A 144179-nucleotide genomic window follows, 5' to 3' on the forward strand; every position below is an offset into this window, starting at 1 on the left:
CTTTATGCCTTGGTTTTTTCTTTACACCATCCCGTACCCTCAGGAAGGAAGTGAGAAGATTCCCGCTGGGCTGTGCTCATTTGGCCATGTTTCCCCCCAGGCTGGTGGGCTTGAGTGAAAGCAATGGTCAAACGTAACATGCTCTTAGCGTATATGCCATTTAGACTCGCAAATCTTTGTATAACAGTCCGGACGTCAGCCGAGTGCTGAGGATCTACATTATAAGTGGAAACTAGCCTGTATATGTTAATCGCAAGCCATTCTTTTTACTGGTGATGTTATCTGCAGTCAGATTCCACCGTATTATATTTTTTCTCTCCCCACTGCGATTTCTGTTGCAGTTTGGGCAGTTTTTTACAAACATGGTATGATGTAGGCTCATGCCTGGCCACCAGTACCGTGATTGTAATTCTTCCAGAGAATCTTTCAGTTTGAGGTGTCCAAGACCCTCACCCATATGTGCGTCTGCGATTAACAAGTGTCTCCTGTCCATGTTTGGAATCACTCTATCCCCCACTCCAGGGATTCGAGCAAAAGGGACGGAGTTTGCATCGATTATGTATGTATAATTGAGTGGATAGTTGATCGGTAACGCTGAGCAGTCGCCTTTTGATGACGTTTTCACCGCCAGCAATGTTTCACCGTCAATGTATTTTAATGTACGCTTTTTTCGAACTACGGGAGCCGATTTAGTGGCTGCCGCTGCGGCTGTTTCAGCCAATGAATTCCCTACAACGTGAACGCCATCACGCTGATGACTCAGTGAGTGAGTCACGTGAGTCTTTGGTAGTTCTTTTTGTAAAAGAGCTATTTGTTCCCAGAGCAGTTTCTGCTTTATTGGTGCATCTGTGTCATCTTTGTAACCGTTTTGAATCCATGTCTGCAAATCGCTGTTATATGATTTGACGCAGTAATATGAATCTGACACTATAAGTGTCGGGAATTCGCGATCCGCATTATCTAGCGCCATTTTCAAAGCTATTATTTCAGTTTGTTGTTCTGAATTAGTTTCTACTGAGTGTGATTTTGTTAATAGAGGTTTTAATTTACCTCCGCGCCACACTTCTTTTGTAATCTCACATGTGGGGTTGTATGCTTGTTCTCCCCAAACGGAGGGTTGAGCATGTCCGTCTGTATAGATTACACAGGCGTAATGTCGTAGAGGCAGAATGTCGATTGGCAGAGGATACGTCTCTTCATATTCTATATTTTCCATTTCTTCTAGTTCTGGATCAAAGTAGTAATATACTTTGTCCGTTGTGATTGAATTCACCCATTGTATCCATTCCGGATTTAATGTTGTTGTTGGTAAATTACACGGCGTTGTTAGTGCCTCAAAGGCTGATTCTGCTGTTCTGACTGTGATATGTCTACCGTCAGCTATGTCTTTTTCTCTAGCTATTGCGGTTTGAACAGCACGAATGATTTTTTCTGTATCACTGAATTTCTGTTCAGCTTCTGTGTACAAGTGTGATTTGAATGCAATTGGTACCTTTTCTCCCTCATTAGAGGTCAGGTATGTGAATCCGCATCTCCCTGGGATGACTCGAATCACAAGATTGCGTGTGTTATCACGTGTTTCTAATTTTGTTTTAATTAGCATGTCTGTTTGTAAGGATCTCAAAATTTCTGTGTGTGTTTGAGTCCAACTGGATCTTTTAAAGTCTGGTTTAATTAGATCATAAAGGGGTTTGACCCTTTCTGCGTAATTTGCAATGTATGTTCTTCCGAAATTTAGGAAGCCTAGAATTGACTGTAGGTTTTTTAGTGTTTTAGGAGCTTGGATTACGGCACATTTCTCTAGGAAATTGTCAGCCAGGCTTTTGCCTTCACTTGATAACTCATATCCTAAGAATAGGACCGTCAGATGGGCAAATCTGGACTTTTTAAAGTTGAATTTGTAACCCTCTGCAGCGAACCCAAGTATTATGGTGTTCACTCTTTTCAAGTGAGTCTCCAAGTCATCATCTGTTAAGTAAATGTCATCGACATAAGATAATGCTTCATCATCATATAGTTGTAGTAATTCTGTTACTCTCGCTGAGAATACCCCTGGGCTGTTCTTGTACCCCTGGGCTAACCGACAGAATTGCTTTTGAGTGCCATTTACTGAGAATGCAGTTAAATATCTGCTCTCTGGTGCTATATTTTGACAAAAGAATCCATTGGAGATGTCCAAGGTAGTTTTGTATTTTTTGCGCACTATGTTATTCATTAGTGCAGCACTGTGTGAGTTTTGCACTGCAAAAGTTTTGCAACATGTGTTAAGGTGTCGGTAATCCAAAACTAGACGATATGAATTGTCTGGTTTGGAGACCGGAAACAAAGGATTGTTCATTTGTGAGGTGCAAGTTTCAATCACCCCCTGGTATTCTAGCTGATCTAGTATTTCATTTACCTGTTTTTTAGCTTCTTGCTTAATTGGGTACTGCCTTTGTGCAGTAGGTTGTGATTTTAACTGGATTTTGTGAGGAGGAGAATCCTCATCCCATCCTACATGATTTTTATATAAAGCAGGTGCTAGAGCCACTGCCCACTTTCTAGCAAGTGTATATTTTTTATGAATCGGGATTTGATTCGAGAAGGCAGGCATAATTATTTCTTCGCCATGAGGGCACTCCCTGACAAACTCTGGTGGCCAGTCTTTTTCAGCTAGAAGGATATCATAGCCCTTGGAGAGATTATCCCAAAATAGTCCCCTTATTTTCCTAGTCTTATCACCCTCTATATGCAATGTTATCTCGTATATCTTGTGGGGTTTGCTAACTCTGGTGTCTGCAGTTTCCACTTGAAGATATTCATTCGTGTCCACTGTCTCCAGATGATTCATAAGGACTTTGCGAGCTATGCTCACCTCTGCTGCGCTGTCTAGCATTGTCTGAGCCCACTCTCCGTTTTTCAGTTGTGTCCTCAGTATTCTCGGCATTGTTAACTACCTTGATACTGGCTACCTTCTTTTTTGGAAATTGTAATTTCTTTTTTAGCTGAGCAGGTTCCTTGTCTTTGGACTTGGCGTGCTCTTCTCTTTGTTCTGATCGTCCTCTTCTTTCCGATTTCTGCGAGGAATTCTGAAAAGATTGAGAGGGACGTGTATCAATGTCTTGATATCTATCAGGTTTTTTAATATTATCCCTATTTCTAAGGTTATATCTATTCCCAGAGGGGTCACTCTGCGGTGACCTCTGTCTTCGGTTTGGAGATTTTTCTCTTCGCCTAGGAGACCTTCCTCTGGACTGGAATTTCTTTTCTTTAGGATTGGATTGTTTATTTCCATCCCAGTTCTTTTTTGGTGAATTGTTATTAAAAAATATTTTTTCTGGACTTTCAGTCAGTTGCGGTTTTACTGGTATTCCACCTAAACTATCTCTACCTAGTTCTTCATAGGATTTTTCTATGATTCTGGCAATTTCAGCTGGTTGGTCTGCTATATCTGTCTCTTTTAACCTCTGGCGGATCGCCACGTTTGCTGCTTCACCTTTTATGTTGGCTAATAATATAGCCGAGACCTGCTTGAAGTCTTTCAGTAATTTCATACCAAGAGTTAAAGCAGGTTCTGGACCGTATTCATCTTGAATTTGTTTTAGCACATCTGGTATCACCGAAATGGATGGAACACCGTGCGTTTTTGTGTAGATGGAAGCAAAGACTGTACCCCAAGTGTCACAGTCCTCTATGTGTGGTGCGATTCCCATTGGGAGACATATAGTCAGAATCCTGTGTTTTTCCAGCGAGGTGGTGTCAGGAAACACCGCCTCTATTTGGGTGATTTTCTGTGCCAACCAGAATGGTATCTGTTCCCGTTTAGCCGGAACTTTACCTAGGCAGGATTGGATGTTCTGTGGTGTGATTTTATTTGTGTTCCCCTGGTGAGGGGTCAGCTGTGGAAGTTTAATCGCTGGCTGAATTGTTGAAGTCCGCATTACATACTGGACTAATTGTCTATGAATTTTTAGTAATTGTTTTAGCTGTATTAACAGCTCTCCTGTAGACATCCCTTCGATGTCTGGGTGTGGTGTGTATCCGGCTAAGACCGGCCACGTTGCTCCTGGTCTACCTAAAGGACCGAGCCTGGTGATGTGATTATTATGTTTTAGGGCGCCATCAAATAAGAGCAAATGCTCTTGGAATTTGAGTGGTACTTCCACCTCCTCGAAAGGAGTGTACTCATTAGGAGGTTCCTCTATTTTGTAATAGTGGAAGTACTTTGTTACAGCATTTGCTGCTGGAAAATGTATCCATGAATAGTATACCTCTGTCTGCCGATATTCGTGTGCCTCAATTACGAATATGACTGTGCCACCTCTAGGTGTCAGTCCATTTTCTATAAGTTTTAGAGTTATAGATCTCCTTTTGATGACCGGAATGAGTATTATATCCGCGTCTGCTGCTTGCATGGTAGCATCAGAATCTGCGAGTTCAGTTGCTAATCTAACTGCCTCTCTTTCATCATCACTCTCTGCCATTTTACCGACAGGAAGCTTATTTTATTTGTTTGCAGATCAGGTTTCTTATGGAAACAAAGATTAGATGCACAATATTTTGGAACTGTTTATCCTTCAACGTTGACTATACCAAGAACCATACATAGGAGTTCCCTCCTGCGAGGTTTTGGAGGATATTACCTTTCACCCACTCCAGACGTCTTTGGAGTATTTGGGAAAAGGGGTCTGAGTGAGAAAGCACGACTGAGTTACTCTAAATGTCTTACGTTAGTTTTATCGCCCTTTCCAAACGCGTTGGGCGCCATGTAGTGTAGCTCCTATCTTCCCAATAGGCTCTGCGCATTGGAATAATACCTACAGCAGTAAAGGCCTAGGCCAGACGTTAACTAGGTCTACTACTGTCGATACTAGACTTAAGTTTTGGGTTTGCCAGCGTAGCTCAGAGTTCGCTAGAAACTTTCTCGAATGTTCAAGGAGGAATTAACTTCCCTGATTAGACAAGAAGGGATTTAGTTTCTGACAACCATAGAACATGACAACTTTGCTCTCCCCTAATCAAGAGTCAATCTCGAGAGTCGTGTGAGCACAAGGCAATTATTTTACTCAGTCAGTACGTGCATTCTTAGTCTCATCAGATTGTAGAGAAAAGGAAGAGACGGGCGTGTTCAATAAAAAGGTGTTATTTATTGATCAGTCTCTTTTCTCGTACAAGAGAAATGGATCGATATTATTGCAATACTTATAGTTAAGTAAAGTGCATACATTAAAAGCAATAGTATAAAATAATACTGTAAAAACATTGATATGGTTTCTGAGCCATATGATGTTTAAAATGATTAAAATATATTTACATACACATATACATTTGACTAAACGTACTCAACTGGTGTTTCTAAATACGCCTACCCCGTGTACCTGACCTAAGTCTAATGCGTGGGCGGGAATAGAAAGTTACAGTTTAAGTTAAGTTTGTTTTTGCCAAGTGAATAACTAAAGAATTCTCTGTGAGGGGTTATTCAGTTCTGTACCTGGAATTTAGGATGAATGAGGAATGGTATCTCTTTCTCTGCTCTCGATATTCCAGGTCGCCTGCGAGGGCTGCCCGGAAGCGCCGGTGCTGGGTCTCTCGGCTTGAGATAGCAGCGCGTCTCTCAGCGCGTCAGGAAGGCGGGGCTGCTGCCAGCGGGGTCTGCTCTGCTTCTGGGCTTCGGCAAGTATGGCTGCTCCGTCTCGTCACCACGCGTGTGTTTGCATAGGGCAAGATCGGCAATATTTATACCTTAAAGGTGCCGAGATTGACGTAAGGATGGACATAGATACGTCAATTAAGATGTCATACGACTTGCTCGTTAGCACATTCTTTACTAAAGTTCTCTGTGAAATCAAAACAATGGCCGCACGGATTTTCCAGGTTGTCATAGGTTTGATTTGTTATGAGAACGTTGTATGCCTTATCAGGGGCTGGAGGAATGTCACTTGTCTAATTAGATCTCAAGCGTTATGACCTAATCAGATAACACGTTCCTGTGCCGTAGTGTGACTGCGTCAGATAACGGTATCTGCATCATGGGGGCTGTTCTTGCCTCATGGGCTGACTGTTAGTTAACTTGATAGTTAGTTTAACCAGAATAGGGTCAGGAATAGGGAGATCGATTCAGAACCTATAGGAATACATGACAATGTCTGGCCAAAGTCGGAGTTTGGCAGCCATAGAGTCTTCACTGACGGCAGCACTGTCCATCCTGCAGCGTCAGCCCCCCCTCCTTCAGACCCATCCACATCACCCTCTCCCATACCTGTCCAACGTACAAGCAGACGCCACAGGTCAGACACCACAACAGACACACCCAGCACACCCACAAGGCAGTCGAAACGCAAATCTCCACGCACCCAATCTCAAGGGGATGTAGGCACACCCACAGGGAGAGGGGACAGATGTCACACACGCATCCACAGACACACGACACCTCACTCACCGCCCTCTATCTCCACCCCCATTGTGTCCCCGGGTTCAGGTAGTAGTTTGTCAGAACTGGCAACAGTGTGCAGCGCAGAATATTTGTCATCCTTTTGTGCTGCACCGGCCACTGTGGAGGAATCCACCCCAACTGCACCTACTACACCTGCCCTTCCCTCTCCTGTCCCTGCGGTGCCGGACAATTACCCCGATGATGCCCCCATGTGCCCACAGACATCTGAACTCCATGTGCAGGCAAGTTTGGGTGTGACAACATCCACAAAGCCACCACTGTTGAGGACATTTATTTAGACAGGCCATTGGCCTTTTGTGAGCCTGGACTCATTACTTTCGTATTTTTGATTGTTGCGCTGAATAAAGCTTTTCATTTTTCATTCAAAACTTTTGCTTTTCAGGAAATTACTTTAGCTGCTGTGTGCCTGCGAGTTGGTGTAATGTTCATTTTTGGGTATTGTAACATATGTCTATTTCCTGATAGTAATGAGGTGGACCATGGTATGTTTGTGCTATCCCAATGTTGCAGCTAAATATCTAGATTGGTGTGTGTGCAGTTTGCATGCAGACATTGTCCCAAAGAGTGTCCCTTCCTCAGTGACACATGTGATCTTCACTACGGACAGTTACACAATTGTTGTGATGACGTTTGTGTTGCTTCCCTATAGATTTGTAGCTTCCCTTCGTCAATGGCCATGCCTGCTCACAAATCAATTCAGATAATTGGTCAGTGCCATCCATGCTACTCACTGTGCTTGGGGTTGTAGTATGTAATAATGCCTTCAGGGAGACCATCATACTTTATCACACTATGCATGACAATGTTATCAGCCTTGGCGTTATGATTCAGATTGTAAATTTTTTACATTTGGACACACAAAATAGATGTTGGTTCTTTGTATCTAGGGGATTACTACCCTGTTACATCCATGAGGGAGTACATGTTGCACCACCTGGACATTGACATCATGTCCGGGATGTACATGACACTTTATTAGTCCATTTGTGCTTCATTTCTTTGGTGGTCTGTTACATGACTACACACTATTGAGTCATGATGGAGGGGTGTGTGCCAGCGAACTAGACGGGTGGATATACATGTGGGATCTGACAATACACCCACATGTGGTGTGTCACCCAGTGTGTGACAGGATACCATTCTCCGTGGAGTAGGTCACTGCTGTGTGTGATGTGTTGATATGCAACAATCATGAGTGTTCCCAGTTAGGGATGTACACATTCAGGCATGTACTTGCTGTATGATGTTGGACATGCACACCCCTATGACTAAGCACTGCTGGGAGTCCTCTGCACCCACACCCTATACTGTTGGGCACTGCTGGGCACTGCTGTGAGTCCTCTGCACCCACCCCCTATACTGTTGGGCACTGCTGGGCACTTCTAGGAGTCCTTTGCACCCACCCCCTATACTGTTGGGCAGTGCTGGGCACTGTTGGGCACTGCTGGGGGTCTCTTCCACCCACCACTCAAATGTGACGCACCGTACCCCGACATTTCAGACGTGTGTGCGGCACATGTTGAAAATGGCGATGTATATGCACATAAGCGGCGTTCATTTGTGTTCACTGTACCCCTGGTTGTATGCAGAACGGATATCGCGAAACACTGACTGTGTTATCCTGCCAGCAGAGACCCATGCACACACATACACGACAGCCATTTTAGGCTCCATGGCCTCTCTGCCCGTTTGTTAAACCCCCGGCACCCCTCCCTGCGCGCACTGCTCATGCACCGGCCATAAGACCCTCTCCCTCTGCGTGACCCTGCTCTAGAAGTAACACTCCTGCTTGACCCACACCCCCCCCATTTCCTCCCAAGAACACCCTTCCCCTCTGCTGACGAGCCCCCCCCCAGCTGCACTTGGCCTTTCGACCCGGTCCCAAGTCCTAAGACCAAGCCTCGTGGATGTACACCCCCCTTTTTCCCTGCCCAGCATAACAAAACCGTGATACGCCAGCCGAAGTGCCCGATCTTATCGCCTGCCTAACCTTTGATCTGATCATCCCCTCCTGCCCTCGTGTCCTGTAGGAATGTCCGGCTGAGAGATCACAATCCCTTGTTACATTCAGGAGGGGAGGATGACATCTGAGCGACTGGTATGGGAATAGGCCTGAAGCTGGGATTCCAAGCATGCTTTTTCCTACTTCAAAGCGTCTTTATTGCAATAAGGAATGTTTGTGCATCATAAACATGTGTATAAAAGACGAAGCCTCAGAGAAACTTGTTAGAGCACCTCCTGAAGACACTATGCGAGTGTCTGAAATGACAGGCTCTCCTCATGAGAAATAAAACTCTGTTCTTGTTTTCCTGCTCCCAGCGCCCGTCTCTTTATTTGGTAATTGTTCAAGATGGGAACTAAGAGGCGTCTTGCGCCAGCAGCCCGGGCATCAGGTGCGTTATGGGCTGACTTTTCCACAATTGGCGTCCCAACGCGGGGTCCATCAGCGACATAGGGTCCGGTAAGAGAGGTCCAGACGATGGGGTGAACATCTAAACGATTGGAGTATACCTGCCTTGAGAGGGCCCTCGTCCGGCTGCCAATTGAATGAACTTCACCGATTCCGAACGGACCTCTCTCAAGTGACCTACTGTCCTGACTGGAATCCCACAGGAATGCTGCGGTAAAAACATGGAGAAAGAGAACGATTGGGCGCTGGAAAGGGGAAGGCGAAGAATTGCCCACACGGTCCGGTCCGGGTAAGGTTAAGTAGGACATCTTTACGTCCGATTGGTAGGATGGCTTTATCCATCTGATTGATTGATTGATTGTACTTGAAGTATTGGTTCTCTTTGAGACATTTTCTATTTGCAAACAGCGATGAATAGGAACGTTCCTCTCTCTTTGCAAATAGTTAAGGATAGGTAATGCAGACGTTTGTCCCCCAGTGTAATCCGTCATGCCTATCTTTCTCCCCACTGATTGTTTTTTATCGATTTTTATCGATTATTGCTCTTTGAGATATTCCCTGTCTACAAACAGGGAAGAATAGAAATATGCTGCCCCCTTTGCAGATAGTGAAGGATAGGTAATGCAGATTTTTGTCCCCGTTGTAATCCGTCAAGCCTGTTTTTCTCCCCACTGATTGATTGATTGTCTGGACATTTATTGTCCAAGGAATAGTTCTTTTGAGGTATTCTCTGTTTGCAAATAACGTAGAAAAGAAATATTCTGTCTAAATCTGTGCAAGTAGTGAAGGGTAGGTAAGGCGGACCTTTGTCCCCCGTTGTAATCTCTCGGGCCTATCTACTCCCCACTGATTGGTAAACTAGTTCCACCCGGACCATTTATTAGAGGTAGGTCATCTGGCTCGACCAGAGGGCACCCCTAATAAAAAGGACATATGCAACAATAACAAAGTAATCACCGTATCCTGTTAACAGAAACTTTAGCATGAAACACGCTAGAAAAAAAAAAGGGAAGAAAGAAATAAGAAAGCAAAATCAGTAGGCCACTGATGAGTTTTTGATTTCGCTACAAATAGGAAAACGTTAGAATTAGCTCACGATAAAACACATGATTTCGCTAGAAATAAGAAACGTTAGAAATAAGCCCGTAATAAGAAACATGAAAATGGTGAGAGAAGCCAAGCTTGACATCACGGCCGCCACGAGGCAACCAGGCTTCGCCACCCCTCACTGCTCCAAACATGTCTGCCCCACCGCCTGCCACGCCCTAACAACGGTAACATGAGATAGATACAAATCAGCAGATACCTACCCCCTTTCTGGAAACTCCCGAAGTGCAACAGGTTCGCGGCTACGCCCATCCGGAAGACAAGAGCTTCGACACGTGTAGGGCGGGTCCTGCTGCCAGCCGTCGGCCGGAGGTCGTTGCGTAAGATAGGCCAGAAGAAGAGCCGAGGCCGACGGGATCCGGGCGTCCCCTCTTCTTTCTTCAATAATGGCTGCGACAACACGGGGGTATGTCTTGCTCATGCCACCGACCCCCCCCCCTCGCATCTCATGGTCCAGCCACGGCTTGGTAGAAGCTCCCCGTTTGGCCCTGAAGCGGCGCCTTGCAGGCCACCAGGGGGGGGGGATGTCTTGCCTATGCCTCCGACCCCCCCCCCCCCTCTCATCGCCTGGTCCGGCCATCATGAATATTAGCGCCGAGAAAAACGGCGTGGGGTGCGCTGGGAGGGAGAGGCGGCGCGAACGAGCCTCTCCCACCTCCCCAGGTGGAGGCCCCCAGTGGCACCCCCAACGCTCCACTCACCCGACAAGGGTTCGCCCACTCGTAAAATGGCGATCCACCCTACAGGAGCGGGCCCGGCGTGAAGGGATGGCCCGGTTGCTTGTTGATTAAGAAGTGAGTCCCACCATCATAAGTGTTCTCCTCGACTTTGAAGATTCTATAAGAGCCACGGGGGCCCCCGACCCCCGCGGACACCCTCGATGGGGAATGACTGCCATGATTGCCCACGGAACGATGAAAATGTAGCCGCGAGACGTCGGCGCTCCCATGCTGACGCCAGCCTCAGTTTGAATGACTAAAATACTGCAGGCTACAGTTCGGATCAGTTCCGGTGAAAACCCAGTATGACCCGGTAGAAAAATTGTTGCCTCCCTCCCCCTTTTGACTGATGGTTCATACTGCCGATCCTGCCTGTTGCCCTTTAACAGAACTCTTGGACTGCCGAAAGAGGCTCTGGGCCAACCACGAGTTGGTGGAGATTTTGACTATGCCTGGATCTGCCTGGCTGCACCCAAAATGGCACCGGTACAAATGAAGCTTTCAACTCCTTGTTGTACCCCGATTGCTCAGCCTTGGTGTCATGAGATATGTATGCAGTTTTTTAAACACATGGATTGATATAGGATGTGTACTGATTACATGCTCGGACAATGAATTGATATGGGATGGGTACTGATTATGTGTTCAGGACAATGAATTGACATGAGATGGGTACTGATTGAACATTCGGACAATGAATTGTTGTTAAGGTTTGGCGCATCATGATTATTGAAAGTTCGAATTTCAACACTTATGATACTCGCTCACACTGAAGTTTCGATATGATTTTATTGCACTTGCTGCACTTTTTATTATGAAATCAACGACCACCGACTCCATTAAGTTTTCCACTACTAAGTATCCCCACATGTACAGTTCCAGCCTGCTCCGTGGCCGGCCCACGAGGTTGTAGGCCCATATTTGTACACCGACATTTTTATTAAAGATTTTTGGAGAAAAAAAAAGAGTAAACGTAGTTGTCACGCGTAAATTGGTAAGTTTCGAATAAATGACCACTATTTCCGATATAACTAAAATACAGGTGAGATGGCTCAGCTCGATTAGTTAAGGGTTAAAAAGTATAGTACTCAGAAATATTGCAAATATGAACGGTCCAGGTTTTTGTTGTATGTGTTTTGCATTTTTGTACAGCCTAAAGCAACCGCTAAAAGATCCTGGTATTTAGCCTATACTTTATATGCTACCTGTATCAGGAAGGTTGTTTTAAAATGCCCCTAAGTCGCCCCGAAGGAGTGCCACCTGACCCCCCTAGTACGAACGACAACGACTCCGTACCACTGTAGGTTATCCCTTTTCCTCAAAGGAGAGCACGAGCTCGCCTCCCCCCACTTTGCACTGACTGCCCTTTGTTCTGACCACTCCCCTGCACACGATCCGTAATACCACACTTGGGCGACCTATGCTATCCACAGGCTTCCGATAATTATCTCTCCCACACTAAGCGGTCCACCTGGGCTTAAATGCCGAGTTGGCAGGGACTGCATTCCGTGGAGATAGGCCGAGTATGTAGTAAGTAAAAGCCTTTTCGGGTTTATGCGTGCTAATGTGTTTTTAAATGCTGCCCCCGCCCACCCCCCCCTTTTCTTTTTCCCTCTTTCTGCAGGTCACATCGGAACGTCGATTAAAAGTACGAAAAAAAAAAAAATGATGATCTAGCGGAGAAGAGATGGGAAAAAGGGGTTTGATTATGGTGCCTACAATGACTATTTCTCTCCCTGAACTTAGCGCTTGGGGGGACAGCCTGAAGCGGAAACTACAAAATATGACTTCGCTTGGCACCCCGAATAGTACAACCAAAAATGACGTGCACTAATGAATAAGCATCCTACAGTTAACTAAATAGGGACAGTTTAAGGAATATTTTGAGGTGAGGTTTACATTTAAATCTACTACATCCTTTTCGCACCCTCATAGACATGAAACTCAAAGCTACCCCATTGTTCTCCCAACTGACACCCACTGTTGCCTCAGCCTGGAAACACATTAGGCCGATCAGGTTAGTTCCTGACCAATTGCCAAAGGCGTAAGTGTGTACAACCAAAGCCACCAGTAAAGGCAGCCGACGATAAAAGAGAAGAAAAAGGTAAAAAGAGCTTAGGATGCTAAGGATGCACAGCATACAGGAAGAGATCATTATGGCCAATAACTGTTCTATGCTTTGTCTTGGATTTTTGTATATAACACATGTACTGTCTCCCTCACCTGAGTATGTGTGTACGTAATGTATGGATCTACGTCATCCCTCTGCCTGTGTTTCCGTATGACTTAACCCCTGCTGTTCTGTGTTGTGTGCGCACTGAATGGCCCATTATTGTACATGTTTCTCTCTCTCTCTCTCTCTCTCTCTCTCTCTCTCTCTCTCTCCATGTCATACGTGTACCAAATGGTTCGTTTAGAGTGCGGGCGACTCTCTCTCCCTCTCTGAGGGTCCCCCTGTTCCCTCCTCCCTTGTGTGGTAACGTTGTGCCCCACCGGCACACACCTAATTGGGTCTCTTCGAACACAAAGGTGTTCGGCAAAATTGACAGGAACTAAAACGATTGTAACTTGCCATATTACTACCTCTCCTTTTTGCAAAACGATGGAACCCGAGTTGGTAATGAAAGAAAGGACAGGTAAGACGACTGATGTCCCCTAATCTGGACTTTTTATAGGGGGATTATAACGTCAATGGTCTTCTGTTTTTCAGTTCGTTAGAAGTGCAATTCCCAATGCCCAGATTTCCTCACTCCTCTGCACTTACGTGCGGATGTCCAAAGCGTCCTCACTTCTCCCGATTGACCCCAGCTCCCTGTCCAAAGCGTCCTCGCTTCTCCCGATTGACCCCAGCTCCATATCAGCTATCCCCGAAGCGTAATTGATGACTTTGATTAACGGTCACTCCCCAAGAAAAGCATGTTTAACATCTGCCCCCTCTCATGATGATAACGCCTCTGCTTGCAAGAGTTAGCCGACCCCGAAGGGAAATGTAAGATTGTCAGTACTTGGGTTAAAAAGAAAAAGGGGCGAGTCTCTACCTAAGGACTCAATTTCGAGTTTGATATAATACACTGTTGATAGGAGTCCGACTTCTCTCCACGTACGTCACGAATGAACGCCAAATAGGCTTACGAATTCAGTGGGAATGCCCTCCTACATACTCCATAAGTGATGACTTCTGACTGTGATCGATGAACATATCCCCCACCTACTTAGGATTGGGGACAGAATTGAGATGTATAAATGTCTTCTCCTGCCAGTTTTTCTAAAACTTGTTTTGTACTCATTCAAAGATACAATCACCGGAGGAGAGGAGCTGGACGTGACGCACAGCCTGGCCACAGATCATGAAGCACGTGTGACCTCGACCAAAGGTGGAGTCGCAGAGCAACGAGACGCGGGACGAGGCACCACTCTCAAACTCGGCAGATGAAGGAATGAAGGGCTGCCTTGAAGCCCTCAATCAATCAATCAATCAAAGACATTTATAGAGCGCACTACTTACCCGGAGGGTCTCAAGGCGCTTGGGGGAGGGGGGGTGCTGCTACTACTCGAACAGCCAGGTCTTGAGCTTCTTCCTGAAGGAGAGGTGGTCTTGGGTCAGGCGCAGGTCGGACGGAAGGGAGTTCCAGGTCTTGGCGGCCAGGTAGGAGAAGGACCTTCCTCCTGTTGTCGCTCTCCGGATGCGGCGGACGGCGGCGAGGGCATGGTTGGTCGATCGAAGGTGGCGTTTGGGAGCGTAGAAGTTGAGGCGGTTGTTGAGGTAGCTCGGGCCTTGGTCGTGTAGGGCTTTGTGTGCGTGGGTGAGGAGACGGAAGGTGATTCTCTTGTTGACGGGGAGCCAGTGCAAGTCTCTTAGATGTCCGGAGATGTGGCTGCGACGGGGGATGTCGAGGATGAGTCTGGCTGAGGCGTTCTGGATCCGCTGGAGTCTCTTCTGGAGCTTGGCGGTGGTTCCGGCGTAGAGGGCGTTGCCGTAGTCCAGTCGGCTGGTAACGAGGGCCTGGGTGACCGTCTTCCTGGTCTCAGTGGGGATCCACCGGAAGATCTTCCGTAGCATGCGCAGGATGTGAAAACAGGATGCGGAGACGGCGTTGACTTGTCTGGTCATGGAGAGGGAGGAGTCCAGGATGAAGCCCAGGTTGCGTGCGTGGTCCGTCGGTTTGGGTGCGGTGCCCAGGGCGGGGGGCCACCAGGAGTCGTCCCAGGCGGAGGGCGAGGAGCCCAGGATGAGGACTTCCGTCTTGTCTGAGTTCAGTTTCAGGCGGCTGGTTGTCATCCACTCGGCTACGTCTTTCATCCCTTCGCTCTGGCGGTGGCGGGGTCGTTGGTGAGGGAGAGAATCAGCTGTGTGTCGTCAGCGTAGGAGATGATGTTGAGGTTGTGTTGGCGTGCGATGGCCGCGAGGGGGCTCATGTAGACGTTGAAGAGGGTGGGGCTCAGCGAGGATCCTTGAGGGACGCCGCAGATGACTCCGGTGGCCTCTGACTTGTACGGTGGTAGGCGGACTCTCTGTGTTCTTCCGTCGAGGAAGGAGATGATCCATTCCAGTGCCTTCTCATGGATTCCGACGTTGCTGGTGCGGTGGCAGACAGTGTCGAATGCCGCGAAGAGGTCTAGGAGGATGAGGGCTGCTGTTTCTCCGTTGTCCATCAGGGTTCGGATGTCATCGGTGGCAGCGATGAGGGCGGTCTCGGTGCTGTGGTTGGCTCGGAAGCCAGACTGTGAGGGGTCGAGGGATCCGTTCGTCTCGAGGAAGGCAGCCAGCTGTTTGTTGACGTTCTTCTCGATGACTTTGGCTGGAAACGGGAGGAGCGAGATGGGGCGGTAATTCTTGAGTTCGGTGGGGTCCGCTGTAGGTTTCTTGAGTAGGGCGCTGAGTTCGGCGTGCTTCCAGCTCTCCGGGAAGGTGGCGGTGCTGAAGGAGGTGTAGATGATGTCCCGCAGGTGGGGTGCGATGACAGTGTCGGCCTTGTTGAAGACGTGGTGAGGGCAGGGGTCTGTCGGAGATCCGGAGTGGATGGAGTTCATCGTGCGGATGGTGTCTTCGGTGCTGATCGGGGTCCAGGCGCGGAGGGTGGTGGTGGGGGGCGGTGGTTCGGTCGTGGCGTGCGTCGGTTGAGTGCTGAAGCTGTTGTGTATGTCCGCGATCTTGTTGTGGAAGTAGGAGGCGAGGGAGTTGCAGAGGTCTTGCGAAGGGGTGATGTCGTTGTTTCCGGCGTTGGGGGTGGAGAGCTCTTTCACGATGTTGAAGAGTTCCTTGCAGTTGTGTGCCTTGTTGTCCAGCCGGTCCTTGAATGCAGTTTTCTTGGTGGCGCGGATCAGTTGGTGGTGCTTCCGGGTGGCAAGCTTGAGGGTGGTCATGTTGTCCGGGGTTGGTTCCCTTCTCCAAGCTTTCGCTAGGGCTCGGCAGTTCTTCTTGGAGCTCATGAGTTCATCGGTGAACCATGGGGCCTTCTTGCTGCCGGGTCTGTTGGGCGGGGTCCTCAGTGGGGCGAGTTCGTCCGCGCAGTTGCTGATCCACTTCGTGAGGTTGTCGGCGGCCTGGCTGGGGTTCGCTGAGCTGGCGGGAGGGTGCTGGCTCAGGGAAGCGGCGAGCTGGTCGGCTGTGATCTTGTTCCAGCTTCTTCGAGCAACCTGTTGCTGGTGGTGGTGGATCGTCGTTCTTTTGAAGGTGAAGTGGACGCAGCTATGGTCCGTCCAGTGGAGTCCGGTGGTGTGGCTGAAGGTGATGTCTTTGCTGGATGAGAAGACGGCGTCGAGTGTGTGTCCGGCGAGGTGGGTGGGGGTGGACACCAGCTGCTTGAGACCGAGGATGGCGAGGTTGTCGAGCAGGGTGATGGTGTTGCGGTCGTTGTTGTTCTCCAGGTGGAAGTTGATGTCCCCCAGGAGGATGTAGTCGGCGGAGGGGAGGGCATGCGGGCTGATGAAGTCGGCGATGTCTTCGCTGAATTGTGTGCGTGGTCCCGGGGGTCGGTAGATCAGGGTGCCTCTGAGGGTGGTTTTGGGGTCCGTGTGGATCTGGAAGTGCAGGTGTTCGGCGGTTGTCAGGGTGTCGTCGGTGTTGGTCTTGATGCGGATGGTGTCCCTGTAGATGATGGCGAGGCCTCCTCCAGTCTGGTTGTCGCGGTCTCTTCGGGTGATCTTGTAGCCCTCTGGGATGGCGATGGCGATGTCGGGCGCTGAAGAGTCGTTCATCCAGGTTTCCGTGAGGAAGGCGACGTCAGGGGCTGTGGTGTCGAGGAGGTTCCAGAGTTCGATGCCGTGTCTGTGGACGGAGCGGGTGTTGAGGAGGATGCACTTCAGGTGGTTGCTGCTGGTGTCCGGCTTGGTGGGTGTTGGTGCGGGCCAGGTCCGGATGCAGGTGAACTTGCAGGCGTGGCAGCTGAAGGGTCCGTGGGTTCGTCTCGGGGTGGCTCGGTAGCATCCCGGGATTCGGTCGGTGTTGAGTGCGTTGAGGGTGGCGGCGTCGTAGGTCTGGCGGGTGGGCTGGTGTCTGCAGGACCCAGGGGTCCTGGCACTGGGCGCGGTCCAGGCGCGGACGGGCGCAGACGGGCTTACCTTTGGCGCACCTTCGGCGCTCATTCGGTGCTCCCGCTGCGCGCGTCCGCTGCGCGGTCGCTCTGGGGGCGTCATAAGAAGGCCTCGATTTGCTGACCCACTCGTGCCTGAAGTCCCCGTCCCTTTTGAGCCCGACTGATGGGCCTGCCTGCTCGTCATCCTTTGCTCCTTTGGTCCCTTGGTGTGTTCAAAGATCTGATCCCACTCCGCCCTCTCTTCCCTCGATTATTCAACAACATCACCCTTTTCGCTTAACTTTTGACTCAGAAAAGAAGAGCAGCATTTAGATAGAATAAGGTTTTGCCACGGAAGAAGAAAGACACGCAGGTGCCCAGCATGAGGCACCCCTAAGAAGATCAGTTAGGAAACAGGACTGTGATCTAACCGCAGAGGACTGATCGCACCCTGCAACGCGTAAGGATGAATCCGAGCTGGACCTATAGCTCCACCGCCGGTGCTCAACAGCGCTACGGTGATATGCGCTAGCGTGTGACGCACCATACCCCGACATTTCAGATATGTGTGCGGCACTTATCACTATTGCAATGGTGATATGCGCTAGCGTCTGACGCACCGTACCCTGACATTTCAGACGTGTGTGCGGCACGTATCACTGTTGCAATGGTGATATGCGCTAGCGTGTGGCGCACCGTACCCCGACGTTAATGGCGTATGTGCGGCACGTATCACTATAGCAATGGTGATATGCGCTAGCGTGTGGTGCACTATACCCCCCCACGTTAATGGCGAATGTGCGGCACGTATCACTATAGCAATGGTGATATGTGCTAGCGTGTGGCGCACCGTACAGGTATACTTCCGTTGTTGCGGTAGGTTGTACTCACCGTCTGCGCCGTCGTCGGTTTCTATATACGAGGTCGTAGGCGTACAGGGCTGGGATGACACGCTCGAAGGGGTTGATGTCGTGTATGTCGCGTACCGGGGTGCAGTTTGGGCCGGACTCTGGTTTAACGGCAGTTTACAGCTCTCGTAGCAAAAGGGCCGTACGGAGTGTCTTCAACTCGGATCGTACTTCCTGGTCCGGAAATAGCTGCCTATTTACGTACGGACGTGGCGTACAGCATCACCCGGAGACAATCCGTATGTACTTTCTAGTTGTACGGTGTTTGGTACGAGTCGTATGGAGTGGCGCTTTGGGTTGGGATCGTACTTGCTCGTACGTACGGGGACGTTGTAGGTGTACAATTCGTTCGGGAAAACCGCTCCGTACAGCTAAACGGAGCGATTTTTCCGGAATCGGAATCGACCCCTTGGTGTCTGGAAGAGGACTATAAGAAGGAAAGTTTCAGTCTCCCAAAACATTGTCATCTGCCAAGCAGCCAGATGGGCTATGTGAGAAGGGGAACCTCTGCAAGAATTCAGCCTGTAACCTGGGGGCCAAGGCCTGCTAGTCTTTTTGCTGGGAGGGGGAACACCAGGGAAACCAAGACCACATACCCTGGAGCCTGCAGTACCAGTGCCTGACTTTTTGCCAAGACTAGTGTGTTCTGTGAGGAAGAGGAAAGCATTGGAGGGAGCGAAGTCCAGTGGGGAGCCCAACCGTGAGGACTCCATTCGCGATTTATGAGGGCATAGATTGGGCCGTAGCCCATGTGCAGGATTTTTTTCATTGACCCCTATATGCCAGGAGAGCCCACCATAGACTGTGCCAAGTAGATTGCTGTGCGGAGGGCTCCAATCCAACTCTGCCTCGTTGCGGTGACCCCATATGCCAGAGGGGGCTATAGGTTAAGAAGTTGTGTGACCAGTGTGCTAGGACTCATGATTGCGACATATTGCAACATATTGCGACTCCGTATATGCCAGGTGTGAGCGATTGCACATTAAGGGGTCCATTAGGATGTCGGGCGGATTGCCTCCGCCAGGGTGGCGGTGGCCACCGCCACCCTGGCGGAGGCAATCCGCCCGACAAGCACTCTCGTTTTCCCCTCTGCCAGATTAGGATGGCGGAGGGGACAGCGGCGGACGGAAAGACTGTCCGCTGCTTTACCGCCGCGGTCGCCTTGCGACCGCGGCGGTAATAGATTAATATGGTCACCGCCAGCCATATTACGATGGCACAAAGTAGAGGCCTTTCCGCGGTGGCAATGCTGCCACGGAAAGGCAGGCGGAGATTGCTGCGGGGGCCCCCTGCAGGGCCCCCAGGTTGTCACTAAGCATGGGCGTAAAATCCGTCCTGCTCGCGGATTTTCGGCAAATTCGCAATCCGCGAACTCTCGCGAACTTGCCGAAAATTCGTAAAATCCGTGCGAAGCGGATTTTTTGCTTGGTCGCACTTGCCAACTAGAATACTATACAATTTCGCGGGAGTAAACACTTGCGAACATGTAGATGCGGCGGGCAGCGACAATCTCGCAATTGCGAGATTGCAAAATTTGCAATTTCGCACAAGAAATCCACCAGCAGGCAGCATAAACCTTGAAAATTATGATTTTTATCAGAATAACTCCTCAGGTTGACATCTGCCTGCACTTTTTCTTTGCAAGGAGTCCATTTTGGGGGTGGGGGGGTGGGAGGAAGGAAGTGTCCCACAGTCTCCAACTCCAACAAGGATTACTTTTTGTGGATGCTGCTGGATATTTGGATTTTTGCAAAACTGAAAGCACTCAGCAGGTGCAAAAGTTCAATCTTATCATTAGTAACCATTCCCTGTAGTGCTTCCTGAGGGGCCCCTTCAGAGTTCATTTGCCTACTTGCAACTATTCTATGACCCTGCTCTGACCCTCACAGCAGGCTCAGAGAATAGCTACAAGTATACAACAAAGGTCCTGTTAAAAAAATTACACTGCAACAGAAATCAATTACAGACAAAACTGAAAGCACTCAGCGGGTGCAAAAGTTCAATCTTATCATTAGTGACCATTCCCTGTAGTGCTTCCTGAGGGGCCCCCTCAGAGTTCAGTTGCCTACTTGCAACTATTCTATGACCCTGCTCCGACCCTCACAGCAGGCTCAGAGAATAGCTACAAGTAGGCCACAAAGGTCCTGTGAAAAAAAATTGCACTGCAACAGAAAGCAAATTACAGATAAGGAAGCAGGTGCCAGCCAGACTGGAAGTTTAAATTCAGTGACACATTAATCAACCCCAAATTAATTCATGTCAGTTGAAGCAGGGCAGGTGTGCTTGCTTTTTTTCACCCCCATAATCTACAGTGATAAACCAATCAGAGAGTGGCAGTGATGTACCAGAGGGTGGCATGGGTGTACTAGAGGGTGGCAGTGGTGAAACAGAGGGTGCTGTGAACCTGTGATGATGAACCAGACGTAGAAACAACATAGTCGCGGCCATTGCGAGCCGACAAGTAAGTTCGCAATTGCGAACTGGTACACAACCCTCGCGAACTGGCAGAAATCCTTGCGAACACAAAAAAAACCAAAAAATCCGCAAATTCGCGGATTTTGCGGATTGCGAATCCGTAAATACGCAAGTTCGCGGATTGCCAATTCGCAAAATCCGCCCATGCTTAGTTGTCACCACTGTCGAGGGGCACATGGGGGGTACCTATGGTACCCCCCCCACATGTACATATGCAAAGCGGCAGGCACCGCGCGGTGCCTGCCGCTTTGCATCTTGAAATGCGTCAGCATCATGTTTTGCATTGTGGCGGGCGGTGCAGAGAGCACCGCCCGCCACAATGTAAAACATATAGGATGTGCCCGCCACTGTGGCGGGCACATCCTAATACCCACAACGGGACCCCCGCCCTTATGGCAGGCGGTCCCGATCTCCGTTAGGGTGGCGGGCGGATAAAGTCCGCCCGCCATCCTAATGGACCCCTAAGAGTCTACGTTGCGTCTGGAATGAACCACAGCAACTCCATGTGCCAGGAGGGGCTGCCGGGACCAAACCATCAAAGACTTTGGGCTGTTGCCTGGGACGGGAGTGACGATGAGAGCAGAGGATGACGTGTGCTCGCAGGAGTTTAGTTGGGAGTCGAAGGACTGAATTCCCCTATCTGGCGAGAACTTGACTTACCGCGTTGCTGTGAGATGGAAGTTGCTCAGAATGATAGGGATAGTGGCCTCGGAGAGAGAATACCATGGGATCTAACCTGACTGACCCATGTGGACCAGGAGGACACGGCAAAGAATGATGTGTCCTCGCAGGACTGCAGTCGGAAGCCAAGGGACTGAATTCTTCCCTCTGCAGAGAACTTGACTTACTGCTTCACTTCGAGATGGAAGTTGCTGTGAATGATGGGGAGAGTGGCAGCCCCACTCTGTAGAGTGAGCCTGCGCCCGCCTGACGCTATAGCGTGTACCCTGAGCAATTTCACTTCTCCGAGCAGGATCTGATCTTGCGAGTGCCTGCACTGAGGGCACCCTGTGTAACACTGAATTCTTCCATGCTGCAGGAGCAGGTAAGACTTCAACGGGGGCAGTGGATTCACTTCTGCCGCTGCAAAATAGGCTTGTTAGACAGAAATCCTGAAGAATCAAAAGCGTTCTCTTAAATACAGCCTAATACTTTGCGTTCCCTGATTTGGACATGAGTGATTGAGGATTAACCCTGAACATGTTAAACAGAGTAGGATGGGACAGGGATTTGCCTGACTACTACTAGAGCCCAGATCTCAAGAGAGAGAGTATGATATTGCATCTGAATGTTGCATCTCTTTTCATGTGGGAATTAGAAATAAAATACAACTTTTTCTTATGAAGCAAGTATTGGCTGGACACTGATTTATTGTTCGTACTCTTAGCACTTTGAATTATGAGTCATGTCCACTGACTCGAGGGAGCCTTGACTGCTCAACCACTGCTTTCACTGAGTGTCAAGTGCAGAACGGGTACGGCCCAGTTGAGTTGCATCCATAGTAGGTCGGGCTCAGGGATACTCAGGAGTAAAAGGCCTCAACGACCATGGTTGGGTCAAGTAGCCCCCGGGTGCCCTGTGGGCCCCTGAAAGGAGTTTTGTAAGGCAGACAGCTTTTTTCAAAATATAATGGCTCCTTGAAGCAGATATTAAGTTGCTAATTTCTCCTAATTTTCAAACACAGCATACATGTTGCATTGTATTGCACAGTTGCAAGCTGTGAAATGCTTTAAACTTTGTCTAGACATAGTATATTGTACTAGGGCAGCCCTCCTAATCTAAATCTAGCCTGTGATGTTTGAAGAACTCTTGTCTAAACAAGAGAAGGGGATGAAGAAAGCAAGTGGGACTGAAATTTCATTACACACCTCTGTGGGGTGCTAGCTGTTCTTTTTAAAGTTCTATGTCCATTCAACATTGTTTTTTATTTTTATTTTTTTTGCAAAAAGTGCTTTTGTGGTTGTGGCAGGAGCAATTTTGACACAAAAAGAAGTGCTACATTAAGACATTCATGCCATGACAAGGTGACATACTGGTCAGCATTTCTATTTATTTCTGAAAGCCATATTTTTTCAAAGCAATATTGCTACTGGTACTGGTAATATCGAATTTTTAAGATTGAGATGTAATTATATCGAGTTTCAAATATCAATAGTGCAAAATATCGATGTTAATAAAATCGATTTAGTGTGTTGTTAAAAATATCGTCGTGATAAATATCGTTTGCTAAAATATCGTCATGAAAATATATTGTTTCAGTCTTTTTTTTATTATGTTACATGTTTGTAAATGTTATATTAATAGTTAATTAATGTTCAAAAAGTTTAGAGTTATGATTTTTTTTTTAGGAGCGGGATGTTGGGTTTACAGGGGATGAGGGTGGAGAGTGTTTTAAATTTTTGTTTACAAAAATATCAAAAAATGTAAAATAAATGAAAATTTTTTTTAGGAGCGAGGTGGTGGAGGATAAGGGTGGGGAGTGTTTCAAAAACTTTAAAAAAAAATATAGTAACCTTTTTAAAATTTAAAAAGAATTATAATATGTTTTTTAGGAGCGGGATGTTGGGCTTATAGGGGATAATGGTAGGAAGTGTTTTAAAAAGTTTTTTTTTTACAAATTTAAAAACTTTAAAATAATTCATAAATATTCTTTTAGGAGCGGGATGTGGGGCTTATACGGGATAAGGGTGGGAAGTGTTTTAGACAACTATTAACTTAAATTGTATACATTTTATAATATCTGATTAAAAAAATATTTTTGGCAGTGTTATGTTGGGTTTATAGGGGGTAAGGGTGGGAAGTGTTTTAAAAATAAAAAACAAGTTTCCATTTTTTTTAAATTTACAAATAATTGATAATTTTTTTATGAGTGGGGAGTGTTAAAATGTTATTTTTTTACAAATTAAATTTCTTTAAAATAATTTATAAATATATTTTAGGAGCAAGATGTTGGGTTTATAGGGGATAAGGGTGGGAGTGTTTTAGAAAATTATTAATTTATATTGTATACATTTTAGTGGGAGAGGTGTGGCGCCGCGGCCAGGGCGACTGACGCTGGAATCTGGGGATCAGGGTTCGATCCCCGGCTCCGGCGGCAGGTTAGCCCAGCACCATGTGACTCTGGGCAATAGCTTGCTTAATCTTCCCGACGGCCCCCAGCGCCTAGAGACCCTAACGGGTGATTGTGCGCTATACAAATGTGGATTATTATTTTATAATATTTAATTTCAAAAAATATTTGCGGAAATGGGATGTTGTGTTTATAGTGGATAAAGTTGAGTACTTTATTTTAAAGTAAAATTAATAAATTAAAAAATTATAATTAAATATTTGGGTAATTTTTATTTTTTAATAATGGTAGTAAATTAGTTTGTTTATAGTAGATAATGTATCTTAATTTTGTCATACAATGTAAAAGAATTTTTATTAATTCGTACAATTTCATAACATTTTATATTTATGTGTGTAATATATTGTGAAATATGTTTAAAATTTCAATAAAATAAAAAAGTATGTATGTTTATATATTTTGTAACATTTTGTTACAGTATTTAACATTTTATTTTTAAGATTAATTTGTATTTATTAATATTATTTTTTAGATCAATACTATCTATTTTCATTATCTAATGTATTTTTAAGTGGGAATAGTAAATTATTAATGTTTAGATTCCACCACCTTCCGGGATTTATTATAGTTTGGAAGGGGAATAGTACATTTAATATGTTTAATATGTTTAGTGTCAAGCACCTTCCCAGAGTTAATATAGATTGGAGTGGCAACAGTAAAATATATATGTTTAGTGTCCAGCACCGTCCCTGACTAAATATAAATTGAAGTGGGAATAGTAAATTATATATGTTTAGTGTCCAGCTACTTCCCTGACTTAATATATGTTGGAGTGGGAATAGTATATCAAATATGTTTAGTGTCCAGCACCTTTCCAGAGTTAACATAGTTTGGAGTGGGAATAGTAAATTAAATATATTTAGCGTCCAGCACCTTCCCAGAGTTAATATAGTTTGGAGTGGAAATAGAAAAATTATAAATATTTAGTGTCCAGCACCATCCCTTACTTAATATAAATTAGAGTGGGAATAGTAAATTAAAATCTTTAGGGGCCGAATCCGATCTGGGTCGGAAAGTACACCGACCAAGCCGGATCCGGGGTGTTTTCTGACTGATTCGGACTCCTGCAGTTCGAACGAGCGAGTACGATGGGGCCATATGCTGTCGGACTCTGTTTGGTCGAACTCCCATAAAAGTCAATGGGAACCGGTCATACGACAAGTACATGGGCTCCCACTGACTGAATGGGTACGTTGCGGACCAGTGCGCCCCCCTCAGTCGGTACGCTTCGATGCCATCCGCACCATACATGCCTTTGTCTCCCCCTGTGTCTGAGTCGTAAGGCTGCGGGTAACAAGGAGTCCGACGCCGAGCCCCGAAGTCCAACTCCGGGAGCTATTGTGAGCCAGACGCTCCGACTAGATCCGGCTGTCCGAATCGAGCATCATATTAGCTCGGTCGTGAAACGTCTCCATTGCGTGCCATTGTTTGCTTGTGACCAAGTCGTAAGGAGCAGTTCGGACCGGGAAATGATTCGGACAGAGATTTCTTGTTTGTTCGCATCGTACTTCGACGTCCGGACCTGTCTATGACTCAGACGGAAATTCAGCCTCTGAATCGGATCCACTAATGCTGAACCCGATTCAGTGCCCTTCCGACCGAGATCGGAATCGGCCCCTTAGTGTCGAGTACCTTCCCAGAGTTAATATAGTTTGGAGTGGGAATAGTAAATTAAATATGTTTAGTGGCCAGGACCTTTGCATCCCAGAGTTAATATACGTTGAAGTGGGAATAGTAAATTATATATGTTTAGTGTTAAACACCTTCCCTGACCTGATATATGTTGGAGTGGGAATAGTAAATTATATATGTTTAGTGTCCAGCACCTTCCCTGACTTAATATATGTTGGAGTGGGAATAATAAATTAAATATGTTTAGTGTCCAGCACCTTCCCAGAGTTAATATAGTTTGGAGTGGGAATAGTAAATTGAATATGTTTAGTGTCCAGCACCTTCCCAGAGGTAATATAGCTTGGAGTTGGAATAGTAAATTATATATGTTTAGTATCCAGCACCTTCTCTGACTTAATGTAAATTGGAGTGGGAATAGTAAATTATATATGTTTAGTGTCCAGCACCTACCCTGACTTAATATATGTTGGAGTGGAAATACTAAATTAAAAATGTTTAGTGTCCAGCACCTTCCCTGACTTAATATATGTTGGAGTGGGAATAGTAAATTATATATGTTTAGTGCCCAGCGCCTTCCCAGAGTTAATATATGTTGGAGTGGGAATATTATAATATGTATAATGTTTGAAATAGTAAATAATTTTGTGTATTTAATAACGTTTATGATATTATTTTGAAATGTCATGAAAATATGTGGTAAATGATTTATTTTGCATGCTGTGTGTATTAAATAACAGTTTTATATTTTTGGTGTAAGTTTTGTATTATTAAAAATAATTGTAATATGCCGATATATTTTTTTAATTATATTGTCTATATTTTTGTTATCGATATTTTGGACACTTTGGGGCCTGTTAGGATGACCGGCGGACTTTGTCCGCCTGCCATCCTGTCGGACAACCGGACCGCCCGCCATAAGGGCGGGGGTCCCGTCCTTGGAATTAGGATGCACCCGCCACAGTGGCGGGTGCATTCTGCATTTTTAACATTGCGGCGGGCGGTGCTGAAAGCTAAGTTAAGCTAAGTTAAGGAAAAACAAGTTTTTAAGTAATTTGCAAAATGCGAAGAGGTGATAACCTACTACCCAACTGTATGGGCCAATTTCAAATGACACAATCAAATCAAATCTTATGGCGGGCTGTTCCCTTGCGACACCCCAGCCCTTTGGCTCAATGTTGAATCTTCTCAACTCTCTGGGGGTCCTTATAGTGCATGTAACAAGCGTTAAAAACGCCTCCCCCCTTTCTAATTAAAAACTGACAACAAAGACTCTTTCTAACGTTAGTCAACTAGCAGTCTTTCGTAAAATGAGTAGCCTGATAAGTTATGTAAATGACAAAACCAAAGAACGCCAAGAAAGTACAATAATGCATAATAGCAGTGGTAAACTACTAGTGCATTGCAATCAGCCGCATAAACGGCTTTGGCCTTAGCAAGCTTCCATTCACTAAAGCTGCATGGAAATAAACAAAACGTTTCAACAATATGCAGAGTAAAAATTAATATACTTTCTATGAAACGTAAAAGGCCCTTGACCCAGACTGGATACCGGCTCTCTATGACAGTCCTGTTTCAGTTCTCCTTATTCTCCATGCGGAGTGAATATCTGATGTTACAGTAGAATTCCTCCAAGTCTGTTCTGTAGCAGGATGCAAGCACATCTCTAAAGCATTGTATATTGTATTTTAAAAACAGAGCAGGAAGGATGCATCTTCAAATTTTCAACGAGTTGTCAGATAGCTGCATAACATGGGGGACTGTTTCAGTGCCACCTAGGGAGCACCAACGATTGTCTGGTGTGTTATCAGTAACCTTAGACCATCATTTAGTAAGGGACAGTAACTGCAGGGTTCCTGATCTCAACTTGAGAAAGAAGACTCTTTTCAGAGCTGGAAATATAAAAAATGAGTCTCTGGTTTTAGTTTCAGACAGCTTAACAAGAGGTTGCTTTTTTGGCCTCTCCTTCCTTCTAGTTTAGGCCCAAAGATGCCTTTTTATCATTTGTAGTGCAGCCTTGATCATCTGTCCAGGATTATTCCACAGGTCTTCACACCAAATAATCGTGAGAGTATCCTCTATGTGCCTGAACCCTGGTAAGGTTTTATATTTCTGGCTTCTGCTCTATAGGATCCCACAGAGTCTTCTTGAATACAACAAGGGCTGGATTGGTCCAGACTCGGACCCCATATTGAACAGGGCAGAGAGTTATACAAACTTTCATTTTACCCATTCCCAGCTCTGAACTTAATGCTGTCATTGGGGTTCCTGGGTTAAGCAATGCATACTTTGTATAAAGATATTAGCAGTTTTGTCAGGCACCATTTTTATTACGCTAAATTTCTGTGCCACACATACTTGCTGCAAGAGCTTGCATTTTATAGGCAATTGTAGCTGGCTTAATTAATCGGTTGCCACATTTGCTTGAAAACCTTAGTGGTGCGCCAGCCTACTCAGGGTTATTTTGCTCTTTAATAGTTGTTCGGCCCAATTTGAGGATATTTTCCCTATTAAGAATGTTGTAACGTCTGATGACCAATGGGCTGGAGAAGGTCTGCTTTAGCATCCTTTGCCTCATAATTCCAGTAGCCCTGCTGCCTATAGGGCAGCCTGGCAGTGTCCAAAGGGGTGGCCAGGCAGGTCAGTATGTGGGCATTTTATTGGCTGCTTGCTGGCCTGTTTTGTGGTCTGGTGGACTGGTGGACTGTGTTTACTGTTGATTTCTGCGTAGTTAGCCTGTAATCAGTCACCCACAAAACTTTGACTTGTTAAACACTATTTAATAATATTTCCCCACCATAAAAATGATTTGCAGTGCGAACTGGGGGCGTTTGTGGTTGTCGATGATGCAGAGTACCAAGTTCTAGAGATGTTTGTCAGGAGGAGGTTCTTCCCTCTGAAAATTTTGACAAGGGGGTCACGGCATCCAAAAGTTTGAAGACCTCTGCCCTAGTGGCATAGGGAAGGGGTGGCGGCGTACCCAGGGTGGCGGCCTCCACCCCTCACCCTCCTACCATGGCTGTTACCCCCCTCCCCGCTCTTCCATTCATCCGCCGCAGACGGCATAATGCCTAGCTAGGCTACTGTCACTTCCATGGGTTGCTACAGTTCCCATTGCTGCTGCTGGCATGGTTGTGTTTGATTGTTGAGAGCCCACCCTAACGGGGTTGTACCTAAAACCTCTGGGTCCTGTGGTCTCCGATGTCATCGATGTCTGTACCAGGGCTGGTCTCAGTCTAATCTCTAGTTTGTTCCCATCCAAGTGATCAGCTCCTTCCCCTTGATTGGGGTCTGTCTGAGGTACTGGACAGACTATATTGAGTGTGAGGCTTTTCTGCGGCTCCTTTTGGGATCATGATTTCATTGCCGCTGACCGCTTGTTCTTCCACCCATTGTGACTGCGGTCTCAGGTGGGTGCAAGAGAATCCAACCTGTTGGCACTCTACTGATATGTGCATGAATTATGCACTATTTGTTGCACAAAAGGCCTGAATAAAAATTAATATTAATGAATGCAAGTGTGGTGTGCCTTCCTGAGACCTCGGCAGATTGTATTATAAACCGACTGTTGCTATTATCCGCCTGAAACTCTGACAAATTAATTCCTTTTGGATTTTCCAACGTTTGCGTTACAGTAATCAGTCTAGCTTTTCCACCTGCAATTAAGTATGTTCCCCATTTCAGTTCTCCGAAGTTGGCCTTTTTTAACTTTTTCTATAAGTGTTAATTTTGAGCCTCAGTTCGAAATGGGAGAGCAAGTACAAGACTCTTTTTGGGCTGCTTTACGTCTGATTACGTTTATGTTTCATGGCTTTTTCCATTGCAGCCATTCTACGATGGATGTTGGCTCTGAATGTGGAAAATTCTCTTAGCACCTGCATTTGGTCATCACATTTTATGGACTGTGGTGTTAATGTTCATGCTATAATGTCTAAAGTTCTGCACATCGCTTTCTTTATATTAGTTGAGCAGGTGGTGTTTCATATTCTTTAGATAATCTCCTTTTGGTTTCTTGATCTTCAATAAGATTTTGTCCAACAGAGTTCCTTACTAGACAGGCTACTTGATGCATGCAAATTGATGAAACATTGGTGTCCTTATGAGACTTCATATCTTTGAAGTCATCATCATCATCATCGAGAGGTAAAACCTCCGACGAGGGTATCCTCAGTTGAGGTCTCTTGTTCAGGGTCATTGATGTGCCAGGTATGTCTGGTTGTCCATTTATTGAGTGCACTGGACTACTCGTCAGAATACATCAGTCCCTAGATGAATCTAAAATATTTGCTGGTTTTTGATGAATTTCAGCAGATTTAATGTCACAATTACTACTATACTATATACTATATACTATATATACTCTCCACACCAATCACCTCTGGTCGACTCAAGTCAGCTCCTCCACCTCCAGTGCTTGCCGTGCCCTTTACCCTTCAGGGGGATACCCAAGCTTCAGTATCCCCCCTGGCGCACCAGCATGCAGGTGCAGTGTTGGCCCTTTAACCCTGTGAACGCCGGCACCTTCCACCTGAGACTCAGTCTGTCGATGCAAGGGAGCCCAGGCAAGTCCTCGGACGTGCATGGGGGAAGGGGCCATGAGGACTGGGAGGGACTGGAGAATCTGGGTGGGCCAAATGGACAGCAGAGGATGCCAATGACATGTGCCTCAAAACCACGTCCTCCTACTCTTTGCTCACTGTGACCTGCCCCACACGCCGTCTATAGCAGCCAACTGCTCTCTCTCAAATGTGGAATACTCCCTTAAAGTAGACCAAAGCAAAGCAGTGCTTTGTGCTGCTTTGCATTACTTTGAGGCAGCTTTCAACCATGCAACAAGTTTTGCGCTGGAAAGTAAATCCCCCAAAATATTTTGTGTAGGTTTGCATCACTTTTGGACGCAAACCTAGGAAAAAGTTTTGTATATCTGGGCCAGAATGTTATTGTTATTGTTATCTGGGGTTTATATAGCGCCAAATCACCGTCAGGTCTCTAGGCGCTCATGACATAAGCAGTAGCGACAGCTGAGTGAGTAAAGAAAGTACAGATATAGGAACATTCCTTCAGATGGAACAGAAAGCTTCCCTAAACAGCAGTGTTTTCAGTGACCTCCTAAAGTGGAGAAGATTTGTTTCTTTGCGGAGGGCTTCCGGTAGTTTGTTCCACATCTGTGGGATTTGGACAGAGAAAGATCTCCCTCCCTTGGTTGCCATTTTGAAGCGTGGGCAAGACAGCAATTGAGAGTTGGAAGACCTCTGCGCTCGTTTAGGGTTATAGACCTCACGCCGTTCTTTTATATAGGCAGGCGCTTGCCCATAGACTGCCTTATGGGCGATGCATAGACTTTTGAAATCCACCCTTTGCTTTATGGGGAGCCAATGTAGGTTGCACAATAATGGGGAGGCATGGGTCTGTCTAGGTAATCTAAAGATTAGCCTTGCTGCATCATTCAAAATAACCTGCAGGCGGTTAATTAAGGTTTTTGGCAGGCCTAGGTAGAGGGCATTCCCATAGTCAATCCTTGAGATTATTGTCGCCGAGACGATGGTCTGGAGCATGTTTAGGGAAAGTAGGGGAACTAACTTGCGTAGCTGCCTGATCAGATTAGTGCACATCCCAACAACAGAGGATATCTGGCTAGCCATTGTCAGCTCATGGTCGATCTTAATACCAAGGCTTTTTACATTGGGGCATGGTTTCGGGGTGGGGCCAAGCTCTTGGGGCCAAAACAAATCACTCCAGGGCGAGGCCGCAGTTGAAACCACTAGAACCTCCGTTTTTTCGGGGTTTATTTTCAGCAAATTTGCTGTCATCCAGCTAACCGTATATCTGAGGATATTCTGAGCCTGGGTCTGTGCAGATGCCGTGTTGTCAATACTCAGTAACAACTGAGTATCATCGGCTTAGTTAAAAATTTTGCAGCCCATGCTAGCCAGGGAGTCTATCAGTGGTTGTAGATAAAGATTGAATAAGAGTGGTGACAATGCATAGCCCTGCGGGACTCCGCACTCAAGAACACCCACTTCAGATATACAATCCCCTAATTGAATCCTCTGGGTCCTCCCCAACAGGAAGGATTTTAGCCATTGGAATGCTAGATCCTTTATCCCAAAAGCGGCCAGTCTGTCCAAAAGCAGGGCATGACTGACAGTATCAAACGCCGCTGAAAGATCTAAGAGTATCAGGGCGCTTGGTTTCTTACTGTCAGCCATGCCTCTAAGCTCACCCAGCACCGAGAGCATTACTAACTCGGTGCTGTGATGTGCGCGGAACCCCGCTTGACGCTCCTGGAGTAGGTGGTGTGACTCCAGGAAGGAAGACAGGGACTTTAGCACATGTTGTTCCAGGATCTTGGACAAAAAAGGCAGCTGGGATATTGGCCTATAGTTTTTCAAGATAGCCGGGTCTGCCCCTGGCTTTTTTATCAGGGGCTTGACACGTGCCTCTTTAAAACTAGCTGGTAAAAGGCCGGTGTCTAACGAGTTGTTTAAGAGGGAGATGATGTGATCCTCTAGAACAGGAAGCGCCAGACAGAAAATTCCGGGAGGGCATGGGTCTGCGGGGGAGCCTGATTTAATTCTATTTATGAGCTGTCCAAGGATTGTAGAGTCCATACCTGGAAACCTAGAGATGGTGAATTTCGGGGGGGCTTGGGAGACCTGTGGTGCAAGGGGACCATTAGAACTGTCCATCTTAATATCAGACAGGATAGTTGCCACTTTGTCAGTGAAGTAACGTTGGAAGGTGTTACAGTCTATCGTTATTTCCGCCTTTTCATCTTTCTTACTCAATTCTTTTAGAATTCTGAAAGTTTCTTTCTGTACATTAACTGCATTGTCTAGACGGGTTTCGTAATATTTTCCTTTTGCTGACACATTAAGTTTTTTATATAGATTCAAGGAGATTTTGTACTGTTCTCAGTCTATACAGTCTTTTGTTTTCCTCCAGCATCTCTCAAGATGGCGAAGCTTTCTTTTGTGATCCCTTAGAGATGGGGTAAACCAAGGAGCCCCTTTTTCAGTACCATTTATTTTCTGTACCCTTTCAGGTGCTATCTGGTCAATAGCCTGTCTAAGATTTGCCGCTATAGTAATGTAGTCCTGGTCTAAATCACCATGAGGGACCATTGATTGTATATATTTAAGAAGGACGTCAGTTAAGGCTTTTGAATCAACTTTTTTCCATTGACGCACCTTTTTTGTTTTAACAGGTGGTTTGGCTAGGACACTATCTAAAGGAATATCACACAGGAGTAGGTAATGGTCGGACCAAATACAGGGTACGATATTAGTAAGGATCACCTCTGGAACAGAGGTCCAGAATAAATCGAGGGTATGACCCTTGAAGTGCGTTGGAGCTTACATGAGCTGTTCTAAGCCTAACGAGGTCATAGAGGACTTCAACTGGCGGGTTAACAAGTCTCTGCATGCACTGTCCCAGTGGACATTAAAGTCTCCTGTCAACAAGACTTTTTTATATCGAGTACAGATATCTGAAATGATGGGGGCAAATGGTTCATTAAACACTGGAGTGCATTGTGGTGGGCAATAGACAGTTAGGATAATAAGACATGTATTGTTCAAGGTGATCTTTACTCCAAGTATATCTGCTGAATCTACTGTTTCAGCTAATAATTTGATGCATTGGTCATATGCTGTCCAACATAAATACAATGCATTGGGTTCTGGTTTCTTGTGTGTGTCTGCTTCCACTAGGTATTTATTTTTTACTCAATCCTGGTCTGACTTTCTCAATAGAATGAGTTTTGCATTACAATGTTTGGGTTTTTGTGCTAATCTGCCCTCAGTAATACCCTTTTAGTGAAACTGCAGAGAAAAGAAAGTGTACCTTTCAAGAGCAAAACGCATTTTGCACTGGATAGTAAGTTGCAGCTGCTGCTTTATATTGTGTTAGCACTGGAGCAAAGCCATAGAATATCTAGGTGTGGAATCCTGATGTGTTGCTGTTGGATTCCATTCTGGAACGTACTGAGGTTTGGGTTGTGTAAGTTTCAACTGAGTTGTTTTTTTTGGGTAGTTTTGTACAGCATGTGAATGCGTAAAGGCGTCATCGCCCAGCGTCTAGGGCACTGGGGGGTGATGGGTGACATCGATAAAAATTACAGAAGGAGGCCTACCCTCTGTCTTACAATACCCAGAGGTCAGATACCAAAGAAACGATGACGCTCAGCGTAAAGAGAGTCAATCTCTTTTTACCTGTGAAGTGCCAAGTTTTAAGATATTTCCTAAAACTCAGAAAATTAAATGGGCTTCTAAGCAGTTTGGGAAGGCTGTTACACAGAAGAGCTGAGTTGTGAATAAAACTCCTGCCTCCCCATTACATTCTTCTAATATTCTGGACATTGACTGTCCTAGAATTGATCGCATGTAATGTTCTTCTAGGCCTATACCTGGAAAGGTTGTTCTTCAAGTAGGATGGGCATTTCCCATACAGGATTTTGTGTGACAGCCACAAAGCTTTGAAAATGATTCTCTCGTTCATGGAGAGCCAAGGCAGCTCTTGTAGCATCTCATGATACTGGCTTGAAATTGGGGATCTTGTTCAAGAGGCAAGCTGACGCATTCTGTAGGTATTAGAGTTTCCTCAGAGAGCGCTGATGAATACCTAGATATAAAACATTACAGTAGTCCAGACTATATAACACTAAGGAGGTGACCACTGATTTTTAAAGTTCTAATGGTATGGAAGAATCTTCTTGGTTGTAAGCAGTAAAAAAACGCATGCGCTTGTCAGTTTATTAATTTGAGCATAGAAAGATAGACTAGGGTAGAAGGTTATTCCCAGGTTCCTGAACAAAGGAACAGGACTGGGACAGGAAGCCAATGTCTGAGCCACCAAGATAGATCCCAGAAAGCTGCATAGTTCCCAAAGAGGAGAACCTCAGTTTTAGTTGATTTAAGCATGAGGTAGTTGTTGCCCGTCCATGTTCTATGGCTCCCATGCAGCTATTAAAGCGATGAGCGCTTTCCTCAACATTTTTCGAGACAGCCACCACAATTTGTGTTCCATCGGCATAAGCCGCTGGGGCGAAACCAAAAGAGCGAATCAGTTTTATCAGGGGAGCAATGTAAATGTTGAACAGCTTGGGGCTTAACGAGAAACCATGGGGAACCCCACAAGGCAGTGAAAAGGCCATGGAATTGAAATCCCCCAGAACGACTGTCTGTTCTCTCTTCAAAAGAAATGAGTACAGCAGTTTGAGAGCAGAGCCTCACACACCGATTTCTTCCAGTCGATCCAACAGGACCTCGCGGTTTACTGTGTCAAAGGCTGCTGATAGATCTAGCAGGATCATTGTCACCTTCCCTCCGTTGTCAAGTCCTCTTCCCAATTCCTCTGCAGCAACAACCAGAGCAGATTTTGTCCTATGGTTTGGCCTGCACCCGAATTGTGCGGAGTCTAGGATTTCGGTCTCCTCTAAAAATTTGGAGAGAGTAGTGTTCAGATGTTTTTCGAAGATCTTGGCAGCAAAGGGTAGCCTAGATATAGGTTGGTGGTTCTTTACCTCCTTTGTATGGAGCGATTCTGAGTTGGAAACTGAAGGCCTACTAATGGTGCGTAAATTGTCGTAAATTTACCTCCACTTTCATTTTAAAAAAGTCTGCTAATTGATCGGGGTTTGGATTGGGGATTATATTACTATTTGTTCAAGAACTGGAGAGAAACTGAACTATCTTAAACAGTTCTGTAGTGCAGTTCTTAGCTGACTCAATCTTTTTCGGGAAGTATTTAGTTTTCTCTTAAATAATCCTCTGTTTATAACCTCAAAAATATTCATTATATCTTGTCTTTTCTTCGCTCATATAATTTTTCCTCCATACTTTCTCCTGTCTTCTACTTTTTTGTTTTTGTTCCTTAAACTGAGGGGAGAACTAGGGGGAAAAGATCTGTTTCTGTGATTTTTCATAGATTTGACCAGGGCTAGCTTGGTAACAGCGGTCCTTAGCCAGTCGGACTATGCTTCGGCTGTTAGTTTAGAAACATTCATGGATAGAGGGCTGGATCTATCTAACATATCAGTCGGTCTGTTTTATTAGTTTTGTTCCAGGCCTTAACTTTTTTATGTTATGCACCACTATTCAGAACGTTAGTGGCGGATCAGACTCTAAGCTAAACATGACAGCTTTGTGGTCAGATCAAGTGATAGGTAGGATCTCATCGACTTTTAGGTCTGATCTGTTTGAAAAAATACCGTCAAGGGTATGACCTGCTCTATGAGTAGTGGAAATAACCTGCTAAGAGAGATTACAACCATGTAAAATGTCTATCAGTTGTTCGGTGTCCTTGTTACTTCTATTTTCTAAATTAAAATTACATAAAATAGTAAAATTAGAATAATGCATGCAGGATCCCAGAATTACTCCTAAACCTTCTAAAAGCACGATTTGGGTGCAGGTTGTCTTTAAATTTGCAGGTAAATAGCTTAGTTTCACAATTATTTATTAAAGTGGGTTCGCCTATAGCTTCAATGTGGTCACAATAGACTACTACTAGGCTGCCCCCTCGCTTACCTGATTTATCAAGCCAAGTGTTAGCAAACCCTGCAGGTAAAGTGTCAACCAGGTCTGGCTTGGAAGTTTCATCCACCCAAGTCTCAGTTAGGAATGTTATATCTGGGGTGTGCATGTCCAAATGGTTGAAAAACTCAAACTTATGTTTAATAAGCGAACGTGGTTTTACCAGTGTGCAATTTAGGGCTTAATTTGAGCCGGTGGTTTCTGGTGCTCAGCACGGGCACTTAATCATCAACACCGGCACATTTCATGAGCACCAGCTAATGACACACTCATTTATGGTAGGTACATGGAGATTAAGTGATTTGACCAAAATCAAAGGATGTTGAGCCAACCCAGAGACTCAAACCTGGATCCACAGAGCCAAAGTCAGCAGCTCTGGCCATTGCACCACATCCTCTAACCACTTTCATGGTTAGCAGTTGGTTCTGTTTTAGGCAGCGTTAACAGGAGAAATGGGCTCTGGTGCAAGCTGCCTCCTGACGAGAGTCTCAGCACTTATTTGTTTTTTACAAATTAATCACTGTTGCAATTCAAATTAGGAGCTGCTCTCCCCCACTTCCTCCGCAAGTCGAGGGACTGAGGAACCCACCATCTTACCTACCAAACACTTTTTTCTACCTGTTTCCCGCAATTACACTGCTGCAACACAATTGATCCCAAGCCTGACTTAAGTTAACGGCATTACAATGCGGAAGCTTACCCCTGTTTATCTGCACCAGCATCTCGCTGGAGAACGTTTGGGAGACGGTTAGATAAGGGGCCCTGGCAAGATCTTGGCGCAGACGGGCTAGCCTTTAGGCACGCCAGTTGTGCACCCGCTGCGTGCATCCACATTGCCGAGCTCATTAAGGGGCAGCCTGGGACAAAGACTAGAATATCAACCTTGCCATCCCGCTACCTCCAGCTCTGAACACGGCCCGCAAGGTACAATACAACGTTCAGCTTTCTCTGTGCGCCCGGTGTGCACCGTGTAAAATATCAGCAAATTAAAAATATTTCAAGTGGAATTAAAATATTCAAAGAGAGATTCACCCAAGCAAGCAATTCGATCAGTGCAAATGACTTGGATTGTGGATGGGGTGTATGGAACTCCTGGCCATGGTAAGCTATGTGTACCCTGTCCTGAGGGCACAATGTTTTCAGTGGTTGTATGTTCCACACTGTTTCACAATGGTTTCACAGTGCTTCAGTGGGGACAAGGATGGGATGAGTGTAAATTCACCTCTACTTGTCATGAGGCCTGTATTGACATCGCCCTGGAACAGGTTTCAACTGGACTAGATTAACAGCAACTGGTGCCTTGCCCACCCTGAAAACTCCTGGTGATGATAGTCATTCACCCTGAATGGACAGATAACAGTTCCATTTGAAACATGTGAAAGTTTATTTTCATTTAGTTTGGGGTAAAAGGCTGGAAATAACACTGGCAAAAATATCCTTTTACTTTGCACTTGCCGAGCATATGGCTGAGTCTAAACTGAAGTGGCATCTTGGTCAAAAAATGATGGACTGGGATATGGTTCGAACAATTACCAGTGGCTAACATTAATTTAAGCTCTCCACCCATCACTTTTTAAAATATTTCTTATTCTCCTATTAAAGACATGTCAAATGCCACTTTGAATGCAGCCTGCCAAAGTCACTCTTCCTGAGACTAACATAGCTCCTGGATCCTTTCTGTTCTAAAATGTCTTTTCTTTTGATGAACTTGTGGAGATAACAGCAATTTATAAGACTTTCTCAGGTCAATGAACCCAAGACACAGACCTCCAACAACTCCCCTCTCTTTTGTAAGGGAAGGTGCCCAGTCTATCAGGAGCCATAGTCAGATTTTAAAATACCATTTGCGCTCAGTACCTCTGTTTTACATTTCATTTTGCCTGGTTTTGTGGTTCCTTCTCACGAGTGGCTGGGGATGGTGGGTATCTTTGTAGTGCTCAGGGCTGCAATTCATAGCCTCTCTACAATCATAGGAAACTTTTCTTAAAATAACACTTTTCTCCATTTGTTTTAACTTCAAATTAAAGTTTAGGTTCCTATTGCGTACATTCTGTTTTGGAAACGTATTATACCTTTTCTAGACATTTACTAAATTAGAAAAGGAACCGACCTTGGCTCAAACAGAAGGAAATGAAAACCAAACAGTAAAGTTGTGCTAACATCCAGTTTCATAGAAAAAGGGATACGCTTTTGCTGACACACACATTAAAGAAGAAATGGGTGTCGGGCTGCTCAGAGAAGGGCTGCAGATCAAGAAGCTCTGACAATCAACAATTTCTGATTCTGTAGGTAATGTATGTTTCTTACCCATTTACCTTACAAAGTACTGAATTTATAGTGTTACTAATTAGCTAACAGGACGCTACTATGCAATCTATTTGTGATAATTGTCTTTCAGAATATCACTTTGTATCTTATAATAATGGTAGTGAACGATGTATTTATTTGTTCAGCTTTCAAGTCAAAAGTTCACATCTTGATGGGTGAAGTGAGCATTTAATATATAAATTAATCTATAACTATTAGCAGCAGCATGCTGCATACTATAACAAGTTATTACTACAGTTCTTTGAGACTAATATGATAAATTCCCACATTACAAAAATAAGTATATGCTTGCAGTACAAATCATGAGAAAAATATGTATATGGTTCCAGTGAAAATCCTATCTAGGCAGTGCACACTGGCCTCAGCACCAAGGAGTGAAACTGTGCCTCACGAAATGCAGACTGTTTGTGTGCCAGTGCAGTCAATGATGCCAGAGCAGGCCAGTCTTTGTACATATGGTGCTGTGCTTTCTCTTTCACGTGACAGAGCAACACATTTGGACCATGTACTGTGTTACATAAATCTTAGTAAATCTATGCCCAAGTGTGTCTAGTGTTCAGTCTCAATGTTGTGACCAATGTTTTTTCTTAGGTAGTGGCAATTTACTGGGCAAGTGTGCAAATAGCAGAAAAACATAATTTTGTACTCGGCCGTTGGCTAAACAGAAGAAATTCCGAACTGGTCAGTTGGTGGCCATGCAAATAGTAGAAAAACGTCACCATTTACCCAGCCACTGGTTAAATAGTAGATATTTTGCACTGTCCGGTTAGCAGCCATACAAATAGTATGAAAACTTAAATATTTACCTGGCTGCTTACTAAATAGTAGATATTTTGCGCTGTCTGGCTGGCAGCCTTGCAAATAGCAGAAACATGTCACTATTTACCTGTCCACTGGATCAAAAGTAGAGATTATGTACTGTTTGTCTGGCAGCCATGCCAATAGTAGAAAAACTTCACTCTTTGCCCGGTTGCAGTCTAAATAGTAGAAATTTGGTACTTTTTGGCCGGTAGTTTTTAGAGCACTCCCCGCCTGCCTCCCCACCCCAAGACTGTCAACATCAATTCCTTATGGGATCCTTTCCCTTTTGCTAATTAGTTACCATCCCAACTCGGGGGTCGTTAGCTCATCAGTGGTTTGCAACAACAATTGCAGTCTCTAAAAATCAATACATTCCTTTCCAAATTGGAAAGGAGAATGAGAAAACCCCTTTCATGAACCTTCTCTTTGCAATTCAGAAACAATCGCAAAAGTCTTTTTACAAGTGTAAAGACATTTGCAACTCATAAAAAAGGTTTTGTAGATAATGTCAAGTACTTTTGTGCTCACAAACCTTGTGATTTTGCAACATGGGATGCTTAGTGCTAAAACTGGCTTAGATGCAGGCACTAACTTATAGATCGAAATGTCCCAGATGTTTGAATGTTATTTTGACAGACCTAGCACACAATGCCACTTTATTACACCATGGGCCAAAACATAGCTACTTGGGAGGCCCTTTTTGGAGCAGTCTCATGCCCTACAAATGGTCCAACTCTTTTACATTTACCTGCAGATGTGACTAATGATGAAGATGCTTTGAACCTTTGCAAGACCAGTTAAAGCAGTTTACTATTTCAAAGCTTTATATTTGCTCTTAATCCCTAAACTGTGGGAATGTACAAGGGCCAGATATGGAATTACTAAACGGCAATATTTTATAAGAACACCTCTTTTTCTGCATCAAATGTTTAGGGTGATTTGATCAAAATAGAAACAATTGCACAGGGCCCTTTATGAAGTGACCAACACAATATAATTGAGAGATTTCATTCCAATTTCATGACATGAAGTTGAAAAACTATGAGCCTCATTTATTTCTAAGTACAGATTTAACTCGGCCAGCATAGCAGAGGACAATATCTCCAACATCCTGAGGAACCTCCGTCCACCAAATTTAGAGTTGTGTGCTGTCCATGTGAGCAACTCTTTACATTGACCGGAACTGCTGCCAATGTGGTTCAAGTAAATGTACGGAACATTAGAAAGAAAGGACAGTCAGACAGGAGAGCTGACTGGCCAACTGAAAAAAAAATGTTTTTCAAAAGCAAACTCACAATGCAGGAGTTTGTTCCCAGAAAAACAAAAAGCGAATCGTTTTTGCTCCTGATACTCTGGACCATTGTGAGTTGAGCTTCCTTTTACCCTTTGTTGTGGTACCACTCTTCGCTGAGCTCTTGTCCTGTTGGCTCTGGTAGCCAGACCATCTCCTATTTAGGTCAAGCTTCAGCTCACACGCGCTGTCTGCAAGACCTGTTGCAATCAATAAACTGACTTTATTCCCGCCTCTAGTCAACCCGTTGGTTGATTTATGCGTCGCTCTTCTTTCCTGCTTCCTAAGTTGCTCCGGCAGCCGGTACTTCATTTCCATTAAAGGCTCAGGAGCACCGGCCAAGTACAGGCTAATTACGCATGCATTCTTCATCTGTCATTTTGAAGAACTCTTTTGTGTAAATGTTCCTTTGCGCACCATCACTGTTTGTATTTTTTTAGGCTGCTTGTGTCTTCTGTAAAGAGGCTGCTTGTATCTTTGTCTTTGGTGCAGAGCCCGGTGTATTTTATTCTACTAAGCATAATACTAGTGACTTCCTTTCTAAAGAAAAAAACATAGCTATAACAGAAGTGTTGCGTAATAAGATCATGAATACTTGCTTAATTACTGTGCACAAATGTTTCAACATGCGCTACAAAAATGCATTCAGTAGCGCAAGTGGGTTTCCAGTCTTGTGGAAGCGCGATTTAGTAATGTTTAGTAAAAAAAATTGTGGTAATGGTAGCCTAAATCCTGTATTTCCAGCCACGGTTTATTTTCATTCGGCGACTGTGTCTTATGTAGCATTACATAAGACACAGCAGTGAAAATTATCAATGGCCTCACTTACAGGCAGAACTTTCCATGCATGTCAGTGCTATTGATATTTTTGTTTTATACACATAAACCCCTGCTTTTCTCTGTGAACATTATCTCTAGTAATGTGCCTGTACTAGCGGTAATGCTGCTGAACGAAAACGCTGCTTGCTTGCATATTGCCGGTCGGCATTTGCACTTTTAAAATTTGCACTTTCAAAAGTTGACTTTTAAAATATTGCTTTACTGTTATTATCAATATCGTTATTTGTCCCTGCTTTGTGTGAAGTCGTCCGCATTGCCTGCATTATAATTGTCATCATCACTCACCACTTTGGTGAGCCTCGCGCACTGTTTCCCCCGACCGCCATCTTGGGTGTGGGTATCAGGGGCTTGACACGCTCCCAAGACTCCATCGTCTCGTAACGTGCTAGTGTTGCTGGGTCATTCACCATTCTCGATTTAAGGGCCTGAATGCAGGTGCGTAGCGCTTGCGCGCAGCGTGGGCACCAATGGCGCGCCGGAGGTGCGCCAGAGGTAGGCCCGTCTACGCCCGTCCACGCCAGGACCGGCCAGGACGGGCAGGGGTCTATTAAACCTGCTCCTATGCCAGCTGCCTTTGTTCCCTCTGGAATTGCCATCGTTTATACTGGTGAGGAATTGATATCATATCGTAACACTACATCCGCATATTGTACTGTTTGCATTCTGCCAGCTCACAATTTTAATTGTACTCATTGCGGTTTCTCTATGGGTCGGATGACTAAATGTAAATCAATGAAACCCCCGTGGAATTACGGAAAATCTAAGATCATTAAATTGCCCCATACTTGTGCTAAACTCCAGTTTTGGAGCATAAACTGCAGATCTTTCCCAAAGCATAAAAACAACATTTATGACTTTCTAATGGACGAAAAACCTGACGCATTGTTCCTAACTGAGACCTGGCTCCATGAGACATTGCCATGGCTATTCCTAATGACTATGTTATGGTCAGAAAGGATAGAGATACCGGTAAAGGAGGTGGCATCGCAATTGTTTTTAAATCTAAGTACAGTTGTAAGTTTGAAGCCTCTTCTCTGCCAGGCTGTGAAGCTGCACATTTTAAATTAGCAATTAGTCCTCAGTTCACTCTATCGGGACTCCTGATTTATCGCCCTCCTGGGAATCCTAATGCATGGATGTCGTCCTTTTCAGAAACTATTGCCCCTCTACTCTTGAGGGCTGCCAATTTTACCATCCTCGGTGAATTAAATCTCCATCTTGAGGACTCGCAATGCCCTGCCAGTAAACTTTTTTTATCTGATTTAGAAGCTTTGAATATTTCATTATGTAACTCAGGACCAACTCACTCTGCAGGGCACTTATTGGACCCTGTTCTTTCCAATCTTCCTTATGAGTGTTTATTGAGTGCTCGTCCCTTGGATTGGTCTGACCATTATGCTGTATGTTTCTCTTTGTCCCATACGAAGATTATGGCTAGTAGTAGTGGGGGAAAGGTGGAATATATACGCAGGTGGAGCAAACTTGATATTACCAATTTCAATTTGCATTTGTTGGACACTCAACCGGACCCCAATGTACCGGTGTCTGTCCTGAATACTGCAGTTTTTAAATGGCTGAGTATCACTGTTGAGGAACTTCTCCCCCTAACACCAAAGGGTTCTTCGTCCCATCGCCCACCTGCGCCCTGGTTTTCGGACAACTTAAAGCATATTAGGTCCAACTGCAAAGCCCTTGAGAGAAAGTGGAGACGTTCGTACTCCGTCTCTCAAAAACAGCCTATAAGGAAGCTTTAAGAGACTATCACAAACAATGCAAAATGGCAAGAGCGACTTATGTCGCTAACACTGTTACGAAAGCTCAGAATTGCCCTCGTACTCTTTTTTCAGTAGTGAGAAAACTAACAGGAGCAGATTCAATCCCGGCCCCCCCTACCCTGGACGAGGCTCAATGCAATTCCATTGCAAAATTTTCTATAGCGAAGGTGGAACGCATTTACGACTCACTGAGTCCTTCCACTCTCAATATTGAGCCTTCGCCGGGGCCAGCTTTAGTTCTAGCCAATTTGCCCTCCTTGATAACCAAAATCACTAACTGGACACCATTTGATGATGCCTCCTTTGCTTCCTGTTTGAACAGCATCAAATCTGGCTCTCCACGCGATCCGGTACCGGCCAAAATCTAAAAACAATTGGACCTGAGCTCTCGCCATGTCCTAATGAAGCTTCTCAACTCTTCTCTGTCTGAGTCCCATGTCCCACAGTATTGGAAACACGCGATGGTCATTCCCTTATTGAAAAAGGTCGGAGCTGACGTGACAAATTTATCTAATTTTAGACCTATTTCATTGCTCCCCGTCCTTTCTAAGATCCTGGAAAGGCATATTAATACTCAACTAACTCACCTTGTTGAGAGTCTGGGATTTTTACATCCATCCCAGTCAGGTTTAAGGGGGCATCATTCTACCGAAACCACACTCCTAGGAGTTACAGAGAGTTTGCGACACGGTATCGACCGCAGAGAAACATCGGCACTCATCTTACTTGATTTGAGTGCGGCGTTCGATACCGTGTCTCATTCCATCCTTCTTGAGACTCTTCGGTCCCTGGGAGTGGAGGGCCCTACTTTGACCTGGATAGCTTCCTTCTTAAGTGACTTTTCAGGTCTTCTCTGCCAAAGCCTCCTCTACAGTTTGTCCATCAGCGTACGGCGTTCCCCAGGGGTCTATGCTTAGCCCATTGCTATTTAACATCTACGTTAGTCCCCTGGCCACTATTGTGGAGGAAGCCGGTCTCACGTTATACTCTTACGCTGATGACACTCAGATTATTTTTTCTCTTTCCAACAAGGAGTGCAATAAAATCTCAACGCTGAAATCAGGTCTGACCCATGTGTCCCAATGGATGAAAAGTAATTTTCTTAAATTGAACGGGGACAAAACCGAGGTGGTGATACTGGGTAAGGACAAAGACCTGTGGGGCCCCCACCATTGGCCTACGGACATGGGACCAACCCCTCATCCCGTTACCCAAGTTCGGAACCTTGGATTCCTCATAGACGAAAATCATACTATGAGGCAACAGGCAGCCAAGGTGGCGTCCATTTGTTTTGCCACCTTGAGATGGCTTCAGAAAATGTTGTGGATGCTGCCTTTTTCCACACAGAGAACTGTAGTGCAGGCATTGGTTGTGTCCCGCCTGGACTACGGCAACGTTCTCTATCTTGGAGCAGATTCCGCAACGATAAATAGGCTCCAAGTGGTCCAGAACGCGGCTGCTCGGCTACTTTGTAATGTTCCGCGAAGAACATCTGCTTCCTTTGCTCTTCAAGACCTTCATTGGCTCAGGATCTCGAATCAAATTAAATTTAAAGCCCTTTGCCATGTTTTCAGGATTAAACTAGGCTCAGCTCCGAAATACCTTCAGGGCTTAATACAGTCATATAAGCCAACCCTTAATTTGAGATCCTCCGGAAGTAGTGACTTTGTGGTCCCCAGGTTCAGGCTAGTGAAAATGGGTGGTCGTTCCTTTTCTCATTTGGGCCCAAAAATTTGGAACGTCCTTCCCGTGTCCCTAAAGACGGAGACCTCTCTTCTTCGTTTCCGTAAGGGACTCAAAACTTGGGTCTTTCAGCAGTAAGTAGAAGGTTTTTGTCCAAAAAGTCCAGCCTGCTAGTCCTTTTCTTCTTGAGTCTGTCCCTTGGCGCCGGGAAACCCACTGCGGGTAGCTGTGCGCCTTACAAGTTTAATAAAATAAATAAATAGTGCAGTTAATGTTCAGAGTTTGCCTGCACTGAGATTGCACCACCTCTGTCTTGAGGCTCCCTTTCCTGATTCAAGATGGCAACGGAAAATTAGTGGCAAAACGTTGTTTGCACCAGGGTGCCACCGCAAGTACCAGGAAAGCAGAAGGTATAGGAGGGGCAGGCGCGAGAGATAGCTTGCTGTGCCTGGTAAGCAGTGGGGCATGCGAGATGTGGGACATGCACTTCTCCATCCAGAGACTGAGACCCGCAGTGGGGAGGGGGCGCCACCTACTTGGTGAGTGATTGGGTCTCTGACGGTACCCTGTGCCTCTCAACCCTCTTTTTACTCTGTTCCCATGCTCACTTTACCCTTTGTGCCCTTCTCACTGACCCATCTCTGGCTGACCAGCAGTCTATACCCTCCCCCTGCGGATGTTGTCACCCTCTCCTGTGCCCAACTGGCAGTCCAGCCCTCCTTTTTATTATGTTGCATTGCTTGTGCCTGTCATCCCTCTTCTTACTCTGTCCCCCATCTGGCCTGTGCATTAGCATCCTTCTGTCGTTACACTACTCTTCTTATGCAGGGCCACTCTCCCTCTCTGCCCTTCTGTCTGTACTCTTACCCTCCACAGGCCTTCAACCCCCTGTACCCACCCAATCGCTCTCCTTTCTCTGCTTGCGTTTATATGCAAGGCCCTCATTAGCCCTGGTTGCACCTCTTCTACTGCCTGTGCCACCCCTTCCCTTTAAATACTGAAGCCCCAATATCTCTATAGGCCCCCCGCTGCTGGTGTCACCAGTGCTCTTAATCCCGCCTTGGCATTTGCATCATTTCTGAACAGTACTGCTACAAGTGGGTCACTCTCCTACCTGCAGGATCTTCCTACCCACCTCCTTGCACCACCCTACTTTGTCCCTTACCCTCCATCTGGCCTGTCCCACCTTTCTCCCTCTCTGCCACTCTGATCTCCCCCATCTTCCCCTAGTCTTTTCTTCCAGGATCACTGCCCCCTCCTGCCTGTCCAAACCACACATGCCGCATTGCTTTGTGTCCTCCTATCTAACTAACACCTCAATGGTCATGTTCCTTATACCACCCTCACTCTTGTCTATACAGCCATCCTTTCCCATATCACCCTGCTTTTATGTCCCTCAGCATCTATTATCTCTCTTTACTGCTCACCTTTCTGCCTACACCACCACCCCTCCAGCTTCACTACCTGTACATGGCCAGCTTCCTGTAGCACTCTCCTACTGGTCTATACCACCTTCCATGCCCATTTCACTCTCCTCACACAGCCACCCTCACTTCTGTTCCACCGCCCTCCGTCCAGTCTGTTTCATTTATGTTCCCTCGATACCACCCTCCTCGAAGTACCTTCACCCCATAACGCTTGTGCCAGCCTTCACAACCACTATATACCCCCGCCTCTTCCTTGTGCCATCCTTCATTCATACTAAATGTCCATCTCTTACTCGCGCCACCCTTTTTGGCAATATGACATTGCCTGCCTGGACCCCCTTTCAACCTGTCATTTCATCCAGCCATCCATCATTCCCTCTGTGACCTTGCACCCATACCCTGTACCAACTTTCATCACTCTCGACCGCCATATTCGCTATTTCAACACCTCCCTCTGCCATCAGCCCCTTTAGCTACTCCTCCCTTTTTTGGATGCTCACATTGTTTGCATCCTCACGTTGTCACACCTGGGTCCAACTGCCAGTTTGCCCTCTGCAGCGAGACCCATCTTTGACCTAAGTCTGTTAAAATGAAGAACTGATAAAGATTATTAACCGTAATTTGGAAGGACGGGGTTGTTTGACGTCGCCTGGCAAAAAATCTATCTAGCTATAAGTTGGAGTAATGAAATCACAGTTTTTCTTTACAGAAAATGCATATTTTGTGAGTTCGCGGCTACTTTTTATGTAGTTTTGCAGTTGCCTCAGCTGCTGAGCTATGCCGTACTTGTGTGTTCAGGAAAGCTGCAGAGTAATGTATTTGGCATACTTGTGTGTTCTTGAATGAATTCATGTTTCTGTCCCATGCTCTCATCCATTTTATTTTTTAATGTATGTGTGTTGTGCAATGGTTGCATTTATTTGCTATATAAACTGTTATCATATCTTCAAATCTTGACCTAGGATAAAACATCACCAGTTACTGGGTTTTGCAAAAGTGAACATTTGTAAGCTCTGTTGGTACTTGCATTAGTCAAAGTCAAAGTCAAAAAACACTTTATTCGATTATTTTAAAATCATAAAAGTATGCTATACAGTCACATTAAATCATCAAAAACACAATAAGTTGTTAAAAAGCAGTTTTAAAAATTATTAAAAACAAGGGTTCAATGTATACACATCTTCAGTGGTGATCAGGGTAACTATACATCCAATTAATCACAGTTTACAGATTTTAAGACCATAGAAAAATGTGCAAACCTTACAAAATATATAAAATGAGATTTACTACAGTGCTATTTACAACATTTTTTACAACCATAGAGGAATGAGCAAACCTTGCAAAATTCATAAATTAATATTTACTGCAGTTCAGTTGTTACAAAAACTATTAACCTAAAATTATTTTGGTCATTCATCATTTCCATGATGTAGAACCAAAGACGGCCAAAGTCTATTTTGCCTGGACCGTATTGAGACTGTCAAGAAGTTAGCTACCCCATACATTACTAGTGGTGATTCCATAAGCTGCAGGTACAATAGAGCCGTTTTTACCTGCTTAAACTCTTTATCCTTTAGTATTGGCTTAATAAATTTTTCCCTGCCACTCTTAAAAAAGGGGCAGAAAAACACAAAATGCAATATATCCTGGTCAGAAAAGTCATCACATTTACAGGGAACATTCTCGTGAGGCTTACACCACTTAGCATAATCTCCCAGCAGAAAGTGAACTTGGTTAAAGCGAAATTTTGTAAGGAGCCACCGATGAAATGGTTTATTAACTATCGTCAGGTATGGTTGTATAGATAACGATGTAATCATCATGTAGTGAGACCTTACAGTTGGCTTCATAATTTCACTAGCCTCTCTTTCTGCTTCCTTTTTCTTTATAAAGTGGATCTTAACCCATTTAATGTCCTCTCTTTTCAGGCTCCCAGGGTTTGTGTATAAATCAGGGCGGCACAGGTATCCTGCTGTTGATTTAATATGTGTTAACCACCCAATCTCAGCCACATTGTCCCGCCCCATACAATCCCTGATGATCTTGTGGTTTAAAGTTAAATCTGGATTAAGCCATGTTCTAATCCATGACAAAAGCGGGGCCAAGGACAGCGTGTCTTCAATGTACCCCATCCCCAATTCCATGTGGACTGCAAAAGCTGGTGTAGATGGGGGGAGGCCCATAAGGGATCGCAAGAATCTGTTTTCCTCTCCCTGAATCTGAGCCAAGTTTTTAAAACCCCATATCGAGGCCCCATACCTAGCAATGGCCAGGGTTTTGGCTCTATAGATGGACAATATAGCCTCGGCTGGTTTCCCACCCAGTCGTTTAGCAAAACCCAGGATAGAGGCCGCCGATCTCTTTACTGCCGCTGCTTTGCTAGAAATTTGTGGTGCCCACGACCCTTTTTCATCAAACACCACTCCTAGGTAGGTAAAAACTTTGACTTTGGAATGCACTGAGCCATTACAGGAGAGGGTTTTAATAATATTCTTGCGTTTGCCCACTGCCATTACATGTGATTTCTCTATGTTTACTAGTAGATCCAGGTCTTGCATGAAAGCCCCAAAGGAATTGAGTAGGTGTTGTAAGCCATTTGGGGTTCTTGACAACAACACGTGTCGTCGGCATATAATAGAACTGGCATCAAGGAGCCACCCATGCGCGGTACATCAGAAGATGCTGCTTCCAGAGACTTTCCTAGTGAATTAATATAAAGGGAAAAAAGCATGGGGGCCAAAATGGCACCCTTGGCGCACCCCCCTTCCAGATTTAAAAAATAAGGTGCAGTTTCCCTCTTGAGTCATGCGAATAGTCGCCCTCAGGTCTCTATGGAGTTGCGCAAAAAAGTTCACAAGTGCCCGATCAAGGCCCCTATCCAGGAGTATTGTCCACAGCTTTGACCTATTAACTAGGTCAAAAGCTGTGGACAAGTCCATGAATGCCAGGTACATCATCCCCCTAGACGCTACTGTGTATTTGCTCAGTGTAAGATGTAGATTTAGGCATTGATCCTCTGTACCTCTCCCGGATCGAAAGCCGTACTGAGCCTCACACAGAATATCTTTATTAATGGCCCAGGCTGAGATTCTTTCTAGGATGACCTTACCTAGGATTTTAAAGGAAGAATCTAACAGGGATATGGGCCTATAACATCTTGGGTCCCCCCTTTGACCCTTCTTAAATATGGGGATTATAATGGACTGTGACCAGGATGTTGGGGCTCTTGACTTATCTACACTAACTACATTAAAGACATTGGTGAGGACCACTGACCACATGCCTGAGTTTGCTTTGAACATGTCGGCCGGTACGCCATCTGGGCCTGGGGCCTTCTGGCCCGCCCTGTCCTCAATGGCCTTCTGTACCTCCTTTATAGAAAATCTAGGTAAAATCTCCTGCGTCTCAATCAGTATTGGGTCTAAGGAGCCTAGCTCGAGATTACTGCCATAGATTTTTTGAAAATGATCCAGCCAATCCTGTTCGGGGATATTTACCTCTAGTGGCGCATTTTCTTTCCCATTAAATAAGGGAGTGTTAACAATTGACCAGAATTTAGCGCTATCCCTCAGAATAGCCTTCTCATGTAAGTGATCCCATGCCTGTCTTTTAATTTCATTTTTTCGCCTTAAAATATTCAAATTATACTTTTTCCTAAGCCTGGCCACCTCCTGTCTATCTCGGGGTGTCTTTTTTAGTGCTTTATGTAATTCTCTATGGGATTTGGAGCATTCATTATCAAACCACCCCTTTGCCTTTTTCTCCTTATTTTTCAATTTGCACTTTAAATCATCCGCCACTTGATGGCAGATAGTTTCAAATGACAAAATTATATTCCCCTCAAATTTAAGTGGTTCCCTACAGATGTTAATTTCTTTACCCACCTTTAAGTTTAGGGAATTAAAAAAGTCCTCTGGGATGATTTTGCTCCATTTAACCCGTCTCCCCTGGTCCTTAGCAATTAAATCTGTAAATATTTCTGCGTTTGCTACTCTATTAAATAAAAACAGGTTATTGTTGTCTAGTTCTAACACTACAGGATTATGATCACTGAATGTAGTATGTATAGCATTGTAAAAGATTACATTATGTAACATGCCCGGAGAGATAAATATGTAATCAATAATAGTATTACTATCCCTGGCACTGTAAGTTGACACCCTCTCGTTAGTATCGAAGAACTCTGGTTCAGATAAATCATTCTCTAAGAGAAGTTCTTCTAGGGCGGTCCCCTTTACAGAGTGTTCAAAGTGTGAAAGGGGCAGCATATCTATGTTTGTGGTATCTCTAAACTGGCAATTCTGTTGGCATAAATGTATATTAAAATCCCCCATCAGGGTAAAATATACGAAAGTGGTTTGACCCTCCTTATATTTACCTAAAAACTCTGTCAGGGAGTTAATGTTGTCATTTTGAGGTGTGCTTTGTATGGCATTATAGAAGTTGATATAAACACATTTATAATTGTTAGGCACAGTGACTTCCAAAACTAGGTAGTTTTGGGATGGTGTATTTAATACCTTTACAGTGCCCCTCACATTAACAGATATTAAAAACAACAACCCCCCTTTATTTTCGACCTGAGCTCGATGCTTGGGCAGCTAAAAAATAGGATGTACTTGCATTAGTCACAGAAAGTTATTTTTGTCTTCTGACCATGCTTTTTCAAAATCATCTTGGCTTCCATTGTCTGTAATGTGTTTTCAAGGTTACAATTTCTTCTTCTCTGGATCACAAGTTCAACGAAACTCCACTTTAGGTCCTTCTTAGAGTGGTTGTTGTTTAATAAGTGGGTCACCATGGGAGCAGTCTTGAATTTGCATCAGATTTTAGATCTGTCATGACTGACTGTTCTCTTGTTTGGGTCTTTCTTCGAAGGAGCTACCTCAGAATGTGTCTAAAAATCATGGCAAACATGCTAGCCCCACTGCATAGGCCCAACCATTATGTGACAGCAGGACAAATAAAGCACCAGCTGGCATGCTTATGGTGGGTCCTGTTTTTCTGCACTTTATTGACTTGCATTTGAACCACTTCTCACCCCTTCACCATCGAAATTCCTGCACTTTTCAGAGCAAGTAGGTCAAATACCTTCTAATGGTTTGGGGTTTATGTTGGAAATGGCCCTTTCTGCAGGGTCAACTCCAAACTTGTTGCCTTCCTCTTCCCATGTTTGCAAAATTAGTTTTTGCTGCCTTTAGGAATCTAAACACTACCACTGCTAACTAGTACTAAAGTGCATGTGCTCTTCACTTAAAACATGGTAACATTGGCTTATACCCAATTGGCATACATAATTTACTTATAAGTCCAGAGTAAAGTGCATTACATGTGCCCAGGGCCTGTAAATTAAATGCTGCTAGCGGGTCTGCAGCATTGAGTGTGCATTTGGCCCTTTAAACATATCTCAGGTCTACCACTGCATTCACTGTGTGTGCACGTTTAAACAGATATTTCGACCTGGCAAGTTAACCTACTTGTCAAGCCCAAAACTTCCTTTTTAGGTCGAGCGTAGCCTGAGCATACGCTCAGCTGGCTAACAGTCCACCTCCAGCTTCTGATGAACTTTTGTGAGTGTTTGTTGCTCCACAAAAGAAAGTACCATTCCACATAATTACACTGTATAACAAACAACCAACTCCATGTAATTCCACTACACTCATACCACATAATTACTATCTACATATTTCCACATCACACCATACCACATTATTCTACTACAGAAAACCACTCCACAAAAATCCACACCACACAATGCCACAACTAACTAATACAATACAACCCACATAATACCATTACACTCCACATACATACACTCCATAAAACATAGGGAAAAAACATTGCCATTTACAATGCCAATAGCTCTAACTCAAACAAATGCAAGGGCTATTGCATTTCCAATGCTTGTTATTCTTCCGGTCCTATTCTCCTAGTCTTCCTCACTCTCAGTCTGGTTTGCCTAGAAATGGTCTTCCTATTCCTGGTCCCCACAGTCTGTGTTCTCCTCCTGGTTTTGTTCCCACTAGCCTTGATCTATGTGTTTCTGATGGTGCTTTCATGGGTCTCTGTATACCTAATCCTCTTGGTTCAGACCCTTCTGGCAATCCTGTTCCTTTCAGGGACCCTTCTTCTAGCTTTTCTTTTCTTTTCTGACCCTTGTTCATTTAACCTGGTCCTTCTGATCCTTCTCACCCTGCTTATCTGATTCCCAGTATATCAGATGTGAGGGCCAGCAAGCCAACAATTGTTAATTTACACTGGGGAGAACTAAGCATGTTGTGTTGCTGATCTGTTTACTGTATTGTATTAGTTGATAGTGGCTGAACATGGTATTTTGCACATCGTTCTTTTATTGTGCCCCTGTCTTGAGCCATTTTGAAGTTTCTACCATCTTATGTAGGGTTTTGAACTACTCACAAATAGAATTGCACAGTCAGTGGATTGGCTGGTAGTTTGTTAGCAACGGCTAGTGTCTTGCCCCATTGTTTTAGAATGACGTAAAAACTTCAATGTATTATTCCCGTTTTTAATTGTGTCTTAACCAAAAGGACTTCTGGTTTAAATGTAATTCACATTTAAACATCATGAACAGATAGAGACTACGTATTTTCTAATGGGTGTTGATTAGTTTTTTCAAAAATAACCATTTATTGTTAAATATCATACCCTCCCATTAGTTGTTATTTATACGATGACGGCATGAATGGATTAAATAGCCACATTTAGGCTTACTTTTAAAAGAGCATGAGGAAATAATGTAAGTAAAGATACAGAAGCTCAGTTAACACTCTTTTCAATTGCCCTCATGAGTAATATTTTAGCAACTGTCTGACATACATTTTTATTGTTGCACGCCCATTATTGTAATTAATTTTATTAATCAAACAGTAAAGTATTCACAGAATAGCAGTTGATCAGCCCCTGGTCCTGCTGGTCCCATCAGTCTACCTGGCCTCCTGTTTCCTGGCCCTTGTAGGCCATGCCATTTCAGTCTTTGTCTTCCTGCTTTGGATCATCCTTGTCCTCCTGGCCCTGTGCCTTGCCATCATAGTCCTTCTGGCACTGCATCAAATGTCTGGGCTATCTTGGTGCTGGTTCTCTTTGTTTGAGTCCGTCTGAGACTCACCATTTTGGTCTTTGTCTTCCTGGATATCCAGGTCCAGTCCCCTCAGTCTTCCTGGCTCTGGCTCCTCTTGATCTTCCTCACCCTGGTCCTGCTACTCCGCAAGTCCTGGCAATTTCTTTTAGTTCTGTCTTTTCAGGCTTTATTCTGTTGATTTCAGCCACAGCCAACACGTGTTTTGTTGCAATTGGGGCGTGATCCCACGACTTCATCAAGGCTATTTTTTTCCAAGTGTTGGGATTTTAAATGTGGTGATAATTCCAACCCAGCTGTCGATCACATGATTTACAGTGAAACTTTGGACCTATATATATAAAGAGAATTGCGCATCTGGTCGGTCACGAGACCCCTTGGAACCCCTTTGTGGGTTGGAATTATCACCACATTTAAAATCCCAACACTTGGAAAAGTATAGCCTTGATGAAGTCGCAGGATCACGTCCCAATTGCGACGAAACACGTGTTGGCTGTAGCTGAAATCAACAGATTAAAGCCGGAAAAGAAAGAACCAAAAGAAATTGCTTACACTATGTATTGAAATTACTGTGTCTGTACGCTAAACAGGGAAACCTTGTTATAACGTAACGTATGCTTGGGAGTGAGATTTATGTTTATAGAGCTTTGCTTTTGTTTTGCGGAGGTTAGTGGTTCTCCACACCTTTGAGCACCGTTAACTTAATTTCTTTAAAAACTTACAATTTGTGCAAATCTGCCAAGTGGCGCCAAAATCCCTATACTTAATACCACATAACTTAGGATTTGTTTACTCCCCAAGTCCTGGCCTTTCTTATCTACTTGGCTCTCTGGACCCTAGTCCTATGGTTATGGTCCCCCGGGCACTCCTAGGCCTGCTCCTACTCCTATTGGTGCTGGTCCTGTTAATTCTCCTTGCTCTGGTCGCGGTCCTCTTGGCTCTACTCCTCCTGGCAATCTTGGAACTGCCTCCCTTCTCATCTTTATTTATTCTGGTCCTATTGGTTTGGATCTTGTCATCATGGATCTGGTTCTGAACTTCTTGGCCATGGTCTTCCTGCTGCTTGTGCTGCTACCTAACTCATCATGGTCCTCTTTTATCAGGTTCTCCTGGGCCTGGCTACCCTGATGCTCATTTTCCTGGCCATCCTGTTCCTAGATCTGTGGCCTGGACCTCAAGGCTGTGATCATCCTGATTCTAATATCACTGGTCCAGATCCTCCTTTTCCTCCTCACCCTGGTTCTCCTGGTCCTGGAACTCAAGGTCCTGATCCTCTTTGCCCTGATCTTCATAGACCCCTTATTCCTTTGTTGCCTGGCCGTCTTAGAACTTCTCCTTCTGACTCCGGCTGCCAGTGTCCCTGGTCTCAGCTACCTGGCACTCCTGACCAAGGTCAGGCTATTCTTGTTTTTCATGGTTCTTGTCCTTCTCAAGATTTTTTGTGCTCATTGTCCCTGATCCTCTTTGTCCTGTTCCTTATAGTTTTGGCTCTCTTGGACAGAGTCCTCATGCACCTGACCCACCTGCTATTTTAGTTTTATTTATTTTATTTATTTTTGGATTTTTCTATATCGCTGGCCAGACCCGAGGGTATCGGAGCGCTTTACAATCGATCTGGAGGGAACAAGTGTGGAACAGTACAGCCAAAAAGATTCATACAAGTTCAGGGGGTTAACAAAGTTATTTGGCGCCTGAGGGCCGTGTTTGAGGTAGTGTCTTAGAGGTAGTCAGAGTTACAGGTTGAGCAGCTGAGGTAGAGTTCGGGAATGCGCGTTCGAGGTAGAGGATTTTTAGGCGGCTCTTGAAATCTGGAAAGGAAGGGGTAGTTCTGATGTCCACTGGGATGGAGTTCCAGATTTTTGGCGCGTTGCCCGCAAAAGAGCGAGTTGCGGTTTTTTGTTTCCGGGTTTTCAGGGGGATGAGTAGTAGGGAGTTTGAGCTTCTGAGGTTTCTGGATTGACCCGCTTTCTTGAGCTTGGAGGCTAAGTATTCCGGTTTCCCTGTGTGCAAAGCTTTGTGTGTAAGACAGGCCATTCTGAAGCTGGCACGCATTTCCACTGGGAGCCATTTTAAGTCTTTGAGTGCGGGGGATATGTGGTCAAATTTCTTTGCACCTGAGACCATTCTGGCAGCTGCGTTGAGAGTGGTTTTTAGAGGCGCTAGGTGGGATAGGGCTGTGCCGGATAGAGTTGCGATCCCATAGTCCAGTCTGGACAGCACCAGGGCTTGTTGGAGATCTCTCTGTGGGATGTGTGGTTTAATTTTGTAGAGGAGCTTCAGATTGAGGAAGGCGCTCTTTGCGGAATTCTTGATGTGGCTCGTCATTGATAGTTTGTGGTCAAGGGTGATTCCAAGAGATTTGACTGAATTAGTCAGGGTGAGATTTCCTTTGAGAGCGTCAACAGCTTTCACCCATTCGGTGATTTGGGGGTTGTCGTCCTTGTTGGAGATGAGGAGGATCTCGGTTTTTCCTTGATTGAGTTTGAGGGGGTTCGTCCCTAGCCAGTCTTGGATTTCTTTGAGAGTGTTGTTGAGCCTTAGAATGTCATTAAAAGAGGTGGTTTCTATGTAGATCTGTGTGTCGTCTGCGTAGAGATGGAAGGGGATGTTGGCTTTCTTCAGTATGATAGTGAGGGGAACCATATATATGTTAAACAGTTGAGGGGAAAGAACGGATCCTTGGGGGACCCCTCTTGTCCTGGTTCTCTTGTCCTAGTGTGCTTGATATCATAAACTTTGACTTTTGGCCATCATTGCCCTTCTTGGTTCCCCCAATCTAGGCCTATCTGTTCCTTTGTGGTCCTCTTGATCCTAGTCACCTTTTCCTGTTTCTCCTCTCCATCAACTTCTTAGCCCCGGTACCACATACCTGGACCTTCTGATCCAGGTTTCACTGGACCCAGACTCTCTTATACTTTATGACTCCCTGGTCATTCTAATCACTGGTTCTCCATGTCCTGCTAGCCCTGGTCCTTTCTGATTCTGGTCTTCCTGGTCCTTTTGCTTATGGCCCCTTGTCTCAGATGTTTTTTGCTTTGGCCCTCCGGTCACTCGTCCTACTCTCCATTAATCTCTTGGTACTGGTCCTCTTTGGTCTGTCTACTTAGGTCTGCTACTCCTGGCTCTTGTTGTCATCCTCTCTATGGTCCTTGTTGGTGCACACAGTCCTCACCGCCCTCCTTGCTGTTATGGTCCAGGGCCTTCTATTCCTTCTATCTCTGGTCCTCCTGTTCTTTCAGGCCCTTGTCCACTGGGTCCAGATCCCCTTTTCCACATCCTCTTGGCTCTCCGGATCCTTCTCTCCCTAGTCCTGGTACCCCTAGTGCTGTTGTTCAGTGTCCTGTTCCTCATTTTCTTTTTGTTTATTGCTCCCTCTGGCATTGTTAACCCTGGTCCTCCTAAATACATTTCTCTGGGCCTGGTTCTTCTAGTCCAGGTCCTCATGGTTTTGGTTATCCTAAGCCTCCTAGTGGTTCGCCTGTTGTTTCCTTATTCTCCTACTTTTCATCCTCCTCCTACTGCTTTGTTACCTAGTGCCCCTTCCACAATCATTTTATTCAGGTACAGCATCCAAGTCTGTCCCACAGATTTTTCTTTTTTTTAGCTTCCAGAATTCTTTTGCTGAGAAAGCACTGCAAAGTACAAAAATGAGGGCCAAGTAGAGACAGGACCTTGCCCACTGAAAACACTGCATCACACGTTAAAAATCAAAACTACTATTCACAAGATGCACTGGGCAGGTGACTTAAAATGTCAGTGTGCCTGAAGGGGCAGCTCAAGTAATGGGACCAATAAACATTAATGACCTCAACCTATTCTGCTGGGTGAATAGTATGAAAAAGTGTGCTTATTCACAGACAACAGAGTCAACGCCTCTTGTGAATTACCTAGAAGAAGCCAAGAAAGAGGACCTTATTTCTCATCACCCATCAACACAGGAAGCAACATCACTGGATCTCCTATCATCTACCTACCACAGGAAGTGACATCACTGAATATCTCATCATCCATCTGGGAAGTGACCTTACTGGTTTTCCTGGCAAAACCTTCTTTCAAACAAGAAGCCAAGCAAGAGGGCTTCATTTTCCATCACCCATCAACACAGAAAATGACATAATTAGACCTCCCATCATCCACCTACAAAGGAAGTGAAATCACTGAATTACCCATTATCCATCTGGACAATTGTGACCTTACTGGTTTTTCCACCAAAACCGTGCGTAAAAGAAAAAGCCAAGTAGGAGGACTTGCCATCACCCATCAGCACAGGAATTGACATCATAGTACTCTGCATTTCTCCCCTTCTAGGACCTACTTAATTACAGCTGCAACATGGATGCAAAGTGGGTGTGCCACTGGCGTGCTGAAGGTGTGCCAAAGGCGGGCCTGTCTGCGGTTGGACCGTGCCGAGTGACAAGAACCCTGGTCCGATCACCGCCCAGCGACACTCTGCAACAATCCTTAAGATGCTAGATCAGGATGCCGTTCCCCCAACTGCTGTTGTATTTCGTCTCACACAACAATCAGAACTTTAACCCACAGCCACTGCTGGCTCACCAGCAGCCACCCACCCACACCCCCAAGCAAATACTAAAACCACCCTCAACATCCACCACACAAGCAACAACTATGCCTACACCCCATCCTAGAACGCACGCCACAACAAGCCCGCATGTCAACACCCACTCGCTTGCATGCTTTTCAACATATGATCACTCAGAAAACACACAATGAAATATGGGACCTGCTGAGTAGCATTGCACCCAACATCCTCTTCATCACAGAGACTGTCTCAACCCTTCATAGGCTTCTAACATTGCCACGCCAATTCCAGCAGGCTACAAGATCGCTCAACAGGAACCCCTTCACAAGTCAGGAGGACTCGCTATATTCTGCAAGGAATCCATAAAATGCACACCATCCGGAGAGAACGCCACCCCATTTAAGGAACATCTTCACTTCAAGCTGCAAATCTCTGAAAACTTCACCCTGAATGGAACCCTCTCCTACCGACCACACGGACCACGAACCACCTTTACCAACCTGATCAGCAACTTCCTAGCTCTGCTCACCATTGACTCCAGAGCCTACATTCTCCTCTGTGACCTCAATGTTTACCTGGAAGACCAAAATTATACCTGCTCCACAGCACTCCTCAAAAGCTTGAGAAACAACAGACTTACCCAGCTCGTTCCAGAGCCAACACACTGCAGGACTCACACTGGACCCTATCTTCTACACAAGCGTTACCACCAAATACTACTCCACAACACCACTCACATGGACCAAACACTCTATCATCCACTTCCAAATCAACACACCACAAGTCAACTCCCAGCCCAGGTTCAGCATTCCAAGCCTCAGCTGAGGCAAAATACCAGAAGCAGAATGGCTTAGCGCCCTCAGCACTGATCAACCTAGCCCCACAGACAACCTTGACAAGGACATCAACAACTGGATCAATAACTGGGTGGACTCCCACACACCCATCAAACCCAACAAACATTGTGGATCAAACAAGCATGCCAGCTGTTATACAGAAGACCTCTGAGACACCAAGTGACACTGTGAACAGCTAGAAAGGAAACAGAGATCCAGCCATGACACCACAGACAGAACTCCCTACAAGGCTGCATTCAAACACTATCACCCTCAAATAGGAAACACTAAGAAAAAAGCACTAGAGGACCGCATCGAAGAAAGCTCAAACAGCTGCAAGGAGATTTTCTCGACCGTTATGGGTTTCACCTCAGCCTTAACCACTGTCAACAACATCGCCGCCTCCCAACAACTCTGTGACAACCTATCCAACTTCTTCCAGAGCAAAATCGCAAACATCTGCAGCAACTTTGCACACCAACTCAACCCCAAAGAACTTGTTGCTAACCTACCCACCACCAACCAAGACAGCCAAGTGACAAAATGGACAGACCTCACCAGAAACAACACAGCAGCAATCATGTAGACCATCCACTTAGGGTCCCCAATGGACCTATGTTCCCACTACATCTACAACCTGGGAACATCAGCACCACACTGACCGACATCATCAACACCTCCATCATGTCCGCTACTTTTCTGGATAAAAGAAAACTCGCAGACATCAATGCCATCCTCAAGAAGCCCAAAGCCGACCCAAATCAACTGAGCAACTTCTGACCCATCGCCCTGCTGTCCTATCCACTCAAAGTGGTTGAGAAGGCCATAACAAGCAGCTCACAACCCACCTCAAACTTCACCATCTTCTAGACAACACTAAATCACGATTCAGAAATAACGCTAGCACCAACACAGCAAGCATCGTGGCCTCTGACGACAATTGAATCATCCAGGACCAAAGCGAAACAGCTGCCTTCATCCTGCTTGACCTCTCTGTGGCGTTCGATAGAGTCTCCCATAGCACCCTTATCAGAAGACTCCACAAGATCAGCATACAAGGATCTACTCTCAAAAGGATCTGTTCCTTGCACACGGAAAGAACCCAAAGGGTCAGGCTGCCACCTTTTCAACATATACATGACACCCCTCGCCAACATCATCCAATCCCAAGGCATCACAATCATCTCCTATGCCAATGACACCCAACTCATACTCTCCCTGATGGACAAGACAACCACCACTAGGACCAACTAACTTCACCAACTGCATGACCATGGTAGCAGAATGGAAGTGAACCAACTGCCTACAGCTCAAATCCAACAAGACATAACTACTGGTCTTTGGCAACAAGACCTCCTCTTGATGGCCGCCAGAGATAGAACCAACACCCACAACCATACCCACAGACCACACAAGAAACCCAGGGATCCTCCCAGACAACAAGCTCAACGTGACGGCTCAAGTCAACACAAGTGTGCACCTCCTATTTCCACATCTTATACAAGCTACGAAAGACCTTCAAACGGTTGCCTCCGAACACCAAAAGGACTGTTACCTAAGCACTCATCCTCAGCAGGCTGGACTACGGCAAAACCCTCTACAATGAAAGCTCCAAAGAACTCCTACACAGACTCAAGACCATCCATAAGACTGCTGCGAGACTCATACTAAAACTCTCATGCCACATCCACATCACACAGCACCTCAAGAAGCTTCACTGGATCCCCATTCACAAGCACATGCAGTTCATACTTCTCATACACACATACAAGGCCCTACACAACACAGGGAGAGAATACCTGAACAGCCACATACACTTTCACTAACCCACCAAACACTTATGCTCTGCCTCATTCTCACCCACACATAATCCCTGCATCCACAAAAGCAAAATTGGAGGTTGCTCATTCTCTTACATCACACCCAAGACATAGAACAACATCCCTCAATAGTCTCCTCCTTACCTCTTAAGTTCCGCAAGAAGCTTAAGGCCTGGCTCTTCATATAAGTACCTTGGAGACCTCACACCTACACACCTGCCAAGCACCTGGGTACTCTTTCGGGTGATTAGTGCACTATACAAATCAATATAATATAACAGAACAGAACCCTAAAGCTATCACAAGGCCTTCCCTAAGAAGTCCAAAAAGAGTCAAGCCCTCGAAAACCATCAAAAGATGCTTTTTGTTTTCTCATGAATGAATAAAACATTAATGTAACTTGCTTTAAAAACCAAGCTCAGTGTTCATTGCTGATAATCAAATACTCCCCGACTGATGCGCAAAATATATGTGTGCCATATCCCAAATCTTCTATTTGATTGTTTCATGTCTTATTTGAATATGAAAATAACAAATATTTGTATTCAAAATTAATGTTATGTTTTTTTCATCTGTAAAAAGCTTAGCTTTATTTGTGCACTTACCTTTTTACAAACTATTGTACATTTGTAGATGTACATACTTTTCAAAACTTCACAAATATTGCATCCACATTCAAGATGGCCACTGCACTACCAGTGCCTGGAGTCCCTTTTTTCTTTATGGCCAGCTAAATAAAGACCTCATTTACATTATTTAGCCAAAAGGTAGCCAGCCAGACCAACATAATCAATGCGGGATGTGATCAAGACTTGGTTGATAGTTTTCCTTGCTGTAATGGGGAGCAGCGGTAAGAATTTTTTCAGTTCCATCAGAATATCAAAGCATATTCCAGATAATTTTTTGATCTGAGGACCAAAGCACAGTTTTTCACTGAACCAGATACCCAAGTTCTTATTAGGCCCCCCGGGGAAGCGAAAGCAGGAGAGACTCGTCAGGCCAAAAGGAGCAACAAAACTGAGGAGTTAAGTTACCAAAAAAGAGTATCTCTGTCTTGTCCTCATTACACTTCAATTGGGCTAATGTTAGCCACTGAAAAATTGTGGTCAGGCATGTTTTAGCATAGGTACAGCTGGAGTATCATCAGCATAAGAGATGACTTTGGCTCAAAGTGTATCTGCTTGCTGAATGAGGGGAGACACATAGGGGTTTACTTATGGGCACTTGCGTCACTTCTGTGCCGCTGTTGCATCCCTTTTTGAGATGCACCAGGGCCGTGAAAAATGCACCACGTTGTGCCATATTTACAAAGTGACGCATATAGGTAGATACGTCACTTTGTAAACCCTGCGCCACATTATACCTAAGCCAGGTATAATGTATGCAGGGGGCGTTCCAACGTAAGAAAGGGTCGTAGAAGTGACACAGTGCAATCTTTAAGATTTCACCTCGCCACTTCTAGGACGCAAATGCGTCAATATATTACGGCTGGTGTTAGACTGACGCAGGTACATTTAACATGGGACTTTACCATGTGTAATGACCCATTGCTGGAGTTGCGTCACTTTTGTGACACACTTCAGCAAGGCGGCATTTTTGCGCCTACAGATCGTCAAAAATAGTGACGTATCTATAACTCCTTACCACATGATGCATCATACTGTAAATATAACGAATCATTGGTGTCGCAAGGAGGGCGCAATGAAAAGTGACACATTGCTGTTTTCTCGCAGCGATGCTTCACTTTTCAGAAATGAGGCCCATAGATGTTAAACTGCAAAGGGCTCAATACAGAGCCTTGATGCACCGCCGTAGTCAGATTCTGGGGGGAGCCGCAGAAGGCGGGATCCAGATTTGCTGAGTTATATCCTCTAGATAGGATTTAAACCATTTCCAGGCTTACCCTACCACACCAATTTCCCAAAGGTGTGCCAGGAGCAGGGCATGCGTGATGGTATTGAACGCAGCCGATAAGTCCAAAGGGATCAGTGCAGGTCCCTGAATCTAAGTTTTCACTTATGGCCTCAGATATTTCAATTAGCGCGGATTCTGTGCTGTCCGGAGATCTGGAATCTGATTAGGCCGGATGAAGAAGTTCATGCCATTCCACAAAGTTAGATAGTTAGTCAAAATACTTTATTGCGATAACTTAATATCATATAAAGACAATGGCAAAATACAAACATACATATGCAACAAATACAAACATCTAAAAACAATTAAGATACAATACTCTAAAAATCATACATCAATTTACAATTCATAATGATGTAATGATACAAAGTGCAAAGTGCTAAAGTGGGTAAAGTGCAACAATGAAATGCTAAAAAGGGAATATCCCCAAGAAAATAGGCATTACTAACACAGAAAGTCCATGTGAGAAGATCTTATATGATTACAAGTCCTGATGTAAATACATGTAAATACATATAAGTGCACATAAGGTGTCTATTTGGGGGAAATAGCCGCGTTTTTTAATCTAACATTCCTACTCCTAATAGCTCTAACCAGAAAACTAGCTACATAAAACATGATCTTGGGAGTCTGTAGAAGCTGTAAATAACTAAGAGCAGGTTTAACCTGGATAAATCCAGCTTCCCTAAGAATAGGCACCAAAAACTTTCTCCTAGCATCAATGTAATGACTACAAAACATCACAAAGTGCATAGTGTTTTGTTCGGAGAAATGATCACAAGAACATGGTAACGCCTTATCAGGGGTAGACCATACAGGATAAAAACCAAGATTAAAATGTATCAAATTAAAACGAAAACGAGTTAAAATAAACCTGTGGTAAGGATAGGTCACTGTATTCAAATAATTCTCTGGGCCGTCGGGTATGGACAATATTAAACTAGCCCTGACACTGGTTTTTTTTTAGCTCTTGTTCTTCTCTCTCCAAAAATAAGAGCTCTTTCATTGCAAATTTTGTAGACTCTATATCTCTAAGTGTTATAGAGTCTGTTTCAGAATAAAGCTCAGGCCTCCCCAGCCTTATGAAGTTTTCCTTAATGTATGTCAGCCATCTAATGTTATTAACTTTGTCCAGACACAAACAGTCTCTCATAATGATATGGTTTAAGGGGATTTCCTTATTAAGCCACAACCTCAGCCAAGTAACTAACGGTGCTGTTTTTATTAGGTCTGTGATGTAGCCTTCCCCTAATTCCATATGGACAGTGTAGGACGGGGTGGACTGTGGAACTCCGAGGACAGATCTGAAACATTTATTTTCCATCGTCTGTAAGGGATCCAGTCCCCTATATCCCCATAATGAACCACCATAGGATGCCACTGAAATACATTTGGCTTTATAGATTTTCAATATGGCTGCAATTGGCCTAGCCCCAAGTTTCTTAGAAAACCCCTGAAGGGCTGCAGATGTTCTAGCTAACGAGGTTGCTCTATTCTTTACATGAGGTCCCCAGTTACCCTTCTCATCGAAGGTAATCCCTAGATAGGGAAAGGAGGTTACACGGGCAAGTTTTTCTTGTCCACAGAAAAAGGTTTTATGATAATTTTTTCTAACTACCCTGCCCATGAGCATAATTTGAGATTTTTTCACGTTTATTTTCAAATCAAGTGAGCCCATAAAGGATTCAAAGGCATCCAGGAGTCGTTGGAGTCCCACCCCGGTGCGCGCAAGAAGAACCGCGTCATCCGCATAGAGGAGAACAGGAATCCCCTGTTCCCCTGCACGCGGAATGTCGAGGGTCGCGTTCCTGAGGGCGGGCTCCAAAGCGTTCACATAAAGTGTGAACAACAGAGGTGCCAAGATGCACCCCTGTCTAACTCCTTTCTCAGAGGCGAAGACGTCAGTACACCTACCATTTGAGGAAACTCTGATTTTTGCAGTAAGGCCAGAATGCAAGTCAGCCAGTAAATTGACTATTGACCTATCTAAACCCATTTCCAGTAATTTTAACCAAAGCTTGGATCTATTAACCAGGTCAAAGGCTGAGGAGAAGTCCATGAAACCAAGGTACATGGACCCCTCCTTAGCCCTAGTATATTTCTCAATCAGCAGGTGGAGATTAAGGCATTGGTCCAGGGTACTTCTTTTAGGTCTAAAACCATATTGCACGTTAGTCAAAATGCCATTCTCGTTGACCCAGTCATTTAATTTTACTAGTATAGCTCTTCCTAAGATCTTGACTGATGAATCAATCAGTGAGATTGGTCTATAACATGCAGGGTCCTGCCTGTTTCCCTTTTTAAACACAGGGATAATTATAGATGATTTCCATGACTCAGGAATGTTATCATGGTTTAGTGCATTAAAGACCCTGCAAAGTAGTCTTGACCAAAAATTAGGAAAGCATTTAAAAGCGTCTGCAGGAACACCGTCGGGTCCTGGCGCCTTTTTCTTCAGGGTACAATCAATGGCATGTAAAACTTCCGATACTTCAAAGTGCAAATAATTCCCAACAGCATTAGTGTCAACCACCTGAGCCCCAAGATCTCCACTGGTACGATCGGTATAAATATCACTAAAGTATTTAATCCAACCTTCATCAGGGATATTATTTTCAAGGGGCGAGTTTTCCTCACCTGTAAATAAAGGTTGATTGACAATCTTCCAAAATTCTCCACTGTTTTTCAGTACTACTGGATCTATAAGCTGCATCCAGGCTTCATCTTTAATCTGTTTTTTCCTGTCTGCTATGGCCTTTTTATACTGGGCTCTACAAGTGGTAATAAGTTCACGATCTTTCGGGGCAACTTTTAAAGCATTTAGCAATGCAGAATGTGCGTTTGAACATCTATGATCAAACCATCTTTTGATGGGCATTTTCCTAGGTTTAGAGCCAACAGATAGCCTAGAATTAATCTTACTACATATACTAGCGAACGCAGATATCACTTCCTTGTCCTCAGAATCACTAGATAGACACACTCCAACCTCACCCTCAGCCTCAAAGAGTACCTCTTGTATAAAGGAATCCGGAGTTATACTATCCCATTTCAGTCTGCGTCCTTGGTCTTTAGCCTTGAGTACATGTTTAAAACTACAAGGGCCATGTTTCCGCCCTATGAAGTCTGAAGCCAATAGATCCAAGGAGACAGGGTTGTGATCACTGAAAACAGATACCACGGTTTTATACATTAAAACCTTAGCTAAAAAGCATGCTGAAATAAATATGTAATCAATAACAGAGCCATTGTCAGTTCCCTTAAATGTAGGGGCCCTCTCCCTCCCCTCTCCGCAACCAGACTCATATAAGTTCCATCTTGCTAAAAAGTTCTCTAAACATTCCCCCTGTTTATTATGTTCAAGATGGATAGGCAAACAGTTTGGGGGGGATTCTACATCATCGCAAACACAAGTTAGTGAACACGGGTGTATATTAAAATCACCCAAAAACACAATTTCAAAAGAATTAACGTTTTCACTATAGACTGACAAGAAAACATCCAATCTGTTTAGACTATATAGGGTACAGTCAGATGCGTTGGAATTATAAAAATGAATGAATAAAATATTAGGGAATTCTACCGACGAAAGTTCAACGATTAAACATTGCTCGGATCCCGAGTCACATTTCTTTAAGTTTCCTTTAATATTCAATTTAAAGAGGCTTAACAGTCCTCCCTTTGCTCTTCCTGCAGTGCTAGACACTGCAGGTATACAAAAAAGGCTATAGCCATCTAGGGAAAAGCTATTATTTGTGTCCCATGTTTCCTGCAATGCAATAATGTCGAACTTATCCATAAAATCTGACCATGCCACATTGCCTACTTTAGCCTTAATTCCCGCGATATTCCAGGTAAGTATACTAAATGCTGATGAATAATTCTCTGTGCAACTTATGTGTTCATGCGAGAGTCAATCATTTTGATCCAAAGAGGATAGAGGTGCAAAACGATTGGACAACAAAAGGGGTTGTACAAAAGGGTTTTGGTAAACAGAATGGTTTAAAATATTTCGATGTTGTTCTCGACCCTATCTATTGTTTGTATCCCAGTTATTATCCCTCCCCAAAGCTGGGGTCCTGGGGTAGGTGACATTCTGTTGTTCTCCATAAAAAAAATTTAAAGTTAAAGGGACAACAGTGCCCTGCCTGCGTTGGGGCGGGAGTAGGTTAGTGAGGATGTTTGGCAACACACCTGTATGTGAAAAACCTACTGCCACACAATCCCCTTTAAATTTTTTGGGGCGGTTTCCTAACCAGGAGACCCTTTTTGCGTTCTTGATCTCCTGAGCCAATTGCTGAGCCCCCCCTGGGGCTAACCTCATATTATTTGTAAGCCATTGCAAGGCCTTATTAGATAAAGTAGTAGGTGTTTCTACTATACCAGGTTCTAAAGGAGGAACATTAGCTAACACTAAGACGACAGGGGAAGCTTCCACTATAAATTGTAGAGGGTCTGTTAACTGGGGCTGTGCTGGGGGAATTTCGACTATTAGGGGAGGATCCAGTTTACCAACTGTTTCATTAGCTTCTAAAACCAATAACTGCGTTGGGGGGTTATCAGAGGCTAAATCATCTGTGGCATCGCCCTCGGGGATGGAATGCTCACCATAATTATTGCCCATGTTAACGACCAAGGTGGTAACATTTTCAACCCCCTCCACTAGATTATTCTGCTGACCCCCTAGCTTTTTAACCTCAGTTTGTAATTTATCTATTTTAGCAATAAGAGGTTTAACAATGGTTTTAATTTTACTTTCAATTAGTACAGCAATTTTGAGAAACAAATCATCATCAACATTATACGTTGCCCTTCGCTCTCCATAATCCTTTAGATTAACCTGAGGGGTATTTGCCCTCTTCTTCCTTGCCCCCGATCTTAACCCTCCACGTTTTGGCGGGATTTTTGCCCTAGAGTTATCAGACCGGGAGGCCTGATCAGATATCGACTGGTCTTCATCTGAGAGACAAGCCTGTGGCTCTACTTCAATGTCACTGTCTATATGATTTGCAGAGTCCACAATGAGTAACTCAGGGCTAGGCTCAATATTTTCCATAAAGTTACCATTATCCTGAGTAGAGATGGAATGAGCTTCACAATCGGTTTCCATAGATGTAATATCACCTGCGGGGGGAGATATGGTAGGGCTCAAAAGTCTTAAGTCTGGTGATTGGCTCAGCCCCAAAGATTCTCTCCTCTGTATGTTGATTTTTTTCACAGTTTGGACCATATAGTTATCCATCGTATTTGCAGTAGAAACAGGACCCTTTTTCCGCATACTACAACTACACACGGGAAACTATGTCCACAATCAATGATAGAAACAAAAGTGGGTACAACAGTATCTTACTTGAGCAGTAGATTATACCACAGGCGTCCAACAGAGTTTCTGGCCCTGTCCCTGTCGCCTCCTGCCGCTGAGGGCCGTAGAGGGCCTGCCCTTTGCCCGGGCGTCCCGCGACGCGGGGGTGTCAGGTGTTTTATGGCGCCTGCGGCGCTCTTCCTCCGCGTCAATTACGCGCCACCGCGAGGCCTGCCGGGTGTTGTGGTTCCCGGAGCGGCGGCGCGGTGCTTGAAGGCAGAGTGACTCTCGGCGGTGGCGGCTTGGCGTTCTGTCGGTTTCAGCGTGGCAGGTAAGTGCTATGGTCTCCCCCGCTCTGCCGGGGTGTCAGGTGTTTTATGGCACCTGCGGCGCTCTTCCTCCGCGTCAATTACGCGCCGCCGCGAGGCCTGCCGGGTGTTGTGGTTCCCGGAGCGGTGGCACGGTGCTTGAAGGCAGAGTGACTCTCGGCGGTGGCGGCTTGGCGTCCTGTCGGTTTCAGCTTGGCAGGTAAGTGCTATGGTCTCCCCCACAAGTTAGATAGTTGTTTGTTGAGCTGTTTTTCAAGGACCTTGGCCACAGCTGGAAGAAGGGAAATGGGGCATCAGTTAGAACGAAGTGCCCAATCCAGTTGCAGGTTTCTTGAGCAGGGGAACAATCATAGCCTGTTTCCAAGCAGAAGGTACCCTAGCTGACAATAGGGATACATTGAGCAGAGTATTAACCACAAGGTTAATAACCTCCTTTGCACCTGCCAATAGTTTAGTCAGTCAGGCATCTATAGGCAAGCCAGATTTCAGAGTTCTAAAGGCTGCTAGTGAGTCACTCAAGGATATGGCTTCAAATACCTCCAGTTTAACCTTGTTGAAAAAGAAACTAGCACCATTCCTGTGACGGTGCATATACACTGATCTCAGCTTTTTTTGGGGGGGATGGGAGGAATAGCTTTTAACAATTGCAAAATTCTCTTTGGCATTATTGCTAGCATGGGCAATACATTCTGCATAATTGAGGCTTTTAGCTTTAAAAATGGAAGCATAGTATTTCTTTTGAGCCCTTTTAAAGATCACTCTATCTTCTGGACTATAACTCTGTCTCAATGTGTGTTTTAGATTTTTGCACTGTTCTTTCTTTGCTTTTAGGGGGCGCAAAAAACGAAGGCTTCATGAGGGAGTTCCTATTACACCTAGGCTGCACCTAAGGGGTGAGATGATCAACCACTTTGTTCATCCAGCTATTATAGCTCCCAAGTGCTTCCTTGATTTCTCCTAACAGCACTGGAATGGACTTGGCTAACGCTAAACTAAATTCACCAGGGTAGATCTTATTAACAGCTTTCCCCTGTGGCCTATTGGCCTTACTAGCCTGCTTCAGCTTATTCTGAATTTGCCAGGTGAATTTGATCAGGGAATGGTCTGACCAAATCATTGACAAGGGATCCTCCCTAATAGTGGCATATTAGAGCAATCAAGAGCAAAAATGTGTCCGCCCGATGCGTGGGGAAAATGACCAATTGTTGCAGATGGACTTGATTCATGGCGTTAAGAAACACCAGTATATCTCCAGCTTCTCGATCATCCACATGGATATTGAGATCACCGAGGAGGATAAAATTAGAATAATGAAGTGCCAGTGGGATGATCACATCGTCCAGGACTTTGAGAAATGTGCCAGCTGGACCAGGTGGCTTGAAATCAGGACTCTCCCTAAGGTATATTGCGGGGAGGTGCTGATACAAAAATCCAGTGCTTGAGATTCCGCCAGTTGCCCTAACTCATTCCATTGGCAATTCCAATGTTCCCTTAACACCACTGCAGCTCCACCACGCCCCAACCCCTGATTCACCCTGATGATTTTAAAACTGTCCGGGATAGCCATCTTAATCACCGTATGAGAGCTCTCAGATAACCAGGTTTCGGTGAGGAAGAGCAAATCAAGAAGCTAATCATTGAGTAAATCAAAGATGTCCTGTGTATGCTTAGACTCAAAGCGGGCATCAATCAGGGCCGCTTTGAACGTGTGTTTATATTGTCTCGCCTGAAACTACCTTCTAGCTTGAGGGGAACACGTAAGTCCAGGAGCTAGCCTGAAATTGCATTTGCTACATTCCCTCCCATGTTCCCCCACAACATTCCAGCTGCAATTCCCTGTGCAGTTAGTGGGATCTAAAATTAAAAGCTCCTTCCTACTGTACATTAGTGGAGGACACTTACTGTTTATTGTGCCATGGGCTGAATGGCTGGTGCTGGTTGATTTTGGGACACTGACGGGCGGAGACGAGCTTGCCTTAGGTGTGCCCATTGCACTCGTCCGCTGCGTGTCTGCGCAGCGAGGGCTTTTATTAGCATTTCCCCCTTGATGACAAGAGCACGAGCAAACTCAAGAGGGCGTCTCTACGCGTCACAACAACAAAGACTATCTTAAGCCCAAGCGATGCTTGCTCGCTACCCAGGAAATCCCGAGCACAACAAATTCAAAACAAATTCATCTGCCAATATTAAAAAGAGCAAAGGGGGAAGCGTAATGCATTAACGTACCAACAGTAACAATCACCAGGCATACAGATTAAAAGAAGTAAGACAGAATAAGACCAAATAAACAATTAAAAACGATCGTTACTTAAAAGAAGTAGTTGATGAAACAAAGGACAACCACTCAAGGCGAGCACGTATAGGATGTAGAATAGCTCAGTTTTAAGTGCTTTCCTGGAGTTTCTGTAGTCAGGACAAGTTCAGAGAGAGAAAGGCAAATTATTCCAGAAGGTGAGATCCAAATAAGAGTAGGCTCTGCAACCACATCTAGATCGTCGAATGTGTGGCATCACAAGAAGCTCTTTATCACTGGTACGCAGATTCCTAGTGGAATGATGGCGCTTGAGCTTCTGACAGAGGTATTAGGACTCTTTTTTTTAAAACCAATTCTTTTCTTTACTGGCAACTAGTGTAAGGGTTATAGAAGAGGAGTCAAGGGAGTTCTGGGAGGCTGGTTAAAGATCAGCCGTGCAGCCGTGTTTTGCACAACTTGTAGTTTGGCTATTAGAGTCTTGTTGATGGAAGACAGAAACGTGTTTCCATAGACCAGCCCACTAACCACAAGAGCCTGTACAGAGGTCTTTCTGGCTGTCAGAGGAAGGCTGGGCTTTCTTTAGTAGGCGTAATATGAAAAAGCAAGTGCATGTGGTAGATAGAACCTGCTCCCTATTTCATTCCTGGCCTACCTTAACTCTGAGGTTTTTTGCTACCTTACTGGGAGTAAGGGCATTGTCTAGCTCCGGAGGACACCAATCTGGGATCCACAGGTCTTGGGCTTTCACAACCAAAATAATCTCAGTTTTCCCTGGATTCAGCTAGAGAAAATTATCTGACATCCAGCCTGCTATCGCCTTCATACCAGCCATGATGCATACCTTCACTTTGTCAATATCTCCATCGAAGGAAATAACAAACTGTGTATCTTCCACATAGGACACAATATCAAACCTGTATGCTCTAATAAGTTTGGTTAGGGGTGCCACATAAATATTAAACAATGTAGGGCTCAAACATGACCCCTGAGGTACCCCTTTATCAACCCACCGAGGCCTGGGTTTAAAGGCTCCCAGTGAGATGCACTGCTTTCTATCTTTCAGGAAGTCCTGAAACTAGGCCAGGGCAGACCCCGTAATCCCAATCTCTTGTAGTCTTAGAAGTAGCTTGGCATGGGACACCGTATCAAATGCAGCAGATAGGTCTAAGAGCACGATCGTGGCTGGGATGTCAGCATCCAGTGATCACCTAATGATATCAGTTATGGCAACCAAAGCCAATTCTGTGCTATGATCGACTCTAAAACCTGATTGTGAAGGGTCCAAGATCTGGTTGACTTCAAGATACTTAGTCAGCTGTTTGTTGATTAAACTTCAAGCATCTTACCTAAAAGATGGAGTAGAGAGATCTGTCTGAAATTCGAGAGGATTAATAGATCCACGTACATCTTTTTTTGAATTGGTATATTATGTGTTGATTCCCATGCTGGAAGGATATATAATTCTATCAAAGTGTTGAATAAGAATCTTACAGCAGGGGTAATCTTGGGCGGACACAGATTCGTTGGGGATCCAGATTTCTCTTTCAAGTATGAGCTGAATTTGCTCCAGTGTAAAGGTTTGGAAACTGTCTAGCCTATAATCCCTGGATTTAGGGAAGGGGCTGTTGTTGTACTTCACCCTGAATTGGTGTGTGATATTCAAAAATGTTTGATAGATTACATTGATCTTCTCCTCAAAGTAATCAGCAAGAGAGTCGCATAATTCCTGTGCTGCTAAAATTGGCTGTGTACAGGCAGGAGGATGGATACATTCCTTAAGAGTCTTAAACAATTGTTTAGAGGAATTGTCCGCCTGCTAAATTTGCTTGCTGATATACAATTTACATGCCTTTTTGATATTTTGATGGCATAGAGAGAGAGCCGCCTTATAAGTATCTTTCATCAGAGTCATAGCTGCGGCATCAGCGTCTCTCTAATTTCTTGCAGAAAGCTTTTCCAGCCTAAAGCTTTGCGTTATACCAGGGTACAAGAGGTCTAAGAGTAGTATTAGTGCGGGTCCTAAAGAAACAACACTATCAAAGGTAGAATTTAAAGCAGATTGAAATTCTACCAGCACATGAGTAACTTCTAGGTCCTGTTCGGACTTGGGAAAGCCTCAGACAAAGAATATGGCGAGACATGATGCAATAGTCTCATAGCTCCTTTGCTGCAAGGGTTGACTCAAGGCAGACTTTTCTTGATAGGCAATTTGGATACAGATCAATATTTGATCTGTAGAAAAGGCAAAAGACTTCGTACCTTTCTATCTTGGCATGGATGGCACTGTGCTAATCCTATGCTTAAAGATTTTGTTAGAAAAGCAGACATTTGAGGTGAGCAAATTTAGAGTGTAGCTGGTGTTGAGAGTGCTTTATACTGGAGCTGCTTTCCACCTTAACTTGAGAATCACCCAGAGTTCTCTGCTTCTTTTTGTTGCATAATTTATGCATCACTCAATGCCTGAAAGGGTATTGTTTGATATATATATATATATATATATATATATATATATATATATATATATATATATATATATATATATATATATATATATATATATATATTACCTACTGGCGGTCGCCAGTAGGTATATATAGTTAGGATTTTTTCTCTATGGGATTTTTGAAAATTCTATGTCTAATAACTTTGGCGTTTGTGGACGGAATTGGCTGAAATTTTCAGGAAAATGGAACATTTTGTTTCTGAGCAGCCCCTGGAAATTTGGGGGGGGGGTTCGTCAAGGGGGGGCCGAGAAAAAAGGGGATCCCAAAACGCGTTTTTCCCATGTTAATTTCCATAGGGCGGTTGGCCTCACTTTTAGCCCGAACGGCAGAATGGATTTGCATGAAACTTGGCAAAATTGTAGGGACTGTTAGCCCGATGTGCCTTTGCTAGGTCTCAATATATGTGCTCCAGTGGATTTTGATAAATTAACGTTCAAAAAAATATATATATCTGTAACAGCGCTCCGGGTAGCGCTCCGGTTCGCGTACTTGACGCGTAACGGAACTTCGCGAAGCGAAGCTGATTGGCTCTCCGGTGTCTGTCAACATTCTAAACAGTCCGGAGCGGCCGCCATCTTGTCTCTCGGTAGGATCGAGAGACAAGAGGAGGCCAAAACAAAGGGGGAAATGACCATAAGGGGGCATAGTAGATCCTCCCTGACCCCCTAGGTTTGATGTGGAGGCTTTAAAAGGGCCCCGCGGGGCAAAAAAAAATAAAATCGTTTATTTTGCGTGGGGTGCGCCCGGTACGCTTTTGTGCAATGGGCGGTGGTAATCTAAATGATGAGGGGGGGGGGGCAGCGTTCAAAGCACATCAGCGTGCATAAACACGAAAATGTTTTTATCTACCACGTACTTGACTTATCTCTCTGAGATGCATTCCCTTGTGTTTCGGCAATGGTAGTCTGTTCATTACATAGATCGCCCGAGGGCGGTAGTACAGACCGCGCGTAGGAAAGGGTCAAAAGCCAGGGGTATAGGAGTATGTAACAAGCGAGCCATTTAATTGAAAAAACTAAACGTGACAAACGGTTGCAGGATCAGTGAAGGTTGATTTTATAATTGAAAGTATAACAGGATCAGTTACAATAAAATCGTCCATACGCACACCATGGGCGAGTATCATGGGTAACATTACTTCGAAGCTTTATTAATACAATAATCAATAATGAAAAATCGACATCAATAGGGTTGTCCGTATGCCCAGTCAGTACCCTTCCCCGCCCACCATGTGCACAAAGACCACATACATCCCCCATAACGTCAAGGCTAAGTAACTAGAATGTCATAAGGAGTTGCAAGTCGCTCCCATACTGGCGCCATTTTGGTCGAGGCCAGGCAGGTCCAGAGTATAGTTCAATGTCTCCAATAAGTAGCGGCAGGACCAGAATCCCTTTCGGCAGTTCAAAAAGTTCGTTAGCGCCAACAGAAAGAACAGGCAGCATGAACCATGACTCAAAGGCGAGGGAGGAAAAATCTTCCCTACCGGGTCACGCTGAGGTCCCACCGGAGCTGATCAAGTTGGCAGTCTACAGTGTCTCTTAGTAATTCGGACAAAAACTGGCGTCAGCATGAGAGCACTACCATCCTGTGACAATGTTGTGGCCACTTCCGGAGAGCGGGACAGCAGACGTATCCCTCCGCCGATGCACTGAATCAGCCTCCCTCACGGCACCAGATGTGGATAAGGCGGCGGACACCCGTGGCAGCAGTATATCCATGGGGGATAGTCGAGCAACAGTGGCGGTTGCCCCCATCGGAAGCCCGCGGGAGTCGAGGGCCAACGACTCTCGTAGAACCCTTAAAACTGAGAGGACGTCTTCAAGAGTGGGGCTCATGCCCGAGCAGGCAAGCATTCGAGTTCCAGGGTAGTCCAGAGTCGTTCTAGTGGACCAGTCCCAAATCCGGGGAGTCGGCCGCCATTTTGAGCGTTCCGCAGCAACAGCCGCTCTTCACCCCGGCCACCGGAGCGGGTCCCCGGCCATCCAACCGAGTGGAACGCCAATGGCAGTCATGGTGCAGCTGACCGGGGAGTGAAACGCTAAGGGTCGCCCTGCTGCAGCTGACCGCGGGGACGGGCCTTGGCGCGTGGTGTCGCCCCCCGGCTATTTGCACAACGGTCCTCCACCCCTAGGCCGCCACCTATGCTACCTCGACAGGAACAGCGTCATGCATTTGGATCGATGTTGCAGCATGCTGCCATGTAAATAGTTATTTAATAAAACGTTTTACCCTGTTACTTTGCTGGTGTGTTGTATATATTTATAATATTTGCATAGGGTTTGTCGTTATTTTGGGCGGGGTGGGCGGCGGAGCCGAGCTAACTTCTCTTATTTAGTCAGCATATAAATTGACTTACTGGTGCGCATTATTTTGGGTGTACATTTGGAATATCGGTTGGGGTCGGGTTCGTCGTACTGAAATAACCCTTCAAGTTTCTGGTGTAGGCTACTCTCCCATTCACTAGCTCCAGAGAGAGTCGTTCCTAAGTAAGGAAAGTGCTATATTCTTTTTCGTCCTTCACATGCGGATACCATGTTCGGGCTTATTTTTCTCATTCCATTAACCGTTGGATCAACGCCTCAGTCATACAAAAAGCATTCTTTTATTGACCCAGTCGTGCGCCACACATACGCATTCATACCGTACAAATCAGGGCCCATGCGCACATTCATACCATACAATCTTTCACGCTCCCAGAGATAGCTCGTACATATAATGTACCGTCTCACAGAGCTAGCCTATTTTTCCTCGCGTGGAACACGGTGCGGTTTAGGTCTTCTCCATACTTTAGCTGAAATTCCAATGTAACCTGCAGAAAAAGAAAAGAGGGGGGGGGCAGCGTTCAAAGCACATCAGCGTGCATAAACACGAAAATGTTTTTATCTACCACGTACTTGACTTATCTCTCTGAGATGCATTCCCTTGTGTCTCGGCAATGGTAGTCTGTTCATTACATAGATCGCCCGAGGGCGGTAGTACAGACCGCGCGTAGGAAAGGGTCAAAAGCCAGGGGTATAGGAGTATGTAACAAGCGAGCCATTTAATTGAAAAAAATAAACGTGACAAACGGTTGCAGGATCAGTGAAGGTTGATTTTTTATTCGAAAGTATAACAGGATCAGTTACAATAAAATCGTCCATACGCACACCAAGGGCGAGTATCATGGGTAACATTACTTCGAAGCTTTAATAATACAATAATAAATAATGAAAAACCGACATCAATAGGGTTGTCCGTATGCCCAGTCAGTACCCTTCCCCGCCCGCCATGTGCACAAAGACCGCATACATCCCCCATAACGTCAAGGCTAAGTAACTAGAACGTCATAAGGAGTTGCAAGTCGCTCCCATACTGGCGCCATTTTGGTCGAGGCCAGGCAGGTCCTTTCAAGTGGTGTGGGACCTGCCTGGCTTGGGGAATCTTTCAAGTGATGTGACTGAGGAGCAAATTGTGGACCTCTTTAAAGACTTCAACCCACTACATGTCAAGAAATGTCAAAGCGGAATGAAATGCTTTGCATTTGTAGACTTCAGTTCGGCGAAGACCCAGCAGAATGTTATAAGTAAATGTCATCAAGAACAAAAGAACGTGCCTAAACTGCATGTGCGAGTGAATAGCTTCCCTCGCGCACGCAGCTATTTCTGCTGACTGCCCAGTCCGGACCCCCGACTCCGGGCGCATGCGCGAAGGAATAGCGCTCTATCGACGCCAGATCGGGAGACGAGTAAAGCCTTGACATTAGGTGGGTGTGCTTGTTCTGGGACATTTTGCCTTCTATCGTAGTGTGATCTTTAACTCCTTTTGCTCCAATTCCGCCACTAATACCCTGTACCCCCTTGCAGGAGCCTACTAAATAATTAAAGGAATTCCTCCAACACATCCGTCTTGTACATCCATTGAGCCCAGGTGCAGCCTCCCTGCAGGTAATTAACGTCATCTTTCCTTGGGTCACTCAGCCTACTAGCGGACCCCGGGATTTTGAACATTGTGGGCAAGGTTTTGTGGGACTTCATGAACACACAGTGTCCCTTATTTATCCTCCGTTTTTCCCAGGCCACCCCCACGGACCTCGTTTACCCCGTCTTTCTAAACTCAACGGTGGATTATAACCCCGTCCCGGACCCCTGGGGGCCCGCCCGGTCTAAGCGAGGTAAGAGCGAGCCAGTTCACGACTTTCCCACATTTAGATGCTACCTCGTGTGAACACTTGAGGTTAATGCTCGACCCTCTTGCCTTCTAGTGTGACCACGATAACCCCAAGACAGAACGCTACCAGCTGCGCTTCTATATTAGACACATTTCTACACCTCCCAAGTGGCCTTGCAGACCAGCAGGGTAAGCTGTCCGAGGAAACGGTGGTTGCTCCCAGGTTCTTTGAATTGTCTCGAGTGAATTCCCTTACTTAGAGATATTTTCCTTTCTTTTCAGATATTTCCTTTGGCCCTGATGAGAGTTCCCCCATTAGATACCGTTGGGGACTCGAAACGCGTAGGCCTCTGCACAAAGTGTTGCTCCTACTAAATTCAAAAAATTGATTACTTGAATGCTTTAATTTATGTATATACAGTGTGTTCCATCAATCTAGCTGATTGAGATTAATCTCCAAGTGTATATATATATGTATGGTATATCACAAATGTCTTTCTTTTGAGCAACCTTTGTCTCCTTTTTTGTTCCTTTTTTCCCCACCACTAAGTTTTTTCCTGGTAATCTCCAGTAATTCTTTAGTTTTGTGTACATATGGATGTCTGATATTGAATGAGTGTGATATGTCTGACTAGTTGAATGAGTCTTTGTATATGGAATAATGGTGTAGTATTTGTATATAAAAATGAAAAAATTTTGTAAAAAATCGCTTTAAATTGAATGAATAAATTGCTATTGAGTAGCGATATCTCAGGTTGAAATGAGTTTTTCTACCTTATGGAGCTAAAGTCGTGGTTTAATTCACGTACCAGTTTAGGCACGTTCTTTTGTTCTTGGTAATAGGTGCTCAGCCTAACTGTGTAGAGCCAACTCCCTTGTTGTTCATAAGTAAATGTCATGGCACGACGTTCAGTGGGCGGTCTGTCATTGTGAAAGCTTCAATTAAGTTGAATGGCTGCAAGAGCCCCGATTACACCAGCAGCCCTGTTAATATGCCGATCTTGGAAAAAGTTCCTCTGTTGGATTGCAATGGCTGCAGTGATGGTCTTGGGAAACTGCTTCCGAAAACTCTAAAGGCCACGAAAGCTTGCTATGCTGTTTCTTTGGAAATGCGGTGCTGGGTGATGGAAGTTATTGAAGAGTTGGCAGTGGTGGTTTTTATAGATTTTGGACGCTCTGCCACAGTCCTGGCTTCGTCATTACGAGCACTTGAAAACAAGACATTCTGGGCAATACCACCCTTGACGCAGCCCTTTATGCTACAAGATGGTGTCTTCCATACAGAAAATATTGTTGGCAGCATTTTGAAAGGAAAGATAAACGGCCGTTCTCCTAGTGAGTCTCACATTCTTACATTTATGAAGAATGTTGAAGAGTAGTATGTTGAAAATCTGAAGCCATCGTTCTACAAACTCTCAACCAGCCTTGGATGGAAAAATCCTGAAGAATGTACAAACTGAAAACCAGTTTTTGTCTGCATAGCATCAGCAGCAACACTTGAGTCAGCTTTGTGTGAAGCCGCCATCTTGATCCAATCAATACCGTCCCCCCGCACACATTCAGGGACCAGGCCGCATTGCGAGGGCACCGCAGGACGTGTCTTCAGGTCAAACGGATTGTGGGACAAGGTCCAGAATGGAAGAGTCACCAAAAGGCTAAAAGTCCCGCCGGACCCCGGGAGCCGGCCGCCTATGTCGGGGGCGATCTCAGGCCACACCAGGGCAACAAGACTTGGGGAGGGGGCAGGAGCCAAGCGCCCCCTCCGAGTCCGCACCACCACACCGCCCCTCGGGGGCCTGGAACAGTCGCCCGGTCCGGACGTGAGCCATGAAGAAGGGCACCAGCCGCCATCTTGATCCAATCAACACCGTCCCCCCGCACACGTTCAGGGACCAGGCCGCATTGCGAGGGCACCGCAGGACGTGTCCCCAGGTCAAACGGATTGTGGGACGGGGTCCAGAATGGAAGAGTCACCAAAAGGCTAAAAGTCCCGCCGGACCCCGGGAGCCGGCCGCCTATGTCGGGGCGATCTCAGGCCACACCAGGGCAACAAGACTTGGGGAGGGGGCAGGAGCCAAGCGCCCCCTCCGAGTCCGCGCCACCACACCGCCCCTCGGGGGCCTCCGTCAAGCAGCTCAGGGAGGCACCGCAGGCAGCGGTTCTTCAGATCAGTGGCTCTCACCGGCAAGGCTCCCCTCCGTCAGCAGCGATCGTTGGCGCTGTGGTTGCGGCCGGAGGCCCCGCCTAGTCAACGCCCCGGCCTCTACATCTCGTAGGCCGCAGAGTAGTCGGGGAGAAATCCCAGGAACGGCGGCATGCATTACACATCACTAAGATGGCCGGGCCTACGACCCTGGGTTTAAGAGTCTCATGCTCGATCGATTGAGCTGGCCGGATCAGGCAACAAGAAGGTGGGGGGGGGGTGGCGGCATCAGCAAGGCATCCCCCCACACAACTTGCTGGACATCATCTCTGGGTGTATTGGGGACGAGCCTTGGCGCGTGGTGTCGCCCCCGGGCTATTTGCACAACGGTCCTCCACCCCTAGGCCGCTACCTCGCCGGCTGATGGCCTTTGTAGACTTTCTAAAGCCCACATCCTACTAAAAAGTAGCCCAAAGTAGCCCAGCATTGCTACTTTAAGGAAGGAGGGACAGGAACAGCGTCATACATTTGGATCGATGTTGCAGCAGGCTGCCATGTAAATAGTTATTTAATAAAACGTTTTACCCTGTTACTTTGCTGGTGTGTTGTATATATTTATAATATTTACATAGGGTTTGTCGTTATTTTGGGCGGGGTGGGCGGCGGAGCCGAGCTGTCTTGCAGCCATCATGGCGTCGAGCTCGGTTCCTCTCACTAGTTTCATATTTCTCATGAGGGGTTGTTCCTAATGTTTCTATTTTAGCGAGGTCAAAAAGAGATCCCATCAGTGGCCTACTGATTTTGCTTGATTCCTTTTGTTTTTTCTAACGATTTTTATGTTATAGGTTGCTTGCACGATACAGCGGCTAGTCCGCATTTTATATATATGTCCTTTTTATTAGGGGTGTCCTCCGGTGGAGTCGGATGATCTACCTCTAATAAACGGTCCGGGCTGAACCAACTACCAACAAACGGGGCAGAGATAGGCATGACGGATTACAAAGGGGACAAAAGTCTGCACTACCTATCCTTCACTATCCGCAAAGACTAAACAGAGTATTGCGACTCTGTGCTTATTTGTGAATAGAGAATCACCCAAAGAGAACCAATTCTGAACGATCAATGTTCGGCCAAACAATCAATCAAATGAGGGATAAAAATAGGCACAACGGATTACAACGGGGGCTAAAGCCTGCGTTACCTATCCTTCACTATCTGCAAAGACTAAACAGAGTATTGCGACTCTGTGCTTGTTTGTAAATAGAGAATGAACCAAAGAGAACCAAATTCCAAAACAGTAAATGCTTGGATAACAATCAATCAAATGGAGAGGGAAGCAGGCACGACGGATTACAACGGGGGCAAAGGCCTGCGTTACCTACCCTTCACTATCTGCAAAGAGAGAATACTCCTAAAGGAAAAGAGGGGGGGGGCAGCGTTCAAAGCACATCAGCGTGCATAAACACGAAAATGTTTTTACCTACCACGTACTTGACATTTTAAAGCTTTTGATATTTGCTATTAAAAAACCATTGAAATTCACTGAAAAAACCATAGGTTATAGACCATATATAGTTAGGAATTAGCATTTAAAAAACCTTATTTTACTCACACAAAACCATTGAAATTCCATATGTAGTTAGTTGCGCTAACTATATATCGCGCACCCGCAATCCACTGCTGATGATGTCACATATTACATCATTCATGACATGGTCCTTGACATCACTGATGACATCTCAAATGACATCACTGATGACATCACTGATGACATCTCATTTGACATCAATGACCACATCACTGATGATATCATTCATGTGACAATACAATGCATCTCCTCACATTTTAATATAACCTCTGTTACACCCAGTGTTAAATACAGAGTATCATTTTTGAAACCATTGACACACCAATACTAGTTACTACATACGCACTCACTGATTCCTACGTCTACACACACATTCACTCATTCACCCATACAATCATTCATACATACAATCACTCATCTTTACAACACTATCATATGCACTCATACACCTATACAGACACTCACACTCTGCCACTCATCCATGGAGTTACTCACACACCTAGTCAGTCCTGTAAAGAATCAATCACACTTCCATTTTCTAATCTATACAGTTAAACATAGAGCACCTTACATTTTCAAACATATACTAACACATACTTACTCTCTTATACAATCATTGATACAAGTACACATTGATCTGCACAGAGTCACACACCTCCCAGCCAGCCACACACACACTCAGTCTCCCATACAAATACTTGGGCAATCAATCAATAATCCATATAGTTACTCATATAGCTACTGATCAACACATGCAGCAGTTTACAGAACAACAGACATAATGATGCACAAATTAAGACAGTTTAGTCACTAACCCATGCACTCAGTGAGACACATTTAATCACTCACTCATACATTCAGTCATGCACCTACTAAATCCTTCGTCCAGACACCTATACATCCATTCATTCTTCAATATGTAAGACATATTTTAACTTTACAGAAACATACAGTCACTGGATGTTGTCATCAGTGATGTCATTTGAGATGTCATCAGTGATGTCATCAGTGATGTCACTGACCATGTCATGAATGATGTAATATGTGACATCATCAGCAGTGGATTGCGGGTGCGCGATATATAGTTAGTGCAACTAACTATATATGGAATTTCAATGGTTTTGTGTGAGTAAAATAAGGTTTTTTAAACGCTAATTCCTAACTATATATGGTCTATAACCTATGGTTTTTTCAGTGAATATATATATATATATATATATATATATATATATATATATATATCTTCCAAATGCACAGCACAAAGGGGTTTTTGAAATTTGCTAAAATCACGGGTACCTACACCCACATTTTTCTGAGGCCTTTTAATTTTAGTGAACTGATGCCATGGCTAGCACCCCAGTGCCAGCTCCAGTGTAGTTCACCATATGCCACTTTTATGGACAGATCAATATCTTGGCTACAGGCTGATAAAGACATATCCAAGGGGGAGGTCAAGGTTGTGACAGTTATAAACAATTGCTGTTAGAGAGGAACACAATAAATTGCAAAGAGTATGCAATGTTGGTAATTCACAGCATTTTGAAAGCATGTTTTACATTAAAAATGAACCCCACCTCATAACCTCATATCTGTTAAAGCTAGGTGGGTCGCAAAAGTTTGTTGTTCGAAAAAATAGGTTGTGGATATAAAATGTTTGGGAAGCATTGCTCTAGACACATTAAACACATGAAATACATAATAAAATTCCACAGTGGATGTTTCCTGGTTGACAAACTCAAGTTTAAGGCCCTAAAGACATCTTGCACAATGCCTGTTGGAAAAAGGGAACCGAATACCTAAACATCAATGACTCTCACTACACTCACAACCAGAAACCCAAGCTCAGCACAGATTGTTTAATTCATGCAATCACAATTTAAATCGTGCTCACTCAGACATAAATGGTTGTGGTTGACAGATCCTCTTTCCAGTGTATACTTTTGGCCGCATTTTGAGTTGTAGAGCGGGAGCGACACCATAAATTGACAGAAATCGCACCCGACATAACTCAAGGTTCATGTGCATCATTTAAAATTGTTGAACTTAAGGTTTTCCGATGGCAGAGTCTTCCCTTTCTCTTCCGTAGGAACCCTTGACTTGATGATCCATCCACCTCAGGGCCTCCAGGTCACAGTCTCCGTAGTCCTGCCCTATGTAGAGCAGGTGACCATCACTGATCTAGACCACGCAGAACTTAAAAAAAAATTATTAACAGTTCTTTTCCTTGACTTATGACAGAGATCTCCAACTCTGAGCTACCTCCGTCTCCTAGTCGACAGATCTTTGCCTCTGTGTTAGAATGGAGCACAAATCAGATTTCATCAACTTACAGTATTTTAGAGTTCAGTCGATTATGAGAGGTTTGGTAAAGTTTTAAAAGCTTTATTTATCATTAAGAGCTTAGTAATTGCTTTTGATTCTTTTATTCAGGTTATTCAGATAAGCCTGTTTACAGACATATCAAGAGAAATTTGGTTAGATTCAACATGTAAAACAGCAGAGTGTTCCATAAAGAAAAGTGTTCCTATCCTAATCTAAAGGACCTAACCTATTCTATAAAGAACTCATAAAGAGTTCCATTTGGAAAAGAGCAAGATTTCTTAGAGCCACAAGTTAAAACTAAGCCTGGGTGGAGTTTGTGGAGTTTTACCCCACAGAACTCGGCAAAGTGCTAGAAAAACTCTGTTGCGCTCTGCAGAGTAATGCCAGCAGCAGACTCTGTTAAGTTGCGCTGCTCGCACAGCTTTTTAACGCCGGGAGTTTGCCCTGCTCTGTAAAATCAGCTCAAACGGCACTACACATTGTGCCAAAGGGCGCTGCTGCTTTCTACTGCTCGAGGAAACATTCTACTGGAGCAGCAGCGTCCTCAATGCGAATAGCAGATTTCTCAATGGCATTGGTCACAAGCTGCCGCAACCACCCTCAAAGAGAAATATCGCCAGGAGGAGCTCTAGTGCTTGATCTTTTCCTGCAAGGGCTCTCCAACATACCGTTGGCGAGCCGCTAAAGAGAAAAAACTCTGCTCCGTGTCACTTTGCCGTTTTTCGGAACTCCGCAGGGAACACGGAGTGGGCAAAACTCTGCGGATTTCCGTAGGCGGAGCAGAATGTTTTCACCCACCCCTAGTTAAAACCTATAAAGCATCAAACTCCCCATAAAGGGCAATTTTGGAAACTCAGTTGAGTTCCCACAACATTCGCAGTAGCAACCGTTAAATCAAGTAAAAGGAAATATTCACAGCAGTAGCTAAGATCAGCAAAAAAAGGTAGTGAGCCACCTACAAAGGTTAGGAAAGAAATAAAATCACTATTAGCAGTAGCTTACAGCACTTCGGGCAAGAGTAGCATAGTCAAGTAGAAAGGTGTATGGTGGGGAAAGGTGCATAGAATGCCTTAACTCTCTAGCTAGGAACACAAACTATAAAGACACGTGAAAACATGTTTCAAACTCAGGGTAAATTCAAGTAAATTCTTTCTTCATTTGGCCAATATCACCATAAAAGCAAACAAACAGCCATAAACAGGTGACATAACAATTATGCAAGAATATGAAGCCCAATAAACATACGAATAATGGACAGAATAAAACTCACAAATTCATCTAAAATATAACAGCAGTCCTTAAAAAGATGTTCAAAGCGCAATGTGATTAAAACGAAACTACTAAAAAGAGTAGTCATTGGAACATGCCTATAAATATGTGATCTGGGTGGATGCTCAACCTAGGAGAACCTGATGACAAAAACCTCTAACCAGGGTCCATTATGTGGGCAGGGAAAAGATCGAGGCCACCAGGCGTTACCACTGGTTATATCAATAGAAGACCAGAATAATCATAAAAACAGACGTATAAGAAAGTGCATTTGCTATATTACCGTACCAGATACATGTGAGTAGAAACAGAAAGTCAGCCCCTGTCCTGACTCTACCTAGCACCAGTTAATGTAATAAAATGCCACTTGGCGATGAATAATTTTTTTCTGAGTCTTATTGTCCCAGCGAGGAAACATGCTACCCCATAATAAATTAAGAGGGGAAGACAACATTTGTAAAAACATCAGAGCTGGTCTTACTTGTACAAAATGGCTGTTTCGCACCAGCGGCAGGATGTAGCCAGTCCTCAAGACACGATAAAAGTCACAAAAAAAACATAAAATGTAAAATATCATAGTCCGAGATATTGTCACAAGAACAGGGTTTTAGATCACTATGTTTGTGAAAGCTGCTGGGGACAGCCAAAGACCAATGGATTAGGTTTAAACTGAACCTTGGTAATAAAAAACAATGATTAGCAGGGTATATTTTCTCACAGTGAATTTAAGTAGCTTCTTGCCCTCTCTATCACTTTGCCACCTATATAAAAACATGTTTTTTAAGACCTCAAACGCCCCTTCTCGTAACTGTCTGGGTTTGGTAAACAAATCTATACAGCCCACACTTGATAGTGTTTGCTTGATATACCTAAGCCATGGAATGCTAAGGGCACCGGTGAGTGAACTACAATTCTTGATCACAAGCTGATTTAATTCAAGGGCAGGGCTTGACCGGAATTTTAACCACTGCAAAATGGGTGCTAGGGTGACAGTGTCAGTGATATAGCCTAGTCCCACTTCCTCGTGTACCAGAAAGGATAGTGTTCAAGCGGGGACGGCAATGAGATTATGCAAGAAATGATTCTCAATAACTTGAAGCTACCCGACATCTTTGTACCCCCAAACATCACACCCATAGGATGCCATTGGAATGCACTTCTGGCGATATATTTTAGCCATGACATGCACCGGTTTGGCACCAAGCCTCTCGGCAAAATCTGAGGTAGCTCCTAGCGCTCTCAATAAGGCCTTCTTTTTCAGTGATTTTTGTGCCAGCCATGTCTCCCTATCATCGAAGAGTACTCCGAGATACAGGAATGTCGACACTTTGGTACGTTTTTTTTAAAAAAAAGTCTTTATTAAGCACCAAATGCAGTTCACAGTCGCATTCAACAAACCAATGCAGTGAATATGTAATAACTGGTGAAACAATATCCAATAAACTAATGTTAATAATGCAGGTATGTGGATACTCCGGTTGGTTCGAGCAATATTACAGTGTGCCATTTTCAATACAATAAAACCATAAAGACAAAAATCAAATAAATGCAAGGGAAAAAAAAGGAATACAATACACCAAAGGGAAATCATATCAATAATGCGCGAGAGACATTTAAGCAAGTCGAGCAGCACAGTAACAAGCACAGGTTCAGAATGTCGCGTTAAGCAAAACGTTGCTCACCCATCGTGCCACAGGTCCATGAGTACATTTCACAATGCAAACGGAGCGAAACTCCATAGTAGACAAGCATCACACACGGAAGCATATCGCTGTCCACACCCATTCCCAACCCCTTCACCGACAGCAGGCCGTAGGATAGGGCCTGTACATGATGCGTGAACAAGCAAGGTGACATCGGACATGCCGCCGTGCCGCTCCCGCCCTAACCCACCCCCTCCGGGACAATGGAATGAAGGGATTGGGACTGCGTCTTCTGGGTTAGCTTCTCAACATAGCTCCGATATGGCCCCCAAATGTCTGTCGGGCGGGAAGCTGTCGGGAGCAGGGCCGAATATTCCACGCTATTAACATTGCAGTAGGCCACACTCCTGAGCCACGCGCCGACGGTCGGAGCGCGCCGTGCGCACCAGAGCAGCGCAATTTCCCTCTTGGCCAAAAGGAAGCATATGGACGCCAGTCTACGGAGAGGGCGTGGGAAATTCGCAACGTAAGCCAGCAGCGCGATTTCGGGGGTAGGCTGCAGTGTCATGCCCAATATGTCACCCAGGACCCTGTGAACGTCTAGCCAATATGTATGCAGCCGCGGGCACGTCCATGATAAATGGGAGAAGTCAGCATGCGGGGCGGTGCATTTGGGACAACAGTGCGGCCTACTAGCGTCTATCCTGTGAGCAAGCGCGGGAGTGTGGTACATCCTCCGTAGGAACTTGAAGTGAATAAGTTTATGCCTGCTGTTCATGGACACATCTCTCGTAACAGCGCAACACGCCTCCCATTGATCGTCCGTTATCTGAATGTCCAAGTCGCTCTCCCACGCGGCGCGCACCACGGCATCTAAGGAGGGAAGAGAGGTCAGGCATAGTCTGTATAGCCTCGACACCACGTGAGTACCCGCTTGGTTTTGTATTATGAATGTAAGTGCGGGGTCATCTGCTGGAGGTAATGGAAATGTAGGGAATTCAGCGCGCAGCATGGACCGGAGTCTAGTTAGAGTAAAGGCGTCCATAAATGTGCGGTCAGTGAAACGGACGTCCTCCGTCAGGGAGAAAGCATGACCCTCTGGGAACAGGTCACCAATCGTGTGTATTTGGAATTTGGACAGTGTGCGGCTGACCACCGCCTCGCCAGTAATGGGGAGCCAGTGAGAGTTGGGGAGGGGAAGCGCAGAGGAGTACAATCTGTCCATGCAAAGCAATCTCCGCAACTTATCCCAGGCCCAGCTCGTAGTGGACATCGGCTGTATGTCCTGCGGGTCCCGGGGGAGCCCCGTGGGAAGGACGGAGAGGAGTGGCACCGGGAGCGCCGTGTCCGCTTCAGGCCGCAGGTAAGGGACCCTGGCATCGGGGTGAAACCAGGAGTGTGCATAAGAGCACTGTGCCACCAAGTAATAAAGATAAAAATCCGGCACCCCGAATCCTCCTCGCTCATAAGGCAATGTCAACGTGCGCCAGGCCACTCGAGGGTTTTTGCCGCCCCAAACCAAGCTCAGCAGTGTAGAGCGAATTTGTGAAAAAAAGACCTTAGTGAGAGGGATCGGGATATTATTAAATAAGTATAAAAACCGAGGGAGGACAACCATTTTGACAATGGCAATCCGGCCAGCCATGGACAATGGAAGACGGAGCCACCGCTCTGTATTATCCTCCAAATAATCCAGGGCATGCCCGTAGTTCAGTCGGACAATGGACACCGTATCAAGATGGACGTGGATTCCAAGGTACTTAACGGAGTCCGTGCACCACTCCAGGGGGAAGGAACAATCCCATTGCACGGTGGAGGGGGTCAATGGAAAAATAAGCGACTTGCGCCAATCTATCTTGAGGCCGGAATATGCGCTGAAGCGCGTGATCTCATGAATCAATGGTTCCAAATTGGTACTAGGAGTTCGGACATACAAGACCGTGTCATCTGCATATAGAGAGACGAGGAGTGGGCCCGTGCGGAATTGGAGTCCTCTGTGGAGGTGTTTTTCCTGGAAATGACCGACCAAGGGGTCCATTGCCAGGATGAACAGGAGTGGGGATAAGGGGCAGCCCTGTCGGGTCCCCCAAGAAAGTGCAAAGTTTTCAGTTATAGTGCCATTCAGACGTATCCGAGAAGTGGGCGCCGAATACAGCAACTCTACCGTGGCCACAAACAGTGCAGGCATGCCCATTCTCCGCATGATCGATAAAAAAAAGGGCCACTCCAGGGTGTCGAACGCTTTTTCGGCATCCAGAAACACCGCAGCCGCCGGGGTGGAAGGGTCAATTCTATGCAGAACAGAAAACAGCGTAGACACTTTGGTAAGTTCGGTCCCTTTATCAAAGAACTTGCTTCTGGCACCCTTCCAACATCTAATTGCCCAACCAAATGTGATTTTGAATAGTTGGTGGACAGATCTAGGGAGTCCATATAATCTATAAAGGTGTTGTAGCCCCTCAGTGGCCAGTGCAATCAGGACCGCGTCCTGTGAATATGAGGGCGAGTATAAATTGGGAGCCCACTTTCGGAATGTCCCTGCAAGCTGCTGTCATGACTTCCTTCAGTTTGTTGATATATGGTGTAAATAACAGGGGAGCCAAAATGCACCCCTGCCTTACCCTCTTCTGGCCCTCCCAGGAATCTGACAACCTGCCATTCTCGTCATACCTTAGTGAGGCTGTTAAGTTAGAATGTAAACTGTGTAAGGAGGCTACTATCTCCGGTTTGATACCCAGATCCACGAAGATGGGCCAAAGTTTAGATCTGTTTACTCTGCCAATGTAAGATCCTTAAAAGCAAGGTGCAGGCATCCCCCCTTAGCTACAGTATATTTATCTATTATTCACTGTAAGTTAATACACTGGTCCACGGTCTCTCTCCCCTGTCTAAAGCTGTATTGCAACTCAGATACTATATCGGCTTTTTCCAGCCATAATGTTGAGCGCCCCAAGACAACCTCCCCCATGGTTTTGGCAGCGGAATCCAAAACAGAGTGGAATATCCTTTGCACATTTTAAAAAATGGGTAAATAATGGCTTTGGACCATGAGGGTGGAGGACCACAGTTACAAACCACGTTTAAAACGTGGGTCAGCACCTTGGCACAGATTGTGGGGTCTGCCTTATAATGATCTGGGGGAACACCATCTGGGCCTGGCAATTTACCCCCTGCTGTGGTAATAATGGCATTACGTACTTCGCCTACATTAAAAATCAGCGGTGGGATGGGCTTATCCGGCACCCATGTCATGTGTATTCCCTCCCTGAGCTGCGCACTATACATCCCCTTGAAGTGAGAAACCCATATGTCGAGGGCTATAGTACAGGCCACCCTAGAGTTTGCTGTTCCTACGAAGAAAGGTATTTTCACAATCTCCCAGAATTTAGAGCTATTCAATAACACACATGTCTGCAATAGGTCGTCCCAAGCCTGTCATAATTATCTTTTTTTCTGTATAGAGTTGCTGATTAATGGCTTTCCTACAATACCTGGCCCTTGCCCCGTCCCAGGGCTGCTGATTCATGGCTTCCATTTTATTTGTATGGGTTCTAGACCATCTTCTGTCAAACTATTTGACTTTGAAATGGCCCAGTGTTTACCTCGGTATAAGAGGTGAGCAGCAATCTGCTCACAGACTATCAAAGGCATCAAGGACTTCCTCGACCTGTGAGCCACTTCCTAAACAGAGTGCTACGTGTCCAGCACCTGGGACTATCCTATCCCATTTCAACCACTGTTCTTGGTCCTTAATGCCAAGAGTGTCATTTGATGGACCTTTTTTCCCCATGAGTTCCTGGTTAAAATCCAAGGCTAAGACCAACGATATAGGATTATGGTCACTAAAGTTGTTCCAAGATACACTCAGGGATGTTATGGCTGGTATGAAAGGGGCGGAAAGGATGAGAAAAATCGAATATAAGGTATTGTTTCGCCCACCCCAGTCTGCTCTAGTGTGGTTCCTACTAATCTGTAGGCTCTGAGCATTGTTTGGACAACATAAACTAAGGGCTTGGTGCATACACTGTTTCCGGACACTCCAGCAGAATATGTTGGCATATAGACCAGCTAGCTCACAATGCCACTGTAAGCCTCCCTAACCTACCAGGGATCACACAGTTTATGGCAACCAATGAACATAACAAATCAGAACACTCAGGAATCGTGAAAACAGCCCAGAATATATCGCTCAGTCCCTCATGCTCACTTGTTCTTAGAGAAATATACAGAGAATACACAGTGAGACGTTTTCAATAATATTTATTGAACCAACGTTATTCTTGCATAAAATACGTGTGCTGCAATGATTAGGACAAATGCAAAACAACAGGTGATGGACAGAATGCAGAACATTGTCATACATTCACCCCAGTAAAGAGATCTGGGCCTAAATCCATCGTTTTTTTGCTCACCATGCCATTCCAGTGTAAACCCAGCCATATGCAAATCAGTCTTGACCCTGTACCCCATGGGAACAGGCCAGCCCGAACTGCCAAGTCAGGTCCTCACTGGACTGGAAACAAGCATCCAAGGACCGGTTTCGGGCTTTCAGCCCTCTTCAGCCTGGATAGCTTGATTCCAGTGGCATGGAGAGCACGGGACTCAGGTCTGAGCATACCCGTCCCACTCGGGGTGACAAATGCAAAACAACAGGTGATGGACAGAATGCAGAACATTGTCATACATTCACCCCAGTACAGAGATCTGGGCCTAAATCCATCGTTTTTTTGCTCACCATGCCATTCCAGTTTGAACCCAACCATATACAAATCAGTCTTAACCCTGTGCCCCATGCGAACAGTCCAGCCCGAACTGCCAAGCCAGGTCCTCACTGGACTGGAAACAAGCATCCAAGGACGGGTTGCGGGCTTTCAGCCCTCTTCAGCCTGGATAGCTGGATTCCAGTGGCATGGAGAGCACGGGACTCACGTCTGAGCATACCCATCCCACTCGGGGTGACAAATGCAAAACAACAGGTGATGGACAGAATGCAGAACATTGTCATACATTCACCCCAGTACAGAGATCTGGGCCTAAATCCATCGTTTTTTTGCTCACCATGCCATTCCAGTTTGAACCCAGCCATATGCAAATCAGTCTTGACCCTGTGCCCCATGGGAACAGGCCAGCCCGAACTGCCAAGTCAGGTCCTCACTGGACTGGAAACAAGCATCCAAGGACCGGTTTCGGGCTTTCAGCCATCTTATAGCCTGGATAGCTTGATTCCAGTGGCATGGATAGACCGGGACTCGCGTCCGAGCATACCCGTTCACTCGGGGTGACAAATCAAAACAACAGGTGATGGACAGAATGCAGAACATTGTCATACATTCACTCCAGTACAGAGATCTGGGCCTAAATCCATCATTTTTTTGCTCACCATGCCATTCCAGTTTGCACCTAGCCATATGCAAATCAGTCTTGACCCAGTGCCCCATGGGAACAGTCCAGCCCGAACTGCCAAGCCAGGTCCTCACTGGACTGGAAACAAGCATCCAAGGACCGGTTTCGGGCTTTCAGCCCTCTTCCGCCTGGATAGCTTGATTCCAGTGGCATGGAGAGCACGGGACTCACGTCTGAGCATACCTGTCCCACTCGGGGTGACAAATGCAAAACAACAGGTGATGGACAGAATGCAGAACATTGTCATACATTCACCCCAGTACAGAGATCTGGGCCTAAATCCATCGTTTTTTTGCTCACCATGCCATTCCAGTTTGAACCCAGCCATATGCAAATCAGTCTTGACCCTGTGCCCCATGGGAACAGTCCAGCCCGAACTGCCAAGCCAGGTCCTCACTGGACTGTAAACAAGCATCCAAGGAACCGGTTTCGGGCTTTCAGCCCTCTTCAGCCTGGATAGCTTGATTCCAGTGGCATGGAGAGCATGGGACTCACGTCTGAGCATACCCGTCCCACTCGGGGTGACAAATGCAAAACAACAGGTGATGGACAGAATGCAGAACATTGTCATATATTCACCCCAGTACAGAGATCTGGGCCTAAATACATCGTTTTGTTGCTCACCATGCCATTCCAGTTTGAACCCAGCCATATGCAAATCAGTCTTGACCCTGATCTTTTCACTGGGTGTGAGTGTTTGATTGGTTCAGATGCTCCGTCCATCACCACCCCCTTTTGTACCGCTTTTGGCCGCCATAAGTGTGGCAGGGTATGCTCAGACGTGAGTCCCTTGCTCACTTTGCCACTGGATTCAAGCAAGCCGGGCTGAAGACGGCTGTAATGCCAGAAACCGGTCCTCGGAAGCTTGTTTCCGGTCCAGGGAAGGCATGGCTTGGCAGTTCGGGCTGGACTGTTCCCATGAGGCACAGGGTCAGACTGATTTGCATATAGCCATGTCTGAACTGGGGTGGCAGAGTGGGCTAAAGAACGGTGATGGGTCAAACCCAGATCTTTTGACTGGGTGTGAGTGTTTGATTGGTTCAGATGCTCCGTCCATCACCACCCCCTTTTGTACCACAATGATTAGGAGACAGAAGCTTATAAAGGAGATTACAAGCACCAAAAGAGTGAACAGTAGATACATTTCTACCATGGTGCTGAAGCACTGAATATATACAGGCATAAATGCAATATGAAATGCAATATGGTAATCTAACGTAATCCTATGATGTAAAACTTAGGTAACTTACTGTAGGTGTAGATGTAGAGCCAATAATCCCCACTAGGGACAATCCAGCCCCATTACCTGATCGGATAGAGTGAAGGACCCCGTCTTGGTCTCGAGTTGGACCCCCTTGACGGAATGTCCGACAGGTTCGTGCTGGATTCTCAGCATGCACGGGCATTCAGTGTCAGCAGAAGGGCCTCCTCTACCAATCTATAGGGATGCCTAACATTTAGATTAGTGATGTTATGAATATGTAGATAGTGCCGTCGCCCCGTGGATGAAGATAGGACAACTTTTGTATCTAGTGCGTAGAGAGGCCTAGTACTTGATGTTCAAGGCATCGTGATAATGTTGTGCGCAGCTGGATGTGTAACAAAGTAATTTCAGAGCAACGAATCCAACATTGTTGTGCATGCAAATGTGTGCAAAAGTTCACTGCTGAAATGTTATTTACTAGGACAATGTAAGGAATAAGCTGCTTCACTACCTGGGCCTAATCTGCGAATATAACAGTTCCTGACAAACAGAACAGGTTATTGCCTGCAAATAACTCCTCTAAAATATTGCCTTGCTCAGAGTGTTCAAAATGCGTTTGGGCAGGGATGTCATCAGATATACTTTCCAGAAGGACACACCCCTGCTGACACAAATGAATATTAAAATCGCCCAGTATCATAACCTGGTAATAGGCGTCCTTATCCTCTCCATAAGCTTGCAAAAACTGCTTAAGAGTGTAAATGTGTTCTATGTCTGTTTTAATGCAGAAGGAATTATAAACATTCACCACCAACAAGGGAGGTTTATTGTTAAATCTCATTTTCACTGCTAAAATATTTGGTGAAGTGGGTTTCACCATGGCGGTAATTGAGGTGATCTTAAGGGAGACGAAAATAGCAAGAACACCTTTAGCACGTCCTGCCCGCAAGGTAAGGGCAGCTTTAAAAACACATCGAGAACCTGTCTATAAGGAGGAAAATGTTCATGTTCGAGGTTTCCTGCATAGCTATGATAGCCCACAAAACATTCCAGCCATCTGGGGTCATACAATTTGGAATTTAACCCAGCAATATTGCAGGTCATGACTATAAATGTAGGGGTAAGTGAACACAGGCTTTCTGTTATGACTACCAAGTTTCCCTGGGGGTTCTGATGCCTAGAATTAATTGGGTCCAATTGGGGTGGCAACAGTCAATCGTTCTCATCCAGCCTGCTCAATGGTGCAAATCTATTGTATAGTAGTATGTCAAATCCTGCTGCTTCCCTCTGGGCCCTCGGTTCCCTTAATATGGATCTGGTAATGGTCCATCATCAGCCAATGGTGAAGAATCTTCCGATAATCTGTCATCTTTCCTCTCGATGCCCACGATAAATACTCGAGTTGACATGGTGTTGTCTGCAGTTATCTAACATTTTATACATATTATGCCATAATCGAGAAGGTTCTGACAAGAACCTTTGCAAGCCTACTCTGTTAGTTGTTTAGTGTTCCATTGTCTTTTCAATGGACTAGCCTATTAAATATCATGGTCAAATCATGAGAACTAAAAGCACACAGAAAATGTATTTGTCTAAACGATGAAATCGTATGGTGTGAGGCAGAAAGAAATACATTTTCTTTATTACTGCACATTTGAGAGCAATGATGAGTTCTGCAGTCAAATACTAGCACCAAATTGGCTTTTTCAAAAAGCATTCAAATCAAATCAAAATCAAAACCAACTTTATTCGGTTTTTCATAATTGTAGAAATACCATAAAAGTTCATAAAATACATTGTTTATACACTTTCTTAGTTAAAAATCAATTACAATTAGATATTAGTTTTTACTGTACAATAAAACACAGTTTGCATATAAATCACAATTCATAAAAAATGTAACCATGGCATGACGTATAGTTTTCACAGTGGTTTCATCAGCCCTCTAATATGTAAAAAGGATGATTGTTCTTTTCAAAGGTTCAAGCGATGACAAATACAAAATTTAAGGAAGCACGCCATCGCTTTTGCTACTATGTTATCTTCAAGGTACTGAAGCGCCAAATATGCTGGACGACATTGGCGCAACCCCCAGTTTCTCAATATGGGCAGTATCCAACGCCTTCGTGGTATAGTGTAAAACTTGCAGAAAAGAATTACGTGTATGGTGGATTGTGCCGAAACAGAATCACAAGGGCATGGGAACGATTTTAATGTCCAATCGTTTTGAGAGGAAAAAGATACCATTCGATGGAACATATTGAGTCTGAAACGTGTCAACAACAATTTTTCGAACTGGCTTAATCTGTACAACAAGTAAGGTTCAATAGAAAAAGCAGTCTGAGCTAATAGACCCTGTTGCACAGAAGGTTTCCCTATCAAGAGCAATGATGAGTTCTGCAGTCAAATACTAGCACCAAATTGGCTTTTTCAAAAAGCATTCATTTTATTTAAAAAAACAGGCAAGAAAAAAATATAAGGCCTAGTCGTGAAAGGTCAGTAGAAATGAGAGCTTTCTGCAAAACATTATGCTGCATGGTGATTGTTAGCACATTTAAGAAAGGCACTTTTTCCACAGTTCCCTCTGTTATGCATTTTCTATGTTAATGTCAGGTCAAATATTCCATTTAATGAAAGGTTATTTTCGACTATATTTTCAGCTATCCCAGTGCTGTCAGTGTATTTGCCACACCAGAAACGTGGGAGATGGTCTGCCACAAGGGTAGCAGAGACCAGGGCCTCAGTTGCCCCGACAGGCAGGTGTTGCACCTGCAAAACCTTAAATCAGCCTCCTTGACTCCAGTGGGAATATTTATTTGAATTTCTGCCAATTCAAAAACATCTCAAACGGCCATTCGCAACTAGACAATTGAAACATCAACAAACACCACCTGTTAGGCTACAATAACCCAACAATATTAAGATGAGTAAAAGACACTCTTACACCCTAAATGGCATTAGTGTCATATATGGTCTGTTTTACGTTTGTACAGATTGGGAAACACAAAAAGGAACATAAGATATACAAAATGTGATACAAAAATTAATACATCAATACATAATACTATACAAAATACTAGCAAAAGATTTCCAAAAAGGTGTTGCACCCACAGTAGCAGAAATCAGTGCATAAAAGCAGTAACAAATTATCCTTCATTTTTTTGCATTTAAAGGAAAGACTAACAATCAAAAGAGGGGCAAGGAATTCGACAGCATAATAACATCATGATGGCCGCCCCAACTGAGAACAGCTTCCTGCCAGCGAGTACCTTCTATGACTATGATGGCACACTGGACTACGGCCCTCTTGTAACAATGTGCACGAATGAGAATTTGATTAGGTTTGGAGAAGAACTGGTACCTTTCTTTTATTACCTACTATTTGCCCTCTGTCTGATTGGAAATGGATTGGTCTTGTATGTATTGCTAAAACACGAGAACTGGAAAAACATCACAACTATTTTTGTGTGCAACATGGCCACCTCGGATTTGGTTTTTGCCTTATCGCTGCCTTTCTGGGGGGTATACCACTCCTCCATGTGGATCTTTGGTGACACTGTCTGCAAGATAGTCAGCAGCACCTTCTTCATTGGCTTTTATAGCAGCATCATATTTCTCACCTGTATAGCAGTAGACAGGTACTTGGCAGTGGTTCATGCAGTAACCACTACCCGCAATACTCGTTGTGCTGTACTTGCAAGTGCTGTTATCTGGACCATAAGTGTAATGCTTACCATCCCTGAATTCCTATTCACTGAAACCAAAACAGACGAAGAGGGTGGCATTACCTGTGAATATGTTGGCTATCGTGGCCAAAACAGGAATGTTTGGGAATTTCTTCTATTCCTCCAACAAACTGTGCTATTTTTTCTTGTGCCTTTTGTGGTCATCCTGTTCTGTTATTGTAGTATTGTCAAAACCCTAGCCGGGTGTAGGACACAGAGGAGGCACAGGGCTCTGAAAATGATATTTAGTATTATATTGGCTTTCTTTCTTTGCTGGACACCCCTGAACATAACCATATTCCTTAAGGCGTTGCAGGATTATGGAGTGCTCGATTTGAACACATGTAAGGCACAGGAAATACTGAACTATTGCTTGTACATTACCCGTAATTTGGCTTTTTTTCATTGTTGTCTTAATCCCATGTTGTACATGTTTCTTGGGACAAACGTTAGGCAGCATCTGAGGTGTCATGGCTTAAGGTGGTCGGCGGCTCTGGGCTCCACTGTCAGACCCCGGATCTTCAGCAACAGCAGTGCACACTCCACAAAGGATTCTTCAGGAGGGAACAACCGACCCCGAATATCTACAGCCGTATGAGGGAACGCCAAACTAAGCAGGACTTTGTGATGAGCTGCCACACAAGCTTATGTGCATAAACCACCGTGTAATGCAGCAATACTCAATTTTAAAGCGCTACTTATGTGATGTACATGTCAACGTTTGCATTCCTCTTCAATTAAATACATGGTTTCAGTATTTTTGGGAATGCTTCCCTCATACTAAGCCTTTTATGTCAGCAGATGTGAGAACTTATAAAGCAACAACATGTTTATGAAAAAAACTTGGATCTTTTACTTGCCAGACTTTTTATTATATAATGTAGGAAACATATTGTGTAACTTTGGACTAATGCAGTGCACTTAACTGCTAACATTTGTCCTGTTAGAAAATTGCGAAAGCTACATTATTACCGACCAACAAGTGAAAAAAATTGAACCACAAAGTTGCTGTGGTTTTTTTTGCAGTAGTAGTCAGTACAAATGTCATTGGTTGGTCTGTGCTGAATTGCAGAGCAAGTTTTGTTTCTTACACTACGATTTTACGTAGACCTGTTTAAAAAAATGACATTTAAATAAAATGGAAAAACAAAAGCTGTGTTTTTTAATAAACCTTTTTTCACAGGAATGTAAAGGAATGTGTGACAGCTAGTCGGTTTATTTTGGTGTTTATAAGCAAATTATGGGAATCAAGAATCTGGTAAAAATATAAATATAAAAGACAGACAGAATGTATCTACTTTATCAAATATCTGTTCAATACTATTCAAAAAAAAAAAAAGCAGACATTTCAACTTTATTCCATCGGTATCTCAACATGTTCCTCCCAATCTTCTGGCCCTAATGAGGCCTGAGTGTCAAAGTTTACCTGAAACGTTGGCTCATCATAGCCTATAATGAAACACTGTAATTTTCTTTCATCACCATCCTTCATTTGTGGTGGGGTGGGGGTATCATGAGGTCTAGCCCAGTTTGCTTATGATGTGCGTGAGTTAGTAGGAGCATTCAGATGTGATAGAAAGAGGCAAGAGAGAATGGTTAGATGGACTTTAGCCATCAATCCTTCCAGAATCCACCAAAGTGATCTCCTTCCACCCGTTCCATTACAACTTTGGGGTAATGTCCCACACAATAAAAGGATTATAGGAGGGGCTTGAGTCATAGAATCAGCCACTTTTGTGACTTCTCAATGCTTTCATGAATCACTTTATGTGGTGTCGCATGCTCAACCCTGGTGAAGGTTGACTTAGGGTGTGGCCACCGCCCTTTCTTTTTTAGGTCTCTCTAAAGACAGCTTTAGCTGTCTTGCCAGCCTTATGGTTTCCAAAAACAATATCATACGGAAAATACATACATATATAGGGCCCCCAACTCAATGTTCTTTCACCATTAATCTGTTGACATGTCACTAAACTATACCCCCTCCCACCCAAGCAAAATGTATATATGCACAGACCAACCGCTTCATCCATATGATGCTTTCAGTATTGAGTGACTGCATATTTTCACTTGCACATGTGCACATACATTTAAAAAAAAAATAGAAATTGTTGGACTCTTCCCATTGACTGATAGTCCCTAGGTTACTGCAAATATTCTCATAACTCTCAAGACATTTATTGTAAATTACGATGTTCATTCCTTTCTTTAAACCAGCTTTGGTATACTTATTTATCCTATTGAAATTTAGTACAAGTCCTAGTGTAGCTAGAGCACACATGCACATTTTTAGGTTGAAGCCATGCCCCCCACAGCATTGTGATTGATATTCCAATCATTGGTATCTGACTTGAGAGAGCTCTTTGCCGCCCCACTAATGCTTAATTTCCCTAGAGAGAGCATTTATGCTGGTCTCCCCTAGACTGAGCTTCAGAAGGCTACAGTAATGCCAAAATAAACTATTTATTTATGTTATACTTGCCAGTAAATATGAGTTCCTATAAATATAAATAAATAGTAGGGCATCATCAGAAACATTTTAAAAAGTATTGAAATCTGTAAACTGGACTCAGTATTATGAACCTGTTGGCAAATAATTAATCCTATGAAAGGCAAGCAAAACTAGTTACATTGGGAAAGGTGAGTATGTAAATTTAAATACTAAAGCCACACACCCTCAGCTTGCTACAGGCAATTCTTCACAAGGCTGCAGTACAAAAATTGACTTATACGCTTGCCCCTAGAGAAACTGTACTAAATAATGGCTCAGTGGAACACAAGGTTTTGCTAACATAAACAACCAAAGTCAACTAATAAACTGTGTTGTACTTACCAGTGAATACAAGTTCCTATAAATAGTATGGTGTGATCACAAACTTTAAAAAAAAATCAAGAAATATACTGAAATCTCATATTTGGATTCATTATTATGAAACAGATTTGTTTATGCAAATGTATATACTAAAGCCACACCCCCTCAGCTTGGTGGAGGCCAATGTCTCCAAGAGAGAGCTGCCACTTGCCCCCATTGGGAGTATCAATAAGACTACTCACCTATAGAGGGAAACCTCACAACGCTTCACTAACAACACTTGCTCCTAGAGGAAGAGTAAAAATATAATCACAACCTGTCATGGAGTGTGGAGTACATGAGACATTATTATCTCCAAACAATAAATAAAAACAAAAAAATTGTGCTCGACTTGCCAAAGAATAAATGTTCTTGTTAATTGTATGGCATGATCACACACTTTAAAAAATAAATATATTGAAATCTGTAATTTATAATAATTATAATCAAGGTATGGCAACAATGAATTCTATGGAAAACAAGTACAATTGGTTAAAGTAGAAATAAATGTGTATCCAAATTTATATACTAAAGCCATGCCCTTTCAGCTCGGTGTGAGGCATTTGAAGCAGTTGCTTCTGACTTGAGTTGGACCTCCGATAACAAGTAGAACTGCAGTTTTATGAAAATATTAGAATACTTTGCATTTGACTAGGAAGGGACATTTAGTAGCAAATTGTGGAAATGATACTTCTTGAAAGGATTTCAAAGCATTTCCATTCTGCTTTTGAGGGACAGCTAGTGACAACCAGTGGAACTGGATGTTTGATATTAAAATATCGATGCTTTTGCATTAGACTTGTGAGGGACACCTAGTAACGACTTGTGGAACTACACGTTCACAAAAGAAAATCAATGCATTTGCATTTGACTTGAGGGAAACCTAGCAAAAACTAGTGGAACTGCAGTGTCAAGTAAGAATTTCAAGTATTTTGCATTTGATTAGTGAGGGGAATCTAGTAACGACTTGTAGAATTACAACTTCACCAAAGCTAATCAATGTTTTAGCATTTTAACTTGTTAGGAACACCTAGTAATGACAAGTGGAACTGCAGCTCTCTGTAAGAATTAAAAAATGTTGGCATTTGATTTGTGAGATACGCCTATTAACAACTTGTGGAATTGCACCTTTATGAAAGAATATCAAAGCTTTATTAGAGTAGCAAAAGTGGATATGTACATTTTTGTGTTGAAGCCACACACCCTCAACTTTGTGAAAGACATTTTAAGCAGTTGCATCTTACTCAAGAGGGACATTTAGGCCCTGGTATAGGAAGCCCTTTCATTGCCATTGTGTCACATAAGGCTCCACAATGGCTTCAGTGAGATTTACTAAGCTGCACTTAGCCACTCTACATGGCACTGCCTAGCTTAGCAAATATGGAGGAACGCAAGTTGCTACCTTGTGTTTCTCTGCCCTGGGAAGGCCTTAAATGGGTGGAGTGCGGGTGCTCACACACATCCATCAATGGATTTTGGTGCATTCCCAGAATTATTAAGGCTAGTGTACCTGGGCATACACTAAAATGTTCAGCCTTCCTAGGTGAGGTGTAATAAGAAGAAATATGTTTATTTCTCCTTGTTTTTCCTCTTTCTATGTATGATGCATTCTGCAGCCCTCATAAAAGAGGAACATGCCTCAGGGGATTGTTTTTGGGCAGAAAGGGTCGCCTCCTTACAACACAGGCACCCTTCCACTATGGGGCATGGATGCCTGTGGTTAGTGCTAGACAGCCAAAAGGGTGACAGCGCATGGGAAAGGACAGGAATGCATCATATTGCCTTAAATATGGTGCTTTCCCGCCCTTTCCTTGTCATGCAGTGCAGAGCAGCAAGGTGACTTACTGCGCTGTACGGTAACCAGACAAAATATCGAAAAAAATATGTAGAATGGACAAAATATCAAATTCTAAATATAGAATGGACATAATATAGTGGCTAATAATATCGAAATGCAGGTAAGTAATATCGACGGTCACAATATCGAAGTACATATTATAGGCATTAAAATATATCGAATTTTTAATAATATTGATTTTTTAAAGTGTTTTGTATGTTAGTATATGTGTTAAAAGTGTATATTATTTCTGTAATGTATGTTTAATTATTTTAAAGTCATGAATTTTAGGTTATTTAATTTTTGCATAGCAGGTTTTGGGTTTATAGGGGAATAGGGAGGGCAGTAATTTAATTATAGTAAATTAAATGTACATTTTTAGGAATTATTAATTATTTTTAATTTAATTTTGAGTTTTAGTTCTGTAGCGGGTTGTAGGCGAAAAGGGTGGGAAGTAATATAATTATAATTAATTAAATGTGTATTTTTCTTTATTTTTATTGATGATTAAATAAATGTTAATTGATTAATAATTGGTAATTAATTTGTATTAATTGGTAATTCATTTTTATTAATTGAATAATTGATAATTATGTTAATTGTATTAATGTATTATTCGCAGCAGGTTGTGGGTTTATAGGGGAATAGGGTGGGAAGTAATTTAATTGTAATTAAGTAATTATTGAAATTATTTTTGTGTATTGATAATTAATTTATTGTTAATTATTAATTGGTATTTTTTTATCACTTATTACATTTTTGGTATTGAACATTAATTGGTTGTTAATTCATATGTAATTAATTTGTAATACATAATATTTATTGGTTTTTATAATTAATTATTTATTAAATATTTTGTAATTGGTAATTCATTTTATTTACTTTTTTATTGGTATTGATAATTCATTTATTCTTATTTAAATATTAAATCATTACTTTCCCTACTCTTGCACTCACTGGAGTGGGAATAGTAATTTTTACCCCTACGCTATCCAACGCTTTCCCTACTGTTGAACTCTCTGGAGTGGGAATAGTAATTTTTACCCCTACGCTATCCAACACTTTCCCAACTGTTGCACTCACTGGAGTGAGAATAGTAATTTTTACCCCTACGCTATCCAACGCTTTTCCTACTGTTGCACTCTCTGGAGTTGGAATAGTAATTTCTACCCTCCCGCTATCCAACGCTTTCCCTATTGTTGCAGTCTCTGGAATGGGAATAGTAATTTTTACCCCTACGCTATCCAAGGCTTTCCCTACTGTTGCACTCACAGGAGTGGGAATAGTAAATTTTACCCCTACGCTATCCAACTCTTTCCCTACTGTTGCACTCTCTGGAGTGGGAATAGAAATTTTTACCCGCCCTCTATCCAACACTTTCCCTACTGTTGCACTCTTTGGAGTAAGAATAGTAATTTTTACCCCTACGCTATCCAACACTTTCGCTACTGTTGCACTCTCTGGAGTGAGAATAGTAATTTTTACCCCTACGCTATCCAATGCTTTCCCTACTGTTGCACTCAGTTGAGTGGGAATAGTAATTTTTACCCCTACGCTATCCAACACTTTCCCTAGTGTTGCACTCTCTGGAATGGGAATAGTAATTTTTACCCCTACGCTATCCAACGCTTTCCCTACTGATGCACTCACTTGAGTGCGAATAGTAAATGTTACCTTCCCGCTACCCTACGCTAAAAATATATTAAGTTAATATAAACATGTATTAAAAAAATGCATTTTAAAAAAAATTTACATTAAATATTTATTAATTTTAAGGTTATTTAAGTATGTTTTAGTTAATTATATTTATTATTTTGTTAATTTTACATTACTTTTAATACCTTCAAAACCTTCCATATTTTACCAAACTATATTATTTACAACGAGATTTTGGATTCAATATTTTTGTACTTACCTGTTTGTAGATAGGAATTCGATATTTTGGCATTCTATATTTTGTCCACGATATTTTGGCAGGTCGATATTTTCCTCCTCGATATTCTGTAGGTGATCTTCGCTGTACTATGTGACTTGGCCATAAATACGGCTCTAAGATTCTAGAGGGAACACTGGCATAACATAGGCCCCCTGCAGCCCCTGCAGCCCCCTCCCCACCACCCCCCCGAAATTTGACGGGCCCCTGGCAGAGTACATAGAGGGGGCCACCTCCGGAGTCAGGCAGGAGCCTGACCCTGGTCTGAGGATACTGGAGGGACTGGGAGGGGCCTCAGCACAGTACCCCTCAGGGGCCCGTCAAATTTCGTTACGCCACTGTTGAGGAACACAAGGATTTTGCACCGGGCGAGGGAGTGCGGCTTCGGACGGGGGCTCTTTGTGACTTCTTTACATCATTGTTACGTTGTGACGTTTACTGCTGATATTTCACTGCAATGTAACGAGTGCCATTAATCAGGGAGCCGAGGGGATGGACTTGTCAGTGGCTGAAGTTCTCGGCCAAGGGTCGTATCTCTTTCTGATGGCTTCCTTCCCACACTGAACTGCCTTCCTTGGTATCCTGCATCCTGTGCCCAAATTAGGATTTGGGATAGGACAGAATTGAATTTGAACTGTACTAAAGCAACTGCTAGAAACAGCGAGAACAGGATTAATCCTAAAGAAAGGCACAAGTGAAGCAGAAGAAGGCACTGTGGCATATGATCATGTTACTACTATTTTATCATAGAATACAAAACTTAATGATTAGTGGATTGGTGACACAGGATTTGGGATAATGCTATAGTATGAAAACAAAAAAAAGATCTGCATAACTTAACACCCAAAAGAAGTCTCAATAGGGTTATAGTCAATGAAGGGGAAAATCGGGTTCAACCAACTGAAAACGTAGATAGATGTAGCTCTGATTTTAACTTTCATGACTGTGAGTAAAATCACACCAAAAAGGAAACCATTCACAAACAAATTAGGCATAATAAATTGAAACTCTCAAATAATGGATTACTTTGCTAAAAAGTCTCACAGTGTAGAGGATATTACCAGATTAAGGAAAATAGTATGGGAAATATTAAAGTAAATCAAAGTCTATAAAACACAAGGGGACGTATATCAGAAGAAAGGCAGTATTGAAGACAAAACAAAGAAAAAGGAAAGAGCCTATTTACACTAATGGACACTAAAGAACAAGTTACTTACCTTCAGTAACAATATATATGTAAGAGACATTGATTAGTTATGGATTCCTCACCTTAGAATTACCCTCAGGCGTCTGAATTGATCCGGAGAATTTTTCTTCAGCAGTACCCCTGCGTGTCAGTAGGTGGCGTCGGTCGACTCCGCGGAAGTCCCTTATGCTAGAAGTCAGTTCGCAGAACGGGGAGGATGGTTGGGGCAATGAGGAATCCATAACTAATCTATGTCTCTTACAGATATATTGTTACCGAAGGTAAGCAACTTGTTCATCTGAAAGAGACAATTAGTTATGGATTCCTCACCTTAGAATAGATATCCCTAGCAATACCAAGCCCAAAGGCGGGTCTGCAAACTAAGTTCACACCAGAAAGTCTTGGAGAACTGAACGGACAAAGAAGCCGTCTCTCCGGAAGAAGCCCACGTAGCTGCCTGACTTATGTCATGAAGGGGAATTCCACGTCCCAAAGCAGTAGTGGCTGCCGTCGCCCTGGTGGAATTGGCGCACAACCCTACTGGAGGTTCCTTTTTCGCTAAGAAGCAGATCTTTATGCAAAGAACGACCCATTGAGAGATGGTTCGCTTTTGCACGGCCCGACCTTTCTTTGCACCCACATAATCAACAAAGAGCTGATCATCCACCCGGAATTGTCTTGAGCGATCCAAATAAAATGAAAGTGCACGTTTTAGATCCAGGCGGTGGAGCCTCTCCTCTTTAGAAGGATGCGGGCGGGAAGAAAGAAGGTGGGCAAAGTGGTGGTCTGTCTTATGTGGAATGGGGTACCCACTTTGGGAACGAAAGACGGTCTAGTGCTAAGGACAACTTTGTCCGGATGAACAGCCAAGAAAAGAGGTTTTGAAGAAAGAGGGTCAGTCGCCGACATCAGCTTGTGGCAGGAGCCACAAGGCTTGAAGCTGATCCGCGGAGATGACATCCCTGTGCACCAGGAGTCATAACAACTCTAAAAGACGTTGACAAAAGTCGCAAAAAAGAGAGTCAGAAAAGTGACTCGAGTTACCGCTCTCTCCGGATCTGCACTTGCTGGCGTTAAAAAGAAAGGACTGACATCAGCGCCCAGGGGCGGCGTCTAAGTAGATACTGCACCGCCATTCCGGTGACCACGACGCCAACGATGTACGCGGAGTCAACTGATGCCACCTACCGACGCGCCACAGTACTGCTGAAGAAAAAATTCTCCAGATCCATTATGACGCCTGGGGGTAATTCTAAGGTGAGGAATCCATAACTAATTGTCTCTTTCAGATATAGCAGTTTAGGTGGAAGTACATCACAATAATACAGTGATACATGGTCTTAGCTCAATCCATAATAACCAAGAGTCTCTGACATCTTTCCTGGGCATTGAAATAATGAGGTGAAACAAATTGGAGCAAGCATTGGTAAATGCATTTAGTTTCGCCAATGTGTTTATTATTAAGGTTTTGTTTCTGCAAGTTTAGCTTTGTGAGCAGTTGAGCAATACAAATGATAGAAAGCGTGAAGGAGGAGGGAGGCGGCGGTGGTGGGCTGAAAACAACGGCAGAGGTCAACAAAAGAGACAACATGCACTCTCTACGAGTGTATTCAATTCAGTGAATTCATATTTATGAAGGCCTCCCTGCGCAACCTTTAGTTATTGGGTTGCGAGTGCTTGAATATGTGAGGCACAGGCAATGCCCAGCTTGTGTACAGTGAGGAAAGCTGAATGCCACCCACTAGAGTGCGTCAAAGCAAAATGGCGCCTTTGTGGTGGGATTAGTAAAAACAAGCATTTGCAATGCAATAGGTCTCGCATTCACAGGAGTTTGAGCTATTGGCATTGTAAATGACAATGCCTTTTATTTATGTTTTGGGTTTTAAAACATAAATAAAAGGAATTGTCATTTACAATACTAATAGCTTAAACTCTTGCAAATGCGAGACCTATTGTATTGCAATGAAGGTTTTTCTCGACCGCTTGTTAGATTGTAAATATCAGAGGAAGAGACCGGCCTGCGACGTCTTCAAAGTACAGATAAATCGTGCAGTGAAGTAGATGTATAAGTGTTGTAGATTACACTGACACAAAGTGTGAAGTGATAGTTGCATGTGTTCCGAGCTATAGGCATTAACAAAGTGCTCCAAGACCTTTCGCTCTGTGATTACTCTGTCGTGGCTCAGGAGGAAGAACAGGAGGGAGGGTGCTTTTTCCTACCCTCTCCGTAATTTGAGTGTGCAGTGTGGCATTGCGTAATGTCATTGCTATCTTTGGCCTAATAAAAACACTCCAACTGTAGTAGGGCCCTGGCTTCACCTCCTGGTGCAGGGCTGGCTGTGCTTTATGGGAGGCTTGGAGGGAGGGAGCGATGGCCTCATACAGTGCCCCTGCTATTACTAGTGAGCAAGAGGAGGTGGCATTGGTGGTGGTGGTATTGGTGGTGGTGGCATTGGTGGTACTGGTATTGGTGGTAGTGCTGGTTTTGGTGGTATTGGTGGTGGTGGTGGTATTTGTGGTGGTATTTGTGGTGGTGGTGGTATTTGTGGTGGTGGTGGTATTTGTAGTGGTGGTGGTGGTGGTAATGGTGGTGGTGGTGGTATTGGTGGTGGTCTTGGAAGTGGTGGTGATATTGGGGATTGTGGTATTGTGGTGGTGTATTTGTGGTATTGGTGATGGTGGTGGTGGTATTGGTGGTGTTATTGGTAGTGGCGGTGGTATTGTTGGTGATGGTATTGGTGGTGGTATAGGTGGTGGAATTGATGGTGGTGGTATTGGTGGTGGTGGCATTGTTGCTAATAGAACAGGCTTTTGAAAACAACCCCTCAGGTGGTTTTAGTGCAGATGATATGTCACACAGATTATGTGTTACCTGGAATTCACATGACTTAATTAGTTAATCATTTCTAAATCTATTTTACTTGGGGGAGTTAAAACAGATACAAGATAATGCTGGGTTATGGGGAGTGGCCGTGCTGCTTAAAAAAATACAAGCGGTTTCAGCTGAAGCAATGCATGTTTGGCCTGCAGTAAGAGAAACTCAATAAAGTAAATAGTGCTTGAAGACTAAATAACAGGTCCCGTGCAACAACCGAAGTAAAGGGACCAGTATCCTTGGGAGGTTGCAAATGAAGACAAGGCTGTACTAAGGAGGAAATACCAAGCATGCTAACTAATCTGAAGGCAGCATTTATGAAAGACAATGACACAAGCCAATGAAAAATATGGGAAGAGAGTGGGCGCAGCTTCTCTACCATATTCTACCACAGCAGTCTCGCAGAACGAGCAGTGCATGCATGCTGCAGCTAGGCTCAACCTAATAAGGACAGTGCAAACGCTGTTCACTGGAGAGCAGGAATGGAGTGGACAGAGGTCAACGAATGAGACTGCAGGGACATGAACTATCTAGAATGCAGGGTGGAAATGTAAAAAAGAAAAAAGAAAGCAAAGTGCTACGGCGTGGCCAGCATTCACCCCGCCATAGTGCTTTGTTTTTATTTACTTGTTTTACAGCAGCTTCTGCAACATCTTTAAAAACATTGATAATGCCAATTGGTCTAGCATAGGCAAATCTTATTGGCTTTGCTGTGCTGAGAAGTGCAGGTATTCCCCCATTCAAATTAAAGAAGTGCAGGTATTCAGTACAGACCATTTAAAGCACTGGACAGAGGCACTGCATAAAATAAGGCACCACAAAAACTTTAATAAAGGGACACTGCTTACAATGTCTGACAGTAACCAAACACATTTACCTGTTTTTAGACCTGTTTGCAATACTTCATTCTGAAAAATATACATCATGTTGATAGATCTGATGTAGAAGAATACTAAGGAGAACATTTTTGAAAAATGTTGTAATTGGCCAAATAATAAAATAGGGTATAATTACTACAACTTTATGAATGTACCACGAAAAGGACATTTAATAACATTGTATATAGGACGGAAGGTGGTGAGATATATTTTAGTGCATGTAGTTATATGTATTTTGTGTGCTTTTACGTGTGTGGTGTGTACCTAGGCTAGCAGGGGTTGGGTGGGGTTAGGGGGGACTAGGTACCAGTAAACACACAATTTTAATCGTTTTATTTACCCAGCTGCTTTGGAGGAGACATTTATAGCAGTTCAAATGTGGCTGCTCACACTCTCACCCGTTGGAATGCCTCCTCCACTTTTGAAGCTTCTCAAGCTGCCGTCTTTCAGCTGGGACGCCACGAAGGACGTGATAGTGTTTAATTGTCTAAAGTAAACCATGCTAGTTTGCGCTGAATGATGGCTCTTGGGGGTAGCATTCGCAGAATGTCCACCCAAGGCAGCTTCGGGCGTTTTGGAACATTCCAAGGGACAGGTGTGCAGTTAATTGGCTGCGCGCGGGACTCGGTTGGGAAACGACCATTTGGGTGGTTGAAGTTACTCAGGCTTAGGCGGTGAGGTAGGGAGCTTATATTTCAAATTACTGTTGTAATTTTTAAGTAAGCCAAGTGTAATAATGGCTGATGCAGCTGCAGCAGTTAGAGAAGCCCTGAAAATCCTCTGTGATGCAGAAGGGAGGATTTATTATAGCCTGGAGTTCTGTCACAGGTTTGGGTGGGAATCGAGTGACCGAGGCGTGTAACAGCTTCCGTTCTGTCTTGCTCATCATTGGATAATTCCCCTAGGAATGTTAAGGACTTCCCCAGTGCAAGTAGTGGGGTTTGAGAAATAAATGCAAGAGAGGCTTCCCTTACTTACCTCCTCAGCACTCGGTGCCTTGTTGTCGATTAGGCGATGGAGGGGCCGTACGAGCACACGTACATTTAAATCTAACTGGTCGGTCAGTGCTAAGCTCCTTAAAGGACCGAAAAGAATTAAAAGCGGGGCCGGGGCAACACCCAAGAGCTCAGCATCTACACCTGGTGGGCTGGCATCAGAAGAAAGCTCTTTTATTAGCCTAAATAAATCAGAAATGAAAGTTTCTGATAAACAAAGCATTCCTATATTTAAAAAGATGTTAATATTTGAAGGCAGTGTGGCTTCTTCAAAACTTGTGCAGAGATCTTTAGCTCATACAGTGTGCAGTGTAACAGGTGATAAGGTATTGCATACAAGTCATTCTCCTGTTTCCTTATCAATAGTTTAGGAGAGTGCCAAATCTTCAGACCAGGTAATGAGGATAAATAAGCAAACCAGAATGGATAACCAATTGAAGGATTCTGTTCGAAGCAAAAAAGAGTTAGAGGTGAAATATGCAGCCCCTATAAAAGGTATTAACACAGCAGCGAAAGGAGCAAAGTGGATTTGGGTGCCTAGTGACGTGGATAGAGAATCAGAATTAGTTAATTTAGGAGAGGAAGAAGTTCCAGAGTCTGCAAGTTTCAGCGGCTTGCGGAACCACGCTGGGAAAATCCTGCATAAAGGAGTAAATTGTAGAAAGAAGTTATTGGGCAGGTCAAAAGCGTCCTGTTGTCACCAGTCTGTAGAGAGGGAGGATTTTGATGCAATCATCTCGACGTTGTGGGATTTGAAACGTCCTTCCTAGTCTTCAAGAGTAATTGATTGGAAGTCATTTGATGGTGGAGTTGGGGATGGCGAATGCCCGGAGGGAGTGCGATTAATAAGGATATGCATTTTGAAGGGGTGGTAGATTATGAGGATGATATTGAAGATTTGGAGGATGGAGCGGGGGGGTTCAAAAAGTTTGTCCAAAAATCGTATTTTACAGAACAAAGAAAATGGGGAGTCTTGGTTCAGACACAACGGGCGAAAAGATATCAAGATGGGGAGGCAAAGAAAAGGTCATTGCTGGATGTGAGCAACACACTAGGAACAGGTGAGAGCCATGGGTTAAGGTTTTTGAATGCTAATGGCGTATGCAGTAAGAGAAACAAAATGTCAGATCTTTAAATTGGGGGATAAAAATGTGGGGACAGAATGTTTGTCAGATGTTGTTGAGCTATCCAAACTAAGTAAAGAAGGTAAATTAAAGCAGGTTGACAACGTAGACGGTTCTGTTGATGATCTAACCAAATCTGTGGGATGTACTGAGAAGCATGACAAAGGAAAAGAGGAGAAATCTAGAAATGAAGGTTTAACATATTTTGCCGCATATGGAGGTTTCTATGCCATTAGGAGCACATTTGAATAAAGTGATTAAAGATAAAACATGGAAGGGCGAATTTGTGGATGTATTTAAACTGCTTCACAGAGAGATCCAATCAAAAGAGGGGTCCAGGGAAAAAGCATGGGAGTTAGTGAAAAGACCAAGATTGCCTACAACGATTGATACTTGGACATCAGCATTTTTAATATTTGCCAGTGTCTATTGTGAAAAAGTTCCTGAAAGGGCAGTATCCATCTTTAAGTACATTGACACTTTTAGGAAAGCACACATGGAATTTGGGGGGTTTGATTGGCTTCATTATGATGAAGAATTCCGAGACCGGTTGGAGCTTATCCCAGAAAAGCCTTGGGGAGAAGTTGATAATGAGTTATGGGTACAATGGATTTACCCTCAAAGACCCATGCCTACGATGCACACTGCAAGTGGTTTAGCAGTAACACATCGGCCTTTTCTTGCTAAGCCCACCTCGGGGGGGATTTTGGAATAGACCGCAAACAGCTAATTCAGGCACATGCTGGAGTTTCAACAGAGGTTATTGTCAAAAGAACCCGTGCAGGTACAAACATGACTGTTCAAGATGTGGAGGGAAGCATTCCATGTTACGTTTCAGGGACCAAGCAAACTGGGGAGGTTTTGGTTAAGTCAGGGGGAGAGGCAACACATTTCAGTCTGGTTACAAGGGCTTTTACGCCAATCGATATTGACAGTTTATGATTCTGGTTACAGTTGTACCCCAACAGGGAGGGGACAGCAAGGCTGGAGGGGGGATTTAAGAAGGTTTCAGATTAGGCCCTAGATGTCGTAGATTTGCAAAGAATCTTAAGTCAGCACATGAATATCCACAAGTGGTAAGACAAAAGTTGTTTACAGAAGTTCCAGAAGGAAGAATGGCTGGTCCTTTTTCTTTGTGGCCTTTACCTGATCTCATAGTATCTCCTTTAGGAGTGATACATAAGAAAACAACAGGTGAATTTCGTAAGATTCAACACCCTTCTTGGCCTCAAGGTTGCTCCATAAATGATTTTATAGCAAAGGATGATACCATGGTTCAATTTGCATCAATAAACAAAGCCTTGGGTTTGATACGAAAAGTAGGCACAAAAGCAGAATTGGCTAAATGCGATAATACATCAGCATTTAGGCTGTTGCCAGTCCACCCTTTGGATTTCGAACTGCTAGGTATTCATTTTGAAGATCAATTTTTGGGGACAAAGTTCTTCCTAAGGGATGTGCCATTTCCTGCAATCTTTTTGAGGCTTCCAGAAAGTTTTTGCAGTGGCGTTTTTATTACAGGTCAGGTCACGTTAACGTTGTAGGAGAGTGGGGTCTGCAATCCTATGGTCACCCCAGATTTTTGCTTCACTGGTTTACGACTTTCCCTGGCTGTGGGCCTGCTAATCAGACCCACAGCCTAGCTGTTCTCTCTCTAAATTGACAACCATGTACCTTAGGTGCATTTACCAATTGGTACTGGGCCACCTTATCAGTCCCTGTACAGTATACCTTAGGTATCCAGGGCATAGGTATACCCAGGGCCTACCAGGGGCTGAAGCATGTATTATGCCACCCCTGGCTGGCCATCTAAACAGACACAACTGGCTGCACGACAGCTGGGGCAAGGTGGTGTAATCACCCTTTGCTTTAAATATAGTTACCTATATCTAAACCTAAAATGGACACATATATTCCTATCAGTCACTCCTATGGAAGGCCTTATCAATCCTGAAGGCAGAGTGCTTGGAATTATGTGAGATGGTGCTCTGGCATGAGCTGAGCCCGTTTGCAGCTTGCAGAACCAAGTCCTAATAGCTGTTCCATGATAACGCTATACCATATACTCTTAAGTGCATTATAATCCTCGCGGTTAAATGCTAACTCTGGTCTAACATTATCAAAACAGGTGTCATACGAATTGGAATACTACCCCCTCGCCAATTCTGGCGACGGGGGTAGCATTCCACCCTTCTAGAGGGACACGACATGTATGTAACTGAGAACCCCGGTTAAAGTTAACTCGAGCCTTGGCATCACCAAAATGGATGCTGCCACCACAGACACAAGTCTGACCTCCTGCTGCTGGGAGTCCTTCCAGCGAGGGCGGCTTGGACAAAGGGTTTCCTGCCTTGGGAGGTGCTAGCACCACCCCAGACAGGATTTTGTGTATTGGGTAGGATAGGCCTGAAAGGAATGAGACATGCCCAGGGCACACAAGGTGTCCTGTGCATACACCGGTTCCAACCAGTTGCTGGGGCATCCCTGCCCCAGCTCTGGCGGGAAGCCGGACAAAGGATTGGGGGTGTAACCACCCCCCTTTCTGGTCCCACCCAGGGGAGGGACCTAGTCAGTAGTGCAGCCTCCTTTAGCAGGATTAAGGTAGGAGCTGGTCCCATTCCAAGTTAGATTAATCCTGAACTACTCTACAAGAAGAAACTCTGGACTTCGACGTTCTGCTCCACAGAAGACTGAAGAAATCTCCCTTGTGGGCAAGGAGTGTCCACCCTGCACAAGCAGGCACCACCATGCGTCCAGTGGCTTCACTTTGTCATCTTCCCTCGAGGATCCAGACTTCAGAGCCCGACGAGACCCGGATTCCCAAACCTCTCCCACCTCAACTCACATCTGCAGCAAAGCTGAGACCCGTGGGTGCGACGAGACACGCGGGACCGGCCATCTTGAACGAGACTGCACTTCGCTTCCAGCACGACTCCCGAGGTAAACTCGACCAAGTGCTTTGGGGACTGAGAAGCCCCATCCCCGAGCAGCCCCTGCACCGAAGATCAGCCCTCCAGCATCCACGAGATCTGCGTGGGGCCCTTCTGCTTGTTTGCTGCTCGACGCGTTGTCTGGTCACTTGCCGGCTGGCTAGTGGCCTCCTAGACGACGAACCTTGAAACTTCCACTGCTGGTCTGGTTGCTCCAGACTGGCCCTTGCTCCCTTCCAAAAGAGGGGCACCCCGGACTCTCCTAGTCCGCACCAGACGCTTTCTTCACTCACCGCGTGGGTTGCCTTTGCCAAGGCCTGTTAACGCCGATTCCGGATCCAACACTGCCGACAGCGAGAGCCTGCGTGGGACAGCTCGTGCCTCCATCCTGGTCGTCGAAGACACCTCCTGGTCCACGTGGCTGCAGAGTCAAGCGTCCACTCTTCACCTGATCGCGACGACGACACCTGGTTCCTTCCTGGTTCCACTCCAGTCACTGGCTAGTGACTGTGAACATTGTCCCCTCTGCTTTCAGGTCTTCTTCTTTACCGATCCACCCTTCGATCGCACCGGACATCTTCCTCCTGGTCGCCTGCAGCATCTTTTCTTTCAGGCTCCATTGACTTCAACGCGAGAACCCGACACACTTAGGCACCTATGCACCCGCAGCCCGTGGGTGAGGTAACGAGAGCATTTCGGTGCTCAAGGGTAGTTTAACTGTCCTAGTGTCTAGTTCCACAGTCGTTTTAGTCCTAACTAGTCAGGATTGTCCGTACTTACCTTTAACTTGAACTGTACGGTCCATAGACGTTGTTACGCATCTCGCGTGTGAGTTCACACTCTGCACACGCGTTCCGTGGGCCTCCTATTACTTACCTAGAGTTAGTGTAGCGTGGTCCCAACGATCCTACAGCCTCTGGACAGCTCCATTCCTTCTATTGACTTTCACATTCCACTTACTTAGTATATGGTTTGTCGTGCCCCTAGGGCACCATTGTAATTTTGTGCAACTTATCGTATTTTTCCTAAGAGATTGTCATTTGCTTAGCCCTCTGACCTCATAAAGAGTTCAGAGGTGTTTGTTATTAATAAATCTACTGTTTATTTTCATAACAACCTGTGTGGTGTCCTTTCATCTGGTATTCAAGGGGTTATATTGTGGTAAAACAGCTGGCTTCACATGCCATAAAGAGTTTAGCCTAAGACTGCTTTGTCCATGCTACCATTAGGATAGCTGGTCTATAAGGTTGACTTACAACCAATCACCATAAGGGTTGTTTGGACTGATACAAGGTGATCACTAGAACTAGTGAGCATCATATATCAGGCCAACTTCTCACATTGGTGGCAGCGGTTGGGATTTGAGCTTGCTGTTGTTTTGTTGAAATATCATTTGAAAGATCACATAAGGTACTATAGGTACATATAACAAGCTTAGAAATACTCTGAGTTCTACTGAACCAGCTGTTGTAGTAGAAAGGGCCTAGCACACCCTGACTACAACTCTTAGCAAGGGATCAGTAGGAAAAACCATAGTGTAGGTAGGTGCATCACTTACACCTCACTAGAAGCATGTCTACCCATGGAGAGTCTTCAGAGACTCCCCTAGTGGTTAGTGACCCTCCACAGGTCCTTTCCAGATATGCAGCTCTCAGTTTCCAGGAGATGAGACAATTGTGTACCTCCAGGAAATTGAAACAGGGTTCTAACCCTACCACTCCTTTTCTGTTAGGTCTCTTAGAGACATATGATTCAAGAAGGGCTGCTAACACAGACCTCTCTAATCCAGATAGAAGCATGCCCCCCTTAGAAGCTACTACTGGTGATACAGACCTCCCTGAAACAGAGAATGTAGAGGAGGAGGAGGAGGAGGAAATCTCTGGGGATGAGGCAGACAATAGGCAACCTTTAGTCAGCAGACTTACAAGGGCCAACTTAGACCTACATAGGGAAGGATCTGGGGGACCCCCAGTACTGACCCTGAGAAGGCCTAACTTTGGAGCTAGGAGAGATAGATCTCCTTCTAGGGACTCCAATAGATCTGTGCACTCTCATGCATCTGCTCAGAGGAGAATGACTTCCCCTCAGAGGAGAGAAAGCATGAAGCAAAGATGAAGGAAGTTAATCTGAGGATCCAAAGGGAAGAACTTGCCCTTGCCAAAGAGAAACTTGCCTTTGCTAGAGAGTAACAGTTGAGTGGGTTAGCACCCACTGGTGGCAGCAATATCCCTAAGGATAAAGACAGGAGTTTTGATAATAGACACCTGAGTAAAATAGTGCCCTCCTATAAGACAGGAGATGATATCCACAAGTGGATAACTGCTTTAGAGAGAGCCTGCAAAGTGCAGCAGGTACCCCAGAGTCAGTGGGCAGCTATATTGTGGCTCTCCTTTGAAGGTAAAGGTAGAGACAAGCTCCTCACTGTTAGAGATGAAGATGCTAATGATTACCAAGTCTTGAAAACTGCACTGATTGATGGGTTTGGCTTAACAACTGAACAGTACAGGTTGACGTTCAGGGACACCCAGAAAACTCAGGCTCAAGATTGGACTGACTTTGTTGATTGTGCCACTAAGGCTCTGGAGGGCTGGTTACTGGGAAGTAAAGTTACTGATTACACAGGATTGTATAATCTAATTATGAGAGAACAAATCTTAAATAATTGTCAGAACCAGTTGTTGCATCAGCACTTGATTGACTCAGATCTGACCTCTCCCCAAGAATTGGGAAAGAAGGCAGACAGATGGGTCAGGACAAGGGTCAAGCAGCAGAACCAGAACCAGGGTGGTGGCCAGAAGAAAGCAGACCAGAAGGGTAATGAGAATAAGCAAAATGACCAGAAGTCTTCAACAGGGCCCCAACAACCTAAGGAGGGAATTCCCAAAAGAAGAGGAATGATGGTCCTAAGAAACCATGGTGCCAATACTGTAAAAGTAAAACTCACTGGTTTAGTGAGTGCACCAAGAAAGGCCAAACTCCTACCACTACTGTCCCTAAGACACCTGCACCCCCTAGTACAGTTATTAGTGGTAGTGTACCTCCCAAGGCTATAGTTGGGTTAACCCTGGGAACTGAGGTGGGTTCTGACTTAGTTAGAATCCCTACTCAGGCAGTTCTTGTTTGTACTGGGGACATGGATATGACCCCTACTGTAAGTCCTAGTACTCTGGGCAAATACAGACAAACGCCTTTGATAAATGGAAAGATCGCTCAGGCCTACAGGGACACATGTGCCAGTGTCACTATGGTGACACCAACATTTGTGGACCCTGACCAGATCATGCTAGGTTCAGACTACCTAGTGACCAATGCTAGCAATGTCACTACCAATCACAGTATGGCAGTTGTTAATTTCTCCTGGGGAGGGGTAACTGGCCTCAAAAGGGTTGTAGTTAGTTCAGGCCTCCCAGTGGATTGTCTTTTGGGCAATGATTTGGAATCCTCACTGTGGTCAGATGTGGAGTACAGGACTCATGTAGAAATGCTAGGTCTCTCCTCACATGTCCTTGCTGTGACCAGGTCACAGGCCAAGAAATGCCCAGCTGAACAAGTGCTGGATCCTGGAAGAATGGACCAGACACTACCCAAGAGAAAGAGCAGTAGGGGGTAAGGCCTTCCCCCTGCCTCAGGTTGAGGATCAGCCCTCTCAGGAGGATGACCCCAAGACCCTAGAAGGAACTGTCCTAGAAGAGCTTGAACCTGAACAGGTTGAGTTTCTTGGGACAGGGGGACCTTCCAGGGCAGACTTGAGACAGGCCCAGTTAGACTGTTCCCCCCTCGAATCCCTCAGACAGCAGGCTGCTGCTGAGGCTGCAGGGGATGCTACAGGTGCCCATAAGGTATATTGGGATGATGGAATCCTATACTCTGAGGCAAGAGACCCCAAACCTGGTGCTACCTGGAGGCTGGTCATCCCCTTGTCTCTTAGAGGTTTCCTTCTCACCTTAGCCCATGAGATTCCCCTTGCAGGTCACTTAGGCCAGAACAAGACTTGGGACAGGCTTGCCCCACACTTTCACTGGCCTCATATGTCTGAGGACACTAAAGAGTTTTGTCGCTCATGTGTCACCTGCCAAACCAGTGGCAAACCAGGTGGCACCACAAAGGCCCCCCTTATACCACTACCTGTGGTGGGGGTTCCCTTTGAAAGAGTGGGGATTGACATTGTTGGACCAATGGACCCCCAACAGCATCTGGGCACAGATATTTACTGGTGGTAGTGGATCATGCCACCAGGTATCCAGAAGCTATTCCCCTTGGGACCACTACAGCTCCTGTTGTGGCCAGGGCCCTGCTTGGAGTTTTCTCCAGAGTGGGGTTTCCTAAGGAGGCTGTCTCTGACAGAGGTGCAAACTTCATGTCAGGATACTTGACTGCAATGTGGAAGGAGTGTGGTGTAAATTACAAATTTACCACACCCTATCACCCACAGTGCAATGAGATTCAACAAGACCCTCAAAGGGATGATAAAAGGGTTACCTGAAAAGCTTAGGCGAAGATGGGACATCCTTTTACCCTGCCTTCTGTTTGCTTACAGAGAGGTCCCACAGAAGGGGGTTGGTTACAGCCCTTTTGAGCTTTTGTTTGGGCATCCTGTAAGAGGACCCCTATGTCTGGTGAAGGAAGGATGGGAGTTACCTCTCAAAAAGCCTAAACTTGACATAGTGGACTATGTACTTGGTCTCCGCTCCAGGATGGCAGAGTACATGGAGAAGGCATCTAAAAACCTTGAGGCCAGCCAGGAACTTCAAAAAGCTTGGCATGACCAAAAGGCTGTCCTAACTGTGTATCATGCAGGACAGAAAGTGTGGGTGTTGGAGCCAGTGGCCCCAGCAGCTCTCCAAGACAAATGGTCTGGACCCCATACCATCATTGAGCAAAAGGGAGAGGTCACCTACCTGGTGGACCTTGGAACTCCCAGGAGCCCTCACAGAGTACTTCATGTGAATAGGCTCAAAGCATTTGTTGACAGGGAGGACATGGGCTTGCTCATGGCCACAGATGAGGGGCAGGAGGAAGAGAGGGACCCTCTCCCTTACCTGCTCACTCAGAACCCTGATGATGGGTCAGTAGATGGTGTAGTCTTTTCTGACAGCCTCTCTGAGCATCAACAAGAGGATTGTAGACAGGTACTTCAATCCTTTAGACAAATGTTTTCTCTGACCCCCAGTCAGACAAACTGGTGCACCCATGAGGTGGACACTGGAGACAGTCTGCCTATAAAGAGTAAAATCTACAGGCAACCTGACCACGTCAGGGACTGCATAAAAAAAGAAGTACAAAAGATGTTGGAGTTGGGAGTCATTGAACCCTCAGAGAGCCCTTGGGCTAGTCCTGTAGTTCTAGTACCAAAGCCTCACACCCAGGATGGTAAGAGAGAGATGAGGTTGTGTGTAGACTACAGGGGTCTCAATGATGTCACTAAGACAGATGCCCACCTAATACCTAGGGCAGATGAACTGATAGACAAGTTGGCTTCTGCAACTTTCTTAAGTACATTTGACCTAACAGCTGGTTATTGGCAGATCAGGTTAGCTGAGGATGCCAAGGCCAAGACAGCATTTTCTACCCTAGGAGGTCATTACCAATTTGTGGTGATGCCCTTTGGTTTGAAAAATGCACCTGCCACTATTCAAAGGTTGGTGAACCAAGTTCTCACTGGGTTGGATTACTTTTGTGCAGCTTATCTAGATGATATTGCTGTCTTTAGCTCCACCTCGGAGGATCACCTGATCCACCTGAGGAAAGTTTTGGAGGCCCTGTAAAAGGCAGGCCTCACTATCAAGGCTACTAAGTGCCAGATAGGGCAGAGTCAGGTTGTGTACCTGGGCCACCTTGTGGGTCGAGGCCAGGTTCAACCATTGGAGAGCAAGATACAGGCCATAAATGACTGGGCTCCTCCAACCACCCACACACAGGTCAGAGCTTTCTTGGGCCTGTCTGGTTACTATAGGAAGTTTGTCAAGAACTATGGGTCCATTGTGACACCACTTAATGACCTGACAAGCAAGAAAATGCCAAAGAAAGTTCAGTGGACAGTTAGCTGTCAAAAGGCATTTGATGACCTAAAGCAGGCCATGTGTACTGCACCTATTCTCATGAGTCCTGACTACTCCAAAACCTTCATTGTCCAAACAGATGCATCTGAGTTGGGTGTGGTAGCTGTTCTATCTCAACTGAATATTGAACGGTCATGTCCAGCCCATTGCTTTTATAAGCAGAAGGCTGACCCCTAGAGAGAAACATTGGTCATCTATAGAGAGGGAGGCCTTTGCTGTGGTTTGGGCCCTGAAGAAGTTGAGGCCCTACTTGTTTGGAACTCACTTCAAGATTCAAACCGACCATAAGCCCCTCTTATGGCTAAATCAGATGAAGGGTGAAAACCCCAAACTTCTTAGGTGGTCCATTTCCCTACAGGGGATGGACTTTACAGTGGAGCACAGACCAGGGACTGACCATGGCAATGCAGATGGTCTCTCCAGGTATTTCCACTTAGAAAAGGAAGACTCACCTGGTCAAGGTTAGTTTAATGTCCCTAAGTTTGGGGGGGGGTTATGTATGAGAGTGGGGTCTGCAATCCTATGGTCATCCCAGATTTTTGCTTTTTGCTTCACTGGTTTACGACTTTCCCTGGCTGTGGGCCTGCTAATCAGACCCACAGCCTAGCTGTTCTCTCTCTAAATTGACAACCATGTACCTTAGGTGCATTTACCAATTGGTACTGGGCCACCTTATCAGTCCCTGTACAGTATACCTTAGGTATCCAGGGCATAGGTGTACCCAGGGCCTACCAGGGGCTGAAGCATGTATTATGCCACCCCTGGCTGGCCATCTAAACAGACACAACTGGCTGCACGACAGCTGGGGCAAGGTGGTGTAATCACCCTTTGCTTTAGATATAGTTACCTATATCTAAACCTAAAATGAACACATATATTCCTATCAGTCACTCCTATGGAAGGCCTTATCAATCCTGAAGGCAGAGTGCTTGGAATTATGTGAGATGGTGCTCTGGCATGAGCTGAGCCCGTTTGCAGCTTGCGGAACCAAGTCCTAATAGCTGTTCCATGATAACGCTATACCATATACTCTTAAGTGCATTATAATCCTCGCGGTTAAATGCTAACTCTGGTATAACATTATCAAAACATGTCGAGTAAGGTGTCATACGAATTGGAATACTACCCCCTCACCACTTCTGGCGACGGGGGTAGCATTCCACCCTTCTAGAGGGACACGACATGTATGTAACTGAGAACCCCGGTTAAAGTTAACTCGAGCCTTGGCATCACAAAATGGATGCTGCCACCACAGACACCAGTCTGACCTCCTGCTGCTGGGAGTCCTTCCAGCGAGGGCGGCTTGGACAAAGGGTTTCCTGCCTTGGGAGGTGCTAGCACCACCCCAGACAGGATTTTGTGTATTGGGTAGGATAGGCCTGAAAGGAATGAGACATGCCCGGGGCACACAAGGTGTCCTGTGCATACACCGGTTCCAACCAGTTGCTGGGGCATCCCTGCCCCAGCTCTGGCGGGAAGCCGGACAAAGGATTGGGGTGTAACCACCCCCCTTCCTGGTCCCACCCAGGGGAGGGAACTAGTCAGTAGTGCAGCCCCCTTTAGCAGGATAAAGGTAGGAGCTTGTCCCATTCCAAGTTAGATTAATCCTGAACTACTCTACAAGAAGAAACTCTGGACTTCGACGTTCTGCTCCACAGAAGACTGAAGAAATCTCCCTTGTGGGCAAGGAGTGTCCACCCTGCACAAGCAGGCACCACCAAGCGTCCAGCGGCTTCACTTTGTCGTCTTCCCTCGAGGATCCAGACTTCAGAGCCCGACGAGACCCGGATTCCCAGACCTCTCCGACCTCAACTCACATCTGCAGCAAAGCTGAGACCCGTGGGTGCGACGAGACACGTGGGACCGGCCATCTTGAACGAGACTGCACTTCGCTTCCAGCACGACTCCCGAGGTAAACTCGACCAAGTGCTTTGGGGACTGAGAAGACCCATCCCCGAGCAGCCCCTGCACCGAAGATCAGCCCTCCAGCATCCACGAGATCAGCGTGGGGCCCTTCTGCTTGTTTGCTGCTCGATGCGTTGTCTGGTCACTTGCCGGCTGGCTAGTGGCCTCCTAGACGACGAACCTTGAAACTTCCACTGCTGGTCTGGTTGCTCCAGACTGACCCTTGCTCCCTTCCAAAAGAGGGGCACCCCGGACTCTCCTAGTCCGCACCAGATGCTTTCTTCACTCACCGCGTGGGACTGACCCTTGCTCCCTTCCAAAAGAGGGGCACCCCGGACTCTCCTAGTGTCGTGTATTTCTATAGGTTCTGAATCGATCCCCCTATTCCTGACCCTATTCTGGTTAAGCTACCTAGCTAGTTAACTAACAGTCAGCCCATGAGGCAAGAAATTCCCCATGATGCAGATACCGTTATCTGACGCAGTCACACTACGGCACAGGAACGTGTTATCTGATTAGGTCATAACGCTTGAGATCTAATTAGACAAGCGACATTCCTCCAGCCCCTGATAAGGCATACGACGTTCTCATAACAAATCAAACCTATGACAACCTGGATAATCCGTGCGGCCATTGTTTTGATTTCACAGAGAACTTTAGTAAAGAATGTGCTAACGAGCAAGTCGTATGACATCTTTATTGACGTACCTATGTCCATCCTTACGTCAATCCCGGCACCTTTAAGGTATAAATATTGCCGACCTTGCCCTATGCAAACACACGCGTGGTGACAAGACGGAGCAGCCATACTTGCCGAAGCCGAGAGCAGAAGCAGACCCCGCAGGCAGCAGCCCCGCCTTCCTGACGCGCTGAGAGACGCGCTGCTATCTCAAGCCGAGAGACCCAGCACCGGCGCTTCTGGGCAGCCCTCGCAGGCAGCCTGGAATATCGAGAGCAGAGAAAGAGATACCATTCCTCATTCATCCTAAATTCCAGGTACAGAACTGAATAACCCCTCCTAGAGAATTCTTTAGTTATTCACTTGGCAAAAACAAACTTAAACTAAACTGTAACTTTCTATTCCCGCCCACGCATTAGACTTAGGTCAGGTACACGGGGTAGGCGTATTTAGAAACACCAGTTGAGTACGTTTAGTCAAATGTATATGTGTATGTAAATATATTTTATTCATTTTAAACATCATATGGCTCAGAAACCATATCAATGTTTTTACAGTATTATTTTATACTATTGCTTCTAATGTATGCACTTTACTTAACTATAAGTATTGCAATAATATCGATCCATTTCTCTTGTACGAGAAAAGAGACTGATCAATAAATAACATCTTTTATTGAACACGCCCGTCTCTTCCTTTTCTCTACATTCTGATGAGACTAAGAATGCACGTACTGACTGAGTAAAATAATTGCCTTGTGCTCACACGACTCTCGAGATTGACTCTTGATTAGGGGAGAGCAAAGTTGTCATGTTCTATGGTTGTCAGAAACTAAATCCCTTCTTGTCTAATCAGGGGAGTTAATCCTTCCTTGAACATTCGAGAAAGTTTCTAGCGAACTCTGAGCTTAGCTGGCAAACCCAAAAATTAAGTCTAGTATCGACAGTAGTAGACCTAGTTAACGTCTGGCCTAGGCCTTTACTGCTGTAGGCACTATTCCAATGCGCAGAGCCTATTGGGAAAATAGGAGCTACACTACATGGCGCCCAACGCGTTTGGAAAGGGCGATAAAACTAACGTAAGACATTTAGAGTAACTCAGTCGTGCTTTCTCACTCAGACCCCTTTTCCCAAATACTCCAAAGACGTCTGGAGTGGGTGAAAGGTTATAATATCCTCCAAAACCTCGCAGGAGGGAACTCCTATGTATGGTTCTTGGTCTAGTCAACGTTGAAGGATAAAACAGTTCCAAAATATTGTGCATCTAATCTCTGTTTCCATAAGAAACCTGATCTGCAAACAAACATAATACCGTCCTGTCTGTAAAATGGCAGAGAGTGATGATGAAAGAGAGGCAATTAGATTAGCTACTGAAATAGCAGCAGCTGATACTACAGCACTCGATGCAGACCCGGATATAATACTCATCCAGGTCGCCAAAAGAAGAGCTATAACTCTAAAACTTATAGAAAATGGACTGACACCTAGAGGTGGCACAGTCATATTCGTAATTGAGGCACACGAATATCGGCAGACAGAGGTATACTATACATGGATAAATTTTCCAGCAGCAAATGCTGTAACAAAGTACTTCCACTATTACAAAGTAGAGGAACCTCCTAATGAGTACACTCCTTTCGAGGAGGTGGAAGTACCACTCAAATTCCAAGAGCATTTGCTCTTATTTGATGGCGCCCTAATACATAACAATCACATTACAAGGCTCGGTCCTTTAGGAAGACCAGGAGCAACGTGGCCGGTCCTAGCCGGATACACACCACATCCAGACATCGAAAGAATGCCTGCAGCAGAGCTATTAATACAGCTAAAACAACTACTAAAAATTCATAGACAATTAGTTCAGTATGTAATGCGGACTTCAACAATTCAGCCAGCGATTAAAATTCCACAGCTGACCCCTCACCAGGGGAACACAAATAAAATCACACCACAGAACATCCAATCCTGCCTAGGTAAAGTTCCAGCTAAACGGGAACAAATACCATTCTGGTTGGCACAGAAAATTACCCAAATAGAGGCGGTGTTTCCTGACACCACCCCATTAGAAAAACACAGGATTCTGACTATATGTCTCCCAATGGGAATCGCACCACACATTGAGGACTGTGACACTTGGGGTACAGTCTTTGCTTCCATCTACACAAAAACGCACGGTGTCCCATCCATTTCGGTGATACCAGATGTGCTAAAACAAATTCAAGATGAATACGGTCCAGAACCTGCTTTAACTCTTGGTATGAAATTACTGAAAGACTTCAAGCAGGTCTCGGCTATATTACTAGCCAACATAAAGGGTGAAGCAGCAAACGTGGCGATCCGCCAGAGGTTAAAAGAGACAGATATAGCAGACCAACCAGCTGAAATTGCCAGAATCATAGAAAAATCCTATGAAGAACTAGGCAGAGATAGTCTAGGTGGAATACCAGTAAAACCGCAACTGACTACAAGTCCAGAAAAAATATTTTTTAATAATAATTCACCAAAAAAGAACTGGGATGGAAATAAACAGTCCAATCCTAAAGAAAAGAAATTCCAGTCCAGAGGAAGGTCTCCTAGGCGAAGAGAGAAATCTCCGAACCCGAGACAAAGGTCACCTCAGAGTGAACCCTCTGGGAATAGATATAACCTTAGAAATAGGGATAATATTAAAAAACCTGATAGATATCAAGACATTGATACACGTCCCTCTCAATCTTTTCAGAATTCCTCGCAGAAATCGGAAAGAAGAGGACGATCAGAAGAGCACGCCAAGTCCAAAGACAAGGAACCTGCTCAACTGAAAAAGAAATCACAATTTCCAAAAAAGAAGGTAGCCAGTATCAAGGTAGTTAACAATGCCGAGAATACTGAGGACACAACTGAAAAACGGAGAATGGGCTCAGACAATGCTAGACAGCGCAGCAGAGGTGAGCATAGCTCGCAAAGTCCTTATGAATCATCTGGAGACAGTGGACACGAATGAATACCTTCAAGTGGAAACTGCAGACACCAGAGTTAGCAAGCCCCACAAAATATACGAGATAACATTACGTATAGAGGGAGATAAGACTAGGAAAATAAGGAGACTATTTTGGGATAACCTATCCAAGGGCTATGACATCCTTCTAGCTGAAAAAGACTGGCCACCAGAGTTTGTCAGGGAGTGCCCTCATGGCGAAGAAGTAATTATGCCTGCCTTCTCGAATCAAATACCGATTCATAAAAAATATACACTTGCTAGAAAGTGGGCAGTGGCCTTAGCACCTGCTTTATATAAAAATCATGTAGGATGGGATGAGGATTCTCCTCCTCACAAAGTCCAGTTAAAATCACAACCTACTGCACAAAGGCAGTACCCAATTAAGCAAGAAGCTAAAAAACAAGTAAATGAAATACTAGATCAGCTAGAATACCAGGGGGTGATTGAAACTTGCACCTCACAAATGAACAATCCTTTGTTTCCGGTCTCCAAACCAGACAATTCATATCGTCTAGTTTTGGATTACCGACACCTTAACACATGTTGCAAAACTTTTGCAGTGCAAAACTCACACAGTGCTGCACTAATGAATAACATAGTGCGCAAAAAATACAAAACAACCTTGGACATCTCCAACGGATTCTTTTGTCAAAACATAGCACCAGAGAGCAGATATTTAACTGCATTTTCAGTAAATGGCACTCAAAAACAATTCTGTCGGTTAGCCCAGGGGTACAAGAACAGCCCGGGGGTATTCTCAGCAAGAGTAACAGAATTACTACAACTATATGATGATGAAGCATTATCTTATGTCGATGGCATTTACTTAACAGATGATGACTTGGAGACTCACTTGAAAAGAGTGAACACCATAATACTTGGTTTCGCTGCAGAGGGTTACAAATTCAACTTCAAAAAGTCCAGAATTGCCCATCTGACGGTCCTATTCTTAGGATATGAGTTATCAAGTGAAGGCAAAAGCCTGGCAGACAATTTCCTAGAGAAATGTGCCGTAATCCAAGCTCCTAAAACGCTAAAAAACCTACAGTCAATTCTAGGCTTCCTAAATTTCGGAAGAACTTACATTGCAAATTACGCAGAAAGGGTCAAACCCCTTTACGATCTAATTAAACCAGACTTTAAAAGATCCAGTTGGACTCAAGCACACACAGAAATTTTGAGATCCTTACAAACAGACATGCTAATTAAAACAAAATTAGAAACCCGTGATAATACACGCAACCTTGTGATCCGAGTCATCCCAGGGAGATACGGATTCACATACCTAACCTCTAATGAGGGAGATAAGGTACCAATTGCATTCAAATCACATTTGTACACAAAAGCTGAACAGAGATTCAACAACAAAGGAAAAATTGTTCAAGCAGTTCAAACCGCAATAGCTAGAGAAAAAGACATAGCTGACGGTAGACATATCACAGTCAGAACAGCAGAATCAGCTTTTGAGGCATTAACAACACCGTGTAATTTACCAACAACAACATTGGATCCAGAATGGTTACAATGGGTAAATTCAATCACAACGGACAAAGTATATTACTTCTTTGATCCAGAACTAGAAGAATTAAAAAATCTAAAATATGAAAAAACGTATCCTCTGCCAATCGACATTCTGCCTCTACGACATTACGCCTGTGTAATCTATACAGACGGACATGCTCAACCCTCCGTTTGGGGAGAACATGCATACAATCCCACATGTGAGATTACAAAAGAAGTGTGGCACGGAGGTGAACTAAGACCTCTATTAACAAAATCACACTCAGTAGAAACTAATTCAGAACTACAAACTGAAATAATAGCTTTGAAAATGGCGCTAGATAATGCGGATCGCGAATTCCCGACACTTATAGTGTCAGATTCATATTTCTGCGTCAAAGCATATAACAAGGATTTGCAGACATGGATTCAGAACGGTTACAAAGATGACACAGATGCACCAATAAAGCAGAGACTTCTCTGGGAACAAGTAGCTCTTTTGAAAAAAGAACTACCAAAGACTCACGTGACACACTCACTGAGTCATCAGCGTGATGGCGTTCACGTTGTAGGGAATTCATTGGCTGAAACAGCCGCAGCGGCAGCCAGTAAACCGGCTCCCGTAGATCGAAAAAAGCGTACATTAAAATACATTGACGGCGAAACATTGCTGGCAGTAAAAACGTCATCAAAAGGCGACTGCTCGGCGTTACCGATCAACTATCCACTCAATTACACATACATCATAGATGCAAACTCCATTCCTTTTGCTCGAATCCCTGGAGTGGGGGATAGAGTGATTCCAAACATGGACAGGAGAAACTTGTTAATCGCAGACGCACACATGGGCGAGGGTCTCAGACACCTTAAATTAAAGGATTCTCTGGAAGAATTACAATCACGGTACTGGTGGCCAGGCATGAGCCTGCACTACACCATGTTTGTAAAAAACTGCCCAAACTGCAACAGAGATCGCAGTGGGGAGAGAAGCAGTTTAATACCTCGTCGCATCAAGGCAGATAACATCACCACTAAAAAGAATGGCTTGCGATTAACATATACAGGCTAGTTCCCACTTATAATGTAGATCCACAACACTCGGCTGACGTCCGGACTGTTATACAAGATTTGCGAGTCTAAATGGCATATACGCTAAGAGCATGCTACGTTCGACCATTTTTTTTTACTTTTCTCAGGCAATCCAGCCTGGGGGGGGAAAGAATGGCCAAATGAGCACAGCCCAGCGGGAATCTTCTCACTTCCTTCCTGAGGGTATGGGATGGTGTAAAGAAAAAACCAAGACAGAAAGCAATCTATAATAGAAAGGATATTAGGTTCGGGAGCTGGGTGGGTCAAACATCTAATAAGTGTCCAACGTAGTCTTAATAACTTGCCAAGAAATTCTCTGAAGGGATTCAGTCCGTACGAATTATTATTCGGAACTAGGATGTTGATCTCTGACCTTGATAGTCAGACTTCAGTGGTAACAGAAAAAAGCTTTGATGTCAAAGACCGTTTGGCTATTTTGCAGGACTTAAACAAAACAAGAAAAGACCTGAGCAACATACAGTTGAAACAACAGCCAACGACCACTGAAGAATCACCACCTGTCCCAGCAAGACCTGTCTGGATTCCAAAAGTCGGGGATCTAGTCAGGGAGAAGATCGCGGTAAAGAAGGAATTTGGGCCTTCTTACAGAAAAGCAGTTCCTGTCTTGTCTGTCAACGGGACAAGATCAGTTGTACTACCGCCACTTGCTGGAAAAAAGGAGAACCGAGTTGTATCCATCGACCTGGTAAAACCACAACATGTGGCCGATAACCAACAGTAGGCCAAGTGGACTCCCAATAAGTAGCAGAACACCAAGGTTTGCTACCAGTACAGAGGTCCTATCAAAGAGGCTCATCACATTCGAAACGCCTACAGAAGAACAACTAGGACTATGCAACAATGCAATAGAACTTAGACCTCTGAAAACCCAAATAAAGACATTTAGCAGAGACACACCAATCTATACTGAAGTACCAAGTGAAAATGCAAGAAACAAAAATCCTGAACCAATTGGAACAATTGACAGAACTGCATCCGGTTACTTCATCAACTTCGATGATTCCTCTGAAGGTTTCAGCGAACAAAAGACACAGCCATCATCAAAATCCTTTAAAGACAAAGCGAAGGAACTTTTGAAACAACTGAAAGAAACATATCTGGTTTCTCCATGGATTGAATTTTGGGTGGGTTTTGGTGCATTTATCCTCATACTTTGGCTCATCATGGTATTTACCTTGGGACGCTTCATTGAGGGAAAATATGCTAAAATGGACACAGCAAGTCAGAACATCAACTTGGTCCTCAAACCACACACATCTTCACACGTCGAGAAAAGAGAACTTTCTTCAGAACTTTCTTCAGCCAACTTCACAGCAATTCCAATACCTGGTGGGGTAGCCTGGGACAACACTGACTATGAAATTTATGGTCCGGTCGAGATCCTGAAATATCCACACCAAATCAAGATCTCTTTGAGTGACTTTGCAAAACCAAACTCATTTGCTGATGATTGGGACTTTGAAAGTATAAACAATATGATGTCTGACTTAGTAATGTCTGCTAAATTTACAAAACATGATTATTTGCAGGGTTCTACAAATTATGACAGCATGTACTGCTATAACCATTATGGTAACCATTTCTTGCATAAATCTGCACAACCTAGAAATGTTTTAAATTTTAATCAATGGGAACATTGTGCTACACCTCCAAGAGGGAGCTCTAGAACCGTGTATGGCAAATATTCATATTTTTCAGGTTTTAACATAACTAATGCTGAAACATTTTATTACAAATTTTCAAACAAGACAGGGATGAAAACCATGATAACCAACACAAAATTGATATATTCAGATTCTTTCTTTGAAAAAATGAATACTTTTGGATTTGATTATTGGGACAAACATGTTGATTTGAAAAGTGTTTGGGGTACAAAAGAATGGCAAGTACAGGGTATAGAAGCTTTGTTTAGAGCCTGCATGATCCCAGAACAAATGATATTTTTAAATGACACCGTTCAACAAACCACCTGTCTTGGCTTAGCCAAAATCAAAGATTTAAATAACCTGTCTATTCCAAAGCCAACAATGTTTAGCAATAACTCTGAAACAGATGAAGAAATAGACATAAACCATATACTTAACCAAAACAGAACACATCCTGATTGGAAACAATGGTTGATCTGGCCCACAGATACAAATAACTGTCAAGATAGATTCCTGAATAAAACACAGGGTTTCAAAATAAACAGGCCAGACCCTAGATATCCCCAAAGACATCACCCAGGGATAATAACAACCTACAGTGTGGGCAAATTATGCCTTCAATGGCTACAAACTTCCACACTGCCTGAAATTAAGCAACACCTAACTTTACTTACTGATGGTGCTGACTTGCGTGATTTCATAATGGGACCACGCAAACAGCGTCAAAAGCGTTTCATAGCAGCCTCTGTATATGCAGCATACAATGAGGCCTGGAAGGTTACTCAAATTGAGACAGCAGAAAGAATACGGGAAATTGACCGTATTAATTTGGAAAAATCACTTTCTGTAGTGGACAATGGGTTAATGACTCTGTCCTCCAGAATTTTTTCATTGGACAGCATTGTGTCTTCAGCAATCGATATATTATCGCAAGACTTACTGTTATTACAACATGGTCAGTCACAATTGCGTTCTATTGTACAGCTTGGCTGGACGTTACAAAATCTGCGTTCAGGCTATGTGCCTTGGCGTTTAATCAACACAACGTCACTATTCCAAATCTTTAACCTTACTGATAGACAAATCGGTATGGCTCAGAAGGGTGCTGATTATACAATCTTGAGCATTGAAAAACTAGAAAGATTACCGTTGACAATGTCAGAACGACCTGTCAGTGAATGGATAATCCACGGAATCATAAATATTCCAATCTCAACCTTCAGGTTTCAATACTGCCAAAAATATATACAGGCTGGCATGTACGAGAAATTGGGAAAGGGGTACCTTAAAACAACATGGAACCTGCCCTATTCACATGCATGTGTCAGTAACAAAGGACAGAAAGTGTTTCTTAGTGGCAACAATTGTGCTATGTCACTAAGCGGCACGCTTCTGTGTAACGGTATTAGTTTGCACGGAGCCTGTGAAGGGAATTCATACAACCTTTCATGTCACCAGCAAGGCGCACCTGCAACTGAAATAGAACCATTCTTTCAAAGACTCTATAATGGGAGTTACATTCTTATTGTAGACCGCAGATGCTGTAGTCTTATGCCCGGGACTCCTTATCTCGTCACTACGACGGCGAAGGTCAAGTGCTGTGGACGTTCTTTGTTTCCCAGCTCCCTTCCAGACAGGGAGGCAAGGGCATGGCCCGGTTTGAAAATTACTTCTATTCGAATAGATACTTTAAGCAGAATGAAAACAGTGCTTCTACAGACGCCTACAAGGCTCACGTCATCTAAAGAAACGTATGATCTACAAGTCGCAAGGACGACTGCAGAGATACATACATTATTATCAACTAATTCCCCCGTACATTTCGCGGAAATCCTGAGCGAAATCTTAAATATTTCTGATACCACAGGGGTCTCAAAGGTATTTAAGACAGTATTTTCGATGGCATTAACACCATTCAAAGCCATACTGGGTATTTTTCCAGACTTCGTCCATTCGATTTTTGGCGGACTTCCCCTGATCCTAGGACTAATTGCAGGAATCCTATTCCTAGTCCTTATTTTTCGTTATGGCAACCCATGTCACAGATCAAACTCTCGCGACAATGGAAGATACGATCCTAGCCATTGGATACCGGGACCGGATATCAAAAATCCTGGGACTATCCCGGCTTAGAGACCTAAACATGACTTGGTTTCTATCATTTCGACCAATGTGGCAAAGGTGTGTTTTACCTGTACTAAGGTGTCTGCTATGCGGAGAAGAATGCGTGTTAGACACCTGTCTGACGCTACAATCGGATGCGCCGGTGGATGCAGATACACTGTTGGTTCCTACCAAGGTTCACGCACTGTGCTGCCCTCAAAGGCTGCCAATTCTGATGACGGCATTCCTGGAATCTTCACCACTGCGATTGAAGAGTAGTGAAGTTCAAGATGAAAGCAGCATCGAACAGGTACGACCTTCTGTCAGCAATGCAAATCAGAATGTCAATGGAGACAATCATGCGCATGAATGCATGGTTACCCCTATTTCCGACTTAGAGGAACTTTCCCATGAAGCTGTTGACAGTTTTTTCGAAAGCCTGAATGATATGATGTTCTCTCCGGAACAGAAATAGAGACTTTTGAGTAAACTCGCACACGGCGTTCCCTGAATTCGGCCTTCAACTTTAAAAATAAAGTCACATGAACAATTACAATCCAGTTCACGGACAGCAACTTTTTTCAGCAAGCCCCTAAAATATTTTTCTATATATTTTTTCCCGGGACACTGATTTTCTGCTTAAAGTAAGAGACTATTCCTAGAGAACTAAGATTTCTATTTTAGATACTTTATAGACTTTATAGACTTTAGCTGCCCGCTGGTATGTTCGCAATAGATTTTATGTGATGAAATGGTTTCGACTTTTTTCTGTATAGCCATATTAAGAGCCATTTCATGTGTATTTCTCATATACCAACAAGCAATAATGCATAACAATGCGTGTTTACTTTTGCATTTAATTCATAGCTTAAGTGCATACAATATATATGACTGCAATTTTTTCAGTATATTTGAAAATTTCGAAATGCATTTATGTATTTTGGGGTGGTAAGGTATACACTATACTCTATAGTATGTTGTACTATGTTATACTATGCATAGATTAGTAGATATGACCATAGTTAGCGTGGAGTGGGTGTCGTGTATTTCTATAGGTTCTGAATCGATCCCCCTATTCCTGACCCTATTCTGGTTAAGCTACCTAGCTAGTTAACTAACAGTCAGCCCATGAGGCAAGAAATTCCCCATGATGCAGATACCGTTATCTGACGCAGTCACACTACGGCACAGGAACGTGTTATCTGATTAGGTCATAACGCTTGAGATCTAATTAGACAAGCGACATTCCTCCAGCCCCTGATAAGGCATACGACGTTCTCATAACAAATCAAACCTATGACAACCTGGATAATCCGTGCGGCCATTGTTTTGATTTCACAGAGAACTTTAGTAAAGAATGTGCTAACGAGCAAGTCGTATGACATCTTTATTGACGTACCTATGTCCATCCTTACGTCAATCCCGGCACCTTTAAGGTATAAATATTGCCGACCTTGCCCTATGCAAACACACGCGTGGTGACAAGACGGAGCAGCCATACTTGCCGAAGCCGAGAGCAGAAGCAGACCCCGCAGGCAGCAGCCCCGCCTTCCTGACGCGCTGAGAGACGCGCTGCTATCTCAAGCCGAGAGACCCAGCACCGGCGCTTCTGGGCAGCCCTCGCAGGCAGCCTGGAATATCGAGAGCAGAGAAAGAGATACCATTCCTCATTCATCCTAAATTCCAGGTACAGAACTGAATAACCCCTCCTAGAGAATTCTTTAGTTATTCACTTGGCAAAAACAAACTTAAACTAAACTGTAACTTTCTATTCCCGCCCACGCATTAGACTTAGGTCAGGTACACGGGGTAGGCGTATTTAGAAACACCAGTTGAGTACGTTTAGTCAAATGTATATGTGTATGTAAATATATTTTATTCATTTTAAACATCATATGGCTCAGAAACCATATCAATGTTTTTACAGTATTATTTTATACTATTGCTTCTAATGTATGCACTTTACTTAACTATAAGTATTGCAATAATATCGATTCATTTCTCTTGTACGAGAAAAGAGACTGATCAATAAATAACATCTTTTATTGAACACGCCCGTCTCTTCCTTTTCTCTACATTCTGATGAGACTAAGAATGCACGTACTGACTGAGTAAAATAATTGCCTTGTGCTCACACGACTCTCGAGATTGACTCTTGATTAGGGGAGAGCAAAGTTGTCATGTTCTATGGTTGTCAGAAACTAAATCCCTTCTTGTCTAATCAGGGGAGTTAATCCTTCCTTGAACATTCGAGAAAGTTTCTAGCGAACTCTGAGCTTAGCTGGCAAACCCAAAAATTAAGTCTAGTATCGACAGTAGTAGACCTAGTTAACGTCTGGCCTAGGCCTTTACTGCTGTAGGCACTATTCCAATGCGCAGAGCCTATTGGGAAAATAGGAGCTACACTACACTAGTCCACACCAGACGCTTTCTTCACTCACCGCGTGGGTTGCCTTTGCCAAGGCCTGTTGACGCCGATTCCGGATCCAACACCGCCGACAGCGAGAGCCTGCGTGGGACAGCTCGTGCCTCCATCCTGGTCATTGAAGACACCTCCTGGTCCACGTGGCTGCAGAGTTAAGCGTCCACTCTTCACCTAATCACGACGACGACACCTGGTTCCTTCCTGGTTCCACTCCAGTCACTGGCTAGTGACTGTGAACATTGTCCCCTCTGCTTTCAGGTCTTCTTCTTCACCGATCCACCCTTGGATCGCACCGGACATCTTCCTCCTGGTCGCCTGCAGCATCTTTTCTTTCAGGCTCCATTGACTTCAACGCGAGAACCCGACACACTTTGGCACCTATGCACCTGCAGCCCGTGGGTGAGGTAACGAGAGCATTTCGGTGCTCAAGGGTAGTTTAACTGTCCTAGTGTCCAGTTCCACAGTCGTTTTAGTCCTAACTAGTCAGGTTTGTCCGTACTTACCTTTAACTTGAACTGTACTGTCCATAGACGTTGTTACGCATCTCGCGTGTGAGTTCACACTCTGCACACGCGTTCCGTGGGCCTCCTATTACTTACCTAGAGTTAGTGTAGCGTGGTCCCAACGATCCTACAGCCTCTGGACAGCTCCATTCCTTCTATTGACTTTCACATTCAACTTACTTAGTATATGGTTTGTCGTGCCCCTAGGGCACCATTGTAATTTTGTGCAACTTATCGTATTTTTCCTAAGAGATTGTCATGTGCTTAGCCCTCTGACCTCATAAATAGTTCAGAGGTGTTTGTTATTAATAAATCTACTGTTTACTTTCATAACAACCTGTGTGGTGTCCTTTCATCTGGTATTCAAGGGGTTATATTGTGGTAAAACCGATGGCTTCACATGCCATAAAGAGTTTAGCCTAAGACTGCTTTGTCCATGCTACCATTAGGATAGCTGGTCTATAAGGTTGACTTACAACCAATCACCATAAGGGTTGTTTGGACTGATACAAGGTGATCACTAGAACTAGTGAGCATCATATATCAGGCCAACTTCTCACAAACGTCACTCGTTATTTGGACGATTTTATATTCATTGGTTCAGCTGGTACACAAGAATACAAGAGGGATCTGTGTAAATTTGAGTTGTTGGCTAAAGATCTTGGTGTACCATTAGCAGCTGAGAAAACGGAAGGTCCTTCAACCTGTTTAGTTTTTCTAGGCATTGAGTAAGACACCGTGAAAATGGAAGCAAGGTTACCGGACAAAAAAGTACAAGAAATTATCAAACTGTTAGAACAAGCCAAATTGTCTCCTAAATTTACTTTGAATCAAATTCAATGTCTATTAGGGCATTTGAATTTTGCTTGACATGTGGTAAAAGCTGGAAGAGCCGTTTGAAGAAGGCTAGGTTTTTCTATGCCCGGGGCCACTCTGCCTCATCACAGGATTAGGACCTCAGCAGCAAAGAGGGCTGATTTTGAAGTTTGGCTACTGTTTTTGAGAGCATTTAATGGGGTTACGATATGGTCACTGGATGAGGACTTTGTGTGGTTGATACAGATTTTTTTGGATGCAGCAGGAGCAAATGGCTTTGGGCTCTTTTGGGAAGGCAGATGGTGCTCTGAGAAATGGCCAAAGAGATGGATTTCCGAAGGGAGAAGTATAGCATGTATTAAATGTTTTCCTTTGCTGGCAGCCTTAGCTGTATGGGGTACTAAACTAGCAAACAAGACGGTGATATTTTACGTTGAAAATAAGACTGTGGTGGATTTCATCAGTGGTCAGAAAGCCAAAGAGAAACATCTGCTGAAATTGTTACAAAGATTTATGTTAGTTTTTCTGATGTATAACATAATTTTTAAAGCTAAACATGTACCTGGAGCAGATAACAATATCGTTCCCAGTGGCAGAAATTCAGTGGGTTGGCACCCAGAGCAAGTCTGAGAAAAAGGTTCCTTAAGAGGTATGGGAACTGGCAGAGTAAGAATGCTTTGGCTAATTGAAAAATCGCTTGCGGAAAGTACCAAGCTAGCTCATAGAAGGGCATGGTTAACATTTTTAGAGTCAGGTGCATCTCATAATTAAAAGGTTTAGAAAAGCTTAGAGAGGCTGTGCTAGATTTCATCGTGGCTAACACAGAAAGAGATATTTCAGCCAGTACGATCGCTGGTAAATTGGCAGGCCTACATTTTTATGGTAATTATTTCTGGGGCTATGAGACATCTGCAGGCAAGATTGGGAGGCGACTTTTGAAAGCTTGGGTAAAGGAGAAGAAGAGAGGTCAGTTTGTCAGAGAGCATGTTTTATTGAAGATGCTATGGGTCATAATAAAGAGCTTACCTGTTATTTGTTTTTCCCATTTTGAATGTTTATTATTTAAGCTTTGCATGTGTTGGCTATTGTTTTTAGCTTTTAGAATTTCTGAGCTTTTAGGTAAGGGTCTTAACGATGATCTCAAGGTTAAAAACGTATTTAGTTCCAAAATAGCAATAAGGATTTTTCTGGAGAAATCCAAAACAGATCAGGTAGGTAAAGGAGCAAATGTTACTCTTCAAAAGCCTGTGGTTCATTATTTCCAATGGCAGCTTGGCAGGATGTCAAGGCTGTGGGTGGTGCCTCTTCTGAATTTGTTTTTAGACATCAAGCCGGCTCTCATCTTAAGGCTTCTCAGGTATTGGCAGTAACAAGAAAAGCTTTGTGTCATTTGGGAGAAAATCTTTTTCGCTTTGGTACGCACTCTTTTAGAATTGGTGCCGCTTCCGAAGCAGCCAGGTTGGGTTTCTCCATCAAAGACGTCAAGAGTTTAGATAGATGGTCTTCAGACTGTTGTTTGAGATATGTTAGAAATTTAGAAGTTCTGTAGAGTTTAGATAAGTGTTAACTTTGTGTTTCTTTTTCAGGTTATAGTTCGGATCCTCCTGTGACTCTTGTGACCATTTGGATAATTGGACATTCTTTTATAAAATGGGCTGTGAAACAAGTTGAAAAAGCCATTTTGGAATAAATCTAGGTTTTTGTTGCGATGACATAAAAATTAATTGGTGGGGAAGAGGGGGCCTGAAATGGGGCCAGTTAAAGCCATGTTTAAGCAAATTATTACCAGTAAGAAAATGTCCTGATGTTTTACTCCTACATTTAGGCAAACCAATTTAGTTCAATTGTCAGGTTTAGGTTTAATAATAGAGATGACATCTGATTTAGAATTGACTGTCAGATCCTGGGTCAAGACAAAATTGATTTTGACAGCGCTCATGCCGACGAGGGTATGGAGGGGGCAGAGAAATTTACAGCTGATGAGAGGGCAAGGAGAAAGGTTAATAGAGAGATGCATAGTTTTTGCAGCATTAATGGAATAAGTAGGTTGGCTCACAATGACGTAACTAAAGGAGACATTATTGATTTTTTCTGAAAGATGATACCCATCTTTCTTTTATAGGTAACAAATTATATCTAGTGAACATAAAAGAAAAGTTAGTAGTTACCTTAGCTTTAAAGCTAAAGCACCTTTTGTTAATTTGTGGACTGTTGAGGCGACATTCTCTTGTTTCATGGCTCTCTAGCTCAAGCAAAATTTTGGGAAATACCTGTTTGGCGGCACGTTTTAAGAAGATCTCTTCTTAATTTTTCTATGGATTCGTTAGTTCACTGTGCCATTTTTTGAAGACTACTCAAGAACTTTTCTGGATACATTGTCATGAAGTAAAGGGGGAGCAGACAGGAAAAATGCCTGGTCAGGGTTTTTCCTGGTGGCAGAAATTGAGGAGATCAAGAAAGGCAGAAAAGATTGGGGGCATTCAGAGTAGGTTCGGCCAGAGGGAACACAGGGGATCAAAGAATGAGGCAGGGGGGAGGCAGGGGATGAAAGAAAGGGGTTTGTGAGGATGGTTAGTTAGAACAATGTTTTGGGAAGTTTTTACTGTGGGGAATCGCTTAAGGGTGAGGAGGTGTTAGGTATTGACTTTGTATTAGTGAGGCTTTGTTCATCATTTTGTAAAAATCTGAAACTCATTTCCATTTCCTGTATTTTTGAAACCACTGGGCCAAAGCAGAATTCTATATTAATTCCCTGACGTAAGGAGTGTATGTTAGGAAGAATCTCCCACTACACGGTTTAAGTGAGTTGTACATTTTTTCCTTTATTAAATTGTTTAGCCATCATCTCGTGGTTTTTCCTTATTGATGCCATCTGTTCTTCAGGTGACATCGTTCCCCTTCTGCGCCAATTTGGAGCACTTGAGCCCACTAACATTTAAATTCACCATCCAGTCAAGGGTGGTGTAGGGTAAATCCATTTTGTTTTAAATCTTTTAATCTTTCACCATTCCACTGGTTAGTACATGAGACACTACGGACCTTTCTTGTTAATTTCTCAGGTGCCCCCTACCTAGTCCTGAGGAAGACACCGGCGTAGGGACCCAAACAGCCTACTTTCCTTTTGGGGTCGAAATGTCATAATGCCAGTTTGATCAACTGTGCTTTTTTCACTGTGATAGTGTATCGCAAACAAAGGCCCTTTAAATGTCTTCATGAATAATTTGTAGCCGAGTGAAGACGGTTTTAATGAATTTGATGTAATTAAATTTTTCTTTCACTCTTCCAAACCTCACAAAGTGCACCTTACCTTTTTCCCCTTCTCCACCCCACCTCGTGGGGCACTTGATATAATACGCTGGTCCAGATTTAGTCTGATGCTCAATATGATTAAATAATATTGAATGCATTATTTTGTTGTGTAATTTGAATTAATGCCGGCTGGCATCTAATTACGTGTGTTTTTTCAATTGTATGACTGGGACCACCCTCCCTTTTTGTACTGTATTCTACCCAGGTCTTGTCTGGGTTTACCCTTTTGTGTAACTACGTCCGAGCAGGTGCTGACCTGCAAGGTTTTTTGTTGATTTACTCCCCATTTAATATGTCAGAGAACGAGACACTATCCTTTACAGAGGATTATATCAATCAATTAATACAGGGACCTTAGAATAATTTTCTGTCATCCACCACTCCTAAAGTTGATTTAGCACTCAATGGCAATGTTGCACGCCTTGAACATCTAGAGAAAAAACTGGTTCAAACCCACCTACATGGACATTTACTCACAGAATATCTACAAGCGAACATAATACCCTTAGGTCTCCAAGTGAAGAACCAGCCAGCCATCTTTGTAGATCTGCTGAAATTCAAAGAAGGTTGCAGCTTCGTTGCTAACAATTGCTCCCGCCACTGGATGGTGTTGGGGTTGAAACAGTGCTATAACAGGTAGAGGCTCTTAAAAGAGAGATTGCAGCCTTAAAGTTGGAGAGCTCAGGGGACTCTACTCTAACGTTTGCCATAGAGGCTCTGGAACGGCTGGATAAAACTCTAAAGGAGTTTGAAACTACCACACAAAATAAAAAACTGGAGAAGCTAGCCAAGGACATTCATTATTACTATAAGAGAAGCACCTATCCTTACCTACAAGATGATTATTTCAAGCAGGACAATCAAGGACATTTCTGCAATAGAGGAAGAGGCGATTACAGGGGCAGGAGAACCTACACCACTTTCTCCGAGTCGTCAGGGTCAAACAGCAACAACAGTGTGTAATATTTATGGTAATGAACACAGGAGTTGGATGGTAAAAGATAGAAGTTTATTCTTCATGAAGGATCTCATCCACCAGCTAGGTAAAACAGTCCCAACTGATACTATGACATATTAACATTCCAGACATAGATAACATGAGATACCTAGAATGGTAAAAGGAAGAGAATCATAGAGACTAAGACTGGGATAGATAAGAAGAAGTAAGAATATGTACAGGATATCACACAGTGATAACAAGCAACCTGTAACCAGTTTGGGCTACCAGGACAGTTGGTACCAACCCCAAGGACTCCCGTTTTTAGGCAAGGGACAATGGCGACCACCAAGGGGCAGGAGTGCCCCATGGTTTCAAGGACCCCAACGTGGAGAGGAGCAGTTCGGGTGCCAGTGGGAGAGAGGACGCATGAGAGCACAGAAGCAGGTGCGCTTCCAACCAGAGAGCCATGGGGAGATTCAAACCTGCCGCGGGTTCTACAAGTGGTGAAACAACCTGCCAATCAGATAGTTAATATCTAATCTTACACCCTCAAAGAAGAAGAGATCAAGGTGTTAAGTAAGGGACTTTAATTTGTGCCCACTGCACATCCCAACCATTTTACAGTTAAGACAGAGCTCCATTGTTTCTTTCGGAAAATCTGCCTACGTTACTTCTGTAGACAATACCCCACAGTGCAAAGACCTTCAAAGACGGGATTGAGGATTCCATCCACCTGTGTTCCACCAGCACACTCCTGTCTAACAAGATCCTTGCCTATGAAAGTGTGGTCCTTAGAGACGTCTTGAAAGCACTTAACAACCAGAAGCATGTCACCTACAATGTAACCAAGATGGAACGTGAAGCTCTATGTCATTGAGACGCAACAAAGAAATTGTGATGAAACCGGAGGACAAAGGTGGCGAGATTGTGCTCCAGGACATCACCAAATACAGAACAGAGATCACCAATCAATTCCAGGATGGTATCAGCTATAGGAAACTATGATCAGACCCCATGAGAGCTTGAGAAAGAGATTATGGGAATTACCAAAGAAGGTCTTGAGCAAGGTTTCCTTTCTAAATTGGAATTCCTGTATTTAAATAAAAAGCAGCCCCGCCTGGCGACGATCTACACATTGCCCAAAATCCACAAGGATATGCAGAAACCGCCAGGACGCCCAATCGTCTCGGGATGTGGATCCACATGGGAAACCCTTTGCAAGTATGTGGATGTGTTCCTAAAGCCACTAGCTTAAAAGATGAAGTCATACTTGAGGGATACTATGGAGACCATTAATGTAGTTGACCAACAACTCTACAACTCAGCTCAACAACTCCTAGTGACTCTGGACATCGTGTCATTGTACATGAGTATACCACAATAACCAGCCCTGGAAATGATGGAGCGAGCCTTTGAACGAAGAACAGCCCCCGTCGCAGTACCCACAAAGTTAATCATCCAACTACTCAAGTTGCAATGATGAACAATGTATTTTTCTTCCAAGGCAGCTAGTATATACAGACCAAAGGCGTAGCAACAGGGGCTGCTTTTGCACCTGACTTAGCCATTATCTACATGGACGACTTCAAAAATTCCTATGTGTCTGGGACCGCCAATCCATTCAACACCCAAGTGTCCCTATGGAGACGATACATAGACGACGTCTTAATGATCTGGACAGGGGATACTACAGAGTTTGGCAACTTCAATACATGGTTGCACCAGCAAAGTGAAGATATACAGTTCACCATGCATTATGATTCACAGAAGATTGATTTTCTTGACATCACCATCAGCAATGAAAATAATCTACTGTACACAACACTATATCGGAGGCCAACGGAACGCAATTCATTGCTTCAATACAATAGCCATCACCCAAGAGGCCTCTGTGACAACCTGCCCTTTGGACAGTTTCTGCGCATCTGCAGGAACTGTTCCAAGAAAGAAGATTTCATGATGGAATCAGAGGTGTTGAGTGACTGCCTTGTACAGAGGGGATACCCTATGAGACTGGTGAAGAAAGCACGCAAGAGAGCGTGGTTCAGTCCTAGAGAAACACTAATAACCCCCAGAGAAAGAGAATGTGACTCCATACAGAGAGTGATCTGCCTAACCACCTTTTCCACTCAGAGTGTTACGATCAAGAAGGTCATAAACCACCATTGGGGTCTAATATCTGATGACCAAGAACAGCAAGAATTGCCTACGCATTCCTTTAAAAAGGCTAACAGTGTGAAAGACCATGTTGTATGCTCACTCCTTGAGTCACCAGAGGAACCATCCATCCAGTCACTATGGAATCTACCAACCACACTTGGTCACTTTAAATGTGGCCACTGCAAGGCCTGTAAATTGACCATTCAGACAAAATAATTTACCTACAAGCACCATAAGATAGATCTCAAATTTCTCAGCAACTGTAACACATCTAATGTGATCTATGCTATCATCTGTCCATGCGATCAGATATATGTAGGACAAACCCAACAGAAGATAAAAGCCCGCATTCTACAACACTGTAGCAGGATACACTGTGAAGTTCAAGGTGCTCCCCTGGTGGAACATTTGAAAAAAGCACAACACCAGCCAGAAGATATCAAGTGGCTTACATTGGAAAAAGCTACCCTTGGAGTTAGAGGTGGCAATATCGAGATGATTCTAAACGTGAGAGAGTGCAAATGGATGTACCTTTTAGATTCAATACAGAATGGTCTAAATGAACTGGATGCCAGCCATGCACAGTTGGCTTGCCTTTTCTTGCACCTGATCAAACAACGTTATCCTTTTTTACTTATTTGTGCAATACAATACTGTAAATCCAGTTTCTTCTTGAACCAAGAACCATGAGATGTTTTTACTGAGAAATATGCCTCTCTTGTCTTTCCTGGGCAACCTGAGCACAATGTATTACAGTTTCCACACCGGTCCTAATGCTTATCCTGTCTCTCCTGACAAGCCATACCCTGCATATGTGTGCCTTTTTTCCTTTTAAAAATTCCAGTAGAGCTTGAAATACATTGTATACATTTGTATATGCATCCATAGCCACATTCTTTTGATTGTATATACCGCCGTGTATCTCTGAAACTGTTCGGTAGAATGGAAATAGGCAGTCTGTTTGATTATTTGTTTTAAACATCATAATTCATTATGTTAAATGCACTACCCCATCTGACATTCATTGCAGGCCCTCGCTTTCCTTTGATGGCCCAAGACTTTTCTAAATAGTTTTACACCTGTCTGGAGACCTATTATACATTTAAGTGATTTTTTCATTATGTATTTCACACTCAACTACTTATTTTTCCACAATTTATGTGAGTGTTGTTTTTACTGAAACCAGCAGTCTGTTTTCACTCCTGTCCGGTGTGACAGCATCAAGCATCTGCTGAGTCCTTCCCAGCGCATGTACGATGCAGACGAGCCTCTTTAAATTCCAGGGCTGTCAGTTCCTCGTTTCCCTTCCAAGAGACGGATGCATTTGCTACGTAGAGGTAAGCGAATACTGATACTTGCTGGCCCGCTGCCACCGTTTAATTCGTTTCCTACCATCTCTCCAGTCACGCATCTTGAGCGCTATGAGGTGATGCTGTTGATTGATAGCATTTATTATTCACCAGATTTGCTAACTCCAGTGAATGAGGATTAAGGACGTGATTGTGTGTTTCCTCTGCAGGTAAACACGTTTCCTTTCATGTTCTTCTTTTCAATTCTTTAACGAGTGTTCGATGTCAAATGTCTGTTTTTAGCAAGCCGTTTGTGACCTTAGGGCCTTCTCTCATTTCGTTTTACAGTATTTTTGGAACCACTGGGTCAAAGCAGAATTCTACATTAATTGCCTGACGCAAGGAGTGTATGTTAGGAAGAATCTCCCACTACACGGTTTAAGTGAGTTGGACATTTTTGTCCTTTATTAAATTGTTTCGTGATTTTTTTTCCTTATTGATGCCATTTTGTTTTTCAGAGATACCAAAGGGGATGTTCAAGTTATCAGATCTGCTCAAACGCTGCTACCGCCTTATCGCTATTACATTCCAGTGAATAGAGTGGAAACCGGAAGACAGGCAAGCAAAGGACTAACAAATTTAAAAGGGCTCTTTTTATCAGTAGAAAGATCCTATGAAAAGGAAATAAAATGGTAGGAGGCAACCTCACTACAATGACAGAATCCTAAGAGGTCTCAGAATTTTCACCATACAATCGTATGAAAATCCCGATCCAGATTTACTAAAAAATGGGTGGAATTTATGACACAGTCAGCAAAAGGTATGGTAGCAATCCTTGTGAAATATGCAAAGAGTGACAGAAGTAAATTACTGGAAGAAATTCAAAGGATAGAAGAAAAGATTGCACTGAATCCCGATAAAGAATAAAGAGACAGCTGACTGACTTAGGTCGCAGATAAAGACATGTCTCATAACCTAGGAAAACAACATCAAAGCAAGGAAACAAAGCAAATTTGCATGAGATCAGAGGGATTATGAGACAGGAAGGGCCTTAAATTTTGCCAAAAAGTATGAAGCCCCACGGAGGACAATGCAAGAAACTAGATGTCTGAAAGCAGCTGATGTACGAGACACCTCAGAGTCGGAAATTGAGACCGATCAATCAGAATCTGAACCATCACGAAGATTGGAGGCATCAGGAGACAATACAGGGGTACAATTTCCCCAGGAATATCAACTTATCAAAGAAACCTGGTGAAGATACCCGCCAAGGACAAGACCTCCAGAATCCACAGGAGAGGGATCAGGAGAGGCTCAAAGAGAAGGAAATTTGGGGCCGCAAGCGAGGGTTACGAGAAGCAAGAAGACTTACTATCTGAGATAAAAACAGACCACCTTTCCATTGTCAACCTATCCAACTGTAAATTGAACCAAGAGGAGACATCAGGGCTACAGAGGGGTATTATATTCTGCCCCACGAAGAGTTGGAACTATACTCAGACAAGGATCGATCTATAGTTATTTGTTAGAAAATTGAAGTTGAAGGAACTGTTTATGCTGCAACCTAAACGTAAATGACCAAATATTGTGGAAATGGGCGACCCCAATTACATTCTCACAGGCAAAGATCTAAGCACGTTAACATTCTTATGGCAGTTGGATGATACGTTCGAACCTATCCACAGCCAGGATTAACAGCAAGCACTTGCACTACTTAATGACTTAGGTGTGGAACAAACAAGTGGAAGAAACTAATTCGAGGCAAAATCAAAATTCATACCTAAAAGTCCATATGATGTCATTGATTGTTTTCATGAGGCAGTCATTAAAGATCTGGACAAACTGAGGACATCTGCAAATCCGCATTGGTGGCAAACCAAAAAATTCAATATAACAAAGGAAGAATATACAGTTGTCACTGCTTTACAAAAAGATATGACTCTAGTAATCAAGTCATCGGATAAAGGCGGGAATGTGGTACTACTGAGTAAGGAAGCCTATAAAGAAAAGGTATATCGACTGTTAAGTGTTCCCCACAGCTATACACAACCTAATAGGACAGCGTATAATGCAGGTGTTAGGGTCTTTCACACGCTGCTA

The 144179-nt window shown here is 44.2% G+C and overlaps 1 protein-coding gene across 2 annotated transcripts; it reads left to right on the plus strand.

The window, feature by feature from the left end:
* Positions 1-38036: 38036 nt before the first annotated feature.
* Positions 38037-97179, plus strand: LOC144827635 (C-C chemokine receptor type 4-like). 2 transcript variants are annotated; one of them, XM_078685880.1, is made up of 2 exons: positions 38037-38150; positions 95499-97179. In XM_078685880.1, exon 2 carries the CDS (start codon positions 95551-95553, stop codon positions 96646-96648), a length of 1098 nt encoding a protein of 365 aa, XP_078542006.1. In that variant the 5' UTR covers positions 38037-38150; positions 95499-95550; the 3' UTR covers positions 96649-97179. The 2 variants fall into 2 exon arrangements, with proteins under 2 accessions (XP_078542006.1, XP_078542007.1); XM_078685881.1 differs by having other exon boundaries at positions 38094-38146.
* The last annotated feature ends 47000 nt before the right edge of the window (positions 97180-144179 follow it).

This window comes from Lissotriton helveticus, chromosome 4_1, assembly GCF_964261635.1.
Source record: "Lissotriton helveticus chromosome 4_1, aLisHel1.1, whole genome shotgun sequence".
Taxonomy (NCBI): domain Eukaryota; kingdom Metazoa; phylum Chordata; class Amphibia; order Caudata; family Salamandridae; genus Lissotriton; species Lissotriton helveticus.

Bases quoted from the DNA above. Each gene is read 5' to 3' on its own strand.
- LOC144827635 (XM_078685880.1), top strand. From the start codon at position 95,551: ATGATGGCCGCCCCAACTGAGAACAGCTTCCTGCCAGCGAGTACCTTC.